This window comes from Dendrobates tinctorius, unplaced genomic scaffold (assembly GCF_039654945.1).
Source record: "Dendrobates tinctorius isolate UK_male_01 unplaced genomic scaffold, ASM3965494v1 ptg000107l, whole genome shotgun sequence".
Lineage (NCBI taxonomy): Eukaryota > Metazoa > Chordata > Amphibia > Anura > Dendrobatidae > Dendrobates > Dendrobates tinctorius.
The window spans coordinates 7,988,234-8,132,412 of NW_027361775.1; the positions used below are offsets into that span (position 1 = coordinate 7,988,234).

A 144,179-nucleotide genomic window follows, 5' to 3' on the forward strand; every position below is an offset into this window, starting at 1 on the left:
TACAATGCTCTGCTGGAATTTTAGACCATTCTTCTTTGGCAAACTGCTCCAGGACCCTGATATTTGAAGGGTGCCTTCTCCAAACTGCCATTTTTAGATCTCTCCACAGGTGTTCTATGGGATTCAGGTCTGGACTCATTGCTGGCCACCTTAGAAGTCTCCAGTGCTTTCTCTCAAACCATTTTCTAGTGCTTTTTGAAGTGTGTTTTGGGTCATTGTCCTACTGGAAGACCCATGACCTCTGAGGGAGACCCAGCTTTCTCACACTGGGCCCTACATTATGCTGCAAAATTTGTTGGTAGTCTTCTGACTTCATAATGCCATGCACACGGTCAAGTAGTCCAGTGCCAGAGGCAGCAAAGCAACCCCAAAACATCAGGGAACCTCCGCCATGTTTGACTGTAGGGACCGTGTTCTTTTCTTTGAATGCCTATTTTTTTCTCCTGTAAACTCTATGTTGATGCCTTTGCCCAAAAAGCTCTACTTTTGTCTCATCTGACCATAGAACATTCTTCCAAAACGTTTTAGGCTTTTTCAGGTAAGTTTTGGCAAACTCCAGCCTGGCTTTCTTATGTCTCAGGGTAAGAAGTGGGGTCTTCCTGGGTCTCCTACCATACAGTCCCTTTTCATTCAGATGCCGACGGATAGTACGGGTTGACACTGTTGTACCCTCGGACTGCAGGGCATCTTGAACTTGTTTGGATGTTAGTCGAGGTTCTTTATCCAACATCCGCACAATCTTGCGCTGAAATCTCTTGTCAATTTTTCTTTTCCGTCCACATCTAGGGAGGTTAGCCACAGTGCCATGGGCTTTAAACTTCTTGATGACACTGCACACGGTAGACACAGGAACATTCAGGTCTTTGGAGATGGACGTGTAGCCTTGAGATTGCTCATGCTTCCTCACAATTTGGTTTCTCAAGTCCTCAGACAGTTCTTTGGTCTTCTTTCTTTTCTCCATGCTCAATGTGGTACACACAAGGACACAGGACAGAGGTTGAGTCAACTTTAATCCATGTCAACTGGCTGCAAGTGTGATTTAGTTATTGCCAACACCTGTTAGGTGTCACAGGTAAGTTACAGGTGCTGTTAATTACATAAATTAGAGAAGCATCACATGATTTTTCGAACCGTGCCAATACTTTTGTCCACCCTCTTTTTTATGTTTGGTGTTTAATTATATCCAATTTGGCTTTAGGACAATTCTTTTTGTGTTTTTTCATTTAAGACAAATTAAATGAAGATAACAATACCAAAGAATTTGTGTTTGCAAACATTTTCAGGAAGAAACTGAGTATTATCTGACAGAATTGCAGGGGTGTCAATACTTTTGGCTACAACTGTAGGGCTAGTGTGTGTATATACTGCTGTGTATATAGGGCTATTGTGTGTATATACTGCTGTGTATATAGGGCTAATGTGTGTGTATATAGGGCTAGTGTGTGTGTGTATATACTGCTGTGTATATAGGACTAATGTGTGTGTATATACTGCTGTGTATATAGGGCTAATGTGTGTATATACTGATGTGTATATAGGGCTAATGTGTGTATATATTGCTGTGTATATAGGGCTAGTGTGTGTGTATACTGCTTTGTATATAGGGCTAATGTGTGTATATACTGATGTGTATATAGGGATAATGTGTGTGTATATACTGCTGTGTATATAGGATAATGTGTGTATATACTGCTGTGTATATAGGGCTAGTGTGTGTATATACTGCTGTGTATATAGGGCATGTGTGTGTGTATAAACTGCTGTGTTTAAAGGGCTAGTGTATGTACTGTATACGCTGTGTATATAGGGCTAGTGTGTGTGTATGTATGTGCTGTGTATATAGGGCTAGTGTGTGTGTATATACTACTGTGTATATAGGGCTAGTGTGTGTCTATCTTGCTGTGTATACATGTATTTGATTATAGCTATTTTATACACAGTGTACATGCATGAGGTGACGTCCCTGACATATTTCTTGCAGAGGGGCCCATTGCTGCTTGTGTCTGCTGCTGTTCCGGTTATATCACTGTGAAAAATGAGGATGAATGGACTCATGGAGATCAACATCCAACACTGCGGAGACTTCATCACATGTTTCTCAACGCAGTGATTCTAGAGCAAAGCCCCCATCCCTTATGGGAAATATGTAAAAATATGCAAAACACATGCCGCGGAGACACCATCACATTTTTCTCAACGCAAGCAATGACTAGCCAGGTCTTTCCCCGAGAAGGAACAACCACGGGAAGGGCAGTCTCCAATGAAGGAAACCACCTATGCCAAAGCATGGTATCCATCCACAGACAGCTGTTTCGGGGTTTGTTCATTCCCGGGGTTGTTCCTTCCCGGTGATAGACCTGGCTAGTCATTGCTTGCATTGAGAAACATGTGATGGTGTCTCCGCGGCATGTGTTTTGCATATTTTTACATATTTCCCATAAGGGATGGGGGCTTTGCTCTAGAATCACTGCGTTGAGAAACATGTGATGGTGTCTCCACAGTGTTGGATGTTGTTCTCCATGAGTTCATTCATCCTCATTTTTCACAGTCTTCCACTAAGCATTGCTCCTACTGGCCAGTTTCCTACTCCACACTGATGAGGGGCAATACCCCGAAACAGCTGTCTGTGGATAATATGCCCTTCCCGTGGTTGTTCCTTCCCGGGGAAAGCCCTGGCTAGTCATTGCTTGCGTTGAGAAACATGTGATGGTGTCTCGGCGGCTTGTGTTTTGCATATTTTTACATATTTCCCATAAGGGATGGGGGCTTTGCTCTAGAATCACTGTGTTGAGAAACATGCAATGGTGTCTCCGCAGTGTTGGATGTTGATCTCCATGAGTTCATTCATCCTCATTTTTCACAGTCTTCTACTAGGCATTGCTCCTACTGGCCAGTTTCCTACTCCACACTGATGAGCGGCAATACCCCGAAACAGCTGTCTGTGGATGGATACCATGTTTTGGCATAGGTGGTTTCCTTCATTGGACACTGCCCTTCCTGTGGTTGTTCCTTCCCGGGGAAAGACTTGGCTAGTCATTGCTTGCGTTGAGAAACATGTGATGGTGTCTCCGCGGCTTGTGTTTTGCATATTTTTACATATTTCCCATAAGGGATGGGGGCTTTGCTCTAGAATCACTGTGTTGAGAAACATGCAATGGTGTCTCCGCAGTGTTGGATGTTGATCTCCATGAGTTCATTCATCCTCATTTTTCACAGTCTTCTACTAGGCATTGCTCTTACTGGCCAGTTTCCTACTCCACACTGATGAGGGGCAATACCCCGAAACAGCTGTCTGTGGATAATATGCCCTTCCTGTGGTTGTTCCTTCCCGGGGAAAGACCTGGCTAGTCATTGCTTGCGTTGAGAAACATGTGATGGTGTCTCCGCGGCATGTGTTTTGCATATTTTTACATATTTCCCATAAGGGATGGGGGCTTTGCTCTAGAATCACTGCATTGAGAAACATGTGATGGTGTCTCCGCAGTGTTGGATGTTGGTCTCCATAAGTTCATTCATCCTCATTTTTCACAGTCTTCTACTAGGCATTACTCCTACTGGCCAGTTTCCTACTCCACACTGATGAGGGGCAATACCCCGAAACAGCTGTCTGTGGATAATATGCCCTTCCTGTGGTTGTTCCTTCCCGGGGAAAGACCTGGCTAGTCATTGCTTGCGTTGAGAAACATGTGATGGTGTCTGTGCGGCTTGTGTTTTGCATGTTTTTACATATTTCCCATAAGGGATGGGGGCTTTGCTCTAGAATCACTGCGTTGAGAAACATGTGATGGTGTCTCCGCAGTGTTGGATGTTGATCTCCATGAGTTCATTCATCCTCATTTTTCACAGTCTTGTACTAGGCATTGCTCCTACTGGCCAGTTTCCTACTCCACACTGATGAGGGACAATACCCCGAAACAGCTGTCTGTGGATGGATACCATGTTTTGGCATAGGAGGTTTCCTTCATTGGAGACTGCCCTTCCCGTGGTTGTTCCTTCCCGGGGAAAGACTTGGCTAGTCATTGCTTGCATTGAGAAACATGTGATGGTGTCTCCGCGGCTTGTGTTTTGCATATTTTTACATATTTCCCATAAGGGATGGGGGCTTTGCTCTAGAATCACTGTGTTGAGAAACATGCAATGGTGTCTCCGCAGTGTTGGATGTTGATCTCCATGAGTTCATTCATCCTCATTTTTCACAGTCTTCTACTAGGCATTGCTCCTACTGGCCAGTTTCCTACTCCACACTGATGAGGGGCAATACCCTGAAACAGCTGTCTGTGGATAATATGCCCTTCCTGTGGTTGTTCCTTCCCGGGGAAAGACCTGGCTAGTCATTGCTTGCGTTGAGAAACATGTGATGGTGTCTCCGCGGCATGTGTTTTGCATATTTTTACATATTTCCCATAAGGGATGGGGGCTTTGCTCTAGAATCACTGCATTGAGAAACATGTGATGGTGTCTCCGCAGTGTTGGATGTTGGTCTCCATAAGTTCATTCATCCTCATTTTTCACAGTCTTCTACTAGGCATTATTCCTACTGGCCAGTTTCCTACTCCACACTGATGAGGGGCAATACCCCGAAACAGCTGTCTGTGGATAATATGCCCTTCATTGTTTCCTTCATTGGAGACTGCCCTTCCCGTGGTTGTTCCTTCCCGGGGAAAGACCTGGCTAGTCATTGCGTGCGCTGAGAAACATGTGATGGTGTCTCCGCGGCTTGTTTTGCATATTTTTACAGGTTGTATCACTGACATCACCTGTTGGAAGCGCTGGACGCTCAGTGTGTGGATGGTCATCTGGACAGAGCGGCTCCTGCTTCTTCCTGGACTTGGCGTGAACTTTGTGCAGTGTATGAAGCAGCTTGAGGCTGGGGGAACAAGATGGGGGATGTGGCCACTAACAAGATGGGGGATGTGGCAACTAGCTTGTGCTGGTAACTTGCTGTTGTCGCTGCTTGCCTGCAACCTGTGGATAGATAAGAGCTCAGCTGCTGGGTAGAAATGTATAGCGATGTGTCCATGTGGTGATAACTTACATATGTACTGCTTCTCTGTCATGGGATGTGTCCTTATAGCGATCATAAAATATAATATATATATATACACTCACTGGCCACTTTATTAGGTACACCATGCTAGTAAGGGGTTGGACCCCCTTTTGCCTTCAGAACTGCCTCAATTCTTCGTGGCAGAGATTCAACAAGGTGCTGGAAGCATTCCTCAGAGATTTTGGACCATATTGACATGATGGCATCACACAGTTGGCGCAGATTTGTCGGCTGCACATCCCTGATGCGAATCTCCCGTTCCACCACATCCCAAAGATGCTCTATTGGATTGAGATCTGGTGACTGAGGAGGCCATTTGAGTACAGTAAACTCATTGTCATGTTCAAGAAACCAATCTGAGATGATTCGAGCTTTATGACATGGTGCATTATCCTGCTGAAAGTAGCCATCAGATGTTGGGTACATTGTGGTCATAAAGGGATGGACATGGTCAGCAACAATACTCAGGTAGGCTGTGGCGTTGCAACGATGCTCAATTGGTACCAAGGGGCCCAAAGAGTGCCCAGAAAAAATTCCCCACACCATGACACCACCACCACCAGCCTGAACCGTTGATACAAGGCAGGATGGATCCATGCTTTCATGTTGTTTACGCCAAATTCTGACCCTACCATCCGAATGTCGCAGCAGAAATCGAGACTCATCAGACCAGGCAACGTTTTTCCAATCTTCTACTGTCCAATTTCGATGAGCTTGTGCAAATTGTAGCCTCAGTTTCCTGTTCTTAGCTGAGAGGAGTTGTACCCAGTGTGGTCTTCTGCTGCTGTAGCCCATCTGCCTCAAAGTTCGACGCACTGTGCGTTCAGAGATGCTCTTCTGCCTACCTTGGTTGTAACGGGTGGCAATTTGAGTCACTGTTGCCTTTCTATCAGCTCGAACCAGTCTGCCCATTCTCCTCTGACCTCTGGCATCAACATGGCATTTCCGGCCACAGAACTGCCGCTCACTGGATTTTTTTTCTTTTTCGGACCATTCTCTGTAAACCCTAGAGATGGTTGTGCGTGAAAATCCCAGTAGATCAGCAGTTTCTGAAATTCTCAGACCAGCCCTTCTAGCACCAACAATCATGCCACGTTCAAAGGCACTCAAATCACCTTTCTTCCCCATACTGATGCTCGGTTTGAACTGCAGGAGATTGTCTTGACCATGTCTACATGCCTAAATGCACTGAGTTGCCGCCATGTGATTGGCTGATTAGAAATTAAGTCTTAACACACAGTTGGACAGGTGTACCTAATAAAGTGGCCAGTGAGTGTATATTTAGTAAGTACTGCTCCGCTGACGTGGAATGGATCCTGTCGGGCATACAGGCTGTGATCTGCTATTCTTATCTATTATGAGAAACACGGGTCAGCTGCCGGGTTTTTGTCATCTTTGACTTGTCCAATTGCAGAACTGATAACCGAGTGTACACTACAATCGGGGCACCACAGCATGTGCGTGCGCTCTACTATCATGACGCTGCTATGTGCGTGCGTATACTTGTGTATGCTACAGCGGCATACACGATGCCTGTGTAGGCGGAATCTGACCTTGAGTAGGGCCGCAGGGTGAGTTGGATTGGGCTATGTGGTGCATATACACCAGCCCCAGCATCTGCAATCTGATGTAGATGCACCAACCTCAGGGTCTCCTATGTGATTCATATTCCCCAGCGTCTGCTATCTGATGTAGATACACCAGCCTCAGGGTCTCCTATGTGATGCATATGCCCCACTGTCTGCTATCTGATGTAGATGCACCAGCCTCAGGGTCTCCTATGTGATGCATATGCCCCACCGTCTGCTATCTGATGTAGATGCACCAGCCTCAGGGTCTCCTATGTGATGCATATGCCCCACCGTCTGCTATCTGATGTAGATGCACCAGCCTCAGGGTCTCCTATGTGATGCATATGCCCCACCGTCTGCTATCTGATGTGTAAACACAAACAATAACCTCCGCTGCATAGTATATACCGGGTGGTCCACCCAAATACAAAAAGTACACCAACTCCAAAGGAACATGTGCACAGTAGGACAAAAAAAGAGAGCAAACAGGTGTATTATAATAAAAAAATCTAAATTTTATTTGTTAGTACAAAAGTATTAAAAAGACAAGAAAATCCATAACAAGACGCAATCCAGAAAAAAGGCAGAGATACTAGGATCGGTTGATCCTGCTGCAATATATTGTACAACTCCTAAAGGAAAGTAAAAAAAGTGCCAGTGAAACAGATCACTTAATAAGCAAGATTCAGGTACCCCAGACAAGTAACGCCATAACACGGGTTATAAGGATCAAAGTGACCAATACCCAGGGGTAGAGCTTACCAGCAGCAGGACAACGGAGACCCTGGGCCAGGTGGTAGAGTCCCGATGCGTGCGGGGAGGGGGAAAGCCCCAAGCGTACGCAGAAGGCCAGGGAGGACACCCGATCATAGACCAGTCCCCACGTGTGCGCAATAACGCTGGACACCTGCTTCGCATCTGCTGGGACCTGGCAGGTGCATTGCGCACGCGCCGACTTGCTCACCGCGATAGGCCCATTGTTCACCATGTAATGAGTCACATGGGTTCATAAGGTCCTTCATGCACGACTTAAGACATCCCATTGAGAAAGTGGTGTATCAAACACGTGACACGTTTCACTGGCACTTTTTTTACTTTCCTTTTGGGATTTGTGCAATATATTGCAGCAGGATCAACCTACCCTGGTATCTCTACCTTTTTTCTGGATTGCGTCTTGTTATGGATTTTCATGTCTTTTTAATACTTTTGTACTAACAAATAAAATTTTGATTTTTTTATTATATACACCTGTTTGCTCCCTTTCTTCTCCTACTGTGCTGATGTATAAACAGCAGCATCAGGATCTCCTATGTGGTGTATATACTGTAAATCAGTCCCAGCATCAGCTTTGTGATAGGTATACACAGTTTATAGTAAGGAGCTGCATGTGTATAGTATATAGCAGTGATGGCGAACCTTTCTGAGACCGAGTGCCCAAACTGCAACCTAAAACCCAATTATTTATGACAAAGTGCCAAAACGTGCCAAATGCCCCATCATGATCCCCTTCTTGTAGTAATATGCCCCATCATGATCCCCTTCATGTAGAAATATGCCCCATCGTGATCTCCATCATGCAGAAATATGCCCCATCGTGATCCCCTTCATGTAGAAATATGCCTCATCGTGATCCCCTTCATGTAGAAATGCCCCATCGTGATCCCCTTCATGCAGAAATATGCCCCATCGTGATCCCTTTCATGTAGAAATATGCCCCATCGTGATCCCCTTCATGTAGAAATATGCCCCATCATGATCCCCTTCATGCCGAAATATGCCCCATCGTGATCCCCTTCATGCAGAAATATGCCCCATCGTGATCCCCTTCATGTAGAAATATGCCCCATCCTGATCCCCTTCATGTAGAAATATGCCCCATCGTGATCCCTTTCATGTAGAAATATGCCCCATCGTGATCCCCTTCATGCAGAAATATGCCCCATCGTGATCCCCTTCATGCAGAAATATGCCCCATCGTGATCCCCTTCATGTAGAAATATGCCCCATCGTGATCCCCTTCATGTAGAAATGCCCCATCATGATCCCCTTCATGCCGAAATATGCCCCATCGTGATCCCCTTCATGCAGAAATATGCCCCATCGTGATCCCCTTCATGCAGAAATATGCCCCATCGTGATCCCCTTCATGTAGAAATATGCCCCATCGTGATCCCCTTCATGTAGAAATATGCCCCATCGTGATCCCCTTCATGCAGAAATATGCCCCATCGTGATCCCCTTCATGTAGAAATATGCCCCATCGTGATCCCCTTCATGTAGAAATGCCCCATCGTGATCCCCTTCATGCAGAAATATGCCCCATCGTGATCCCCTTCATGTAGAAATATGCCCCATCATGATCCCCTTCATGTAGAAATATGCCCCATCATGATCCCCTTCATGCCGAAATATGCCCCATCGTGATCCCCTTCATGCAGAAATATGCCCCATCGTGATCCCCTTCATGCAGAAATATGCCCCATCGTGATCCCCTTCATGTAGAAATATGCCCCATCGTGATCCCCTTCATGCAGAAATATGCCCCATCATGATCCCCTTCATGTAGAAATATGCCCCATCGTGATCCCCTTCATGTAGAAATATGCCCCATCGTGATCCCCTTCATGTAGAAATGCCCCATCATGATCCCCTTCATGCAGAAATATGCCCCATCGTGATCCCCTTCATGTAGAAATATGCCCCATCATGATCGCCTTCATGCAGAAATATGCCCCATCGTGATCCCCTTGTAGAAATTGCCCATTCCACCACCTCCATAATTTCCTCCTCCCCATCATTGCCCTCTCCCCCACCACATCGTTGCCCACTGCCATCATTGGCCCTCTCCCCATCACCGCCATCACTGGCCCTCTCCACACACACACACGGCCACACTCACCTCTCCGCGGTCTCCACGCGCCGGCAGCTTCCTTCCTCTCACTTCCTCACACACATTGAGAGGCGCGGCCGCGGCCGGATTACATCATCATTCAGCTCCGCGGCCTCGCCACTCAATGTGTGTGAGGAAGCTGCAGCTCTGAACAGTGAGGTGAGGCCAAGGCCGCGTGCCAGCTGAGAGGGCTCTGCGTGCCATAGGTTCGCCATCACTGGAATATAGTGTTGAATCCACACTATACATAATATACACAGGCATAGCTCTACATGCTGTATTCTGTAATCTAATATATAAAGCTCAAGTGTGTGTATGTGTGTGTGTGTGTGTATGTCCGGCATCCGCACCGTCGCAGCTACAGCCACAAAATTTGGCACAGTCACACGTCTGGACCCCGAGAGTGTCCTAGGCTATGTTGTGAGGCGAAATTTTAACCCAGCGCGTTCCAATTCATCAATTTTGCCCCTATCTACATAATGGGGAAAAAGTGTGTGTGTATCAAGCCCCGCCCCTCATTATGATGTCATAATGGTTGCCATGGTGACGCTGATGTCATCATAGGTTGCAAGCCCCGCCGCTCAGTATGATGTCATAATGGTTGACTATGGGATGGAGGATGTGTGATGGGTATATGGGCACTGGACTATGGGATGGAGGATGTGTGATGGGTATATGGGCACTGGACTATGGGATGGAGGATATGTATGACGGGTATATGGGCACGGGACTATGGAATGGCCGATATGTATGATGGGTATATGGGCACGGGGCTATGGGATGGAGGATATGTATGATGGGTATATGGGCATGGTACTATGAGATGAAGGAAGTGTGATGGGTATATGGGCACTCGACTATGGGATGGCAAATATGTATGATGGGTATATGGGCATGGGACTATGGGATGGAGGATGTGTGATGTGTATATGGGCATGGGACTATGGGATGGAGGATGTATGATGGGTATATGGGCACGGGCCTATGGGATGGCAAATATGTATGATGGGCATGGGACTATGGGATGGAGGATGTGTATATGGGCATGGGACTATGTGATGGAGGATGTATGATGGGTATATGGGCAGGGGCCTATGGGATCGTGGATATGTATGATGGGTATATGGGCATGGGACTATGGGATGGAGGATGTGGGATGGGTATATGGGCACTGGACTATGGGATGGAGGATATGTATGACGGGTATATGGGCATGGGACTATGGGATGGCGGATTTGTATGATGGGTATATGGGCCCGGGACTATGGGATGGAGGATATGTATGATGGGTATATGGGCATGGGACTATGAGATGAAAGATGTGTGATGGGTATATGGGCACTCTACTATGGGATGGCGAATATGTATGATGGGTATATGGGCATGGGACTATGGGATGTAGGATGTGTGATGGGTATTTGGGCATGGGACTATGGGATGGAGGATGTGTGATGGGTATATGGGCCCGGGACTATGGGATGGAGGATATGTATGATGGGTATATGGGCATGGGACTATGAGATGAAAGATGTGTGATGGGTATATGGGCACTCTACTATGGGATGGCGAATATGTATGATGGGTATATGGGCATGGGACTATGGGATGTAGGATGTGTGATGGGTATTTGGGCATGGGACTATGGGATGGAGGATGTGTGATGGGTATATGGGCACTCGACTATGGGATGGAGGATATGTATGATGGGTATATGGGCACGGGCCTATGGGATCGTAGATATGTATGATGGGTATATGGGCATGGGACGGAGGATAATTATAATTTGCTATAACTACAGTTAGTTACTATGCCCGGGTAGCGCCGGGCTCTTCAGCTAGTACAGAATATAGTGCGGAACTTTGCATGGTGTGAACTTCCCAAAACATATCATATACCGGTACACAGTCACAGCTCCACATTAAATAATATATACACAGTTCCACAGTTTATACTACAATATAGTCCACATATTCGTATTCTCCTGTCCTGATAGTGGGTGTAATTCTCAGTATCTGTGTTATTCTTTGTATATAAGCTGTTTTAATGGGGTGAGGACGTTTTAGTACGTGGGCTGCTGGGGTTTGTGTGCCAGGGCTGATTTTCAGTCCCAGTCTGGCCCTGGTCCCAGCTGCCTTGAGATCATGAACAAGTTCCCCCTGTGTAATTTTAGGCTGATCTCTCACCTTCCTCATGATCATATTAAAAATATGGGAAAATGTGGTTATCTCTGCGCTGCTGAATCACTATAGTCCAAAGGTGTTAAAATCGTGGTCTTCATTCAGTCCTTTATTCCTCATGATCAAGGATACCCCATGAGGTGAGATTTTGCATGGTGCCCCAGATCGATGTCGATTGACAGTCATTTTGTATTTCTTCCATTTTCTTACTATTGTACCTACAGTTGTCTCCTTCTCATCCAGCGTCTTACTTATGGTTTTGTAGCCCATTCCAGCTTTGTGCAGGTCTATGATCTTGTCCCTGACATCCTTAGAAAGCTCTTTGGTTTTGCCCATGTTGTAGAGGTTAGAGTCTGACTGACTAATTGAGTCTGTGGACAGGAGTCTTTTATAAAGGTGATTATGTAAGACAGCTGCCTTAAGTGCAGATGACCAGTAGATTAGGAGCATCTAACAGGTCTCTAGGAGCCAGGACTCTTAATGGTTGGTAGGAGATCAAATAATTATTTCTCACCGCAATATGCAAATACATTTATATAATGTGATTTTCTGGATTTTAGTTTTGATATTCTATCTCTCAATGTTAAAATTAACCTACCCTTAAAATTATAGACTGTTCATGTCTTTGTCAATGGGCAAACTTACAAAATCAGCAAGGGATCAAATACTTATTTCCTTCACTCTATATACAGATGAGTGGGGTATATACAGATGGGTGGGATATATACAGATGATATTGAGGAGACAGATGAGATGATGTACAGGAGACGACAAGATACTATCGGGGAGGAAGATGATGTAGGGGAGGCAGATGATGTAGGGAGAGACAGATACTATTGGGGAGACAGATGATGTAGGGAGGGACAGATACTATTGGGGAGACAGATGATGTAGGGAGATGGCAGATACTATCAGGGAGACAGATGATGTAGGGAGACGACGGATACTATTGGGGAGAGAGAGGATGTAGGGGGAGACAGATATAATCGGGGAGACAAATGATGCTGGGTTGAGAGATGATGTAGAGGAGACAGATGATGTAGGGAGACGGAAGATACTATTGGGGAGACAGGTGATGTAGAGCACACAAATGATGCAGGGGAGACAGATGATGTAGGGGAGACAGATGTTGTAGGGAGATGGCAGATACTATCGGGGAGACGGATGATGTAGGGGAGACATGATGTGGGAGAGGCTGATGATGTTGGGGAGGCAGATGATGTAAGAGAGGCAGATGATATCAGGGAGGCAGATGATGCAGGAGAGGCAGATGATATTTGGTTGAGAGATGATGTAGGGGAGACAGATGTTGTAGGGAGACGGTAGATGCTATTGGGGAGACAGATGATGTAGGGGAGACAGACAGGTGATATACGGGAGATAGATGATGCAGGAGAGGCAGATTTTATAGGGGAGACAGATATCGGGGAGGCAGATGATATCGGAGAGGCAGATGATATTGGGTTGAGAGATGATGTAGGGGAGACAGATGTTGTAGGGAGACCGTATATACTATTGGGGAGACAGATGATGTAGAGGAGACAGACAGATGATGTAGAGGACACAGATGATGTAGGGGAGACAGACAGATGATGTAGAGGACACAGATGATGTAGGGGAGACAGACAGATGAAGTAGAGGACAAAGATATTGTAGGGACACGGTATATAATATTGGGGGGACAGATGATGTAGGGGAGACAGATGATGTTGGGGAGACAGATGGTATAGGGGAGATAGATGATGTACAGGACACAGATGATGTAGGGGAGACAGACAGATGTCGTAGGGGAGACAGACAGATGACGTAGGGGAGACAGACAGATGACGTAGGAGAGACAGACAGATGACGTAGGGGAGACAGACAGATGATGTAGAGGACACAGATTATATAGGGGAGACAGATGATGTAGGGGAGACAGACAGATGACGTAGGGGAGACAGATGATGTAGAGGAAACAGATTATATAGGGGAGGCAGATGATGTAGGGGAGGCAGATGATGTAGGGGAGGCAGATGATGTAGGGGAGGCAGATGATGTAGGGGAGGCAGATGATATACAGTAGGTAGATGATGTAGGGGAAGCAGATGATGTGGGAGAGGTAGATGATGTAGGGGAGGCAGATGATGTGGGAGAGGTAGATGATGTAGGGGAGGCAGATGACATACAGTAGGTAGATGATGTAGGGGAAGCAGATGATGTGGGAGAGGTAGATGATGTAGGGGAGGCAGATGATGTGGGAGAGGTAGATGATGTAGGGGAGGCAGATATACTGTAGGTAGATGATGTAGGGGAAGCAGATGATGTGGGAGAGGTAGGTGATGTAGGAGAGGCAGATGATGAAGAGGCAGATGATGTGGGAGAGGTCGATGATGTAGGGGAGGTAGATGATGTAGGAGAGGCAGATGATGTAGAGGCAGATGATGTGGGAGAGGTTGATGATGTAGGGGAGGCAGATGATGTAGGAGAGGCAGATGATGTAGGAGAGGTAGATGATGTAGGAGAGGCAGAAGATGTGGGAGAGGTTGATGATGTAGGGGAGGCAGATGATATACAGTAGGTAGATGATGTAGGGGAAGCAGATGATGTGGGAGAGGTAGATGATGTAGGGGAGGCAGATGATGTGGGAGAGGTAGATGATGTAGGGGAGGCAGATATACAGTAGGTAGATGATGTAGGGGAAGCAGATGATGTGGGAGAGGTAGGTGATGTAGGAGAGGCAGATGATGTGGGAGAGGTAGATGATATAGAGGAGGTAGATGATGTAGGGGAGGTAGATGATATAGGAGAGGCAGATGATGTGGGAGAGGTTGATGATGTAGGGGAGGCAGATGATGTAGGAGAGGTAGATGATATACAGTAGGAGAGGTAGATGATGTAGGAGAGGCAGATGATGTAGGAGAGGTAGATGATGTAGGAGAGGCAGATGTGGGAGAAGTTGATGATGTAGGGGAGGCAGACGATGTAGGAGAGGCAGATGATGTAGGAGAGGTAGATGATGTAGGAGAGGCAGATGATGTGGGAGAGGTTGATGATGTAGGGGAGGCAGATGATATACAGTAGGTAGATGATGTAGGAGAAGCAGACGATGTAGAGGCAGATGATGTGGGAGAGGCAGATGATGTGGGAGAGGCAGATGATGTAGGAGAGGTAGATGATGTAGGAGAGGCAGATGATGTAGGGGAGGTAGATGATATAGGAGAGGCAGATGATGTGGGAGAGGCAGATGATGTAGGAGAGGCAGATATACAGTAGGTAGATGATGTAGGGGAAGCAGATAATGTGGGAGAGGTAGGTGATGTAGGAGAGGCAGATGATGAAGAGGCAGATGATGTGGGAGAGGTAGATGATGTAGAGGAGGTAGATGATGTAGGGGAGGTAGATGATATAGGAGAGGCAGATGATGTGGGAGAGGCAGATGATGTAGGAGAGGTAGATGATGTAGGAGAGGCAGATGATGTAGGAGAGGTAGATGATGTAGGAGAGGCAGATGATGTGGGAGAGGTTGATGATGTAGGGAGGAAGATGATGTAGGAGAGGCAGATGATGTAGGAGAGGTAGATGATGTAGGAGAGGCAGATGATGTGGGAGAGTTTGATGTAGGGGAGGCAGATGATATACAGTAGGTAGATGATGTAGGGGAAGCAGATGATGTAGAGGCAGATGATGTGGGAGAGGTTGATGATGTAGAGGTAGGTGATGTAGGGGAGGTAGATGATGTAGAGGTAGGTGATGTAGGGGAGGCAGATGATGTAGAGGTAGGTGATGTAGGGGAGGCAGATGATGTAGAGGTAGGTGATGTAGGGGAGGCAGATGATGTAGAGGTAGGTGATGTAGGGGAGGCAGATGATGTAGAGGTAGGTGATGTAGGGGAGGCAGATGATGTAGGAGTCGGAGTGGCCGATTATATACAGTAGGTAGATGATGTAGGGGAAGCAGATGATGTAGAGGCAGATGATGTGGGAGAGGCAGATGATGTAGAGGCAGATGATGTGGGAGAGGCAGATGATGTAGAGGCAGATGATGTAGGAGAGGTTGATGATATCGGGGAGGCAGATGATATACAGTAGACAGATGTCAGACATTTCTGCACAGCCAGATAAAAGACACAAGTGATAACTAGTTGTGTGATGAGTTTATGGCCGGAGTCCGCAGCATCTCCGGTCACCCCGCTCTGTCGCCTCCCTCCTCCGTCATTTGTCCCCGGTCCCCGCCATCTCCCGCCTTCCCATCAGGCGAGCCTCCTCACGCGTCCCGGTCCCCGCTCTGTGTGGCTGGGAGCGGCCGGACTCCACCTGGGGGCGGGGCTGTGCAGCGCACAATGCCGGCCGGGACTGGGCGGAGAGCGGAGTCACACACAGCCAGTGCCGCTTCTGAGCCGGGAGCCATCCAGAGGAGTGACACCGCGGGAGACAGAACGGCAGCGGGCGGCGGCCACAGAACGGTAATGAGGGCTGGTGAGCGGGCGCGGCTCCGTCCTGTATGGCTGGGCGACTTCTACAGAGTTGTTCCTGTGCAGGGACAGACTGCGGGATGGGGACGTCCTGTGATGGGGTCGCGCTATGATGGGGTCAGGCTGCCCGCCACATGTGTTCTCCCCGCAGGCAGACCCGGTCCATGTGACACCCGGTGATGTCAGCCGCACCGACCCCCGCTATATATGGGCAGCGCCGCTCTCGCTTCCTCTGCTTTTCGGGGTCCTCCTTCCCTCCCTGCCCACTGGTCTCCGCACTTCTGTCCGACCAATCAGAGCCCGTGCAGAGCTGCCACATGTCACTTGTCCGCTGTCACTTCCAGCACTTGTTACATCTCTGATAACGGAGTGGTACCCGCCGCATCCCCGCCTCGGTACGTTCTGTCTGTGCCCTGACATTTCTTCTAGAATATTCGGTGCCAGTCTCACCCATCTTAATGGTGCACACTTTTAGTTGAAGAACCAATCAGATTTCAGCTTTCATTTTCTACACCTTTTTACAGAACACAAGCTGCAATCTGATTGGTTGCTATGGGCAACACATTTTCAGTTTTCTGGATTGTACATAAGGACACTGTTAGTTTCTGGCCCGTTCCATACAATTCTGTGTGTGACATAGACCTGCGTAATATGTGCGGCATAGTCCTGCGTGCAGTGTAAACCTGCGTACTGCATACAGCATAGACCCGCATCTTGTATGTGGCGTAGACCCGCGTATTGTGTGCGGCATACACCTGCGTATTGTGTGCGATGTGAACCTGCGTGCGGTGTAGACCTGCGTGTGGTGTAGACCCGCGTACGACGTGCGGCATACATCTGCGTACTGTGTACGATGTTAACCTGTATGTGGCGTAGATCCGCTTACCGCATGTGGTGTAAACCTGCATGCTGCGTATGGTGTCCATCCGTGTGTGGTGTAGATGCGTGTGCCACTTAGAGCTGAGTGCAGAGTATACCCGCGTGCTGTGTACAGTGTGAACCTGTGTGCGGTGTAAACCGGCATGCGTTGTAGACCCACGTACTGCGTGCGGTGTAGACCTGCGTACCGTGTGCGGTATAGACCTGCGTACAACGTGCGTCGTAGACCCACGTACTGCGTGCGGTGTAGACCTGCGTACCACGTGCGGCGTAGACCCACGTACTGCGTGCGGTGTAGACCTGCGTACCACGTGCGTCGTAGACCCACATACTGCGTGCGGTGTAGACCTGCGTACCACGTGCGGCGTAGACCTGCGTACCATGTGTGGTTTAGACCCACGTACTGCATGCGGTGTAGAACTGCGTACCATGTACGGCGTAGACCCATGTACTGCGTGTGGTGTAAACCTGTGTACTGTATGCGTCATAGACCCATGTACCGCGTGCAGTGTAGACCTGCATACCGCGTGTAGCGTAGAACCACGTACCACGTGCGGTGTAGACCTGCGTACTACGTGCATTGTAGACCCACGTTCTGCGTGCGGTGTAGACCTTACCGCATGCATCGTAGACCAACGTACCGCGTGTGGTGTAGACCTGCATACAGCATGCGGTGTAGACCTGTGTACTGCATGCGGCTTAGACCCCCGTACTGCATGCGTTGTAGTCCTGCGTGCGGCATAGACCCGCAATCTGTATGTGGCGTAGATCCTCTTACCGTATGTGGTGTAAACCTGCATGCTGCATATCGTGTCCATCTGCGTGTGATGTAGACGCGTGTGCGGTTTAGAGCTGAGTACAGCGTATACTTGCGTGCTGTGTATGGTGTAGAGCTGAATTGACTCGCCATGTGTGCTGCGTAGAGCTGTGTGTGGTGTAGACGCGTGTGCGGTTTGGAACTGGGTGCAGCGTATACCCGCGTGTTGTGTGCGGTGTAGAGCTGAGTTGACTCACCATGTGTACCGCGTAGAGCTGAGTGCAGCGTATACCCGCATGCGGTGTAGAGCTGAGTTGACTCGCCATGTGTGCCACGTAAAGAGCTGTGTGTGGTGTAGACGCGTGTGCGGTGTAGAACTGGGTGCAGCGTATACCCGCATGCGGTGTAGAGCTGAGTTGACTCGCCATGTGTGCCACGTAAAGAGCTGTGTGTGGTGTAGACGTGTGTGCGGTGTAGAGCTGGGTGCAGCATATACCCGCGTGTTGTGTGCGGTGTAGAGCTGAGTTGACTCACCATGTGTACCGCGTAGAGCGGAGTGCAGCGTATACCCGCATGCGGTGTAGAGCTGAGTTGACTCGCCATGTGTGCCACGTAGAGCTGTGTGTGGTGTATATCCCACCAGTCACCTGACACTTGGACGTGGTACTGGGGACATGTGGCAAGTAAAAAGTGGCGTCACTGGTGACAGGAGCAGGGCCTTCTGTGCTTCTCTACATTTTTCCATTCCCTGCAGCTTATGGAAAATTAGCAGCGCTGTAAAGCTCTTTTACATCAGGACTGTCTGACTACGAGCTGGTATTGCTTGGAAAGTGTGACCGGCCATTCAGCGAGGCCCCAAATACCTGAAGGGGCAAGTTTAGAGGGTTGTCTTGATAAATGACCCTTTGAAAAGAAATATCCAGACTGAAAGGGGTTTTCTGCACTCGGCAAAGGCTACTTAGCGCTCCAGACGCATGCAAAGACATCCTGGACATCTGTCACCTGACCCAGTGAGTGGCCTCACCGGTCTAGGGAATGATGGACTGGACGTCATCCTTTCTGGCCCCACTGGAGAGCACCAGTGCGGTGCTGTGGATTTGCGCTGTAGTGTTTGTCCTCTACTGTACAGCTCCTTTGCTTAATCAATTCAGGGGCATGTAGAAAATAAAAACAATGGACACTCACTCCCTGCAATGGCGCCGTTCCAGCAATGTTAGGGCTGCAGCAACCGTATGGGAAAACATCATGTCATCAGCTAAGAACAGCAGTGCCAACGCCGCTGGAAAAGCGCCGCTGCGGGAAGTGAGTATTCCTTGTTTTTATTTCCTACATGCCCCTAAATTGATTAAGTAGTGGTTGTCCAGTAATGGCCAAGTCCTTTACGCCAGCCAAACACTAGAGATGTAAGGCAAGTGACTAGGCCGTGTGTCCTCCATTGTGCTCTTCTCTGGGCATGGTAAGGAGGATCACACTGATGTCTGGATGGCTATGCTCAGGCGTTGTACTTCCTCTGATGCAGGAAGAGCAGACAGCACTCATCGGTGTGCAGCGTTATTCTACATGTCCATCACACACCACGTAGATGCATCATACAGGAAAGTACCGCCCCAGTTATTGTGGTGACTGAAGAGAAAGCAGAACACTACAGAGGCGTGAGCCATTACTGACTATAGACGTGGGGATGACACAGCCCTGATCCCTAATTGTGTGTACATCCACCCTCTTTACAGCAGGCTGTGACTCTGAGAAGAGCTGATCTTCCCTGTCCTGTGGTGGGAAGAAGGGTCTGTGATATGATTGGTGTCTACCCCCTCCGTTATGTGTTCCAGTATCTGATGTTCCCTTTTCTTTCCTTAAGGAGGTCATCTATGATCACAAAAAAAATAAGCCAATGAGGGCAATGCAATAAAATAGAAGCAGCAATTCTTTCACATGTGACTGCCACCGAGACTAGTGATTGGCTGCAGCGGTAATGCAGGATGATGTGTTGCATCTTTTCTTATTTGATTACATTCCTTTTAGTTGCACAGGTTTTTTCTTGATCATGGCCCAACCCCTTGTAAGCTTTCATTACTGATTTAGCCACATGTTGTGCTTGCCTTGTAGGTTTAAGGAATGGAGGCCATGGATAAAGCAGTGAATGGATACATAGACAACTTGCTTGGACCACGAGGTAAAATGCATAATTATTTGTAGATGTTTACCATATTAATGTATCGTCTAACTGTCCATGGGGCAGTAGCCAGAGGTAACCAATGTACCGTATGTAGCAGATCGCGGCAGCTCCATACATGGGTGCTGCGGGGGGCGGACACCAGCCGATCAGTGGAGTTGCTGGATGTCAGACTTCCACCAATCACCTATTTACAGAATTTACATATTTGACAGAAAGGTCATCAACATGTTAGCTGTGGATAACCCCTCTATGGCCCAAAAGAGGCCCAGAAAAAAGGGGTGGAACTGCCATGTACTAATTACATTCACAAGAGATTTGCATTCAAATCCTCCTTTGATCTTCCCTCTTTCTGCATTCTATAAAAACAAAAACTTCCTAATTTATTGTCTGGAGGGTGAGAGAAACTCATATTCGTGCTGATTCTGGTCCGGATTTGCCTCTGTGGTTTTAAACCCGAGTGGCGGCGGCAGTGCCAGGTATTAAGATGCGAGACTTGTGCGAGTTTCTCACAAGGGTGACCCCGGCCTAAATGAGAGACTCACACTGTTCTGCTCATTGCTCACTAGAATAATGACCTTGTACTGTTACATGGTTTTAACTTTTCTGTGCCTCAATCAATGTTCAATAAAGCTGTATGTTTTGTAATGAATTTTGGACTTTAACTCCATGTTTGTCATATTTCACTCAGTAGAGGAGTGTCCATGTGATGTTTTTCTCGGTCCTAGTAATATAGGCATAGGACCTTCTGATGCTATTTATGTCATTATGTGCTCTGATACTATGTCAAACTTTTAGATCAGTGTAGTTCCAACTTATGGGACCACCATCAAGACGCCATGCCATTGTAACCCCCACTTGGAAAACAGGCCTCTATTTTGGCCTTGTCTGTATAAGACTTGTTCAGACATTTGTTATACGGACAGTCTAAGTAAAGATTTGGACGGCACATTGACCAATGTAATACAATAGGGCTGCTCAGGTAAGTCCGCCTCTTGGATGAGATTCACCTATACAAGTCTATTGCTGCTCAAAAAAAATCAGATCCGCGTAGCGTCCGATATGGCTACTTTTCCATTATTAACATAGGAAACTGTATTTCATCATGTACATTCTAAATTGCTGATGTAAAAATCTGGATGCCACATGGACGTAAAATGCAGATGGCGCAATGACAGTATGGATGAAAATCGTTCCCAAATCTCTTAGATTGAAATCGGACTAATTTTCATACGCTTGTGTGACCTCAGCTTTAGGGCTTGTTCACATGACCGACCTTTAGTCCGTGAAAAACTGGACAGTACACAAACCAATGTTATTCAGTTGGGCAGTGCTAATGAGTTTTCTTTTTTTTTTTATTATTATTTTATTTCATTGACCAAATCTGCCTGTACCCATTGATGTCTATGGATGTGCAAAAAAAAATTGGACGCCATATGGAGCCACAGTATAAATAGCGTCTGACTTTTATGGATACATTGTAGTTCTGTAACATGGGAAACTGTAGCTGGTTTTGTAAATTAATAGCTGCTGTAAAAAATGGATTATATACAGACTGCACAAGGATGACAAGTGAGAAAAAAATTGTCCGAGTTTTCGGAATGAAAGTCTGAATTTTTTTTATACACTTGTGTGAACCTACGCTAATAAAAATGTGTGTCTTCTCCAGAGCACAGGGTGCTGTGGTGAATGCGGCTGCCTGCTGTAAAGCATATCTCTCCATGTTCTGGTAAAGTGCAACCCCATAATCATGCGCAGAAAACAGAAATTGAGGCTCAAGTTGTAGTTATCCTGTGAACAAATGTCAAGGTGATACATGCGCATAATCAGATTTTGCCACCATGTCAGTCTGTATTTTGAAAAAAAAAAAAGGTCTTGAGATCTGTCAGCTTACAAGTAGACTCCTCTACTCATTAGAAGGAATGGCTCACTTTTAATGCTGAAGTAGCTATTTGAAGGCACCTTTGCATGACGGCTGTGTCAGCACATATTAACCCCGTGGCAGATACACAATAAGACCCATGAGCACAGCACTCTAAGCCCTCTAAACTCCTACTTACTCCTGATCTTGACGTTCCTTGACATTGTCGCAATCTCAAGGCTTGATGCCCCCCTTTTTTTATTTAAAGGTACTGTCACACTTAGGCTAGTTTCACACTAGCGTTTTGGAGCGCAGCGACGGCCTGCGCACGGCCGCCGCTAAGCCCCGCGCCCCGCCGGTAGCTCCGCCCACCGGCACATGACGCTGCATGCGCCCTGCGTCCCCTATCTTTATCACAGGGGGCGCAGGCCGTGCGCAGTATGCGTTTGGCGGCGCATGCGTCCTTTTGACGGTGCGCCGACCTGCGCCAAACACAACCTGCTGCATTTTGGTTGCGTCGGCGCACCGTCAAAAAGGCGCATGCGCCGCCAAACGCATACTGCACACGGCCTGCGCCCCCTGTGATAAAGATAGGGGACGCAGGGCGCATGCACCGTCATGCGCCGGTGGGCGGAGCTACCGGCGGGCGGGGCAGGGGGCGGGGCTTAGCGGCGGCCGTGCCAGGCCGTCGCTGCGCTCCAAAACGCTAGTGTGAAACTAGCCTTAGCGATGCACCAGCGATCCCGACCAGCGATATGGCGCAGTCAGGATCGCTGGTGCATCGCTAAGTGGTCGCTAGTGAGCTGCCACACAGGCAGATCTCACCAGCGACATAGCAGCGGTCGGCGGTCGTTACTTACCTGTCAGACGAGGCGATCATGACGCGTCGCTCGTCGGCGCCACAGGAAGCTCAGCAGGAAGCTGACGACGAGAAATGGTCCAGGACGTTCTCACGCGATCAGCGATAACCAGCGGGGGAGCGGTCAGAGGTAAGTATCAGACATAGCGATATCGCTAGCAATATCGCTATAACGTCACAAAAACCAGTGACGTTATAGCGATATTGCTAGCGATATCGCTTAGTGTGACGGGCCCTTAACTTGTGTGATGTTTATCTACACATGGCACGAGTGTGGGTAGTACAGGTGCATCTCACAAAATTAAAATATCAAAAAGTGAATTTATTTCAGTTCTTCAATACAAAAAGTGAAACTCATATTATATAGAGTCACTACACAAAGAGTGACCTATTTCAAGTGTTTATTTCTGTTAATGATGATTATGACTTACAGCCAATGAAAACCCAAAAGTCATTATCTCAGTAAATTAGCATAATTAACAAAACCCCCCTGCAAAGGCTTCCTAGGCATTTACAAAGGTCCCTTAGTCTGTTTCAGTAGGCTCCACAATCATGGGGAAGACTGCTGACTTGACAGATGTCCAGAAGGCAGTCATTGACACACTCCATAAGGAGGGTAAGCCAGAAAATGTCATTGCTAAAGAAGCTGGCTGTTCAGAGTGCTGTATCCAAGCATATTAGTGGAAAGTTGAGTGGAAGGAAAAAGTGTGGTAGAAAAAAAAAGTGCACAAAACAACCGGGATAACTCCAGCCTTGAAAGGATTATGAAGAAAAGGCCATTCAAAAATTTTGTGGAGATTCACAAGGAGTGGACTGCTGCTGGAGTCATTGCTTCAAGAGGCACCACACACAGATGTATCCAGGACATGGGCTATAATTGTCGTATTCCTTGTGTGAAGCCACTCATGACCAATAGACAACACCAGAAGCATCTTACCTGGGCCAAGGAGGAAAAGAGCTAGACTGTTACTCAGTGGTCCAAGGTGTTGTTTTCAGAAGAAAGTAAATTTTGCATTTCATTTGGAAGTCAAGGTCCTAGAGTCTGGAGGAAGAGTGGAGAGGCACACAATCCAAGCTGCTTGAGGTCTAGTGTGAAGATTCCACAGTCACTGATGGTTTGGGGAGCCATGTCATCTGCTGGTGTAGGTCCACTGTGTTTTATCAAGACCAAAGTCAGCGCAGCCATCTGCCAGGAAATTTTAGAGCACTTCATCCTTCCCTCTGCTGACAAGCTTTTTGGAGATGGAAATGTCATTCTCCAGCAGGACTTGGCACCTGTCCACACTGCCAAAAGTACCAATACCTGGTTTACAAACAGTATCACTGTGCTTGATAAATCATACATTTAAAGGTGCTAAATGTACTCACTGGAAAAACCCGTTTAAGATCTGTCACACATTGCAGATATGTTCCAAAATCTGGAGGGTTTCCTGATGCTAGCAAAGTGAGTAAGAATCCTGAAGCCTCATGCACACGTTGCTTATTTGTGACTTTCAGCATTTTTGCTGCAATTTTCACTCGTACTAACAAGTGGGGACAAATTTACAACAAAAATGCATATAAAAAAATGTATCAAAAACAAGGCAAAAAAGCACCTATTTTACTGCCAACAGATACAGAAATTTCTGCATCAAATAAAGTGTGCACATGCTCTTATAGAGTATCTGGAACTACTAACTGTAAATTGTTCAATCTGTTTAGCTAAATAAGGAGGAGCACAGTATAGCAGCCCTTAGGCCTCATTCATACCCTTGGGTATCAGGGTCTGAGAACGGGCTGCAATGCACAAACTGGCCATGGGTCTCCTGATCCAGACTCTGAAGCATAGCCAGCTTACGTGAGGCTGCCGAGTTGGGGTTGCTAGACCCACGTCCTTTCCATAAATCACATTCTATGCATGGACGGTCTGTCACAGAGGTCTGAATTTGGCCTTATCGCTAGTCTAGTGTTGGTACAATTGTCTGGCACCTATGCCCAGTTATGCCATGATACATTCTGCTGTATCGCTGCCATTTAGGAATCTGAGCTGTAATTGGGCTGTGTCCCAGTTTTCATACAGACAGATATGAGTAAGAAATGTACGTATTGGGACAGAAGAGGACAGCGCCCAAATAATTATTTACTGGTGTTTTCTGCTTTTCCAATGTAACTTTCAATTTTGATTGACGTTGATTTTGCAGTTTGCTTATATAAAGTGACCTCCTCTATTTTATCTTTATTACATTTTGCCATTTTCACTTCTATATGGTTTTTGTAGAAAAGAGCTAAGGCTACAGTAGGTCCAGATGCCCGGCCACTGTAGGGGGAATTCGTCAGATAGGCTGGAGAACATTTCTAATATTTACGCTTTGTGGAATACATTTTAATTAATGATTTAGGCCCCGCTAACCTCCAAAGATTTGTCAGAGCTGCTGTAAATGCATGAAAATTGGCGGCACGTGACTGCACTCGATGTGCTCGTGGCCGAACATTTTACCTACAGATGTCTCTTGTCCAAAGCTCATTTGATGACTATGAGCACTATAGCAATTTGTGCTTTATGAAGTCTCTCATGTGAAGTTCTTTTCTGCTTACATTTCAGACCCGCGAGTGAAAGGCTGGTTCATGTTGGATAATTACATCCCCACCTTTGTCTGCACCGTCCTGTATTTAATTATTGTATGGAATGGACCCAAGTACATGAAGAACAGACAACCTGTGTCCTGCCGAGGGATTCTGGTGGTCTATAACCTTGGCCTTACGCTGCTCTCACTCTACATGTTCTATGAGGTAAGACTGAATGCACACATTTATATTGTCACCAGGACTATAATTTTTATTGATGACTTTTCTTCTGTGTCTGTCATTGGTTTGACAGTCAAAGCAGAGAGGAACTATGGTACAAAACCTCAACGTATCATTAACAGTGTCTGTGTTTCCAGTACTTGTGGTATCTGTTTTCTCACGGGTACCCCACGTACCAATTATAACTTATGGGGCTGCACACATCTCTGTTTTTACACGGACCACGTGTCTGTGCAAATCACATGGAAACATGTCCGTTTTTTTCGGCAACACGGATTACATAGCCAATAAAAGTCCATAGGTCCAAAAATCACATATAGCACACGGATAGCATCCATGTGCTGTACATATTTAACACTGCACAGTATAGGAGAAGCTTTGTAATTGAATTCTTTCTTTATCCATACCAGAAAAACAATGACCACCACACTGATAGTAAGAATGGACACATAGATAACAGACTTATGGAAAACACTGATGACACCAGTACCATTTTTTCACATGCATGTGTTACACGGACTTGAAAAGGGGACCTGAAAAGGTATTTTTTGGGCCCAACATAGAATTCTGCAGTCAAACTATGTGACTGTAGTATTCCAGCTCGAGCAGGTGGTCACATTCCAACTAGCAACTTATCCTCCTTCTCTCAATATTCTATCGAGAGAAGTGGATTAGAAGCTAGTCAGTATGTGACTGTCACTGCCTGACCACCCTCTCGAGTTCTAAATAGATCCTGACAGTGCACATATCCGACACTGGCAGGATTCGGCATTCTACAGCCAAATAGAGTGACTGTAGAGATTTACAGTGGGTGAAATAAGTTTTTACATAAGTCACTCATTTTCTAAGTAAATATATTTAAAAAGGTGTTATTGACATTAAATTCTCACCAGATGTCGGTAACAACCCATCTAATCCACCAAGGCAACGAAATAAAACCAAAGATAGATGTCCATGAATAAAGTTATGTGTAATAATGAGAAATGACACAGGAAAAAATATTGAGCACATGAAGAAAGGGAAGTGCCAAAAGCCATGGAAAGTCATTACACCAGCTGAAATCTATCTAGAAAGCAATCCTGCCCTTTAGTGAAAAATAACATCAGCTGGATCAACTGATGGCCTACAAAACAGTATCTCATTACCAATGTGCCACAAAAGAAACATCTCATGATGGATAAAACCAATGAGATGTCTCAAGACCTGTGCAACCTTATTGTTTCAAAACATACTGATGACATTAGTTACAGAAGAATTTCTAAACTATGGAAGGTTTTAGTAAGTACTGTTGGAGCCATAATCTAGAAGTGGAAAGAACATAATTTCACCATAAATTAGCCACTACCCGGTGCCCCCCAGAAGATTTCAGAGAGAGGAGTGAAAAAAATTATCAGAAGAGTTGTCCTAGAGCCAAGGACCTCATTTACAGAGCTACAGAAAGACCTAGAATCGGCAGGTACAATTTTTCAAAGAAAACTATCAGCAATGCACTCAAACTCCATGGCCTGTATCACTCTCACCACGCAAGACTTCAACAACATTTAGACAGGCCTGTGAAATACTGGGAGAATGTAGTCTGGTGAGATGATACAAAAATTGAACTCTTTGGATGCCATAATACACACAAAGTTTCGTGTCATCACCCCCAAAACACCATACCATCACTGAAGTTTGGAGATGTAACTTCATGTCCTGGGGCTGTTTTTCAGCATACGGCACTGGCAATCTTCATGTGATTGACGGAAGGATGAATGGACAAACGTACCGAGACATTCTTGATAAAAATTGCTGCCATCTACCACTAGGATGATGAAGCTGAAATGGATGTTGACATTTCAGCAAGATAATGATCCCAAACACACAGCCAAGGAAGTTCTCAATTGGTTTCAAAGAAAGAAAATAAAGCTGCTAGAATGGCCTAGCCAATAGGTTGATATAAAGCCGATAGAAAATTAATGGAAGGAACTAAAGCTCAGAGTTCATAGAAGGATCCCACAGGACTTTCAGGATTTGAAGAGTGTTTGTGTGGAATAATGGGCCAAAATCATACCTGAGCAATGCATGCGACTAGTTTCTTCTTACACGAACTGTCTTGAAATTGTCATCACCAACAAAGGCTTTTATATGAAGTATTAAATACATTTCAGTAAGTGTATTCAATACGTTTTCCGTGTGTCATTTCCCATTATTACACATCTCATTATCTTCACACCAGGACAATAGATGACAAAATGATAATCTTATGCTAAGCATCGCGTTACACCAGCCCTGAGGCTATGCAGTGTTGTGAACAGAGCTGTATGTATATGGGCAGCATGACATCATGAGATTTGTCTTCTGCCTCTGGTCTGCATATAAGGTTTCATTCTCAGTGAAGGGTTAATTTACGTCATCGTAAGAGCTGCAGGAATGCTCACACTCGAGACTGGCAAATAATGCTGGAATTTGTGTCTGGAAAGCAGAGTTTCCCATCACATAATCTACCTTCTGGTACAGGACGTGTCCCGGTCTAGTTATCCAAGCTGTCATCTATTGGGTTTCTCTACAACGATGCACAAAACTATAGGGGCAGTGACCAGTGGGGATATTGGATCTCGGTATGCCACATTGCTGCTGTTTACTTGTATATAAATCAGAATATTTATCAACAAATGTACAAATAAAATTAACTTCTTTCCTGGGGTTTATGTGCCTCAGTTTATGTATGCCAGTTACTATGTAATATACCCAACACTGGGATTTTCCTGCTTTTGGTTGGTAATATTTCTGTATTACTGCAGTGCACTGAGTCCAGGGTGAGATTTGTGCTTCTGCACAGAAGACAGAATACTGGTAATCCTAGCACAATGTGAACTTATGCATAGTATGTTTGTATGATGCGTTGTTGTTTTTCATCCTGCAAAGATTCCCTGGTATATAGTGATTTTGGTGCTAATGATGTCTGAACGGTTTTATATTTTTCGCTTTGTAAGACGCATTTTTTTTCCCCCCCAAATTTGGGGGGGAAATATGGGTGCGTCACACAATGCGGATATACCTTTTTTTGTGCTGCCGCTGTGGGTGTCCGGTGATTGCCGCCACCGCGCTGTGTCCCCCGGGGCTTGCCACCGCCACGCTTTGTCCCGTGCTGCGTGGGGGGGCTCTGCCGTTCCATCCCTGCTTGCAATGCCCTGTGCGGTGGACTGCTTCCGGGAAAATGGCCGCCGCGCAAGCGCAGATGGAGATCTCGGCAATGAAATCTCGGGAGATGAGATTTCAGCACTGAAATCTCATCCCCCTGAGATTTCAGTGCCGAGATCTCCATCTGCGCTTGTGCGGCGGCTGTTTTCCCGGAAGCAGTCCACCGCACAGGGCATTGCAAGCAGAGATGGAACGGCAGAGCCACCCACGCAGCACGGGACACAGCGTGGCAGCAAGCACCGGGGGACACAGCGCGGCGGCAGCACCCAGGGGACACAGCGCGACGGCGGCAGCACCAGGTACAGAGTGGGCGACAGTACCAGGGGACAGAGCGGGCGACAGCACCAGGGGGCAAAGCGGGTGGCAGCACCAGGTACAGGGTGGGCGACAGTACCGGGGGATAGAGCGGTAAGCAATAAGACGACTGGATTATAAGAAGCACCACCATTTTATTAAAAAAAAAGTTTTCCTATTTTTCTCCTCAAAATTTGGGGTGCGTCTTATAATCCGGAACGTCTTATAACGCGAAAAATACGGTACTTTTATGGTGCTGATTGAGAATATAACTTCTGTTTTGCCAGATTGGCTCTAGTTTCTGAGATATTTAATAGTTAATTAATTCCAGTGTAATTCTGGCTTCAAAAAATGGCTTTTATAGCATTGTAAGCCTTCAATTTGAAATAAAATAATTATATGAGATATTTCAATACCTAAGACACCGTTCGAGTCAAAAGACCTAAAGCTATTGCCATTTATTATCACACACTGGCATTGGGAGAATGCATTATTTTCATGGATAACATCTCAAAAACTAGAACCAATTCAGCAAAAGTAAGGTGATTCATTAATTCCGCCCCCTCAAAATACACTAAATCCTTTCAAAAAACCTTGGCACCTGAAAAACTTTTTTTTTCTTTTTTGTAGACCTGTGTTACCAGATTGTATTCCAAAGTATCAACTAAGTAGGTTTTTTTTCGAGGATAATCTGTTTAGATTGCCAAAAAAGGGTAACATTGTAACTGTGGATATAAGCCACCAGATGAATGGTCCGCGGTTTCACTGAATACCTTTATCAGCAATCTACACAGTCTGTTCTTGAAAAAAACTACTTGGTTGAAATGTTGTTAATCTCGGTTTGATCAAATAGACACAACAAATCATCATACTAAGATACTGTGTGTCAGTTTTGATTGTGCTGGAATTACAAATATTTTGAATTAGTTTGAGCAGGTAAAGAATAGGGAGGGAAAGAGTAGCATTCTGAACTTGTGATAATTGAAGTGGATTTCAGACTACTTTAACCCCTTAACGACCGCCGATAGCCTTTTAACGGCGGAAGTTAAGGATACTTATTCCTCAACGCTGCTTTTTAACGGTGCTGAGAAATAAGTGTATAGCACCCATCAGCGTCGGAAAATCTCTGGGGCCTCGTCTACCGGGGTAGCTGAGACCCCGGAGAACATGATTTGGGTCGTTTTTTTTTTACTGTCCCCTGTCACGTGATTGCACTGAATAATGGCAATCACAAAAAAATCCTGTTTTCCATTAATTTCTCTTTCCTCTGATATGATCTAGCATACCAGAGGATAGAGAAAAGAGGTCCCCCAAGCCCGGTACATCCGCCGTTCCCGGATCCTCCTGCTCCGTCCCCTGGCCCTCCACGTCATCTTCCTAGTAGTGAATGGCTGGCGCATGCGCAGTGCGCCCTCCGAGATCTGCTGACTGGTACCGGGCAACAATAGGAGATTTTTCCTGTTGGTTCATTTTGATCACTTTGTCACCCCCTTAGTTTAATAATAATAATAATAAAATAAAAAATTGAATTTTTCCATTCTTTGCAGTTGCGGTTAGGGTTGTGTTAGGGTTGTGTTAGGGTTAAGGTTGTGTTAGGGTTAAGGTTGTGTTGGGGTTAGGTCTGTGTTGGGATTAAGGTTGTGTTGAGGTTAGGGTCGTGATTAGGGGTGTTTTTGTGTTAGTGTTGGGTTTAGGGCTTAATTAGGGTTGGAGTTAGAATTGGGGGGTCTCCATTCTTTAGGCACTGCACATCAGGGGGTCTCCAAATGCGACATGGTGCCCACCATTGGTTCCAGACTATTTGCTTTCAAAAAGTCAAAACGGCGCTCCTTCCCTTCTGAGCCCCGACATGTGCCCAAACAGTAGTTTACCCCAGATACAGGATATTGGCGTACTCGGGAGAAATTGCACAACAAATTTTGGGGTCCTTTTTCTCCTAATACCCTTGTGAAAATAAAGTACATTTTTTGTGAAAAAGAGTTAATCTTTTTCCTTCCACATTGCTTTTGTTCTTGTGAAGCACCTGAAGGGTTAACTTCTTGAATGTGTTTTTTTTTTTTTTTTTTTTTTAAATCGATTTATTTATTTTTCCAAAAAGAAAAAAGGGAATAACCAGCTGTGCATGTGGCATATCGTTGAATGTGGTTTTGAGCACCTTCAGGGGTGCAGTTTTTAGAATGGTGCCACTTTTATATATTTTCTGTCATCTTGACCCCTCAAAGTCACCTCAAATGTGATGTGGTCCCTAAAAAAAAAAAAAAAGAAAAGGTTTTGTGAATTTTGTTCGAAAAATTAGAAATCGCTGGTCAACTTTAACCCCTATAACTTCCTAGCAAAAAAATATATTTCCAAAATTGTGCTAATGTAAAGTAGACATGTGGGAAATGTTATTTATTAACAATTTTGTGTCACATCTCTCTGTGATTTAAGGGCAGAAAAATTAAAAGTTTGTAAATCACAACATTTTTCAAATTTTTGCCAAATTTCCGTTTTTTTCATAAATAAGCGCAAGTCAAAGAAATTTTACTGCTAACACGAAAACCCAGTCTCAGACTCAGTGGGATACTTTGAAGCGTTCCAGAGACTTAGGCTGTGTGCACACGCTGCGGATTATGTGCGGATTCATCCCCGCGGATTTTGTAAAATCCGCAGGTGAAACCGCAGGTCAAAAGACCTGCGGATTGCTCTGCGGTTTTGCCCTGCGGTTTTTCATCTCCTCAATGGAGGAAATGGCAAACCGCAGGAGAATCCGCAGAAAGAATTGACATGTCAATTCTTTCTGCGGATTGAAAACCGCAGATAATCCGCGCGGAAAATTCCGCACCGTCTGCACTGCGGTTTTTGATTCCCATAGGGAATCATGGTACTGTACACCGCAGCAAAAACTGCTGCGGGTCCGCAGCGGCCAAAACCGCTGCGGAAACGCAGCAAAATCCGCAGCGTGTGCACACAGCCTTATAACCTCATAAAGTGAAAGTGATCAGAATTGTAAAAATTGGCTTGGTCACTAAGGGGTTAAATGCCCAGAGGACAGTGTAGCTACCCTAATACAAAGAAGGAGATAGCCCGTGCACATACATATCTGTTACCAGGGCATAACTGGTTGGATTATTTCTAGGAATGTGTTTGGAAGTGTTCATTGGCTCCTGAAGTCATGCTGCCTGCACAAATGAGTTAAATAGAGGGAAACGTTGAAGAAAATAAATAGCAAGTACTGACTTGTTCTAGCCCACCACCGGACTTTTCACAGGACCGCCCTCTTTTACAGTGCCAGAGTTCGTCACAAAGTCTTCTGAGAAGAAGCAATGATGAGCCATCACTTTCTGAGCTGCACCCCTTTTATTTTTATAAAGGACGCTATCGTGAACGATTTCAATTGTTTTCTTACTGGAATGCAATTATCAGGAACAACAAAGCTGAAAGCAAATGATCCCATTCTAGTCACCTTCCCAACAAAACAGTAGTTATAAAACGAGTTGTGTGCTAATTGTGGTCAAGTGGAAAGCTATTCTTAGGGTGGAACTTCCCTGTCGTTAGAGGAAGCTTTCCAGTCTAAATTGCTATGAAAAGTAGATCATCTGACTGCAGTCTTTGGCGGCGCGTTTCTCAATTTCCATTTTGCAATTGAACCACTGTGCAAATTTCTTTATGCAAACACAAGTTATGAATATGCGATTCAGAAAGAGCCATACTAAGACAATCATAGAAGCGTCATAGAGCAAAGGAATTATTGCCATAAGCATAGGTTTGTTCTTCCATGAAAAATCATGTTAAAAGTTCCATGGAGAATATGCCACACAGAACACTGTCATACATGCTCTGCGCACATAGGTCTGCCTCAAATGGGTTGTCCACTGCTAGGACAACCCTTTCTTGAACTAAATGTTTGGCCCCGAAAAAACAAATAAACCTATGCTAAAGTCCCATGCCGGCGCCGTTTCAGCAGTGTCCACACTTGCGGTCCCGGAGCTCTGGAGCAGCGGAATGACATGGTGCCCAGCACCCAATCAGCGCTGACGTCACTGTCTCAGCCTTCGTATGGCTTGAACATGAAGAGGAAATCCAAGATCAGCTGCAGCCCTGGCTTCCTCCTCTTCATATTCAATCTGTATGAAGGCGGGTACAGTGGTGCCAGCGCCGATTGAGCATCGGACACCACGTGTCATAACCAACGCACCAGAGCTCCAGGGAGAGAGAGTGCTGACACCGCTGGAACGGGAGATGAATATAGGTTTTTTATTTTACCATGGCCAAACATTTAATTCAAGAAGGGGTTGTCCTAGTACTGAACAACCCCTTTAAGACTGGCACGTTGAAGTAAGACTCACCAAATTCAATAAGAGGGAATGAAGTACATATCTGTCATAATATACACCACTTTGTGGCATAAATTATGAATTTGACAGCTGTACTTGTCCACAACCTCCACTACCAAGCTCTGGTCCTTCTTGAAAAAGTTGGATGAACATGCTGGAGGTGACATAAAATGGCCAAAAGTCCAAATGCAGGCAATTCAGTGTAGGCTAGAGATTGCAGTTTGGTGATTCTTCGGAGTCTCTGATAGCCCTACCGCAGTAAGTGCACTATTGCCAGAACTCACAGACAACTTCAATATTCCCCTAGTGAAAAGAAATATAACCTTGTATAAATCTGACATGGTAACTTTGTATTTCACTCTGTGCTACTGTGGTGCCCGAGCCTAACACACTCATCCAGATCAAGAAATACATTTGCTGTACATGCCCATTTGTATGGCAGTTTTACAGCCACACGACACCACAGTTATGGTATTTACGCAAAAAAAAGCCAAAAGATAATTCTGATGTAAAACCATAAGCACTAATGAGTCACCTATTTTAGATTCTTAATACTTATTTATTTCTCCCCGTTTTTATTGCGTTTGGGATGCAGCACCGATTGACCTCTCTAGACATTTGGGCTATAGTGGTATTCCTACTTTATAGATTATGTATGTTATTATCATTTGGAATGTGTTTCAGTGCAGATATAGGCAAAAGTGCACTTGGCTCACTTTTACCATGGGGTGATCCGACTAAAGTACACTTGACCAGTGAGAGCAAATATAATCAGTCTCAAAAATTTGACCTGACTATCCAGCACATGAGGCTACATTGACCTGGAATAGCACACGATAACACTAATAGCTAGTAAAAAGATTAGTCTCTTTATTCCCGACAACCATTCAGAAAAGCAGATAGTCCAGGATTAAATTAGATATGGGTATTCTGGTAGTTATCTGTGAGAGTGATGTTTACAGCATAGAGTCATGATGAGTTCACCTTCTTTGAATTCTCTGGCATTACAGATCAGGACATAATAGGAAAAAAAGTCAAAGTCTTGTGTGGGGTACCACAGGGCTCTGTCCTGGGCCCTGTATTGTTCAACATCTTTATCAACTATTTAGATGAAGGAATTGAGGGTAAACTGATTAAATTTGCTGATGACACAAAGCAAGGAGGGATAGCTAATACTAGAGAAGAGAGAGAGGATGCAAAAAGATATAAATAAACTGGAGCAGTGGGCAGCAACTAACAGAATGGTTTTAACAGGGAAAAATGCAAAGTACTACATCTGGGCAATAAAAATGAAAAAAGCATATACAGAATGGGAGGAATAGGGCCAAGCAACAGCACATGTGAAAAAGACTTGGGTATACTAATAGATCACAGACTGAATATGAGTCAACAGTGTGATGCAGCAGCAAAAAAGGCAAATACAATTCCAGGATGTATTAACAGGAACATACAGTCTAGATCACGTGAAATCATTATTGCCCTCTACTCCTCTTTGGTCAGACCTCATCTGGAATACTGTGTCCAGTTTTGGGCGCCACATTTTAAAAAAGACATCAACAAACTGGAGCAAGTTCAAAAAAGAGCGACCAGAATGGTGACCGGTCTGCAAACCCTGTCTTATGCGGAAAGGTTGCAGGATTTGGGAATGTTTAGCTTGCAGAAGAGAAGACTGAGAGGAGACTTAATAGCTGTCTACAAATATCTAAAGGGCTGTCACATTGTAGAAGGATCATCTTTATTTTCATTTGCACAAGGAAAGACTAGAAGAAATGGGATGAAACTGAATGGGAGGAGACACAGATTAGATATTAGAAAAACTTTTTGACAGAGTGATCAATGAGTGGAACAGGCTGCCACGAGAAGTGGTGAGTTCTCCTTCAATAGAAGTCTTCAAACAGAGGCTGGACAGACATTTGTCTGGGATGATTTAGCGAATTCTGCTTTGAGCAGGGGGTTGGATCAGATAGCCCAGGAGGTCCCTTCCAACTCTACGATTCTATGATTCTTAAAATTAGATAAAAATAACCTTAATTAAGTACAACCTTACTGGGTTTTTTTAAATTTGTTTATTAAACAGCAAATAGATGTACACATTTTGTAAATAACCAATGCAATGTTTACACAATCATAATATCTGTAAAAAGAGAAAACCAACAAGTTTGCATATTGAGATATTTGTACAGATCTCAATTTCACAGGTCCTCACTCTCTTGCGAGGTCTATGGATAATCTAGGAGTAGTTACAAGAACCCATTATTCATCTACGCAAATGTTTGGCTATGTATAACCCAGAATGATACATTACAACCAACATATCTAACATAATACAAAAAACTACTACTCCTACCCTGCTGCCAAAACAACCTCCATAGCACTGATGACATTATAAACCTATAAAGTAAAAGTCAATATATTTTTCACAACAGCTATTATGCCAATAACAGACCACTATTTACACGTTGATATAGTAAGGTGAGATGTATTCCATAAATCTCAAATTTTGTTAAACTTCCCCAAGCAACTCCTGTTCTGGTACAGTGTTCGCTCATAAGGAATAATTGAATTTACTAGTTCAATCCAAGCTCTAAGGCTGTGTTCACACACAGCGTTTTTTTAGCGGTATTTTTAGCGGTTTTGCCAATAAAACTGCTAAAAATAAGCTTCCCAGTCATTTCTATGCATTTTGCACTTTTTGTGCATACTGATGCGTTTTTTTACCGCAAAAAAACCGCATTGCGGTAAAAAATGCAGCATGCTCATTAATTTCGCGGATTTTTCCGCATTTCTGGCTATATCTATGCGTTTTGAAAACGCGCTGGAAAAAACGCGCGTTTTCTGCGCGGAAAAAGCGCGGTTTCTGGGAAGGGAGTCAGGTTTTTTAGCAGAAATTTTCTGCAACGTGTGCACTTAGCCTTAGGGTATCGTTACACTTAGCGATGCACCAGCGATCCCGACCATGATATGACCCGGTCAGGATCGCTGGTGCATCGCTAAGTGGTCGCTAGTGAGCTGCCACACAGGCAGATCTTACCAGTGAGATAGCAGCGGTCGGGGGTCGCTACTTACCTGTCAGATGCGACGATGAAGACGTCCTCCCGCCCGCGTCCACGCGTCGCTCGTCGCCACAGCAGGAAGCCTAGCAGGAAGCGGCCGACGAGAAACTCCCAGGACGTTCTCGCGCGATCATCGATAGACAGTGGGGGAGCTGGTCGGAGGTAAGTATCACACATAGCGATATCGCTAGCAATATCGCTGCTGCGTCACAAAACCAGTGACGTTATAGCGATATTGCTAGCGATATCGCTTAGTGTAACGGGCCCTTAAGAGAAGGATGCTGATTACCCATCAAGTGTAAAGCCAATATTTTCCTGGCTAAAAAAAGTGTGTCTCCCACAGGAAAATTCTGAGGTGGTGTCCCCATATCTCTACCTCCAGCACACGAAACAGACATACCAATGGAGTGAGAGGAACAGGAGTACCTATGAGGGAGGTTAACAACGAGGTCACCGCGCTCCAAAAAGATAGAATAGTTGGGCATCCCCACACCATATGTATAAAATCCGCATCCATTGTATGACATCTTAAACATTCTGAGGACTGGGACCACCCCATCCTAAATAGCCGTAGTGGGGTCAGATATGACTGGTGCACTATATTACATTTGAGTCATTTTATTATTGGCTGATGGAGACAAGCCGGTTGGAAAACTAAGTATCTCCTCCCATTCTTCATTTTGGATATCTGGAACTAGAGACCTCCACCTCCCTTACTCACGATAAAGCAGATAAGTCAGAGTCCGCGGACAACATATAAGTATATAAGGTAGAAATAAGACCCTGGAGGCCTTGTGATTTGAGAATCCCTATCAAAGGAAAGAACAATATTGCTTTGACCCAAGCAATATTGTTCTTGGGTCAAATTTCTGTTACGTAAGTGTGATTGAATTGCTGATCTAAGCTGTGGGTATCGAAAAAATTGAGACCTCGGGACACCGTATTTAATTTGTATTTGCTCAAAGGACATTAGGACATTGTGATCATATAAATCATTAAATCGAGGAAATATTATATGAGATCCAGAATTGAATGGACAGGTGGTTTAAAGGGAAGGTGCCATCCAAAAAATTTTTTTTCAGCAATTGAAAAAATGTAAAGAATTAATGTTTACATTTTCTTAAAAAATATTATCGTTTGTTTTTAATTTTGCAAAATATGAAAAATAACTTTAAAAAGTTTGGCATTTCCACTTGTTAACACTAGGGGGAGCAGCTACTGAAATCTGGCACAAAAACCTATGACATCTATAGACACAGTGAGCAGCCATTTTGATGGGGCTTGCAAAGTTACTGACTGTCTTTGCATGTAAAGTCTGGATCAGAACAGGCCATCAATCAGCAGACATGTTTCCTGGATTTCTGTGGAGCAGACAAGCAGACGGTCCATCCATGTGATTAAAACACAGCGCTCTTTGTACAATCCCTGGCACCGAACAGGGCGCCCCCCACAGACCAGCACACTGCTCTCCTGAAATACTCTGTGCTGCTGTCGCCCTGCTCCTTCCACCATACATCAGGCCCCTGTCCCCTCGGTTTCACACATCGCCAGGACGGGATCTGAGGAGAGGAATGGGGTCTTCGGTCACCGAGGATGGCAGGCAGCAAGGATTCTGGGAGCAGAGTGACAGCAGCACAGAGTATTTCAGGAGAGCAGTATCACACGGGATAGGATTAGATACACGGCTCAGCAGGCAGTATCACACAGAAGAGGATTAGATACACGGCTCAGCAGGCAGTATCACACAGAAGAGGATTAGATGCACGGCTCAGCAGGCAGTATCACACAGGAGAGGATTAGATACACGGCTCAGCAGGCAGTATCACACAGGAGAGGATTAGATACACGGCTCAGCAGAAAGTATCACACAGGAGAGGATTAGATACCCGGCTCAGAATACAGTATCACACAGGATAGGATTAGATACACAGCTCAGCAGACAGTATCACACAGGAGAGGATTAGATACACGGCTCAGCAGACAATATCACACAGGAGAGGATTAGATACACGGCTCAGCAGAAAGTATAACACAGGAGAGGATTAGATACCCGGCTCAGAATACAGTATCACACAGGATAGGATTAGATACCCGGCTCAGCAGTCAGTATCACACAGGATAGGATTACATACACGGCTCAGCAGTCAGTATCACACAGGAGAGGATTAGATACACGGCTCAGCAGTCAGTATTACACAGGAGAGGATTAGATACACGGCTCAGCAGGCAGTATCACACAGGAGAGGATTAGATACACGGCTCAGCAGGCAGTATCACACAGGATAGGGTTAGATACACGGCTTAGCAGGCAGTATCACACAGGAGAGGATTAGATACACGGCTCAGCAGGCAGTATCACACAGGATAGGGTTAGATACACGGCTCAGCAGGCAGTATCACACAGGAGAGGATTAGATACACGGCTCAGCAGGCAGTATCACACAGAAGAGGATTAGATGCACGGCTCAGCAGGCAGTATCACACAGGAGAGGATTAGATACACGGCTCAGCAGGCAGTATCACACAGGATAGGGTTAGATACACGGCTTAGCAGGCAGTATCACACAGGAGAGGATTAGATACACGGCTCAGCAGGCAGTATCACACAGGATAGGGTTAGATACACGGCTCAGCAGGCAGTATCACACAGGAGAGGATTAGATACACGGCTCAGCAGGCAGTATCACACAAGAGGATTAGATGCACGGCTCAGCAGGCAGTATCACACAGGAGAGGATTAGATACACGGCTCAGCAGACAGTATTACAGATATGCCCACACTGGTGAAACTTCCAGCCCCCCCCAATTGTACACAAGACTATGGGCTGTATAAGTCACTGTCCTCCTCAGACAGCCATAAAAGCAAAGGTGTCAGATTACCAGAGATCACTGGGGCTGTGTGTGAGGAGGCGGAGACAGAGCAGGAGGACGCTGGAGCAGGAAGCACAGGGCTGAGCCTGGAGTAAGCAGTACAGAGGAGCATAGATGAAAGTCACCCGCACTCACCACTCTCCATCCTCCGGCTCCAGTGAGCGCTTCTCTCCTCTGCTGACCACCTTCTCCTTTTCTTCAGCCTCTCCTCACAACACAGGACCCGTTATGCCACAAGTGGTCCTGTGATAGAGGGTAAGTGGACTCAGCAGATAGCACTGGGCTACAGTAAAATGGCGCCCAGCCACACCTACAGCAGTGAATGGTGCAGCCCACAGGGGCGTGCCCAGTTCTCTGCTACTGAGGCTGCAATGTGCGGTCGGAAGCCGACCGCAGTTTCCTATGTGCAGGGACGGCCATATTTGCAGACTGTATGAGTCCTCCACAGATCTGCAAATCAAGATGTCAGCGCCCAGTGGCTACATGAAAACATTATTACAAACAAACCATAAATCCTGGTTAGTACAACATTTGCTGAAACAACATGTTTTGTAACTTACTATTTTTTTGCAAATTATATAAAATTGCGGCACCTTCCCTTTAATAGCATCGGGAAATAGGAATTATTCCATAATGGCATTTCAGCTATAACGTCAACAAAGCGAACCACTCGTTTAAGTTGTCTCAAGACTGACCTTGCCAACCGGAGTAAGGGTAATAATCCAGAGACATTAGGTTTGTCTACTTCTAAAAACCCCAACAAGAAATCCGGCAATGCTGCCCCGCCCAACTGTTTAGACCTACGTAAGGTAGACAATTTGAGTTTAGGTCTAGTCTTCCCCCATATAAAGGATGAGATTAATGAATTTAGGCCTGAGAAAAAGGATTTAGGGATCAGTACTGCACTATGTTGGAGGGAGTAACTGAGTTTGGGGAGTAGGATCATTTTATTCAGGTTAATACGTCCGGAGACAGATAATGGCAATCTACTCCAGATAGCAAATTTAAGTTTAACAAGAACTAACAATGGGAGAATATTCATTTTTAAGTTGAGTCTACTATATTTTGAAATAATTATTCCCCGGTACTTAACGTTAGTTACAACAGGCAATGGGGATAACGTTTCAAGGTGATCCATTGGACCAAGGGAGAGAGACATCAAGGCGGATTTATCCCAACCTTACTGCTTTGAGTAGGAATTATTAAACTAAGTAGCAGCCATATGCTGCTAATCAAATGCCCCTGATTAGTGGTTTAACAGCAAATGTGACCACTTCTATAAAAGCAGAAGTTTTGGCACTTTGCTGGTCTGGAGCATGTGCAAAGACATCAGCAATTATTGTAGAGAGGGAATTGTTGCTGCCCATCAATCTGTGAAAGGTTATAAGGCTGTTTCCAAACAATTTTGAGTCCATCATTCTAAAGTGAGAACAATTATTCACAAAAGTAAAACATTCAAGACAGTTTTCCAAGCATTGGACATTCCAGCAAATTCACCTTAGGTTCACACCATTCAGTGGTCACAGAAATTACCAACAGCTCAAGTGCTCTAAAGGCCTCAGCATGTTAAATGTTCAGGTTTATGACAGTACAATTATAAAAGGATAGCTATGAAATGTTCAGCCATCTATTTAAGAGTTGGGAAATACAATAGTACAATGACCCAAACACGTCAGAAAATTTACATTAGAATGTCTGAAAAAGAAAAGAGTCGAGGTATTGCAATGGCACAGTCAAAGTCCAGGTCTCAACCCAATTCAGATGTTGAAGTCAGACTTTTATACCCTATTCTTGGCCCCCATAAGATAATAATGCTTATAGTCACCTACCGTGCCACGGTCAGACACAGACAGTTTATAAAATGAACTTTCGTTCACTCACACGCTCACGCAGCCTCTTGCGCGGTCAGGCGCAGTGAATCATTCGGCTGATCTCTGTAGCAGATGCGTGACGTGTCTACAGGCAGAGGAAGCCGTTCACATTAAAGAGGTTTTCACGGGAACAAAATTTCATTTTAAAAATTGTCTGTGTCTGACCGTGTACGGAGCATGCCACATCTCCTGGGCAGGGGAGGAAGCAAACGACAATACTGACATTACAGCAGAGGTAAAATATTTCACTGACTGTTTTTAAACAATATTTTACCTCACAAAATGTATCCTGTGCGATCTCCTGCTGTATTGTCAGTATTGTCTTTTGCTCCCTCCCCTGCCCAGGAGCTGTGGTACGTTCTGTACACGGTCAGACACAGGGGTGAGAGAGACAGAGCACAGGGGGAGACAGCTCAAACAGGACCACATGAGGGGAGAACACAGCACAGGAAGGAGAGAGACAGCAGACAAGGGGGATAGCACATGGGGTAGACAGGTCAAAGAAGAGTGCACAGACAGGAGAGGTATATACATTGCTGTGCAAAGGTGAGAGTGCCTGCTAAAAGTTAAAACTGGTTTGAATCACTGACTGGTAACCAACTTACGATTTTACTTAAAAAAAATGCTTTGTCCCAATTAATTTGAACACCACTGTGTGTGTGTGTATATGTATATATATATATATTATATATATATATATATATATACACACATACACATACATATACACACACCGTATATACTCGAATATAAGCCGAGATTTTCAGCCCGTTTTTTTTTGGGCTGAAAGTCCCCCTCTTGGCTTATATTCGAGTCATATACACCGGGGGGTCGGAGGGGGGGCGGGGGTGTCAGGTCATACTTACCCGTCCTGACGCTGTCTCTTGAGGCCCCAGCTTCTCCGCGCTCTCTCTGAGTTTTAATGAGCGGTATCACAAGACCGCTGAATGCAGGAAGAGAGCGCGGAGAAGCTGGGGACTCAAGCGACAGCGTCAGGACGGGTAAGTATAGCGATACTCACCTGTCCTGCGTCCATGGCTGCTTGCTGCTGTCTGTCATCGTTCAGTGACTTCAGACAGCAGAGGGCACGCGCCGCGCCCCCTGCAGTCTGAACGTCACTGACCGATGACGTGGCAGATAGTGGTGAGCAGCCATGGACGCAGGACAGGTGAGTATCTGACACCCAGCGATGGAGAGGTGAATATGTCATTTTTATTTTTACATGCAGCAGCAGCACATGGGGGAACAATCTATGGAGCTTCTTATGGGGGCAGCATATGGGGAAACAATATGGAGCTTCTTATGGGGGCAGCATATGGGGGAATAATCTATGGAGCTTCTTATGGGGGCAGAATATGGGGGAACAATATGGAGCTTCTTATGGGGGCAGAATATGGGGGAATAATCTATGGAGCTTCTTATTGGGCAGTATATGGGGGAACAATCTATGGAGCTTCTTATGGGGGCAGCATATGGGGGAATAATCTATGGAGCTTCTTATGGGGGCAGCATATGGGGGAATAATCTATGGAGCTTCTTCTGGGGACACCATATGGGGGAATAATCTCTGGAGCATTTCCCACCCTAGGCTTATACTCAAGTCAATAAGTTTTCCCAGTTTTTTGTGGCAAAATTAGGGGGGTCGGCTTATACTCGGGTCGGCTTATACTCGAGTATATACGGTGTGTGTTTATATATATATATACACATACATATACACACACATATACACATACAGGGGTTGGACAAAATAATGGAAACACCTAACGTTTTGGCATCATAATCTTCGAACATGTTATAAACATGCAAACCGTTTCGCAGTTGATTATTTGTGTTATGTGATACAGTACAGACTAAAAGTTTGGACACACCTTCTCATTCAAAGAGTTTTCTTTATTTTCATGACTATGAAAATTGTAGATTCACTCTGAAGGAATCAGAACTATGAATTAACACATGTGGAATTATATAATTAACAAAAAAGTGTGAAACAACTGAAAATATGTCTTATATTCTAGGTTCTTCAAAGTAGCCACCTTTTGCTTTGATTACTGCTTTGCACACTCTTGGCATTCTCTTGATGAGCTTCAAGAGGTAGTCACCGGAAATGGTCTTCCAACAGTCTTGAAGGAGTTCCCAGAGATGCTTAGCACTTGTTGGCCCTTTTGGCTTCTCTCTGCGGTCCAGCTCACCCCAAACCATCTTGATTGGGTTCAGGTCTGGTGACTGTGGATGCCAGGTCATCTGACATAGCACCCCATCACTCTCCTTCTTGGTCAAATAGCCCTTACACAACCTAGAGGTGTGTTTGGGGTCATTGTCCTGTTGAAAAATAAATGATGGTCCAACTAAACGCAAACCGGATGGAATAGCATGCCGCTGCAAGATGCTGTGGTAGCCATGCTGGTTCAGTATGCCTTTAACTTTGAATAAATCCCCAACAGTGTCACCAGCAAAGCACCCCCACACCATCACACCTCCTCCTCCATGCTTCACGGTGGGAACCAGGCATGTAGAGTCCCTCCGTGTGCATGACCCATACAGCACCCCCTAGCTGTCACTGCACCACAGTATATATATGTGTGTTTAAGCATTTATACCGTATCAAAAGAATGGGCTATTAATGCCTAGTGTGCATTTCTCAGTGGCCACACTTGCGTGCCGCCTATTTTCTTTGATATTTATAGGATTTACAGAAAGCTGGGTGCCTGCCTGCTGTCCTCTCCATTGCACAGTACTGTTACTGCTTTGAACACCATTTGTCAGAGTGGCCGTGGGACATCAGTTATTTATGGAAGATATCCTGTGGATATGCCACGCATGCTTAAAATGATCACATATCCCTTATAGTGTATTAACAGTGTATTACCAGTTACAGACCCTTACAACTATCAGAAATATCAGACCAGTGAGAAGGGGCTGCGACGCCACAGCGAGCCCGTGTCTCCTTGTGTAACAGACACCGCTCTCTGCTACTCAGAACCATTTACATGAAGTTCTCGTTGTTTTGCTTTTTACTGGTGCCATCTGCCCACCGTAGCAGTCATTCTTACATCAAATTGCAAGTATACGAGTATTTAGATGACTATGATTTGCACAGTACTTGCATGCTATAATTATGCCATGTTAGACACTGCAATTAAACCTGGATAATGGCTAAAAATAAAGACAGCTTTGTACCATACAGAATAGCAGATGTGTAAAAATGTCTTCCAACTACAACACAGATAAGTAACTTGTGTTTATTATCGATATTTCCCCAAGCTTACACTGATAAATCACATTATATACGTAGGTCATCAATATAACATCGTGGTGGTCCAATACCTTGCATCCCCATAATCAGCTGCTTGCAACTCAGGTGATGGCTGCATGTAAACCATGTACAGAGCCTGAACAGCACGGCTCACTACACTGTGTAGTGGCCATTCTCAGATTTTTTAATTGGTATTATTCTCTGTGGGTGGTGGCTAGGAATAAGTTTGCATTCTCAGATATAGTAGCCCAGCTCCCTACAGTGTGTAGTGGCCATTCTCAGGTATAGTAGCACAGCTCCCTATGCTGTGTAGTGGCCATTCTCAGGTATAGTACCCACGCTTCCCTACACTGTGTAGTGGCCATTCTCAGGAAAAGCAGCGCAGCTCCCTACACTGTGTAGTGGCCATTCTCAGAAATAGCAGCAAAGCTCCCTACACTGTGTAGCGGCCAGTCTCAGATATAGTAGCACAGCTCCCTACACTGTGTAGTGGCCATTCTCAGGTATAGTACAGCAGCTCCCTACACTGTGTAGTGGCCATTCTCAGGTATAGCACAGCAACTCCCTACACTGTGTAGTGGACATTCTCAGGTATATTACAACAGCTCCCTACACTGTGTAGTGGCCATTCTCAGGTATATTACAACAGCTCCCTACACTGTGTAGTGGCCATTCTCAGGTGTAGGAGCACAGCTCCCTACTCTGTGTAGCAGCCAGTCTCAGATGTAGTAGCACAGCTCCCTACACTGTGTAGTGGCCATTCTCAGGTATAGTAGCACAGCTCCCTATGCTGTGTAGTGGCCATTCTCAGGTATAGTACCCACGCTTCCCTACACTGTGTAGTGACCATTCTTAGGAAAAGCAGCACAGCTCCCTACACTGTGTAGTGGCCATTCTCAGAAATAGCAGCAAAGCTCCCTACACTGTGTAGCGGCCAGTCTCAGATATAGTAGCACAGCTCCCTACACTGTGTAGTGGCCATTCTCAGGTATAGTAGCACAGCTCCCTATGCTGTGTAGTGGCCATTCTCAGGTATAGTACCCACGCTTCCCTACACTGTGTAGTGGCCATTCTCAGGAAAAGCAGCACAGCTCCCTACACTGTGTAGTGGCCATTCTCAGGAAAAGCAGCACAGCTCCCTGCACTGTGTAGTGGCCATTCTCAGAAATAGCAGCAAAGCTCCCTACACTGTGTAGCGGCCATTCTCAGATATAGTAGCACAGCTCCCTACACTGTGTAGTGGCCATTCTCAGGTATAGTACAGCAGCTCCCTACACTGTGTAGTGGCCATTCTCAGGTATAGCACAGCAACTCCCTACACTGTGTAGTGGCCATTCTCAGGTATAGTACCCACGCTTCCCTACACTGTGTAGTGGCCATTCTCAGGAAAAGCAGCGCAGCTCCCTACACTGTGTAGTGGCCATTCTCAGAAATAGCAGCAAAGCTCCCTACACTGTGTAGCGGCCAGTCTCAGATATAGTAGCACAGCTCCCTACACTGTGTAGTGGCCATTCTCAGGTATAGTACAGCAGCTCCCTAAACTGTGTAGTGGCCATTCTCAGGTATAGCACAGCAACTCCCTACACTGTGTAGTGGCCATTCTCAGGTGTAGGAGCACAGCTCCCTATACTGTGTAGTGGCCATTCTCAGGAATAGCAGCACAGCTCCCAACACTGTGTAGCAGCCAGTCTCAGATATAGTAGCACAGCTCCCTACACTGTGTAGTGGCCATTCTCAGGTATAGTACAGCAGCTCCCTACACTGTGTAGTGGCCATTCTCCGGTATAGCACAGCAACTCCCTACACTGTGTAGTGGCCATTCTCAGGAATAGCAGCAAAGCTCCCTACACTGTGTAGCGGCCAGTCTCAGATATAGTAGCACAGCTCCCTACACTGTGTAGCGGCCAGTCTCAGATATAGTAGCACAGCTCCCTACACTGTGTAGTGGCCATTCTCAGGTATAGTACAGCAGCTCCCTACACTGTGTAGTGGCCATTCTCAGGTATAGCACAGCAACTCCCTACACTGTGTAGTGGCCATTCTCAGGTGTAGGAGCACAGCTCCCTATACTGTGTAGTGGCCATTGTCAGGAATAGCAGCACAGCTCCCTACACTGTGTAGCGGCCAGTCTCAGATATAGTAGCACAGCTCCCTACACTGTGTAGTGGCCATTCTCAGGTATAGTACAACAGCTCCCTACACTGTGTAGTGGCCATTCTCAGGTATAGCACAGCAACTCCCTACACTGTGTAGTGGACATTCTCAGGTATATTACAACAGCTCCCTACACTGTGTAGTGGCCATTCTCAGGTGTAGGAGCACAGCTCCCTACTCTGTGTAGTGGCCATTCTCAGGAATAGCAGCACAGCTCCCTATACTGTGTAGTGGCCATTCTCAGGAATAGCAGCACAGCTCCCAACACTGTGTAGCAGCCAGTCTCAGATGTAGTAGCACAGCTCCCTACACTGTGTAGTGGCCATTCTCAGGTATAGTAGCCACGCTTCCCTACACTGTGTAGTGGCCATTCTCAGGTATAGCAGCACTGCTCCCTACACTGTGTAGTGGCCATTCTCAGGAATAGCAGCACAGCTCCCTATACTGTGTAGTGGCCATTCTCAGAAAAAAGTAAGATCTTAGACCTGGCCTACTATATCTTCAGACCCTGCCTGGGGATGCATTTATGCAGGAGGGCATTTATGTACATGTAATCGAAGTACATGTATCAAAGTATGGGCAGGAGACAGGTAAGACAAATAAATCTATTTCCTGTACATTTGGATTACAACAAATATATACCATATGTATTTGTATACTTTATATCCTGGCTGCTGCATTCACGCACATCCAGCGCCCTTGCATTAACTCTTTACACTCCTCTGTCCTTTCCTCTCCTATTTATAGCACTCATGCTCTTTTCACATTGCTAAACAGCACAGATCCATTCACTCGCACCATCCAACACAAGAGACGCTCTCACAAATCACTTAACCATCTGCTCACTTTGTCTATCCTCCTTCTTCTAGTCGCAGGAGATATCTCTCCCAACCCCGGCCCCTCATGTTATAGTAAGTCAAACCCCTCAACTGCTACACTTAGAAACCCCTATAATCTTATTAATATTCCCTGCATGCCTTCTGTCTCTTTTAATTGTGCCCTTTGGATTTCTCGCTCAGTGTGTAATAAACTCTCCTTCATCCATGACCTCTTCCTCTCCGATTCTCTTAAAGGGAATCTGTCACCCTTTTTTTGGAGTATGAGCTGCCGGCATTGACATCAGGGGCTTATCTACAGCATTCTGTAATGCTGTAGATAAGCCCCAGATGTAACCTGAAAGTTAAGAAAAAAAGAGTTAGATTATACTCATAGGAGGGGGCGGTCCGGCCCGATGGGTGTCGCGGTTCGGTGCGGCGCCTCCCATCTTCACATGATGCCGACCTCTTCTTCCCTTCCTGTTGAGGCTCCGGCTTAGGCGCATTGCTCTGCCCTGTTGAGGGCAGAGCTGAGTCCTGCAGTGCGATGGCGTCGGGAGAGGTCCGGCGCCTGCACACTGCAGTATTCTGCTCTGCCCTCAACAGGGCAGAGCATTGCGCCGGAGCCACGACAGGAAGGGAAGAAGAGGACGGCTTTGTGTGAAGATGGGAGGCGCCGGACTAAGAGATGGGACTAAATGCTAAAACTGACCTGCCGTTATGATTCTTCAGGTCATTTTGAGTTTGCAAAAACCATACACGTACATGTTCTTTTTTATTTAAGTGGTGGAAAAAAAGATCCAAAGTTTTGTAAAAAGAAAAAAAAAGCGGATCTAGGGCTGGGTGAGGACTTATTTTTAGCACTCCAAGCTGACGTTTTTATCGATACCATTTTGGGATAGATACAATCTTTTGATCGCTATTGTTGTGGTGACCCAAAATAAGTAACTCTGTGGACTTGATTTTGTTTCTTGTTACGCTATTTATTGATTGTATTAATTATTTTTATATTTTGATAGATGGGGCATTTCTGAACACAGCGATACCAAATATGTGTTTATTTTTTATTGTTTTGAATGGGGCAAAGGCACGGCTTCAGCCCTGCTATGTGTAGCATAAATGATCATCTGCTATAAACACTGACCATGGTGTGGCTGCTCATAATAGATCAACAATGACAAGCATGGGGTCTCCTGCAGACCCATGGTTTTCATACCAACCTATTGGCGCCCCGCGATCATGTAAGAGTTGCGCTGATGTGCGGGGTTAGTGACACGCTTACAACGTGTTCATATTAAATGCCGCTGTCAGAGTTTGACAGCGGCATTTAACATGTTAACAGCAGCGGGTGGGCTGTGATTCCACCTGTGGCTGTTAGGGGCACATGTCAGCTGATGAAATTAACTGTCATATGTCTGATAAGATGCGGGCTCAGCGCCGGAGCCCACATCAAAGAGGGGGAAGCTACCAATGGCGTATTATTATTATTACTGGGTGTATACTCACACTCAAATTATTTTATGACTATCCAAAGCCCAAATGGGGCTTCCAGAAATAGATGCAAATTCTGCAGAAATAACCCTATTCAGAATAGTAGAACGGATTCCCTGTTGCAGAAATTTTAGCAAGTAATCTGCTAGGTGTGACACAATAAGTAGAATTGCGTTTGCCATTTTGAAGTATTTAATGCAAAAAATGACAATGAATACCACAAGATGAGAAAAAGTTGAAAAGTGCAAATGATGAAACAGGGCTTTACTACTCCATTCATGAAGATGCTGTAGTGGATACAGTCCCAGTATATGGTAGAGAATGAGTAGTGTGTGGCGCCCCTTCTCTGCTCTCCCTAATGCTTGGGTCAGAGCTTACAATGTGCAGACTTGGATACTAATTGCACAAAACATTGTCACATTTTGTGTCCTTGTCTTTCTGTGTATCTTACATCTTGTTCTTTTCTAGCTGGTAACAGGAGTATGGGAAGGAAGCTACAACTTTTTCTGCCAGGACACGCACAGTGGAGGTGACGCCGACATGAAGGTGCGTAGACAATTTTTTTTTCTTGCATATTAAAAGTCATGAGCAGAGTATTCTAGAATTTGCCTTAACAGATGGATGACACTGGTTCGTTAGATTACTCTTATCTGTTTAATTTACTGAAAATCAAATATGGAGCCATAATTTGTGACATGTGATCTTACTCTGGCCTGGTATGATTTTCATTTCACTTCATGCAAAGTACAATTTTCATATACTGCCGGCAGCGTGCCCAGTTACTGCTCTGGGACTCTTCTGGTCAAAGATAAAAAAGCTCATCAGAGATGATGCAATCATTGAATACCTGATATATTTATCAAAAGGAAAACTGCATACAATTGATGAAATTAAATAATTGCTTCTTTCCTGTCGGACCCACGGTGAATCATCCTCGCCAAGTTCTAAGCAATGCGGATTCCCAGACAGCCATTATCTGACTATGCACTTTCTTCCCAGACACTTCAGCTGATAAGCAGAACATTGCAATCACATGGCGAGTTTCTGCAAATGTCCTCCATGGCGTGAAAAAAATCACACATCCCCTTCTTGGCGTCTCTTGGGTTAACCAAATCTAAGCTCCAAACATTCTCTGTGTAGGAAGGTGCAGATTACTATGTGGTTCAACAATGTCTGCTTAGACTTTACGAGACTGTAGTATGACAAGTTCATACCCACAGTACTTGGAACTACCAGAGCGCAAGTGGGAATGTGGACGCTTAGAAGAGTCCCACGTTGCTGCCCACAAGAACCAGAGAAACATGAGCTACATTAGTGCTTGGTAGTCTTATCCGTTTCAGAACCAAATCATACATTTGTGTGCAGTAGCTGTCAAGGGGGAGCCGTGCCAACTGAATTTAATTAATCACCCGTCAGTATGAACGCTCTTGGAAGGTGCACATGTCTGAAACCCAGCCAAATAGCAAATTACTTTGTTGTTTAGCAACTAACGCTGCTAGATAATCATAGGAGGCTGCAGGAAAGAGAAGAAATGTAGAATGTATGACTTTGTGTTCAGACCTCCTTTAGGTCCCATACTTACATCTGTGAATTTTATCAGACAGTACACAGATGCAACATGGAGGGCATCCATGTAGTGTCTTTCATATCACGGGCCCATTCATAGAAAGTTGAGGTTAATCTGTGAATCAGACCAAACTTGGGCATTTTTTAGAGATCAGAAGATCACTTTGCGTATCCACAGTCCTGGTTAGTACTGTCTGGTCATGGACAGGAACTGCACAAATTTCCTGACCTTCTGGGATCTTGAGCTTGTCTTTTGAATTGCTGTGTCGGTGCGTAGTCACCTTTGTGCTGCTCAGTGCACAGATAATAATTTTTATAATAATAATTTTATTTATATGACGCCAACAAATTCCACAGCACTTTATAAATTATCACTGATGACGTCACTCCAAGCCAACTAATCAAACCCGCACTGAGGAACCGGGGTATTCAGAAAATGACGCAGCTCCTGTCCAGCGCCATGCACCAGTGTTTTGCAAAGCGTTCCACTCATCTCTATTGCTCCCTACTGGTGCCTTTAGAAAATATTGGGTGTGTGTGTTATGACTAGACATGCGCTGGTCAATAGTTCAGCCCTGTCCTCCTCCGGAGGCAGAAGAGAGATTGCCCTGGTCTATGACACATAGGACTGGATCAGGGATCAATTCTAGTTCTAACCATGAAAAAAAAACAGATAGAACACAGACTGGTGAGTAGGTGTTAGGCCCCATTTACATGTTCAGTATTTGGTGAGTATTTCTCATATCGGCCTGGGAAAAGCAGTACAGTTAGCGCTGTTCCCGGTTGCTGAATCCAGTTCTCATCATTGTCACCTGGTCTCCCTGATATCAGCGACACCAGGCGATACTGAGCTGCATTCAGCACTGCCATCTGTGTATCGATCGTCTAAAATATATCGATTAAAGGACTTTACTCTGTCTGTGTCTTTATTAAATTTGACTACGGCGTTTATAAGGGGGTGGCTGATAGACACCTCAATATTACTAACCCCTGGACTTGATGTCAGCTAACATAAAACAGCTGACATCAACCCCACAACTATTACCCCACTTGCCACCGCACCAGAGCAAGTGGGAGGCTAAGCGCCAGGATTAGGGTATCTAATAGATGTGCCATTTCTGGGACAACTAAGGGCTGATGTTCTTTGTCTAAGAGGGGGCTAATATCCATGGCCCCACAAATATTACCCCACTTGCCACCACACCAGGGCTTAGCGCCAGATTTAGCTCCTGTCCGAGTGCCGCCGGCAGTGCGCGGGTATGGACATGCGAGACTCGTGCGAGTTTCTCGCATGTCTGACCCCAGCTTAAAAGCTGCAAGCAATAGTGATTGCGGCATTTAGAAGATTGGGAGAGCGAGGGCACGCCCTTTTTCACCCCTTCATCACAACATCATGACACGAACTAATGGGAGTCATAGCAGCTGCCTGGTATCCTGGCATATTGGGCCCTGCCAGCTGTTATAACATTGCTTTTATTGTGTAAAAGCGGCAAAATATAAAAACCTATATAAATGTAGTATCCCTGTAATCATGCTAACTCAAAGAACAACGCTGTGTTATGACTTTAACCACAAGGTGATCGACACAACAAAATAAAAAGTTTCTGAATTGCTGTTTTTCGTTAATTTTTCTGCTGTTTTGGTATTTGGTATCTCATGGGCTCTCCTAATGTTACATGGCATCCACAATCTATTCCAGCCTAAATTGTGCTCAAAAAGACCAATAATGTTCCTTCCATTCTGTGCCTTCCCAAACAGTAATTTCTGACCACATCTGGTGTAACGGTGTACTCAGAATAAATTGCAAAACTGATTGTGGGGTCCAGTTTCTCTAGTTATCCCTGTGAAAATAAAAAAAATTGGGGGCTAAAGCAACATTTAATAAAAAAAAATATAGAATTTTTCATTTATTTCTTCCCGTTTTCATTAATTCCTTTGAAGCACCTAAAAGATTAACCCAATTTCTGAGTGTGATTTTGAATACTTTGAGGGGTGCAGATTTTAAAATAGTCTCTATTTTGTGGATTTTCTGAAAGATAGAATCCTTAGTCACTTCAAAAGTGAAGTGGTCACTAAAAATACAGGTTTTGTAAATTTTATTGAAAAATTGCCTCAAAAATGTTAATGAATATATATGATATAAAGTAGACTACTATCTGTTTTACAGGTATACAAATGTCAATTTTAAAAAATATGAATGTTTCCAAAGTTTTGTCAAATTCTAGATATTTTCATAAATAAACCAGGGCTGTGGAGTTGCTAAGCCAAGCCTTCGACTTCTCAATTTCCCCGACTCCTGACACCACACCCTGCCTAAATACTGAGCATGTACATAAAGTGCAGCACAGATTCATCTCACCTACAACCCCACAGCACTGCCTCACTACTGAGCATGTACATAAAGTGCAGCACAGATTCATCTCACCTACAACCCCACAGCACTGCCTCACTACTGAGCATGTACATAAAGTGCAGCACAGATTCATCTCAACTACAACTCCACAGCACTGCTTCACTACTGTGCATGTACATAAAGTGCAGCACAGATTCATCTCCACTACAACTCCACAGCACTGGTCACTACTGAGCATGTACATAAAGTGCAGCACAGATTCATCTCAACTACAACCCCACAGCACCACCTCACTACTGAGCATGTACATAAAGTGCAGCACAGATTCATCTCAACTACAACCACACAGCACTGCCTCACTACTGAGCATGTGCATAAAGTGCAGCACAGATTCATCTCCACTACAACTCCACAGCACTGGTCACTAGAGTTGAGCGAAACAGGTCGGTCAGATTCAAAAGTCGCCGACTTTCGCCAAAGTCGGGTTTCATGAAACGAAACCCGACCACAGTGTGAAGTTGGCCATGCGGTCGGCGACCCAAGCGTCAAAGTCGGGTTTCGCCGAATGCTTGCACGTCACTTTTTTCAGCCAATGAGAGAAGCAGAGCGTAGCAGGAGTGGGAGAGAGGGAGAGAGAGATTTTGCCGCCTCTGGGGTTAAAATTCATGCCAGGTGTGTTTACAGTCCTCCACTCACTGTCGACTCTTCTCCCCATTGACTTGCATTCGGTTTCGTGCTTCACGACTTTTCCCTATAGTCGGCCGATTTCGTTCGACTCGACTTTTGAGAAAGTTGGGTTTCATGAAACCCGACTCGACCCTAAAAAAGGCAAAGTCGCTCATCTCTACTGGTCACTACTGAACATGTACATAAAGTGCAGCACAGATTCATCTCAACTACAACTCCACAGCACTGCCTCACTACTGAGCATGTACATAAAGTGCAGCACAGATTCATCTCACCTACAACTCCACAGCACTGCCTCACTACTGAGCATGTACATAAAGTGCAGCACAGATTCATCTCCACTACAACTCCACAGCCCTGCCTCACTACTGAGCATGTACATAAAGTGCAGCACAGATTCATCTCACCTACAACCCCGCAGCAATGCCTCACTACTGAGCATGTACATAAAGTGCAGCACAGATTCATCTCACCTACAACTCCACAGCACTGCCTCACTGCTGAGCATGTACATAAAGTGCAGCACAGATTGATCTTCACAGCCCTGCTTCACTACTGAGCGTGTACATAAAGTGCAGCACAGATTCATCTCCACTACAACTCCACAGCACTGGTCACTACTGAGCATGTACATAAAGTGCAGCACAGATTCATCTCAACTACAACCCCACAGCACCACCTCACTACTGAGCATGTACATAAAGTGCAGCACAGATTCATCTCCACTACAACTCCACAGCACTGGTCACTAGAGTTGAGCGAAACAGGTCGGTCAGATTCAAAAGTCGGCGACTTTCGCCAAAGTCGGGTTTCATGAAACGAAACCCGACCACAGTGTGAAGTTGGCCATGCGGTCGGCGACCCAAGCGTCAAAGTCGGGTTTCGCCGAATGCTTGCATGTCACTTTTTTCAGCCAATGAGAGAATCGGAGCGTAGCTGGAGTGGGAGAGAGAGAGAGAGAGAGAGAGAGAGAGAGATTTTGCCACCTCTGGGGTTAAAATTCATGCCAGGTGTGTTTACAGTCCTCCACTCACTGACGACTTTTCTCCCCATTGACTTGCATTGGGTTTCGTGTTTCACGACTTTTCCCGACTTTTCCCTATAGTCGGCCGATTTCGTTCGACTCGACTTTTGAGAAAGTCGGGTTTCATGAAACCCGACTCGACCCTAAAAAAGACAAAGTCGCTCATCTCTACTGGTCACTACTGAGCATGTACATAAAGTGCAGCACAGATTCATCTCTCCTACAACTCCACAGCACTGGTCACTACTGAGCATGTACATAAAGTGCAGCACAGATTCATCTCAACTACAGCTCCACAGCACTGCCTCACTACTGAGCATGTACATAAAGTGCAGCACAGATTCATCTCACCTACAACTCCACAGCACTGCCTCACTACTGAGCATGTACATAAAGTGCAGCACAGATTCATCTCAACTACAACCACACAGCACTGCCTCACTACTGAGCATGTGCATAAAGTGCAGCACAGATTCATCTCCACTACAACTCCACAGCACTGGTCACTAGAGTTGAGCGAAACAGGTCGGTCAGATTCAAAAGTCGGCGACTTTCGCCAAAGTCGGGTTTCATGAAACGAAACCCGACCACAGTGTGAAGTTGGCCATGCGGTCGGCGACCCAAGCGTCAAAGTCGGGTTTCGCCGAATGCTTGCACGTCACTTTTTTCAGCCAATGAGAGAAGCAGAGCGTAGCAGGAGTGGGAGAGAGGGAGAGAGAGATTTTGTCGCCTCTGGGGTTAAAATTCATGCCAGGTGTGTTTACAGTCCTCCACTCACTGTCGACTCTTCTCCCCATTGACTTGCATTCGGTTTCGTGCTTCACGACTTTTCCCTATAGTCGGCCGATTTCGTTCGACTCGACTTTTGAGAAAGTTGGGTTTCATGAAACCCGACTCGACCCTAAAAAAGGCAAAGTCGCTCATCTCTACTGGTCACTACTGAACATGTACATAAAGTGCAGCACAGATTCATCTCAACTACAACTCCACAGCACTGCCTCACTACTGAGCATGTACATAAAGTGCAGCACAGATTCATCTCACCTACAACTCCACAGCACTGCCTCACTACTGAGCATGTACATATAGTGCAGCACAGATTGATCTTCACAGCCCTGCTTCACTACTGAGCGTGTACATAAAGTGCAGCACAGATTCATCTCCACTACAACTCCACAGCACTGGTCACTACTGAGCATGTACATAAAGTGCAGCACAGATTCATCTCAACTACAACCCCACAGCACCACCTCACTACTGAGCATGTACATAAAGTGCAGCACAGATTCATCTCCACTACAACTCCACAGCACTGGTCACTAGAGTTGAGCGAAACAGGTCGGTCAGATTCAAAAGTCGGCGACTTTCGCCAAAGTCGGGTTTCATGAAACGAAACCCGACCACAGTGTGAAGTTGGCCATGCGGTCGGCGACCCAAGCGTCAAAGTCGGGTTTCGCCGAATGCTTGCATGTCACTTTTTTCAGCCAATGAGAGAATCGGAGCGTAGCTGGAGTGGGAGAGAGAGAGAGAGATTTTGCCACCTCTGGGGTTAAAATTCATGCCAGGTGTGTTTACAGTCCTCCACTCACTGACGACTTTTCTCCCCATTGACTTGCATTGGGTTTCGTGTTTCACGACTTTTCCCGACTTTTCCCTATAGTCGGCCGATTTCGTTCGACTCGACTTTTGAGAAAGTCGGGTTTCATGAAACCCGACTTGACCCTAAAAAAGACAAAGTCGCTCATCTCTACTGGTCACTACTGAGCATGTACATAAAGTGCAGCACAGATTCATCTCAACTGCAACCCCACAGCACTGCCTCACTACTAAGCATGTACATAAAGTGCAGCACAGATTCATCTCTCCTACAACTCCACAGCACTGGTCACTACTGAGCATGTACATAAAGTGCAGCACAGATTCATCTCAACTACAGCTCCACAGCACTGCCTCACTACTGAGCATGTACATAAAGTGCAGCACAGATTCATCTCACCTACAACTCCACAGCACTGCCTCACTACTGAGCATGTACATAAAGTTCAGCACAGATTCATCTCCACTACAACCCCACAGCACTGGTCACTACTGAGCATGTACATAAAGTGCAGCACAGATTCATCTCAACTACAGCTCCACAGCACTGCCTCACTACTGAGCATGTACATAAAGTGCAGCACAGATTCATCTCCACTACAGCTCCACAGCACTGCCTCACTACTGAGCATGTACATAAAGTGCAGCACAGATTCATATCCACTACAACCCCACAGCACTGGTCACTACTGAGCATGTAAATAAAGTGCAGCACAGATTCATCTCACCTACAACTCCACAGCACTGCCTCACTACTGAGCATGTACATAAAGTGCAACACAGATTCGGCTGACCTACAACTCCACAGCACTGCCTCACTGGGCATGTATACAAAGTCATCTCAACTAAAAGCCAAGATCCTTAGATCAGGAACAGAACAGACATTTTCCAAATTGTTATGAAAACATTTACAGCACATTCTGCATTGTACTACTGTCCATTTTATACTGACTCCACAGCCCTGAAATAAATGCAAATCATATGGAGCTAAATTTACCATTATAAAGTACAATGTGTCATAAAAGAAAACACTTTTTCAGAATCTCTGGGATATGTGGAAGCATGGCAGACTAATTACCTCCATTGTCAGATTTTAAATATTGGTCTGGAAGGTGAAAACCGGCTTCAGCATGAAAGGGTTCATTTATAGTTCAAATGGGTCTGGATATGGCGATACCAATTAAGTGTACTTTAAGTGTATTTGACGTGAGAAAAAAATCACTGTATGATGTGATTTTACTTCAAAATCAGATGGACGTGAGAAAAAATTGGATGCCATAAGGACCATCAATATGGCATACGAGTTTTAAGGATAAATTGCAGTTCTGTATCATAGGAACTTGTAAGTGGTCCTGTACATGATTACTATCTGCTGAGGGAAAAAAAGCATAGTATACAGATAGCATACGGATGACAAGTGAGAAAGAATCATTCCACTTTTCTGGATGAAGGGCTAACCTATTTTGATATGCTCGTGTGACCCTAGGCCGACACAGCATATTAGACCAGACTACTTGATTTTGGTGTGGCATGGCAATGATAGGGTGTGATTGTGATCACAGGGACCCAATAATGTTAAAGTGAGAGCACTGTCCCTTTGTTAACCATCTAGATGCCATCTCCCTCTGTTAACCATATAGATGCCACTGTCACAATTGCTAATGGCATGTATGGGGTGCTAATCGCGATCGGTGCTAAAACCTATCATGGCTGTTGCAGCAGGGTGTCAGCTGCAACATATAAATTGAAACCTGCTGAATTTTCGGCTGTTTTATTTCCTTGATCCTTTGGGTCGTAAAGAAGCCCCTTAAAAGGTGGTTGTTAAAGGGTTAAACTTGTATTCTTATGTATGATATGATAGGGAAATACCATTTAGGGAACTGCGGCTCTGAACTATTCATATAATAATCTCTAGCTATGTAGACATCTCGCCGTTACATAAGCATTACACATGTTGTTACATAACTACATAGCTGCCTGATGATAGCCGAAGCAGCAAACACATCCCAACAAAATGTATATGTGAGTGTGTGTATGAATGTGTGTGCGCGTGTGTATGTATATGTGTGTGTATATATATACATATACACACACTCACTGGCCACTTTATTAGGTACACCTGTCCAACTGTGTGTTAAGACTTAATTTCTAATCAGCCAATCACATGGCGGCAACTCAGTGCATTTAGGCATGTAGACATGGTCAAGACAATCTCCTGCAGTTCAAACCGAGCATCAGTATGGGGAAGAAAGGTGATTTGAGTGCCTTTGAACGTGGCATGATTGTTGGTGCCAGAAGGGCTGGTCTGAGTATTTCAGAAACTGCTGATCTACTGGGATTTTCACGCACAACCATCTCTAGGGTTTACAGAGAATGGTCCGAAAAAGAAAAAAAATCCAGTGAGCGGCAGTTCTGTGGCCGGAAATGCCTTGTTGATGCCAGAGGTCAGAGGAGAATGGTCATACTGGTTCGAGCTGATAGAAAGGCAACAGTGACTCAAATTACCACCCGTTACAACCAAGGTAGGCAGAAGAGCATCTCTGAACGCACAGTGCATCGAACTTTGAGGCAGATGGGCTACAGCAGCAGAAGACCACACTGGGTACCACTCCTCTCAGCTAAGAACAGGCATCTGATGGCTACTTTCAGCAGGATAATGCGCCATGTCATAAAGCTCGATTCATCTCAGATTGGTTTCTTGAACATGACAATGAGTTTACTGTACTCAAATGGCCTCCTCAGTCACCAGATCTCAATCCAATAGAGCATCTTTGGGATGTGGTGGAACGGGAGATTCGCATCAGGGATGTGCAGCCGACAAATCTGCGCCAACTGTGTGATGCCATCATGTCAATATGGTCCAAAATCTCTGAGGAATGCTTCCAGCACCTTGTTGAATCTCTGCCACGAAGAATTGAGGCAGTTCTGAAGGCAAAAGGGGGTCCAACCCGTTACTAGCATGGTGTACCTAATAAAGTGGCCAGTGAGTGTATGTATAATCTAATATATAAAGCGCAAGTGTGTGTATGTATGTCCGGGATTGGCATCCACACCGTCGCAGCTACAGCCACAAAATTTGGCACAGTCACACGTCTGGACCTCGAGAGTGTCCTAGGCTATGTTGTGAGGCGAAATTTTAACCCCGCGCGTTCCAATTCACCAAACAATTTTGCCCCTATCTACATAATGGGGAAAAAGTGTGTGTGTATCCAGCCCCGCCCCTCACTGTCATAATGGTTGCCATGGCGACGCTGATGTCATCATAGGTTGCAAGCCCCGCCGCTCATTATGATGTCATAATGGTTAACTATGGGATGAAGGATGTGTGATGGGTATATGGGCACTGGACTATGGGATGGAGGATATGTATGACGGGTATATGGGCACGGGACTATGGAATGGCGGATATGTATGATGGGTATATGGGCACGGGACTATGGGATGGAGGATATGTATGATGGGTATTTGAGCATGGGACTTTGAGATGAAGGATGTGTGATAGGTATATGGGCACTCGACTATGGGATGGCGAATATGTATGATGGGTATATGGGCATGGGACTATGGGATGGAGGATGTGTGATGGGTATATGGGCATGGGACTATGGGATGGAGGATGTGTGATGGGTATATGGGCACTCGACTATGAGATGGAGGATATGTATGATGGGTATATGGGCACGGGCCTATGGGATCGTGGATATGTATGATGGGTATATGAACACGGGACTATGGGATGGAGGATATGTATGATGGATATATGGGCATGGAACTATGAGATGAAGAATGTGTGATGGGTATATGGGCACTCGACTATGGGATGGCGAATATGTATGATGGGTATATGGGCATGGGACTATGGGATGGAGAACATGTATGATGGGTATATGGGCATGGGACTATGGGATGGAGGATGTGTGATGGGTATATGGGCACTCGACTATTGGATGGAAGATATGTATGATGGGTATATGGGCACTCGACTATGGGATGGAGGATAGGTATGTTGGGTATATGGGCACGGGACTATGGGATGGAGGATAATTATAATTTTTTATAACTATCCACAGTTAGTTACTATGCCTGGGCAGCGCTGGGCTCTTCAGCTAATATATATTATATATATATATGTGTGTGTAAAAAAAATAGGCAGGACTCCAAATTAAATGTGAAAAAACATTTAATTTGGAGTGCTGCCTATTTTTATTACTTTTATTAACTTGGCTGTTTGGACACTGCTGAATAGGTTTTGCACCAATTGTATAATTTTGGTAGCGCTGCCCTTTTTTTGATATGTGTATGTGTGTGATATATATATATATATATATATATACACACACACACACACACACACACACACACACACACACTGCTCAAAAAAATAAAGGGAACGCTAAAATACCACATCCTAGATATCTCTGAATGAAATATTCCAGTTGCAAATTTTTATTCATTGCATAGTGAAATGTGTTCAGAACCTTAAAACATAACAATTATCAATGTAAATCAAAATGAATATCCCATGGGGGTCTGGATTTGGAATGATAATCAAAGTGGAAAATCAAATTACAGGCTGATCCAATTTCAGTGGAAATGCCTCATTACAAGGAAAAGATGCTCAGTATTGTGTGTGGCCTCCACGTGCCTGTATGACCTCCCTACTGTACAACGCCTGGGCATGCTCCTGATGTGGTGGATGGTCTCCTGAGGGATCTCCTCCCAGACCTGGGCTAAAGCATCTGCCAACTCCTGGACAGTCTTTGGTGCAACGTGATGTTGGTGGATGGAGCGAGACATGATGTCCTAGATGTGCTCAATCGGATTCAGGTCTTGGGAACGGGCGGGCCAGTCCATAGCTTCAATGCCTTCATCTTGCAGGAATTGCTGACATACTCCAGCCACATGAGGTCTGATGTCCTGCATTAGGAGGAACCCAGGGCCAACCGCACCAGCATATGGTCTCACAAGGGGTCTGAGTAACTCATCTCGGTACCTAGTGGCAGTCAGGCTATCTCTGGCGAGCACATGGAGGGCTGTGCGGCCCTCCAAAGAAATGCCACCCCACATCATTACTGACCTACTGCCAAACCGGTCATGCTGAAGGATGTTGCAGGCATCAGATCGCTCTCCATGGCGTCTCCAGACTCTGTCATGTCTGTCACATGTGCTCAGTGTGAACCTGCTTTCATCTATGAAGAGTACATGGCGCCAGTGGTAAATTTGCCAATCCTGGTGTTCTGTGGCAAATGCCAAGTGTCCTGCACAGTGTTGGGCTGTGAGCACAACCCCCATCTGTGGACGTCAGGCCCTCAGACCATCCTCATGGAGTCGGTTTATAACCGTTTGTACAGACACATGTACATTTGTGGCCTGCTGGAGGTAATTTTGCAGGGCTCTGACAGTGCTCCTCCTGTTCCTCCTTGCACAAAGGCGAAGGTAGCAGTCCTTCTGCTGGATTGTTGCCCTCCTACGGCCCCCTCCACGTTTCCTGGTGTACTGGCCTGTCTCCTGGTAGCGCCTCTGGACACTACGCTGACAGACACAGCAAACCTTCTTGTCACAGCTCGCATTGATGTGCCATCCTGGATGAGCTGCACTACCTGAGCCACTTGTGTGGGTTGTATAGTCCGTCTCATGCTACCTCGAGTGTGAAAGCACAACCAACATTCAAAAGTGACCAAAACATCAGCCAGAAAGCATTGGTACTGAGATGTGGTCTGTTGTCCCCACCTGCAGAACCACTCCTTTATTGAGGGTGTCTTGATAATTGCCAATAATTTCCATCTGTTGTCTATTCCATTTGCACAACAGCATGTGAAATTGATTGTCAATCATTGTTGCTTCCTAAGTGGACAGTTTGATTTTATAGAGGTTTGATTTACTTGGAGTTATATTCTGTTGTTTAAGTGTTCCCTCTATTTTTTTGAGCAGTGTGTATGTATGTGTATATATATATATATATATATATATATATATATATATATATATATATATAGATAGAAATAGTATGGTTTCTCCAGCGATCAGTCCAATGGTGGGGTAGAACATAACTTTTATTTTTCCATTAAAATAGTTCCATGTTTCTTCATTAACAATTTTGCATATAGTCAATCCCTTTTGGACGATATGTTTCGACACTAAATGTGTCTTCCAGGTCCAAGTGAGGAGTGAATCAAAACCGCATATATAGTATGAAGCCAGGGAAAAACACCACTGAATTTCTGGGTGTTACCCTTTCTAGAAACTAGCTGGTGTGTATAGGAGATTCCAAGTGGATTTAGATCAGCCAAGTTAACCCTATAAACAGCAGTAACCCTTTGCGGTGTTGTTCCATCCCCAATGACTTCACCAACATGAAAAAAAAACAAATTAAAATCAATATTAAAAACAAATAAAATCAATCGATACCTATAAGATACAGAAATTTGTATGAAACATTGACATATTCCATAGCACAAGAATGGTTAGTATTGGAATTATTTGATACTGGATCAATTACTGTTACTGTGAAACCACTATTATAGTATCACCATTTATGTTTAATATTGCACTATTCAAACCGCACGGCACTCGAGTTTCCAGTAAAAAAATCCACTTACTTTCCCTTGCCAGTATTTTTTCATGTAAATTGCCCCCCTTGTGGGCTTGGACACTTTCTCTATTCCTTTGAAGGAGAAAGATTTTAGATCTCCGTTATGTTTGTTAGCAAAATGCTGTGAGACTGCAGTGTAACCTGCCAGCGGTAAGTTAACCGCATCGGACAAGTGTTTACGGATACGCTTTTTCAGAGGGTTCATAGTACAACCTACATATTGAAGTTGACAGATATTACATTGAATTAGATAAATGACATTATCCGTATTACAATTTATAAAACTTCGTATTGGAAACTTTTTTATTTTTAAAGGAGACAAATTTTTTATCTTTTGTGGCATATTGGCACCATTTGCACACGTTAGCTCCACATTTGTGGAAACCAACGGTACTGAGCCAATTTTTCTTTTGATCTCGTTCTAAGTCCACAAATAAGCTAGGAGACAAAAGGTTTTTTAGTGTAGTCGCTCTTTTTGGCACAAATCGGACTGTGTGATTGTCCAAGATCTTTCTGAGAATTATATCTTAAAATAGGTAAATATTTCCGTATGATATTAGTGATCTGATTGAATTGTGGACTATACCCCGTGGTGAATGGAATGATATTTTTGGTTTTATTCTCCTTACATGTATGTTGAAGTAAAGAATCTCTGCTGATGTTACCGACAATAGATTGGGCTCTTTCCAAACACCACTTGGGGTAACACATATCTATATATATATATATATATATATATATATATATATATATATATATATATATATATATATATATATATATATATATATATATATACACTCACTGGCCACTTTATTAGGTACACCATGCTAGTAACGGGTTGGACCCCCTTTTGCCTTCAGAACTGCCTCAATTCTTCGTGGCAGAGATTCAACAAGGTGCTGGAAGCATTCCTCAGAGATTTTGGACCATATTGACATGATGGCATCACACAGTTGGCGCAGATTTGTCGGCTGCACATCCCTGATGCGAATCTCCCGTTCCACCACATCCCAAAGATGCTCTATTGGATTGAGATCTGGTGACTGAGGAGGCCATTTGAGTACAGTGAACTCATTGTCATGTTCAAGAAACCAATCTGAGATGATTCGAGCTTTATGACATGGCGCATTATCCTGCTGAAAGTAGCCATCAGATGTTGGGTACATTGTGGTCATAAAGGGATGGACATGGTCAGCAACAATACTCAGGTAGGCTGTGGCGTTGCAACGATGCTCAATTGGTACCAAGGGGCCCAAAGAGTGCCAAGAAAAAATTCCCCACACCATGACACCACCACCACCAGCCTGAACCGTTGATACAAGGCAGGATGGATCCATGCTTTCATGTTGTTTACGCCAAATTCTGACCCTACCATCCGAATGTCGCAGCAGAAATCGAGACTCATCAGACCAGGCAACGTTTTTCCAATCTTCTACTGTCCAATTTCGATGAGCTTGTGCAAATTGTAGCCTCAGTTTCCTGTTCTTAGCTGAGAGGAGTGGTACCCGGTGTGGTCTTCTGCTGCTGTAGCCCATCTGCCTCAAAGTTCGACGCACTGTGCGTTCAGAGATGCTCTTCTGCCTACCTTGGTTGTAACGGGTGGCAATTTGAGTCACTGTTGCCTTTCTATCAGCTCGAACCAGTCTGCCCATTCTCCTCTGACCTCTGGCATCAACAAGGCATTTCCGGCCACAGAACTGCCGCTCACTGGATTTTCTTTCTTTTTCGGACCATTCTCTGTAAACCCTAGAGATGGTTGTGCGTGAAAATCCCAGTAGATCAGCAGTTTCTGAAATACTCAGACCAGCCCTTCTGGCACCAACAATCATGCCACGTTCAAAGGCACTCAAATCACCTTTCTTCCCCATACTGATGCTCGGTTTGAACTGCAGGAGATTGTCTTGACCATGTCTACATGCTTAAATGCACTGAGTTGCCGCCATGTGATTGGCTGATTAGAAATTAAGTCTTAACACACAGTTGGACAGGTGTACCTAATAAAGTGGCCAGTGAGTGTATATATATAAATCAAGGCAGAAAAGTCCAGCAAGCGGAAACTTCAGGTGGTATAATAAGATCCAAGAATTTTTATTGCAGATAATGTAAAAAATCCAGAGTTCAGTAACAAGATGCCGACATAATGCTGAACAGACTACGCGTTTCGGCGGTAACACCTGCCGCCTTCTTCATAATCTCAAACTGCTTCTGGAATACTCCAACATTCTTAAGTAGAAAAAACATTTCTTAACCTCATAATCAAGAAGTAGTAACAGGTGTAGATAACATCCTTCAATGTTAACTCTATAGCTTCCGGAAACAAGTGGAGAAAAAAAGCATCAGTGTGAACAGTACCTGCGCTAACAAAGTTATCTGACCAGGATAACAAAATAATTAAAGACACACATTATTACATTATTACAATGGTGTTATACAATGAAAACATTATGACTGAGATATAATAGCACTACTTGGAAAAACATGATATCAGAAAGTATTTATAATGTATTGCTAGATCCATTCTATTATTGAATCCATGTTGTAACCTTGTAGCTAAAAGAAACATCCATTTGCTTTCTCTTGCAAGAATTTTTTTGTGACAATTCCCCCCTCTGTTTTTTTAACCTGTTCAATGCCTATAAAAGAAAAACCCTTGACATCACCCCCATGTATTTGTGAAAAATGTTGGGAAACTACAGAGGATCCTTCTGGTGGCAAATTACCTGCATCAGAAAGAGGTTTTCTGATCCTTTTTTTAAGTATTCATAGTGCAACCTACATACTGTTTGCTGCAAATTTCACAATTAATTAAATAAATAACATTGGCGGTATTACAATTAATATATGAAAGAATATCAAAAGTCTCATTATTGTGCATAGACATAAATGTTTTAGATTTTTTTGCATGTTTGCAACATTTGCACACATTCGCTCCGCACCCATAGAAACCTTTGGTTTTTAACCAGTTGGTGTCCTGTGAGTTAAGAGACAAGGGATCCCTGAAAAGGCTAAAAGCGAACTTAGAGTGGGGGCAGGTTTAGCAACAAACAAAATAGATTCACTAGCTACCAGTGTTTTTAAGATTTTATCTTGACACAGAATGAGCAGATATTTCTTAATGATCGCAACAATATTATGATACTGGGGACTAAAAGATGTAGTAAAAGTAACTTTATTAGAACCATTACCAATATTATTGCATTTTGTCTTTTTATTTTTAGAGTGCAGCAAATGGGCTCTATCCATATTATCTACCAGATTTTTTGCTCTTTCCAGATAATAACTGGGATAACCTCGTTCACTTAATCTGGTGCAGGCTAAAGCCCCCGTTACAAACTGCGATATCGCTAGCAATATCGCTGCAAAGTCACCGATTTTGTGACGTTACAGCGATATTGCTAGCGATATCGCTGCATGTGATACTTACCTCCGACCGGCTCCCCCGCTGGTAATCGCTGATCGCGCGAGAAGCTGCTGGACCATTTCTCGTCGTCAGCTTCCTGCGGCGCTTCCTGCTGTGACGACGAGCGACGCGTGGAGCCGGGCGGGAGGACGCAGGATCGCCGCGTCTGACAGGTAAGTAGTGATCCCCGTCCCCAGCGATGTCGCTGGTGAGATCTGCCTGAGTGGCAGCTCACTAGCGACCACCCAGCGATGTACCAGCGATCCTCACCGCGTCATATCGCTAGTCGGGATCGCTGGTGCATCGCTAGGTGTAACGGTACCCTAAGTCCGCTTCTTTCTTATAGATGGATTCTTGTGTGCTATTTCTTTTAAACCGGATCAGTTCACCAAGAGGAATGTTTTTAATAGTATGTTTGGGATGATTGGAATTAGCTGTTAGAATACTGTTACAATACGTATTTTTTCTGTATGGTGAAATATTTATCTGATGTGTGATCAAATCACCTGTTAGAGTCAAGTCCAGAAAATTGGCCTAAAAATTATGTACTGAGCTGGTAAATTTAAGGTTATAATCATTGGTATCTAGATAGTTGAAAAAAATCACTAATAAAAGTATCTCCCAAAACATTTTTATCCCAAATAAACACCAAATCATCAATATATCTTTCTAGCCAAACAATATCATCTTTATAAGGGTTATCATCACAAAAAATGAAATTTTCCTCCCATGTAGCCATGACTATATTAGCAAGGGACGGAGAAAAACGTGCTCCCATGCTAACGCCCTGTGTTTGTAAGAAAAATCTATTGTTAAATGAAAAATAGTTATGTTCAAGGAGAAACTCTATTGCAGAAATAATAAAATTTTGGATGTTTATGTCATATGAGCTGTACCAATGTAAATAGTACCTAATGCATCTCAGAGCTATATGATGTGGAATAGAGGGATAAAGTCCCACCACATCACATAACAACCAAACATAATTCTTCTGCCACTGTATTCTCTCCAAGACTCCAACAACATCCCTGGAATCCCCAAGAAAACTCGGTGTCAATGGAACTATAGGTTTCAAAAAATGATCCACCCATTCTCCAAGCCTTTCACTAAAGGAACCTATATACCAGAGACTATAGGTCTCATTGGTGGAGGAAAAATTTCCTTATGAACCTTAGGAAGTGAGTGATAAACTGGAATAATGGGATTCTCTACATACAGATACTTTATAATTTTGTTTGTAATGGCACTCGTTCCTAGCCCTTCATGTAACAAGACATTCATTTTTTTATTAAAATCTGATGTAGGATCCTGTCTCAACTCAATATAAGTACTCAAGTCCTCCAAGTCCTGCAGGTTGAGTTTCTTGTAAAGACCGGCATTCATAGTCAAAACAGCGCCTCCTTTATCTGCTTGCAGAACAAGGAGGTCTATTCCACAGGGTAATAATCAGAAAAACAGTCTTGGAGAGAATACAGTGGCAGAAGAATTATGTTTGGTTGTTATGTGATGTGATGGGACTTTACCCCTCTAGTCCACATCATATAGCTCTGAGATGCATTAGATACTATTTACATCGGTACAGCTTATATATGACATAAACATTATTTCTGCAATAGAGTTTCTCCTTGAACACAATTATTTTTCATTTAATAATAGATTTTTCTTACAAACACAGGGCGTTAGCATGGAGTATGTTTTTCTCCGTCCCTTGCTAATATAGTCATGGCCACATGGGAGGAAAATTTCATTTTTTGTGATAACCCTTATAAAGATGGTATTGTTTGGCTAGGAAGATATATTGATGATCTGGTGTTTATTTGGGATAAAAATGTTTTGGGAGATACTTTTATTAGTGATTTTTTCAACTATCTAGATACCAATGATTATAACCTTAAATTTACCAGCTCAGTACATAATTTTTCGGCTTATTTTCTGGACTTGACTCTAACAGGTGATTTGATCACAAATCAGATTAAGGCTATGTGCCCACGTTGCGTGTTAAAACGCACAGTGAAAACCGGACTCCTTCCTAGAAATCGCGCGTTTTTCCGCGCGATTTCACCGCGATTTTACCGCGATTCTGTTCGAAATTTTGCCGCGATTTTCCAAGCGATTTGAAGCATCGCTTGGAAAGTGATTGACAGGTTGGTCACACTCGTCAAACAGTGTTTGACAAGTCTGAGCAGCTTTTTACTATTGAGGCCGCCTATGCGGCCTCAATAGTAAAAGATAAAATGTTAAAAATGATTAAAAAAATTTTAAAAAAAATCGGGGTATATTTACCTTCCGACGTCCCGTGCTGCATTCCCGGCCTCAGCGTTCCCAGTAATGCCTTGCGAGACCTGTGATGACGTTGGTCTCGCGTTACTATAGCGATCTCGCGAGAACGCTAGAGTCACGCGAGACTACGTCATCACAGGACCTTGCCGCAAGGCATTACTGGGCACGCTTAGGCCGGGAATGCAGCGCGGGACGTCGGAAGGTAAATATACCCCGATTTTTTATTTTTTTTCTTACAGGGGTATGGTACCCAGGGCCTGGAGGTCTCCTGACTCCTCCACACCGTGGGTACCAACCGCACATGAGACGATTAACTTCCCGCATGGTGGGCATAGCCACATGCGGGAAGTAAGCGATTCTCATGCATTCCTATGGGTGCGGAATCGCGGCAATTCTTTGTGATTCCACACAAAAGAATGATCATGCTGCAATTTTTTCTGCGATGCGTTTCCGCCGCAGAAAAAAGCGCAGCATTAGCACAGCATGTGCGGAATGCCATAGGAATGCATGGGGGGCGTTCTGTACACGATTTTTAAACGTTTTTGCAGCGTTTTCGCGCCAAAAATCGCGGCAAAAACGCTTAAAAATCGCATCGTGGGCACACAGCCTTATATTTCACCATACAGAAAAAATACGTATTGTAACAGTATTCTAACAGCTAATTCCAATCATCCCAAACATACTATTAAAAACATTCCTCTTGGTGAGCTGATTTGTCTAAAAAGAAATAGCACACAAGAATCCATCTAGAAGAAAGAAGCGGACTTAGCCTGCACCAGATTAAGTGAACGAGGTTATCCCAGTTATTATCTGGAAAGAGCAAAAAAACTGGTAGATAATATAGATAGAGCCCATTTGCTGCACTCTAAAAATAAAAAGACAAAATGCAATAATATTGGTAATGGTTCTAATAAAGTTACTTTTACTACATCTTTTAGTCCCCAGTATCATAATATTGTTGCGATCATTAAGAAATATCTGCTCATTCTGTGTCAAGATAAAATCTTAAAAACACTGGTAGCTAGTGAATCTATTTTGTTTGTTGCTAAACCTGCCCCCACTCTAAGTTCACTTTTAGCTTTTAGCCTTTTCAGGGATCCCTTGTCTCTTAACTCACAGGACACCAACTGGTTAAAAACCAAAGGTTTCTATGGGTGCGGAGCGAATGTGTGCAAATGTTGCAAACATGCAAAAAAATCTAAAACATTTATGTCTATGCACAATAATGAGACTTTTGATATTCTTTCATATATTAATTGTAATACCGCCAATGTTATTTATTTAACTAATTGTGAAATTTGCAGCAAACAGTATGTAGGTTGCACTATGAATACTTAAAAAAAGGATCAGAAAACCTCTTTCTGATGCAGGTAATTTGCCACCAGCAGGAGCCTCTGTAGTTTCCCGACATTTTTCACAAATACATGGGGGTGATGTCAAGGGTTTTTCTTTTATAGGCATTGAACAGGTTAAAAAAACAGAAAAGGGGGGGAATTATCACAAAAAAATTCTTGTAAGAGAAAGCAAATGGATGTTTCTTTTAGCTACAAGGTTACAACATGGATTCAATAATAGAATGGATCTAGCAATACATTATAAAGAATTTCTGATATCATGTCTTTCTAAGTAGTGCTATTATATCTCAGTCATAATGTTTTCATTGTATAACACTGTTGTATTAATGTAATAATGTGTGTTTTTAATTATTTCGTTATCCTGGTCAGATAACTTTGTTAGCGCAGGTACTGTTCACACTGATGCTTTTTTTCTCTACTTGTTTCCGGAAGCTATAGAGTTAACATTGAGGGATGTTATCTACACCTGTTACTACTTCTTGATTATGAGGTTAAGAGATGTTTTTTCTACTTAAGAATGTTGGAGTATTCCAGAAGCAGTTTGAGACCGTGAAGAAGGCGGCAGGTGTTACCGCCGAAACGCGTAGTCTGTTCAGCATTATGTCGGCATCTTGTTACTGAACTCTGGATTTTTTAAATTATCTGCAATAAAAATTCTTGGATTTTATTATACCACAGGAAGTTTCCACTTGCTGGACTTTTCTGCCTTGATTTCTACATTGTTGGACTTGTTCCCAGTCTTGGTCCGTGCAACACAGAGGAAACGGGTATTTACCATCCAGAGCTTGGAGGTTAGCTGGTCTATGTGTTGTTTTTATATATATATATATATATATATATATATATATATATATATATATATAGTGCTTCTCGCTAAATTAGAATATCATGAAAAAGTTAATTTATTTCAGTTGACCTGAGTATAATTGAAAGGGGGCACGTAATCAGCCCAAATCACTGACCATCACCTAACCCCAACAAACCAAATTCATAAGTTAGTTAAAGGGTTTTTCCCTTTCATTTAAGTTTCTACCCTGACTGCCATTTGCTATAAAACACAAACTATTCTGAACCTGCCTTCTCTGGGTCCACCCTCGAGTCTCTGCCACTACTCTCAGTATCTCGCATCGGCTGCAACGCTAACATCACATTGACAGTGTGGCAGACAGTCATTGAGTTCAGAGGCTCTAGAGGGGGTATTCCGCCTACACTGGCAGAGCCATTGAGCTCACAGATTAGCTGCCGTACTGGCGTGACGGTTTGATGTCAGCGCCACAGCTATTACCAGACACCAAGAGCAGTGGCAGAGTGTCACGGCTATAACTCGCACATGATCCTTGCACAGTGCTTCTCACTGTGTATGCCACTCGACTCATTCCTGTATTAGGCCACCATATTCCTGCTTCTCCACCTGGTTATAGGGAGGCATGGCCAGCTCATACAGGAATTTAACCTTATTATTAAATTCACAGAACATAAATTATTTGAGAACATAAACCAAGGGGTAACATTTCTCCTTGCGGAGAATAACGTATCAAGCATGCCGAGATGAAGAGACTTTTAAGCCGCATTGCTTCTCTGGGAAATATGCAAACTATCTCTTCAGAGAGGAAGAGGACTAGAACTCTAGTGCCACCTATAGGAAGCAGCAATCCTAAAAGTCAATCTCGACCCTTTAACCCCTTTACCCCCAAGGGTGGTTTGCATGTTAATGACCAGGTCAATTTTTACAATTCTGACCACTGTCACTTTATGAGGTAATAACCCTGGAACACTTCCATGGATCCCGGTGATTCAAAGTTTTCTTGTGGTATATTGTACTTCACGGTAATGGTAAAATTTATTTGATATGCCTTGCATTTAATTGTGAAAAAAAAATGGAAATTTGCTGAAAATTTGGAAAATTTCACAATTTTCCAACTTTGAATGTTCATGCCCTTAAATCATAGAGATATGTCACATAAAATACCTAATAAATAACATTTCCCACATGTCTACTTTAAATCAGCAAAATTTTGGAACCAAAACTTTGTTTGGAAGTTATAAGGCTGCGTTCACGTCGCGTTTTTTTCGCAGTCGTTTTAAACGCGAGATTTTGCCGCGAAAAATAAGCATCCCATGCAATCCTATGGGATTCCGCAATGCTGTGGTAATACTGCATTTTTTTCCGCGGCGGAATCGTAAAAAACGCAGCATGCTCATTAATTTAGCGGAATCGCGGCGATTCCGCCCACATAGGAATGCATTGTTCTGCTTACTTTCCGCATGGGGCTGTGCCCACCATGCGAAAAGTAAGCAGAACATTTGCGGATGGTACCCACGATCCAAAGGAGAGGAGACTGTCCTCCGGGCTGTGGTACCATATCCCTGTAAAAAAATGGAATTAAAATAAAAAATATTGTTATTCTCACCTTCCGGCGTCCCGCGCAGCCTTCCCACCTCTCTCCACGCTCCCGACATCTTCCGGTCCCAGTAATCCTTTGCAAGAATGACTGCGATGAAGTCGCGGTCTCGCGGGAGCGCGATGTCTCGCGGTCAATCACGATGACGTCGCGGGAGCGCGAAGTCTCGCGGTCATTCGCGCAAAGGATTACTGGGACCAGAAGATACCGGGAGCATGGAGAGCGGTGGGAAGGCTGCGCGGGACGCCGGAAGGTGAGAATAACAATATTTTTTAAATTATTTTTTACATCCTATCTTTTACTACTGATGCCGCATAGGCAGCCTCAATAGTAAAAAGTTGGTCACACTTGTCAAACACTGTGTTTGACGAGTGTGACCAACCTGTCAATCAGTTCTCCAAGCGATGCTACAGATCGCTTGGAAAACACTAGCATTCTGCAAGCTAATTACGCTTGCAAATCGCTAGTTTTTCCACCGGAAAATCGTGGGAATTTAAAATGCGATTTTCCCGCGGAATGGAATTCCGGAATTTTCGCGATAACTTCCGCGGGAATTCCGCTATGTGTGAACTTAGCCTAAGGGTTAAAAGTTAAACAGCGATTTCACATTTTTACAACACCATTTTTTTTTTAGGGATCACATGACATTTGAAGTCACTTTGAGGGGTCTATATGATAGAAAATACCCAAAAGTGACACCATTCTAACAACTGTTCCTCTGAATGTGCTCAAAACCACATTCAAGAAGTTTATTAACCCTTCAGGTGCTTCACAGGAATTTTTGGAATGTTTAAAAAAAATTAACATTTAACTTGTTTTCACAAAAAAATTTCTTCAGATCCAATTTTACCAAGGGTAACAGGAGAAACTGGACCCCAAAAGTTGTACAATTTCTCCTGAGTACACTGATACCCCATATATACAGGTAAACCACTGTTTGGGCGCATGGCAGAGCTCGGAAGGGAGGGAGCGTCGTTTGACTTTTCAATGCAAAATTGGCTGGAATTGAGATTGGACGCCATGTCGCATTTGGAGAGCCCCTGATGTGCCTAAACAGTGGAAACGTCCCACAAGTGACACCATTTTGGAAAGTAGACCCCCTAAGGAACTCATCTAGATATATGGTGAGCACTTTGAACCCCCAAGTGCTTCACAGAAGTTTATAATGTAGAGCCTTAAAAATAAAAAATATTTTTTTCAGAAAAATGATCTTTTCGCCCCAAATTTTTTATTTTCCCAAGGTTAACAGGAGAAATTGGACCCCAAAAGTTGTTGTGCAGTTTGTCCTGAATATGCTGATACCCCATATGTGGGGGTAAGCCACTGTTTGCACGCATGGCAGAGCTCGGAAGGGAAGGAGCACCGTTTGACTTTTTCAACGCAGAATTGGCTGGAATTGAGATCAGACACATGTTGCATTTGGAGAGCCCCTGATGTGCCCAAACAGTGGAAACCCCCCAATTCTAATTCCAACCCTAACCCCAACACACCCCTAATCCTAACCATAACACAAACCACAAACCTAACTCTAACACACCCCTAACCCGAATGGGAAAATGAAAATAAATACATTTTTTTAATCTTATTATTTTTCCCTAACTAAGGAGGTGATAAAGGGGGTTTGATTTACTATTTATGGCGGGTTTTTATGTTTGGCAGCTGTCACACACTAAAAGAAGCTTTTTATTGCAAAAAATAGTTTTTGCATCGCCACATTTTGAGAGCTATAATTTTTCTATATTTTGGCCCACAGTCATATGAGGTCTTGTTTTTTGCGGGACGAGTTGACGTTTTTATTGGTACCATTTTCAGGCACATGACATTTTTTGATCGCTTTTTATTCCGATTTTTGGGAGGTAGAATGAACAAAAACCAGCAATTCATGAATTTCTTTTGGGGGGGTGTTTATAAAGTTCTGCATGTGGTAAAATGGATAAGGCAGTTTTATTCTTTGCGTCGATGACAGCGATACCTCATTTATATCTTTTATGTTTTGGCGCTTTTATACAATAAAAACTATTTTATAGAAAAAAAATAATTATTTTTGCATCGCTTTATTCTGAGAGCTATAACTTTTTTAATTTTCTGGTGATGGAGCTATATCATGGCTTGTTTTTTGCAGGACCAGATGACGGTTTCAGATTTACCAAGTTTATTTATATCCGTCTTTTTTTTCTCGTGTTATTTCACTTTTTGTTTGGCGGTATGATTATAAAACTTTTTTTTTTTGTCTTTTTTCTTAATGGTATTCACTAAAGGGGTTAACTAGGGGGACAGTTTTATAGGTCGGGTCGTTACGGACGTGGTAATACTAAATATGTATTCTTTTATAGTTTAGATTTTTTTTTTTTTATTCAAATACTGATTTAATTATAAAATAACTTTTTTGTTTGTATTATTTTTTAACAATTTTACAATTATTTAATTTTTTTTAATTTCATTCTTTTACACTGTGTCCCATTATGGGACCCTCATTTTGTGCAGGCTGATCGCTTATGTGACATGCAGATCTGCATGCCATATAAGCTGTCAGCGCTGCACTCTGTGCACACTGACCTCAGAGACTTCCTGACTTGCACTGCATATGACAGGAAGTCTCTGAGCTCTGGTAACCCGGATGTCATCATGACGACATTGGGTTACCATGGGAGTGATCGGGACCACACGGCATGCTGCGGGGTCTCCGATCCAAAGGCAGAGGGACTGTTAGACCCTCTGCCTGCTCCCGGAACGCTGCAATCATGTTTAATCGCAGTGTGCCGGGTGTTAAAGCGCCAGGAGCGGTCCGTGACCACTCCTGGCACTTCATGCCGGGTGTCAGCTGTGAGAATCAGCTGACACCCGGCCGCGATCAGCCGCATTCCCCCCCTTGAGCGAGGTTGATCGCGTATGACGTACTATTCCATCCATGGTCATTAAGGCCCAGGGCACATTGGACGGCAATCTGTTAACCCTTTCCTCATAGAAATTCACGTATTTGGCGTATCAAATTTTTAAATAAACTTCTCTAAGTCTGAATTGTTGAATATTAAAGTAAAACGGGAAAACTGGACCCTCCTATCCAGAATTTCTTCATTCAAAAATAATTGTTCCCACATTACGCATTTAGGGACCAAGATTAGCAACTCCATGTCCTCTTTATGTAACCTAAATTTTATACCTCTAATCCACGATCTAGAGCGCGATTTCTCCTCGTGGGAGGATGCGCCTATTTCCTGGTTTGGTAGAATCAGCCTGATAAAGATGATTACCCAAAATACTATACTTTTTTCAAGTCTTGCCTATTGACATCCCACAATCTTTCTCTCAAAAAAGCAAACCTCTGATTTCCAAATTTATGGCAAAATAAAGATTGTAGAATTAAATATTCCACACTAATAAAAAGGAAAAATAAGGGGGGACTGGGACTTCCAGACTTTAAAAAATATAGACTTGCTACACACTTGGACAGAACGAGGGAATGGAGAATATTCCCACCTAGGAAGCTTTGGGTTGACATAGAATCCAGTTCTCTTAATAGAAACATCAATCATTATCTCTGGCCAACACAATATAATACATTCAAATATTGCAAAGTTATAAATCCGCTCACCAAACTATCCATAAGCCTCTGGAACAAAACTAGCAAAAAACACAGTCTGATCCCTAATGTTTGCACATATACTCCGCTATTGTACCTGATACCAAATAAATATAAATCTGTTAAAAATACTAAATCCTCAGAAAATCTTTCTTGTGTACAAATCGGCCAACTAACTCAGAAAAATAAAATTCATTCCAATAGCAAACGTATAACGATATTTAATGGCATCAAACTGACAAATTCTGAATTTGAAATCATAAAAGAAACAGTTAGAATTCACTTGCCAGATATCTCTAGCAAAACAGTTGATAATTTAATACAAAATGTCTTTTTTGAAATTAATATAAACAAAAAAAATAATTTCTAAAATATATAAAATCTTTTGCAACTCAGTAGAAATCCCCCATTTTATTGGCAAAAGGGAAAAAGAATTAAATATAACTTTGAAAGCAGAAGGGGTCTTAAAATGTCTAAAGAGATCCTCTCTATTTGTCCCACATTTAAATACCAAGAATTAAACTACAAAATAATATCTCGATGGTATAAAACTCCAGAGATTCTTAATGAAATTGATAATTCTTATTCGCCTAATTGCTGGAGATGCAATTTGTTATCTGGAACACCGTCCCATATATGGTATGAGTGTGCTAAAATTGTACCCTTCTGGGAAATAATACAAAGCCATATAAGAAAAGCTCGGCCCCTTTAACTCCCCAACTAATCCTCCTTAACGTCCATCATCAATACCAGCATTTTACTGCTTATACTATAATATCCCATCCCCTTTATGCGGCTAAAATCCTCATTGCAAGACATTGGAAGGATACCGATCCCCCTTCTCTTTCAGAATGGATTAACAAATTAAATAGTATATACTCATTCAAAAAAATTTTACCTGATTTACTCCAATGAAGACCAACTTCGAGAGAGCTGGTAACAATGGAATGAATTCCAAAACAGGATGAAGCTTTACATCTTGGAATTAATCACCAAGTATGTTTGTGCGATATACAACTTTTCATGTTTTAGTTTCTCTACTAAAGAACAGGAAATAAAGGGTTATTTCTCAACAGGACTACCACCTCTACCTTCCACGCTCATTCCTCTTGCCCTTGTTTGTTTCTCCTTCCCCATCCCCTTTTTCTCTCTCCTATCCCCAGTTCCCTTAAAATTTGTACCCCTTATAGAAAACGAATGTTGATTTTTCTTGGTATTTTTGCTGTTTTTACTGCTCGCACCAACATTCTTTAAATAAAGTATTTATAATTTTTTAAAAAATGCATCTTTTTTTCTTGCCAACACTCTGGGTTTTTCTGCAGAAAAATATGCTCCAAATACTCAATATGTGCCATGGATATACAGGGTGCTCCATTTATATGGATACACCTACATTAAATGGGAATGGTTGGTGATATCAACTTCCTGTTTGTGGCACATTAGTATATGGGAGGGGGGGAAACTTTTCAAGATGGGTGGTGACCATGATGGCCATTTTGAAGTCAGACGTTTTGGATCCAACTTTATTTTTTCCAATGGGAAGAGGGTCATCTGACACATCAAACTTATTGAGAATTTCACAAGAAAAACAATGGTGTGCTTGGTTTTAACGTAACTTTATTGTTTCATGAGTTATTTACAAATTTATGACCACTGAAATGTGTTCAATGTGCTGCCCATTGTGTTGGATTGTCAATGCAACCCTCTTCTCCCACTCTTTACACACTGATAGCAGCACCGCAGAAGAAATGCTAGTCTAAGGGGGTCAGATTCCTTGTAGGAATGCTCAGACCTGACACCCATAATGTGGTGATGCACCATCTTGCTGGAAAAACTCAGGGAACGTGCCATCTTCAGTGCATAAAGAGGGCAACACATCATCATGTAGCAATTTCAGATATCCAGTGGCATTGAGGTTTCCATTGATGAAGAAAAACCCCACTGTCTTTGTACCCCATATACCACACCATACCATCAATTATGGGTGTCAGGTCCGAGCATTCCTACATGAACAGTTTCCTGGAAAATGGATTGGTCGTCTTGGGCCAGTTGAATGGCCACCAAGGTCTCCCAATCTGACCCCCTTAGACTTTTATCTTTGGGGTCATCTGAAGGCAATTGTCTATGCTGTGAAGATACGAGATGTGCAGCATCTGAAACAACGGATACTGGAAGCCTGTGCTAGCATTTCTTCTGCGGTGTTGCTATCAGTGTGTCAAGAGTGGGAGAAGAGGGTTGCATTGACAATCCAACACACTGGGCAGCACATTGAACACATTTCAGTGGTCATAAATTTGTAAATAACTCATGAAACAATAAAGTTACGTTAAAACCAAGCACACCATTGTTTTTCTTGTGAAATTCTCAATAAGTTTGATGTGTCAGATGACCCTCTTCCCATTAAAAAAATAAAGTTGGATCCAAAATGGCCGACTTCAAAATGGCCACCATGGTCACCACCCATCTTGAAAAGTTTCCCCCCTCCCATATACTAATGTGTCACAAACAGGAAGTTGATATCACCAACCATTCGCATTTTATATAGGTGTATCCATATAAATGGCCAACCCTGTGGAAGAGAACACCATGTTTAAGCACAGGTAAGTATTTACAGGGCTGCTTAATACTTTCTGTATATTGTTAGAGTGAGATATCATAATACAAGTGACCGTTTGCCCAGTCAATAGTGAAGCAGTGGTGGAAGGAGTTTTAGTATGGAAGTCAATGAACCCATTCGAGCGCACCAGCCTTACGTTTGTGCAGCATGTGCCGTCCTGAGGAATACAGCACAGGTTCTCATATAGGACATGTTCACCTGCCTTACCTGTTCTAACCTGCCACCACTCTTAGTCGGACAGTGATGAGATTTCCTTGAAAATAGTTTGCCGTGTATGCAACTTTACAAGCATTAAACACAATGGTTTGATGCTTTGTAAATACAACCCCTGGCAAAAATTATGTAATCACCGGCCTTGGAGGATGTTCATTCAGTTTTTTAATTTTGTAGAAGAAAAGCAAATCACAGACATGGCACAAAACTAAAGTAATTTCAAATAGCAACTTTTTTCTTGTTTGTTTTTTGGAGGCAGCGGCAGCAGCAACATGATGGGGCCACTCACTGTCCTCATTATCTGGGGCCACACACTGTGCAGCAAAACTGGGGCCACTCACTGTGCAGCATTATCTTGGGCCACACACTGTGCAGTATTATCTTGGGCCACAACACAATGTGCAGCATAATCTGGGGCCACACACTATGCAGCATAATCTGGGGCCACTCACTGTGCAGCGTAATCTGGGGCCACTCACTGTGCAGCGTAATCTGGGGCCACTCACTGTGCAGCGTTATCTGGGGCCACTCACTGTGCAGCGTTATCTGGGGCCACTCACTGTGCAGCGTTATCTGGGGCCACTCACTGCGCAGCGTTATCTGGGGCCACTCACCGCGCAGCGTTATCTGGGGCCACTCACCGCGCAGCATTATCTGGGGCCACTCACCGCGCAGCATTATCTGGGGCCACTCACCGCGCAGCATTATCTGGGGCCACTCACCGCGCAGCATTATCTGGGGCCACTCACCGCGCAGCATTATCTGGGGCCACTCACCGCGCAGCATTATCTGGGGCCACTCACCGCGCAGCATTATCTGGGGCCACTCACCGCGCAGCATTATCTGGGGCCACTCACCGCGCAGCATTATCTGGGGCCACTCACCGCGCAGCATTATCTGGGGCCACTCACCGCGCAGCATTATCTGGGGCCACTCACCGCGCAGCATTATCTGGGGCCACTCACTGTGCAGCATTATCTGGGGCCACTCACTGTGCAGCATTATCTGGGGCCACTCACTGTGCACCCCAGGCTTATATGCGAGTCATTAAGTTTTCCCAGTTTTTTTTTTAGACAAAATTAGGGGGGGGGTCGGCTTATACACAAGTATATACGGTAACCATTACTGACCACCACATTTTTTGTTCTTGATTACTTTTAGTATTTCTTAAAGCCAGAAAGTTGCCATTTGAAATGATTTTAGTTTTTTGCCATGTCTGTGATCTTTTTTACTACAAAATTAAACAACTGAATGAACATCCTCCAAGGCCGGTGATTCCATAATTTTTGCCAGGGGTTGTATTATGTTCAGTCTGGGCACTAGCACAGTTGCATTGACAAGTGCCCCAGTATCTGCAGAGTACACGACTGCTTGGATACTTTCTGCTGTTTTTTTCTTCTTTATTCCCATATACAAATCTATATTGTTACACAAAGTATTTTCTTTCCAACAGATAACTCGAGTCCTCTGGTGGTACTACTTTTCCAAGCTCATTGAGTTCATGGATACGTTCTTCTTCATTCTCCGTAAAAACAACCACCAGATCACCGTCCTCCATGTCTATCACCACGCCTCCATGCTCAACATCTGGTGGTTTGTCATGAACTGGGTTCCCTGTGGACACTGTGAGTAGTTAGAGTCCCTCATTTGGAATGAGATATGCACCATACAGCCACGTAGGATGCGTACACAGTTGATGGTTTTGTCTCATTGAAACCTTGTCATTTACGACATTGTGAATGATAAAGAAATCCCTCCATACAGTGCAACTGGTTTTTCATTTCAGGTCCCTCCCTGAGATCACGCCAGTATTCTTTTATGACCTGCAAGTTTTTTTCTGCTTTTTAATTGGTAAAATAGAATTAAACTCCAAGAAAGAAAGCGGCATTGTTTCCCTTCAGCTTGCTTTGTAAAATGAATTCCCAAGTTACCAGCCCCACCTGTGTGTCATAAAGATGGCCATAGAGAAAGCCCAGGAGCCAGTGCCTGGGAAAGGATGCCTTGGGATATCATCCACCCCTCAGAAGGTGAAGCATCTCAAAGCAGCTTTTAGCAATGGGGAATTAAATTATTGCTTAGCCTTCAAGCTGATATTAAATATAACAATCTGTGCAGGGGGAAAAAACATATTATTAAAGTGAAGCGCAACTTTGATGACCTGGTCCATCTCAGTAGAGAAAACTGCTCAAAATAAGATGATGATGTAAACTATGCCACTATAACCTTGTCAGAAGGTCAGAATTAATGGCTTCCCAATAAAGAAATTTCATTGTAGTGGACTTTAAGCTAATGAAATACCCTAGTAAAATGATGATATAGGCGTTCTCTGGACATCGATTGCCTACCCATGTCACATCCATATATGAACACACTCCCACTGCTTCCACCTCTGTCTACAGGCGGCGCCGTATTTTCACTGCGAATGATGTTGGGCGACACAACGCGTGTTTCAGATTTGACTTTAGTGTCCCAGTGGTTAGTAAACCTCTGTTTTTGGCTTTTGGCTACAATCCCTTGCTGGGCTCCTTTCCCATTTAAAACCTTAGTACTCTGTACTAAGCTGCCAGTTATAGTTTTAACCTGACCCTGGTTCAGTCCCTGGTCCACTGCTTCCTTAATCTTGCACAGTATATTATGTTGCTGATCTTGAATTGTTTTGACCCCCAGCTCTGCCTTACAATTCTACCAGAGTTTTTGCCCTTTTTAGTTTTGACCTGGCTCATATGACCCTCTTCTGTTAAATCGATCCAGCAGCCACTCCACAGATGTAAGCTAGGGGTCCCCAGATCCCTGTATAGGAGTTACGGGGCGAAGGCCAGGGTTCTTCAGGGACTTACTAAGTAGAGCAGCTAGCGCAGCGTCTGTGTGTGGAAGCCCTATTAAGAGTTGCCAGACTACCACAAACAGTGCCCCTTTACATCCCCCTATTATACTAGAATGATTATATGAATTATGATATTTGCTATAAAAGTCATATCTGTGATGATTCATGAGCTTTTTATTTTATTTGTGTTTTCTTGTTTTAGCCTACTTTGGTGCCACTCTCAATAGCTTTATTCATGTCCTCATGTACTCTTACTACGGACTCTCGGCTGTTCCATCCATGCGTCCTTACCTATGGTGGAAGAAATACATCACTCAGTGCCAGCTGGTAAGCCTTCCATGGATTCATCTGTTATGTCATATCTGCCATCCACATAGGGGTAATATTTTGTTTTCCCTGTTCATTTATGGTAGGGTGCAGATAATGATTTTAGTTTACAAATCTGGTGACTAAGAATTAGTTACTAGCTTTTCTTATACATAGAATTTGTTTTATGTCTACCATGATTCTGCATTTGGGATTAATCCAGATATGTGTCCTGTATGCGTTTTTGATTTTTGTGTTTTCTATATTTAGGCATCCATAGACTGTGATGTCATGTGTCTTTTGTTCTCCATCTCTTAGTGGTATTTATTAAGGATCATTTTGTATGTATAAATATAATTTTCATTTTGGTGTCTTTGCACTAAGATGTGTGTGTTCAGTCACTTCTCATTGGGTACGTTATGGAGTTCATGCACATTAACGTGAGAGACAAGTCATCGCAATTCACTACTATCACTTTTCACAATTGGGAGCTGTTTCTTCTCATACCATACTTTCTGTAGGTGGACCATATTTAGATAGGGTATTAGCTTAAAAGTATAGCTGTGCATTCCATTTTTTTAAGACCACATCACATGCAGAGATATATATCGAGCATAGTTCAATAAAACCTCATCTGTGCAGGAAGCATTAATTTACAGACACAATTTCAGGATGGGAAAGCAACACCTAAGACACAAAAACAATGGAAGGAACCACCAAAGCCCCCATACACATTAAACTAAAGTTGGCCAATATTGGTGGGATTGGCAGAGAGTCTGATGGTTATGGCAGCCTCCCTAAGCTTGATTGACAGATGATATTCATGGAGAGGATTCGGGTCTTGGACTTTCAATGCCCCATCCTTTTGTTGGGCATGCCGGTAAGTCGCTGCTGGTGTCTGTCAGCAGCTATCTTATAGAGAACACCGGAGCACTCTTGTCAAGCCACAAGAGTTCCTGTGTATGGTGGATTCCAGAGAGATACCTTTTGGCCGACAGCTATCTAATGTGTATGGAGACTTTTACAGTTTTTGATGAAAAAGTTCCTTTGTGGCTAAGTTTCCTTTAGGACTCTATTCACTATTATAACGCTCTACATGGGCTTACAGTGGCATGTAAACGTTTAGCCACACCTGGTCAAAATTACTGTTATTGTGAACAGTTAAGCAAGTTGACGATTAAATGATCTCTAAAAGGCCTAAAGTTAAACATGACACATTTCCTTTGTATTTTAGGGATAAAATAATATATTTTCACACTTTCAAAATTACAAAAAGTAAAATGGGCCAATGCAAAAGTTTGTGCACCCATAGAGATTTGTGAGCTCAAATAAGTTTGAACAAGGTTTCAGATCTTAATTAGCCGGTTAGGCTTATGGCTGGTTTACTATCATTGTTAGGAAAGGCCAAGTGGTGCAAATTTCCCTGCTTTATCAAAACCCAGCCTCCTCTAACTTTGTGCCAAAACACTGCAGCCACGTGTTCTTGTAAGGAGCTGCCTAGCTCTCTGAAAATGGTGGAGGCCCACAAAGCAGGAGAAGGCTGTAAAAAGATGGCAAAACTTTTTCAAGTTGCAATTTCCTCAGTTCAAAATGTAACTAAGAAAGTTAGCAGGAAGAGTGGAGGTCAAGATAAGGTGTGGAAGAGCAAGCAAAATTTTAGTGAGAGCTGCTCGTAGGATTGTAGAGAGGCAAATCAGAACCCCCTCTTGACTACAAAAGACCTTCAGAAAGATTTAGACTCTGGAGTTGTGGTACATCGTTCTGCTGTGTCCTCACCATAAAATGCAGCATCAGAAGTATGCAAAAGAGCATCTAAACAAGCCTGATGCATTTTGGAAACATGTCCTGTGAGGTTAAAATAGAACTCTTTACAATGATCAAAGGTATGTGTGGAGAAAAAAGGAAAAGAACATCTCGTCAAACATTAAGCATGCGGTGGATCAATCATGCTTTGGGGTTGTGTTGCAGCCAATGGCACAAAGAATGTTTCATGGGTAGAGAAAAGAATGGCTACAATAAAATGTCATCTTTAACTTGCTTAACTGTTCACAAGAACAGTAGTTTTGATCAGTGGTGCCCAACCTCTTACATGCCACTGAACATGTACCTCCTCATGCCTCTGACTTCATACATAGCCATACAATGTTTTGACTGATTCTGGCCTATGAATTTACTCTGCATTGCATGATGTGAATGTTGCATTTCTTGCACATTTTGTGTGTTTGCATGTTAGGAAATCAATATTTAGGATATGTTCTTATTTTCCACAGACCCAATTCGTCCTGACAATGTTTCAGACCAGCTGTGCAATGGTTTGGCGCTGTGCCTTTCCCATGGGATGGCTGTATTTCCAGAACGGCTACATGATCTCTCTTATCATCCTCTTTTCTAACTTCTACATTCAGGTAGGAACATTTCTACCAATGTATCCTGATAGAGGACACCACTTTTTCCCCGTGGTATAGCAGCAGCAGGCAGTGGTGTCTGCTGCCTCCTATCTGCCACTACTGAACACGACACTGCCTGGAGGCTCCCTGTGTGGTTCCTTAGCGTAAGGAGTTGAATTCCTGACCGATGGGTCATTTGTTCTTTCCCTAAAATAGACTAGCTAAAAGCAGAAAACTAGAAATATTTTTTGATGTCTACTGATGTATTCCCAAGCTATATCCCATCAAAATCAAGAAACTATGAGGAAAATAAATCTATATAGCAGTATTTACCCGCAGCCCAGCTCTTCTGCCTAAAGGGCCTGTCACACTAAGCGATATCGCTGTAACGTCACTGGTTTTTCTGATGTAGCAGCAATATCGCTATGTCTGATACTTACCTCCGACCGCTCCCCCGCTGGTTATCGCTGATCGCGCGAGAACGTCCTGGACCGCTTCTCGTCGTCAGCTTCCTGTGGAGACACGAGCGACGGGAGGACGTCAGGATCGCCGCGTCTGACAGGTAAGTAGCGATCCCCGACCCCTGCGATGTCGCTGGCGAGATCTGCCTGTGTGACAGCTCACTAGCGACTACTTAGCGATGCACCAGCGATCCTGACCGTGTGATATCGCTGGTACATCGCTAAGTGTGACAGTACCTTAATGCTTATTTTTTTCATGATGATAGGGATCGGCCATTGCCCTTATAGTTTTCTAGAGATCTACGTCCACAATCCTTCCAGAAACTTTCATTAGTTTCAAAGTGGGCCTATGAGATATCCTGACATTGTAGTATATGTGACTCCTTATTCTATTCTTATTCCTCTTTGGGTTTCTTAATCCTCATACATGTGATCACATTACTGTCCTGCATTTCTTCAAAACTCATTCACACTTCTGTTCTTTGCGTATGATAGCATTTGTATGCAAAGAACAGAAGTATGAATGAAGTGTGCTTCTTTTTCACCAATAGCACTCATACCTATAATTGGGGCCATTCATGTGTCCTTTATTTTTCACGGACCAAGCATTCTGTGCAGAATTGCAAAGACGTCCAATATTGATCCAAGTGTCAGATCTAAATCAACAATACAAATCTATGGGTCCATTGGACAGCATTCTGATGCCATCTGAGTGCAGTCCGATTTTCATGGGCTGCCAGATAGGAAAAAGTGGAGTAAAATTTTTTTTTTTTTTTGCACTTATGAGAAAAGCAAATGACACTTTTACCAAATTCAGACTAAACTCTGATGAAACCCAGACCAAAATTGCTGATGAAACTTGGCCAGTTTTTTTGTACATCAAAAAAACTGATATGTCAGTGAGCCATAAGATATACTTATACTCACCAAGTATTTGGTGAGTTTTTGATGTTGCAAATTTTCTGCAGAGTCTCTGCACCAATAAGCTAAATTAGATTACTTGCGTTTTTTTCATTGCATTTTTTGAGTGTTTTTTATGTTTGTTTTCATTGTATTTTTTCATGGCTCAGTCTTTGTCTTTTTTCGGTATGTTATGTATTGAAAAAAACTGCTTTGTTTTGGATGCTTCCTGTTACTTAGCTATGATAAAACCTTGCTGATAAGGTTCTGTGCGGATTACAGACATTTTCTTTTTTTACCTGCAGATTTCTTCATCTCATTCAATTCTGTTGTAAAATCCAAACATAAAATACATATTTACTGAAAGAGAAATTGACATATTGTGAAACGCATTGTAAGGTAGTTTACACTGCGTAAACAAAAAAAAGCGAGATTTTTATTAATCCCATACACTTTGATGAACCTGTAAGACTGTTTGTTTTTTTGCACAGCGAACATACACAGCTTCTTAACACAAAAATACTCATCGTGAAAAATTAGGCTAAGGGCACGTGCACATGACCGATTTTCTCAGATGAGTGCTATCCATGATTGCCAAGGATAGTACTCTGATATACGATATTCTGTGGGGCTGTCAACATGTCAGATTTTTTCCTTAGACTGAGTGGTCCGTGGAAAAAAAATGGAGACATGCACGATTTTGATCAAAATAGGCAATGCAAGTCTATGGATCTGTGAAAAATATTTGAAATCACTCAGATGACATCTGAGTGCTGTCTGATTTTTATGGACTGACAGAATGAAGTAGGTGGAGAAACTAAAACACATCAGTCATCAGGAAGTATATACCAATGCATTATCAGTAGAGGTGGGCGAACCCGAACAGTAAAGTTCGGCGTCCGTACCGAACACCTACTGTTCAGGCACAGACACCGAATATGGACTTCTCCAGGAAGTCCGTGTTACTGATCGGGTTCGGCTGCCCGAACACCGGGTGTTTGTCACGCTGTTTTGTGCATGACAGTGCAGCAAACACAGCTTCTGATCAGCGGTGAAATCATCCCCGCCAGTCAGAGAGTTGTGGTTCCTACGCTGTCAAAAGACATCGTGAGCGCTCAGCTGTGATCGGAGGTATAAAGGTTACCTCCGGTCACTGGTTTCAGCTGATGAGACTACTGATCCCATCATCCGACACCTGCTGCCTCTAATAACAGCGAGAGCAGGAGCGGCGGATGAGAGTATTCATCAGCCGCTCCTGCGCTGTAAATAAATAATTAAAAAAAAAAAGTCATGGGTTCCCCTGGATTTTTGTTTACCAGCCAGGCAAAACTCATAGCTGGGGGCTGCAACCCTCAACAAGGCTAGTTCTCAAGAATAGAGAGGTCCCCACGTCGTATTTTTTAAATTATTTAAATAATTTAAAAAAACAGCGTGGGGTCCCCCTCCCATTTCTGACAACCAGCCTTGGTAAAGCAGACAGCTGGGGCTGGTATTCTCAGGCAGGTAAGGGTCCATGGATATTGCCCCCCAGCCTAAAAATAACAGCCCACAGCTGCCCAGAAAAGGCACATCTATTAGATGGTCAATTCTGGCGCTTTGCCCGACTCTTCCTACTTGCCCTGTAGCGGTGGCCAGTGGGATTCATATTTGTGGGTTTGATGTCACCTTTGTATTGTCAGGTAACATCAAACCCACGGCTTGTCTGTAAGACACCTATCCATTACTAATCCTATAGTTGTGTGGTAAATACAGAGCCAGAATATAGCTCTTTATTAGAAATAAAACAAAACACAGTTTCCCATTTTTATTTAATTCCACCAAAGCCCTCGTTCTCCTGTAATAAAACTTAAAATAAAAAAAACAAAACAATATCCCTCCCCTATCCGTCATTCTGTCCCATGTCGTAATCCATGTCTGAGGGAAAAAACAGTTTTCAACCTGGATGGTGCCAAGATGCGATTGTCCAGGCTGAGAACCACTGGGGAATGAACTGTTGCAAGCGCAGCCTCAGTGACTGGGGTTGACGTCATCGAGGTTCCCTCCGGTCAGTGAGGCTCCGATCCCAGCGGGCTGAGCTGCCATGACCTTGGTGAGATCCTCGCTAACTATTTCCCCCTAGACATGGATTACGGCGTGAGACAGAACGACAGACGGGTATGGTATGTTGTCGTTTTATTATTTTAGTTTTATTACAGGAGATCGAGGGCTTCGGTGGATTTAGGTGAGGTTCTAAGTATGGTTTAATTAAGATTATTAAAGGAGTCTGTGTCATTCTTTCAATTAAAGGACTTTTTTCTAGGTGTCTGTGTTCTCTTATTATGTGACTATGGGGTTAGTAGTGGGGATGTCTTATTGATGCCTCTCCATTACTAACCTTGGGACTTGATGTCACCTGACAATACAAAGGTGACATCAACCCTCCCAACTATCACCCCACTTGCCACCACTACAGGGCAAGTGGGAAGAGTTGGGCAAAGCACCAGAATTGGCACATCTAATAGATGCACCTTTGCTGAGCAGATGTGAGCTGCTATTTTTAGGCTGAGGGGGCCAATATCCATGGCCGCTTACCAGCCTGGGAATACCAGCCCCCAGCTGTCAAATTTAACAAGGCTAGTTGTCAAAAATGGGGGGACCCCACACTGTTTTTTTTAATTTATTATTTAAATGTAAAAAAACAGCGTGGGGACCCCTCTATTCTTGATAACTAGCCTTGCTGACACTGACAGCTGAGGATTGCAGCACCCAGCTTTGAGTTTTGCCTGACTGGTAAACAAAAATACAGGGTAACTCATGCCTTTTTTTTTTATGATTTATTTACAGCGCAGGAGCGGCGGATGAATATTCCCATCCGCCGCTCCTTGTCTCACTATTATTAGCGGCAGCAGGTATCGGATGATGGGAGCAATAGTCCCATCAGCTGACACCAGTGACCGGAGGTGAATTTTATACCTCCCCTTGGGTTCGGGTACTATTCTGGTACCCGGACTCAAACTTTTTGTAACTGTTTGGCCGAACCCGCTGGACCGGAACATCCAGGTGTCCACCCATCTCTAGTTATCAGAGTCAAGTCCAGGCGAGGATGTCAGTTTTGGCTTTTCCCTTCGTTAGCTCACGTCTCCTAATATATAACAGTAATATAAGTATAAACTATCCCTGATTGCACTATAAAAGGCGGCGCTCACACGTTGCCGTGACTTGTGAACGCAGACTGGGGTTGCTTCAGTTGTGGCATGAACTGATGCAGTCTCTGCAAATACATAAACTGTTAATAGTCTGACTTATCCCATTAAATCGGGTATCATGCACTTACATTTTATATCCGGTGGATTGCATTGAATTGAGTGTTATCTGGTTCTGACATGTTCTTAAATGCTGGCAATGTTGATGCTTTAAAAGTTACAGCTACTTAAAGGGTTAACATTTACCTTAGGGAGTCTGTGACTGGAGAAGGATTTTCCTCCTGAGGAAGGCATTCCAGAGGCTTACTATGAATCACCAGAACGCCTGCCGTAGGGGTTATATTTCTAGGCAGACCTGTACTTGTACACGTGTATATTTACTGATTTATTTCTCATGTACCTTACTTCTATTGTTAACACCAACCTGCAGGGGTAAATGAATGCATGAATATGCAGTAACACTTAAAGGGGTTGTCTAGGCGTAGGATGAAAGTCTGCAGTCACTATATGTATGCTGTCAGGATTCTCCAGTGTTGCAGGTGAGAGTGGGCGGTCATGTGACACACGTATGCAATTTGCACACTTCCGCTCACATTCCGACTAGACGTGCTCATCCTCTCTTAGTGCACTTCTATTGAGAGAGGACAAGCACTTCTAGTGGGCATGTGACAGCAGGAATGCAACTCACGTAACGGGGGTTATGTGTCTGCCCACTCTCACCGACAACTCTGGAGAATACCGACAGTGTGCAGATATTCATCCTAAGCATGGACAACCCTATTAAATATTACCTACACACTCATTGCCTCTGTTCCCCACACCATGGGATCTTACAAATAGCCTTAGTTCATTCCTCTAAGACCTATGTTCACATGGAGCTTTAGAGGCACTGAAAAACCATGTGTTTTGCAAGTGGAAATTGTTTAGGAAGCACTCCTTTTTTGGGGAGTTTTTAGTGAAATTTTTCTGAAGCAGTTTTGGAAGAGTTATTTTGTGAAGTATTTTACTGCCTTTTGATTTGACAGTTTAAAGTTTGGTGAGATTTCCTCCAGGATCCGCTTCTAAAAAGTGATATTCACTTTCTTTTTCTACCATATGCTTTTTTTTCTAAGTGGTCTGTACGTATTCCTAAAGAGTTAACGTCTCCTCTTATCTCCTTTAACATGTCCTGCATGTCCTCCCTTAAAGAAGTGGGTATAGATGCCAGGAAATCCCTCATGTCCCCCCTAGTCATAGGTGCAGAGTTACTGTGATGTGTATCTGCTGAGGTCTCACCTCTCTTTGAACCCTGGGAGCTGTGGGAGGGGAAGCTGCTGCCATTTTCCCTGCTGCATGTGCAGTCTGAGTCCTCAGAAAGAAGTCAGGCAGGCGCGGAGGAGAAGCCTTTCTCTGTGTTCTACCACAGGTCACCATGTGCCTGGGGGTGTTAGGAAGCCGCTGAATGCCGATATGAGCCGATGTAAGTCTGGAATCACACTCCCTCCATCTTCAGCACGCAGACCTCGCCCCCTACCATATGCTTTTGAAGGCCTCTTCAGGAGAAAAAAAAATCTGGAAACTCTTCTGAACCAGCAAAGTGGATTTCCTGTAGAAATGAATAGGATGAGTTTTCCAAGTATTTAGGAGGAGGATTTTGGAGAGGATCCACTCAACAAAAATTCCTCAAAAATTCTCTGTGAACATAATCTAAAACCTCACTCACTTTAATAACTTGCACATATCTTATCTCCACGCCATATGCATTTTTCCTTCGGATGCACAGTCTTTGTTTTAAAGGGACCTCAGTAGGCTAAGTTCACATGGCCGTGGAATCTGTTGCGGATGTGACTGGCTCCATGTGCTCATCCTCATAGCGGACATGTGCAGGAGCTGCCTGCTGCCACACGCGCTCGACTGGTTGGTAAATCAGACCACCATAGAACATGCCGTGAGGGGCGTGTGAAAAGCTCTTAAGCTAACATTGGGCCAAGTGCTGCGTACTTCACACGGGCTTTAGGGCTCATTCAGACAAGCATGTAAATCGTATCTGATTGTGAATCAGATCACACACCTTGTTAGTCAGTGGGGCCGTTCAGATGAACAAGCTTTCACACAGGTTGAGTGTCCATGTGAAAAACATCAGTTAGCAAATATTGAACAAACTGTGAAGCATAAGAAAGGTATGGGACCATGGGTCATGCACATATTAATGAATAGATCATATAAAGAATTGGTGCAAAAAGACCATATAAAGGGATTCTTTTAAAAAAAAAATGCAATTTTTTTATTTAAACAATAGTCATAAAATATATAGAACACAGGCTGAACCAAATGCAATGAATGGGTTACAGAGTGCTGTTGTCCTGAGGCTATCAGGTCCACAATTAGCACTAGATACATGCTGGCTGTACAGCATGTGCAATGAAGAAAGGTAGAAGTAAAGGTAAGGCTGGTTTCACATTAGCGCTTTTTAAGCGCACGCACGGCCGGGGGTAGCTCCGCCCCCGAGCCGGCTCTCTGCCCGGCATGCCCGCCCCTTGCTTGTAGCGCCGCCTCCTAGCGCACAGTGGCGCCTGCGATCGGCACACCCTATCTTTAGCATAGGGTGCGCAGATCGTGTGCAGGCCGTGCGCTAGTTGCGCTTTGACCTGCGCTGCGCACTTTTGACGGTGCGCCGTGCGCGCCAAAATCCGAAAAGTTTGATTTTGGCGCGCACGGCGCACCGTCAAAAGTGCGCAGGTCAAAGCGCAACTAGCGCACGGCCTGCACACGATCTGCGCACCCTATGCTAAAGATAGGGTGCGCCGATCGCAGGCGCCGCTGTGCGCTAGGAGGCGGCGCTACAAGCAAGGGGCGGGCACGCCGGGCAGAGAGCTGGCTCGGGGGCGGAGCTACCCCCGGCCGTGCGTGCGCTTAAAAAGCGCTAATGTGAAACCAGCCTTACAGTATACATTTACCCGAGTATAGATGTGCCACCAAATTCCCCTACGTGCGTTTCGGCACTTGCCTTCTTCCGGTGGGCTTCACACTCTCGGGCACTGGGTGAACAAATTTGAGTTTGTGTCAGAAGGTTGCATCATTGTACTGTGTGCTGGTGATTGTTGGTAAGAAGTCCAATGTGTTCCTCATCCCACCCGCTGCCTAGAATTGACATTTTTTTCCCTATTAAGCTGTCGGTTTCTGGAAGATCAGATAATGGATGCATGAATACATCAGACTCTTAGTCGCCAGCACGAAGCACAGTGCCACAACGCAGATTGATGAAACCATCATTTGACACAAAAAAGACAAAATGTATTCAACACTTCCTGAACATCTCTACACTGAATGTCCCAAAAACTAGTAATCAGTGTCCTCAAAGTGGGCCCCACTTTCCTGCTGATCCTACGTAATAACTGCGGAATTGTCAGCCTTGCCATCTTTAGATATACATTAGATTATGTCACCTGTGTAAGTGTAGTATATTATGGGAACATCAAATCTCCATGTGACTATTGAAGTTCTGGAGATGGCACAGGACAAACTGTGGGGCAAAGCCACACCACAAGTGTCTTCACTACTAATATTAATCTGATTTCCGTACTACTTTTCGCCAGTAAAATGAGGCCGCACAGTGAAATGCCATGACATTTTCACTATTTCTTCACAGACATACAAGAAAGCCTCTTCCCGAAGGAAAGATTACCAGAATGGATCAGTGACTGCAGCGAACGGACACACAAACGGCCTTTCATCCCTGGAGGACAATGTCAAGCAGCGCAAACAAAGGAGGGATTGAGCAGAGAAGCCGGCCACCAATTCACTATGCCAGATGATATAACATCAGATTGCAAACAATGATTCTGTGCACTGACACCCTCACCCTTCCAGCTACTGTAAATTATTCCTAGTTATATAATGTGATTAATGTAGAAAATAACAAAATGACACCCACATTAAGATGCCGAAGACACTTTTAGGATTGCTCATATAATTAGTGGCAGTTATTGCTTAGTTCTGCCTCCTAGAGCAACAGTTGCTGAACTACAAGTCTCAGTATGCCAATAGCTTATGTGAGCCTCTTCGTGTGCTGTGCCACAAGCATTTAATATGGTTCTAACTTGGAGGAGAAGTGATGTAAATCCGCGCTGCCCAATAAGAGACCAAAATGGTATGGATGCGGTTTTAATTTGTCAACGCGTTTCGAGGTGTCCATACCTCTTCATCAGGACAAACCACAAATGGACTTAATTTGAATTTAATATGGTTCTGGCAGGAGATGCTGGGACTTGTAAAGTAACCGCTTAGGTAAACCTATAGGTGGATTCAATCTGCTCTAGACCATAATGCACTATTGCCCATTGCCTATAACACATGATCCAAAATGGAACTGTGTGGAGGGAGGTATCGGTAGGTTAGGTCTTGACATATATTTTTAGAATCCATCTGTATTTTCAAAGTTTTGGAAAGGCAACGCCAACATAACCTGCATAAAAAATGTTACATACATGTTTTTAAAGAGAGAGCCTAGGATGGAGTTGTTACCCCGTCGTATCACAGGGCTGTGTGAGAGTAGATGACTGTGGAGAAGGACACCTAAGATCAAGAAGTTTAAGATTAACTACTTGTGTCAATTAGAAAGCCTTGAGCAGCGCCACCTCCTACTGAGCCCCGCTTTAGTGCCAGAGTATGCAGCAGACCACCCTGACATCGACTGGGACCAGTAATTCAGTTACCATGTGCACTCATGCCCTTTTTGTAGAATGTGGATACTAAAAAAAGTATTATTGTAGTATATTACACTGCTGTTGCCTTACTAGTTTCATATTTTAGGTGCTGACTAGCAACTTCTAGGTACCAGGAGTACTGATTCATTTTCTAATGCAGGATACCTGTTGTTTGTGGTAGCCATATTTGTACCATATGGTGTAAAGAAACAAGCCTTAATAGGACAGGATTTAGATAACACGGCCCATAGTTCCTACAGGGTAGAAAAAGTTCAAAAGGAAACATTTGACAACTCGGCTTTTTAGTAGATAGATATATTTTTAGAATTTCTTTGTATTACACCAGTAGTCCGGTTTCCTACACGCACACAGGGAGACTAGTGACGTCTCTGAAGGATCGGGCTGTCATTAGTTTTATGTATTGTTTTATCGGTCTGCAGCTTTGTGTGTGCATATGAAGGAGATGGGCACAGTTTTAAAATTAAGATTAGCGCCATATAAATTCACGTTACCCGCAGGTTAAATATTTAGGGCCCGACTCATTATTACGTTTCCTCCAGTTTTCAAGTTGGCTTTTGTAATTTAGTTAGTTTTCAGATTGTTGCGACAATGTGGCTTTTCCAGATGTTTTAGACATAGTCATGAAATGCAAATTTTTTCTAAAGAATTGCAAAATTTGGCCCAACTCTACTCCAGTCGGCCTTTCGAGTCATCAGCCAGGTTTTTATTCTTTAGGGGGAGATATTTTTATTTATTTTTTTTGGGACATTTTACAAAGCGTGACACTTTTCCAGCTAATTAGAAGTATAAAAAGCAGTTGAAGACAATTTGGGACTCATTGCAAAATTCATGAATCACCTTTTCCATTTTTGCACCATCAAAGAAAGCCACAAATCAAAAAAAGAGAAGTGAGTCAAGAAAAACCCACAGATGGTGAATCGGGCAGTGTAGTCTCTGAATCGGGCCCTCAGGTTTTTGGTTTTTACAGTTTGACTTGAATTGTGAATGTGACTGCAGCCCTGCAAGGACCATTCTGCCTTTAGTAGATCACAGTTTTAGGTTTGGTTTAATTTATGCTTTCAGTTGCTTGTTTGTTTTACGCAGAAGAATTTATAACTAAGGGAAGCCTTTGGCTTGAACCATACAGGTAATATATTACGGTGCTCAAATGTATTTTGCTGTCCATGGCGTAGACACCTAGTGATAAAAAGAAGTCTGTCTGCAACATAACATTTTTCTTTTTCATGTTTGACATGTCATCTGTTGGATTTTTTCTATATGCCCTACAGATGACTTCTCCTGATCCGAGTGATTGACAAATCCTTCATAGCACTGCTGCCTCCTTGAGGCTACTGAAGGCACTGCATTCTTTCCTAGACAGCCATTAGTACTGGTCGAGTACATACTGTAGCCTGTAAAGTCTGTTTTGTATAGTGTTAAACCATTGCCTAGCTATTATGGACGTATGAATTATTTTACGTTGCAGTATATTTATACAAAAATTTGTTATCTGGAGTTGGAGGTCTTAGAAAAAGCCATTATTTCATACTTCACTGATGTCAAACATTCCTAGGCTGCCTTTTGTGTGTATGAGTACAGCAAGCATCATAGCTACCTTTGCTGTTTGGGCTATAGATGCATTTGTAACCCCCATGTTACCTTCCAATTTTTAAAAAATGTTTTGACTTTTTGTTTTTTTAAACTTTTTTAGCTAAATGTCATAGTCCCTGCAGTGAGCAAGTAAGTCATAATAATGCCAAGGAAACTGTATGAACGTATGTGGGGTTAATTTGTTAGTTGCCTAACGTCCAGCACTGGCAGTAATACACATGTCATATGTGTCTGTTAATATATTAAAAACATAAAAGTTATGACTTCATTCTACTAGTCCTTTATTAAGGATTTTTTGTATAACTGTTCTGGTGATCTGCAACATGGATGAACTTACAAAAATATAGTGGTTGTTATTGAAATCAACACACTTTAACGGCACTAACATACGGTGCCACTATTATATCTTCAAGTGCCATTACTGTGAATATTTCCCATGAACTACAGGATCACTTTATATTGAATCCATTCCCAGCAGGTCTCCGACACGTCCTCACCAAGACCTACCCTCGTTGTTGTTCTGTTAGCCCTCCAACACTTGGTGTTGATGAAGATATTTTTGCCAAACCAAACTTCAGAATTTTTACTGTAGTCCGAACAGCACCTTTCATAGTGTTTTTTTTCCATTTGTTGCAGGTTAGGAATAGGTGTATCCAACTACAGGAAATAAAAATTGTGTAAGTGAATATACTCTTTTCTGTGCATTCTTAAAGTCATGCAAAATCCAAAACCAGCTTTCTCGAAGGTCCAAAATCAAGTCTATAACGCAAAAGAAACATGGGTGAAGACCTTCATCAAGCATCTTGACAAATGTTAGAGATTGGGACCTAAGCTTCTCAGGTCAAGATGCCTCTATATCTTGAATGAATTTGCAAAGAATACCTACTTTTTCACAACAGGTATCAATAGTTTCTCTGGGTCAGCAAGTGTTAAAAGACTTAGGCCCGATAAGTTAAGGCTGGCATTTCATACCCCAGTCTTAATGGGAATGCAGGAATTCGTTATGAGCTGCGCAGCACTTAATGTATTTGGCACATCTTATCAGTGGCGTGTGCCTCGCTATAATGTCAATGTTATGCCAGCATCATTTCTGACATAAAGAATGTCGCCACTTTTGATGAATTTGACAGGCGTTGCTATTCACCAGCTACTCCACTGGTTTGCCAACTTTGACGGAGCTGGCGTAAGGTGATGTGGAAATGCAAAAGGTCACAATTTTTTTGCACAACTCTACTGTATGCAAAAATGTAGCGACTTTTCAAAGTGTTTTGCATCATCAATCTCTCGATAAATCGGGACCTTTAGGGGGTTTTACACATAACGATATCGCTAGCAATATCGCTAAAACGTCACTGATTTTGTGACGTTATAGCGATATTGCTAGCGATATCGCTATGTGTGATACTTGCCTCCGACCGGCTCCTCCGCTGTCTGTCGCTCATCGCGCGAGAATGTCCGGCTCCATTTCTCGTCGTCTGCTTCCTGCTGTGTGAGACGAGCGATGCTGGACGCGGGCAGGAGGACGTCTGGATCGCTGTGTGTGAAAGGTGAGTATTGTCCGCTGCGTCGCTGCTGCATCGCTGTGAGATCTTCCTGTGTGGAAGGTCACTAGCGATCATTTAGCGATGCACCAGCGATCCTGACCGGATTGTATCGCTGGTCGGATCGCTGTTGCATCGCTAAATGTAAAAGGGCCTTTAGACTCTAACATCTCTGTTGGGACCACGAAGGTGATAAAGAAATGATCCAATCTTCTGACGCTCTAGTTCTTGATAAATAAATGCTGAGACGTCTGCTAGCATCAGGGAACAACAGTCTGTCACTTTCCCTTGAAGCTTATTCCATTTGAAACATGTACAAGGTGATCATCTCGATAAAGTTTTAAAAAAATGTTTCTGTGTTAAAAACTTTACTTATCACACTTACCCATTTGGCCAACTTGATAGCAGCTAAAAAGGCCACTGTGTAAGATCTTAGGGGTAACGTTTCTTCTTGTGGAGAGTAACATGCGAGGGTAAGGAGATGTGTAGGCCATGCAATGCTCCTCTGTGAAATTAAGCATGCATATTGCCTCTTCATAGAGGAAAGGGACTTGAATTCTAGTGCCACCTATCGGAGGTAGCAATCCTAAAAGTCATTACTGACCCGTTACTGAGCTTTGTTACATGACTAAGGATAAAAGTCAAACCAGAATCTCAATTTGTAGCCACATGTTTTGGGAGTGTTGCCTTTCCTCAGTTCAAAGCATGAGATCTGATTTGGCTGTATGAGAGACCTCTGACTGTGATGGTCTCAACAAGTGTTTTTTTTTCACTTGCTAAAGATGCTGGGTATGGCTTTGTGAATAAAAAATCTTATCATTACTGTTAAAGTATCAATTTACTCCATTTGCACGGCCCACCTTACCTGTATCATCCAACTATTCCAATAGGTGACACTAGAGTACAAGTCTTCTTCCTCTCTGAGAATAATAATAATGGCTAAGATAGCATAGCAAAATACACCTGGAAAGAATCAGTTGGTGTCTGACATTGGTGTTCAGAACCAAAGGAAGTTCCAGGTGAGGAGGGACACATTTCACTTACTGAAGCCTTTCGAAGAGGCTACAGAATTCATTAGTAGGGACAAAGATGCAATTCATTCCACTCATAACTATACTTGAAAAAAAAAATACTGACCAGCATAAAAGGGATGGAGGAGGAACAGCAACTTTCATATGTTTAACATTGGGGGCTGTTGAGCACCCAAAGTGACAATGTCACATGCAGCAGGAGGTGGATGTGGAGGAGTACATTGAGTTATCCCAGGTACAAACGGCAGACAAGGCTGACACTGATGACCTCATTGACAGTGATGATGGTTCTGGCTGTGATGAATAACCATCACAGTGGTGTGGAAAGTGAACAAAGGGGGACCTCAGTTCTGATGACAAGCTGCATGCTTAATTGTTTGAGGGTTGATACGTGTATATTTAGCATTTAACAAAGAGCTGACCACTGTCTACTCATGCAAACCACATGTCTGACCAAAAGACTCCTTTCTGCTCCGTGCAGAGTGAATGACTTCCCATGTCACTGCTACTGTCACAAGTAAATGAAGCAGAAATTGTTATAATGTACAAGACACGATGGATAAGATTTTTTAGCAAATGCTGCACCAACCTGATGCACATCAGCAAACAGAAATGCACCACTTGAACAATCCGGTTCAGTCGTACCTCGACTGTGTCCTCTCTCCAGCACATACTATGAGCCCCAACCCTAATGACTTCTTGGTTAACAGATTGGACCAGTGGCAATAACAGACCCAGTTTGCACAGATTATTTTCTATACTGTTGTGTTGCTGCCAGTGCTGATGCCCCTTCAGAACCAGGTATTTACTGCCTGTCCAACACCTAGACCGTGCTTCTGCTACCAGTGCTGTCCCTACACAGCCACACATTCCTGCCTGTCCATGATGTTCAATGCTGAGCTGTGCTGCCACCTTCTTCTGTATGTCTGTTTTATTATGTACTAGATTAAGGCCCGAAGCTATCACATCGAGAGGATAGTGACACACCTCTTGCCATGTTAACCCTCAATACACACACCTCCTCAACACACACTCCTCTCACCTTTCACCATCTCCACTCACATCAACTCACTCTTTCACTCCACATATGACCCTTTCTCTCACTCCGTCTCTCATACTCACACTGTCATCGTCGCTGCTCCATGATCCCCGACATCTTCCGCCGGCGCCATCCTGGATCCCGACGTTGTCCACGCCGGCGACATGTTCTTGCGGCCATGCCATCTTGAGTATTCTGAAATCCTGCGAGTGGACATTAGTGGAGATAGTGAAAGGTGAGAGGAGTGTGTGTTGAGGAGTGGTGTGTTGAGGGTTAACATGGCAAGAGGTGTGCTGTGACGTCACCAGTTACAACTGAACGGAAGTTGTTACAACCCGGAAGCTGCTTAGCGCATTTATTATAGTAGATTAAGGCCCGATGCTATCGCATCGAGAGGATAGTGACACACCTCTTGCCATGTTAACCCTCAATACACACACACCTCCTCAACACACCACACCGCCTCAACACACACTCCTCTCACCTTTCACCATCTCCACTCACGTCCATTCACTCTTTCACTCCACATACGACCCTTTCTCTCACTCCTTCTCTCATACTCACACCGTCATCGTCGCTGCTCCACGATCCCCGACATCTTCCGCCGGCGCCATCCTGGATCCCGACATTGTCCACGCCGGCGACATGTTCTTGCGGCCATGCCATCTTGAGTATTCTGAAATCCTGCGAGTGGACATTAGTGGCTCACCATTGTCATTTTGAAACACGACTGCTACTTCACTGACAGTGGGATTATTGTAGCGTCGAGGGTCTTGAGTACGATCTTGTTTAATAGCCATAGTGATGTTTGGCATGACAGTTCCGTTTTGTAGAGATTTAATTTTTTCTTGTTCTTCCACATCACGTAACATTTGATAAGCTTCCACAAAAGGATTAATAGTTTGGATTTGAAGGGCAATAATGTTCATCAATGTAGGATGACATTTTTGATTTTCTTTACATCGTAAGCGTTGTTCGTTTGCGGTAGTGGTATCGAGAATGTAAAGTTGGGCAAATGCGCGTTGCTGGTCATCTGAGGGATGTAGTGTTTCAGTTCTATGATAGATCTGGCCATGTATGCGGAAACAGTATGGGCCATATCCAGGAGGTGGTGAAATATTTGCACCCATGGAGGCAAAAGCAAAGGAACTGTTAATACTTCGAATATTAGCCATGAAATTTTTGCTAAATTCACTTTGCCCTTTCAGCAAACGTGTAAAGACATCAGGATATTGTAGTATGGGTACATGGACTTTACCCTTCTGACAGCAGAGCGTAAAGTTGTTATCAGAAGGTATCTCTGCTACAAAATGCAAAGCATCGCAATGCTCACATACATGGGTCATGTCACCACAGCTGTGTTCGGTAATACTATTTTCATCATTAGTGAAAATGTGAGGTTGTAGTAGAAGTGCATGTCCAACCGATGGGGTGCGCCTAGTTTTGAGACCAACGTATATTTGTCTTGGTTGCACTTTCTGCGGGCTAACTGCAGCTTGTATGTGAAGAAACTGTGCGTTGGTATTGACTAATGGTGGTATTGATAGGGCAGAAACAGATTGCTGATTAGTTATGTCAGTGAACGGCATATGGGATGAAGTGTGGTAGTAACTTGTTCCACATGCTGATGTGGAAGCATCCTGTTGTGAGTCTACTAATAATGATGAGGAAGAAGCCGTCTGTTGTTGGCGGTGATGGCGTGTAAAGGCTTCTTCAGCCAATGTAATAGATTTAGAGTTAGGGGATTCGTGTGTGAGACGACGGCGTTTATAAGCCTTAATCTTGTCAAGTCGATGCTGTTTTTCCTCAGGAGTCTCATTAGCATGGCGTTGTTTTTGTCGTAGTGCTAAAGCTGCTTTCCTTTCACTGGCATTGGCATACTGTGCATCGGTATTGAATGGTGGTATTGATAGGGCAGAAACAGATTGCTGATTAGTTATGTCAGTGAACGGCATATGGGATGAAGTGTAGCAGTAAATTGTTCCACATGCTGATGTGGAAGCATCCTGTTGTGAGTCTAATAATAATGATGAGGAAGAGGCCGTCTGTTGTCGTCGGTGACGGCGTGCAGAGGCTTCTTCAGCCAATCTTATGGATTTAGAGTTAGGGGATTCGTTTGTGAGGCGACGGCGTTTATAAGCCTTAATCTTCTCAAGGCGATGGTGTTTTTCCTCAGGAGTCTCATTAGCACGGCGTTGTTTTTGTCGTAGTGCTAAAGCTGCTTTCCTTTCACTGGCATTGGCATACTTTTTGTTATGACTCATGTTGGCACAGGTAAAGGAGTCTATTTGGCAGTTATCTGGCAGTGAAGAAGGCGTCCTGGAGTATTGTAGAGTAAACAGATACTAATTGACCCTGTAATTGCCCAGCAGTAGTTATGAAGTGGTAGTGGCAAATTGGCCCTGTAGTTAGACACCGGCAGAGGAGCAAGGCAGCAGTAGTTATGGCGGTAGAGGCAAATTGGCCCTGTAATTAGACACCGGCAGAGGAGCAAGGCAGCAGTAGTTATGGCGGTAGAGGCAAATTGGCCCTGTAATTAGACACCGGCAGAGGAGCAAGGCAGCAGTAGTTATGGCGGTAGAGGCAAATTGGCCCTGTAATTAGACACCGGCAGAGGAGCAAGGCAGCAGTAGTTATGGCGGTAGAGGCAAATTAGCCCTGTAATTAGACACCGGCAGAGGAGCAAGGCAGCAGTAGTTATGGCGGTATTGGCAAATTGGCCCTGTAATTAGACACCGGCAGAGGAGCAAGGCAGCAGTAGTTATGGCGGTATAGGCAAATTGGCCCTGTAAATAGACACCGGCAGAGGAGCAAGGCAGCAGTAGTTATGGCGGTAGAGGCAAATTGGCCCTGTAATTAGACACCGGCAGAGGAGCAAGGCAGCAGTAGTTATGGCGGTAGAGGCAAATTGGCCCTGTAATTAGACACCGGCAGAGGAGCAAGGCAGCAGTAGTTATGGCGGTATAGGCAAATTGGCCCTGTAATTAGACACCGGCAGAGGAGCAAGGCAGCAGTAGTTATGGCGATAGAGGCAAATTGGTCCTGTAATTAGACACCGGCAGAGGAGCAAGGCAGCAGTAGTTATGGCGATAGAGGCAAATTGGTCCTGTAATTAGACACCGGCAGAGTAGCAAGGTAGCAATAGTTATGGCGGTAGAGGCAAATTGGTCCAGTAATTAGACACCGGCAGTAAACAGGCATAGGACCAAGGCAGCAGTAGTTATGGTGGTACAGGCAATGCCAAGCGTCCGCACAGCAAGTCGGCGTGAGGTAAATGACGCAATTTCACGAATGCAAGATGGCGTCAGCGAAATCTCGCGAGATTTCGCCGACGTCGTTAACACCTCTTGCCATGTTAACCCTCAACACACCACACCGCCTCAACACACACTCTCACCTTTCACCTCCACTCATGTCCACTCACTCTTTCACTCCACATACGTTCCTTTCTCTCACTCCGTTTCTCATACTCACACCGTCATCGTCGCTGCCCCGACATCTTCCTCCGCCGCCGCGATCCAGGATCCAGACGTTCTCCAGGCCGCCATGTTCTTGCGGGACGCCATCTTGGATTTCGTGAAATCCCGCGATATTCAAGATGGCGTCGCCGCAACAACATGTCGCTGGCGTGGACGACATCGGGATCCAAAAAGATGGCGTCGGCGAAATCTCGCGAGATTACGCCGACGCCATTTTGGATCCCGATGTCGCCCACGCCAGCGACATGTTCTTGCGGGACGCCATCTTGGATATCGTGAAGTCCCGAGATATTAAAGATGGCGTCGCCGCAACAACATGTCGCTGGCATGGGCGACATCGGGATCCAAAATGGCGTCGGCGTAATCTCGCGAGATTTCGCCGATGCCATCTTTTTGGATCCCGATGTCGTCCACGCCAGCGACATGTTGTTGCGGCGACGCCATCTTTAATATCGCGGGACTTCACGATATCCAAGATGGCGTCCCGCAAGAACATGTCGGCGGCCTGGAGAACGTCTGGATCCTGGATCGCGGCGGCGGAGGAAGATGTCGGGGCAGCGACGATGACGGTGTGAGTATGAGAAACGGAGTGAGAGAAAGGAACGTATGTGGAGTGAAAGAGTCAGTGGACATGAGTGGAGGTGAAAGGTGAGAGGAGTGTGTTGAGGCGGTGTGTGTGTTGAGGGTTAACATGTGCGTGTGTGTGTGGTGACGTCACCGGTTACAACTGGACGGAAGTTGTTACCACCGGAAGCTGGTTAGGGCATTTATTATTATAGATGTATCTATACTGTATGGCTTCAAATGGGGCTAGCCCTATAAAACCTGTCATCTCCTGCCTGTCCATCATGTTCTACACTGAATGGTTGCTGCCATTGCCATTAGGCAGCCACACAAATTCTGCCAGTTGAATCTGTTAAGAAGACAAAAAAATTAACCCCACACTGAAATATACATGACCAGTAACTATAAATCACATATGTGCGAAAACTGATATATCTCTAAATATATATGGTCATGTATTCCCTTGGATCCTTGGTGAAACAGCGCACCAGGAACTGCTAAATAGTAATCAAGTTTATTGACACAAAATCACAATATTCAACATCAAAAACAAAAGGCAGGTGGGCCGGTCTGCTCAGTAGTGAGGCAAGCTGTGGCACCACAGCCATGCAGGAACAAAGTAGTACTAGCAGCAAAGTATACCATGTGACAACTGGGCAACACATAGGGAAATCTTAGTCCCATAAGATAGACAGTGCTGATTAAATGCTAAATTGCATATAAATAATATATAAAGAGACCTATAAGTTTTGTCAAACAACATAATGCACAAGGCTGTGCTGCAAGACCCAGAGCATAGTTTACCTGTACTGCAGCGATGTTGCCACTTCCCCTACGCACGTTTCGGCGGCGTGCCTTCATCAAGAGCCCTCACAGTGTCATATAGATCTGTCACATGTGTCATAAACATCCTTTCAGGGCAAAACAAATTTTTGTGTAAAATTCTGCAAACTGGTAAATTTGAATATCAAAATGTTTGCTCATCTCTCATCAGTGGAAGTCTATCTGTAAATCAGCTGAGAGAAGACAATATTGTCATCAGGACACATCTGAGACATTTTATTCAAACATTTAGCAGCTGAACACCTGTCACGTCATTCATATATGCATCTGCCCAATACAGAATCTGTGTTGTTTCTCTAAGGATGCACAGAGATAATGCTATATCATGCCAATTTATGTATGTCACTATGGTCATGTTCTCAGAGCGTACCTGGACAACCCTACTTTGCAGAAGATGATGTGGCTTTAATTTCCTTGCTGTTAGATAAAAGCTTCTTTCTTCTGCTGTCCAAATCCCTTGAGTTGAGAGCCCATTTATGTGTGCTTCCCAAAGTATCTATGGCTATGGTCATTCCCTGGAAAGTTATTGGTTTGTTTCTTCACCAACCACCATATAAAGAATATCATAAAGTTCCTGACAGAATAAAAAACTGTCAAAGTGACTATATAACAATTCTTATGGAACTAATTTATGGACTTCCATGCGCTGCTTGACAAAATTCAGGATTCCAATTAAGGTTGAAGATTAATCATTTATCCCAACGCGTTTCGAAGTAAGACCTACTTCTTCCTCAGGGGATGACAAACCGTTCTTACTTCGAAACGCGTTGGGAATAAATGATTAATCTTCCACCATAATTGGAATCCTGTATTTTGTCAAGCAGCGCATGGAAGTCCATAAATTAGTTCCATAAGAATTGTTATATCAGCGGTCACTTGTTTGACCTTTGGACGTGCAGCAGCTGACTACTAATTGTACATGCCTGATCTCTCCTGCAATAGGTGAGTGAATTTCTTTTATATTTTTTAATAGTAACCCGGATAAGACCCTATTTGCGCTTTTTTTATTCCTATAGTGTACTATATTGAAAGTGACTATATAGCCACTCCTTCTCAACAGCAACGTCTGCTGGAGTATGCTCATGTATTATATTACTAAAGGGTCACACCTACAGAAGCTGTTTTGAGACCCAGGACTTAAATGGTATGGCAAATGATAACAATTTGTTCTGGCGTTTGTATTAATAAACCCCATGAACTAGTGTATTCTGGATACAGGTAGGTTTTTTCCATGTTGATACTGCAGTTTAAGTTGGTAAGAGGCCAAGTTGGTAATTGGACATGGCTTTCATTCTGCCACTATACATGTCACTATGTTGGAAACAAAAAAGTGGAGTTGTTCAGATTACAAAGCATAGAGTTATGAACTAGCAGTGCCAGGATTACTCAGCAGAAACAAGCTTTTAAAAGAAGATTGCTATCATACCTGTGGACATACAAGAGAAAGCCAAAAGAAAGAGACTTAGTAGCACCAAGGATCTGGTTTAAAGAATAATAGCAACAATATTAATTAAAAATTTTTGCAACGGGAAATGGGATCAACCCACCAGGGATCCGTTGTTTGAGGACACCACATTTCAAATTTGCATATTCTAAACATCAGTCACAGTTCAGTTACAGCCAAAGATTTTGAGACCAAAACAAATTTTGGTTTCCGCAAATTTGCTGCTTCAGTTTTTATAGTGGAGATTTGTATTGTCTCTAAATTAAGAACAGTGATCAGATGAATTTCAAAAAATTGTAAAGTCATTCCTTGCCATGAAAATGGGTGTACCAAAAAACTCATTTCCACTGAATATCAGCTCTGCCATAAAATGACCTGCTTAGATAATTTCAGTAGTCACTCGTTTACGCAGGAGAAACTGTTAATGAGAAGGCAACTAATATAACTCGGTCATGCTAATTGTATTATAAGAGCAGACTGGTTGCTTTAATAGGGGTCTGGTGGTCAAAATTGTTGTCTTCTTTTGCTGACCACTGTTATCTCCAAGGAAACACGTTCAATTATTATTGCTTTGAATCAAAAAAGCTTTACAGGCAAGGACATCATTGCTTGTAAGATTACCCTTACATCAACCATTTATCATCAAGAACTACAGAGATAGAGGTTCAGTTGCTGGGAAGAAGGCATCACCGCACCACAGAAAGTCCAACAAGTGCCAGAATCGACTTCTAAAGAGGGTTCAGCTGCTGCATCGGTACAATTCCAGTTTAAAGCTTGCTCAGGAATGGCAGCAGGCAGTTTAAGTGTAACTGCATGCACACTGAGGCAAAAACTTTTGCAGGTTGGCCTGATGTCAAGACAGGCAGCAAAGAAGCCACTTTTCTCCAAAGAAAACATCAAAGACAAAATGACATTCTACAGGAAGTACAGGGATTGGACTGGGGTCAAGACATTTTTTCTGATGACACCCCCTTCAGACTATTTGGGACATCTAGAAGAATGATTTTCTGGAAAAGAAAAGGTGAGCAGTACCATTAGCCTGTTCCACGCCGACAGTAAAGCACATACACACATGATGCGCAGCACACTGCAACTAAAGAATTCATGAAAACCAATATTGCTGTGAACATTAAAAACATAAGATACTTAGCATTTTTTGATTAAAGAGCGCAAAAGCCATCCAACTACGTCAAAGTGTACTCTTTAATATGGATGGTCCCTATCCACTATATATCCTACCTCTCCATGTGGAAAACCAGCCTTATGTGAATGGGGAGTGAAAACGAAACCAGGCACAACTCGCAATTAAAACCTTGCATGGGGAAAGATGGATGAACAAGGTTGTTGAGCCCTGGAGGGGGCAACGCCACAGATACATACTACACACAAACCTAACCACTATATGTCCTACCTCTCTGTTTCTAAAGCTTACTGCAATCTTGGAGTTCATGTATTAATTTGTCGCAGTTTGCGGGTGCATCGTGTATGTATATGTTCATGTATTGGTCACATAAAATGTTTGTGCACCTATGCATTAATTTAGTACTAAAGATATGTGGGCCCTATTTTTTCGAATTTTTTTTTTTTTGCCAACAGTAAAGCAACCTGAGATCAATCATGTGTGGTTGTTTTTCATCCAAAGGAGTGGGCTTACTCATAATATTGCCTAAGGCTACTTTCACATTTCCGTTTTTAAGCATCAGGCGCGATGCAGCGAAAAATGTAAAAACCGGATCCGGCGCCGGTTGCCACTGGATCCGGCTTTTTTACCATAGACTAGCATTATCGCCGCATTGCGCCTGATGGCCATGCAGCGTGTCCGGCTTTTGCTGGATACGTCAAAAAATGCCTGTCTAGCGTCTGCAAAAAACGTTCCCTGCAACGTTTTTTTGACAGTGACGGACCACTTTTTTCCACAGCGCATGCCCGAAGACTCTCCCTCTCCTGCACCGTCTCTGGCCTAAACAGATGATCTGGCTGGCTGCGGCTTCTACCGGATCAGGTTTGACAACTTTTCGCCGCAGCCTGCCGGATTTGAAAAACTGAAATGTGAAAGTAGCCTAAGAGTGGTGCCATGACTAAAGATTGCTATCTGAACATCCTCCAAAGCCACCTTCTCCCAACTATCCTGGAGCATTTTGGTGATGAACATTGGCTTCTCCAGAATGATTGAACACAATATCACAAGGAAAAAGTGATAACTATGTGGCTCGGTGAACCAAACATTTAACGTTTGAATTTATGTTCCCAAACTCCCCAGGTCTCCGTACCATTGAGAACCTGTAATCAATCTTTAAGATTGTGTCGAAGAACAAAAATACAGAAATTGTGATAAACTCTAAATACTGATTAGGCTAGAAATGGTTATCTGGTCCAGAAGCTGAAATCCAGCATGCGAGGGGGAATTGCAGAAGTCTTAAAAAATAAGGCTACGTGTACACGCTGCGGAATGCTCTGCGGATTTGGCCGCGCGGATTTTGTAAAATCCGCAGGTAAATCTGCGGTTTATCATCTCTACAATGGAGTAGATGGTAAACCGCAGCGGAATCCGCAGAAAGAATTGGCATGTCAATTCTTTCTGCGGTTTAGAAACCGCAGCAAATCTGCGCGGAAAAATCCATAGGATATTATGGTACCTTACACCGCAGCAGAAACTGCTGCAGATCCGCAGCGGCCAAATCTGCTGCGGATCCGCAGAGTGTGCACACATCCTAAGGGTCAACAATGCAAATATTGAGCCTTTGCATAAACTTAATGTATTTGTCAATAAAAGTTTAACTCCTTAACCCCGGAGCTTTTTTCGGTTTTGCAGCTTCGTTTTTCGCTCTTCTTCCCAGAGCCATAACTTTTTTATTTTTCTGTCAATATGGACATGTGAGGGCTTGTTTTTTGCAAGACGAGTTGTACTTTTGAGCCACACCCTTGGTTTTACCATGTCGTGTACTAGAAAACGGGAAAAAAATTCCAAGTGCCGTGAAATTGCAAAAAAGTGCAATCCCATGCTTGTTGTTTTTTTTTTTTTTTTTTTTTTTTTTTTTACTAGGTTCACTAAATGCTAAAACTGACAAGCAATTATGATTCTTCAGGTCATTACGAGTTCATAGACACCAAACATGTCTAGGTTCTCTTTTATCTTAAGTGGCGAAAAAAAATTCCAAACTTTGTTAAAAAAAATTGCTCCATTTTCCGATACCCGTAGCATCTCCATTTTTTGTGATCTCGGGTTGAGTAAGAGCTTATTTTTTGCGTGCCAAGCTGCCGTTTTTAATGATACCATATTGGTGCAGATATGATCTTTTGATCGCCCGTTATTGCATTTTAATGCAATGTCGCGACAACCAAAAAAACCTAATTCTGGCGTTTTGACTTTTTTTCTTGCTACCCTGTTTAACGATCAGGTTAATCCATTTTTTTATTGATAGATCGGGCAATTCTGAATGCAGCGACACCAGATATGTGTATGTTTGATTTTATTTTTATTTTATTTTGAATGTTGCGAAAGTGGGGTGATTTGAACTTTTATAATTTTTTTATTTTTGTTTTTAAAAACTTTTTTTTACTTTTGCCATGCTTCAATAGTCTCCGTGGGAGACTAGAAGCTGCAACAACCCGATCGGCTTTTCTACATAGAAGCGATGATCAGGTCACCTCTATGTAGCAGATTTACTCAATTGCTATGAGCGCTGACCACTGGGTGGCGCTCATAGCAAGCTGGCACTGACAACCATAGAGGTCTCCAGGAGACCTTCGGTTGTCATACCAACAAGCCGGAAGCGCTTGTTAAATTCCGATGTCAGAGTTTGACAGTGGCACTTAACTAGATAATAGCCGCGGGTGGATCTTGATTCCACCCACGGCTATTGTGGGCACATGTCAGCTGTTCAAAACATTGCCAAACTGCTCCTTCTGCTGCTGTCTTACTTTTCCAGACTATTCTCGTAATTGACAGATCACAAGACAATTACTGCAATATTTGTTTAGGTTTTAAGAAGAAGGTCTTCAACAGAAAACATTCTCTACCAGCATTTGCAGACTGAGGACCCGATTAATAAAACTTGCATTGTGCGTGCGAGTCTTAATGAACCAGCTCTCTGGAGTACAATGCACCAAATTCATTAAAAGACGCATGCCAATCAGGGACTGGCTTAAATTACTGGTGAATTTTATACTAACAAGATAGCATAAGTTTTAATAAATTAGACAAGTACACCCTGTCCCGCCCATGTTATGCCTATTTTGGCACAGCTGGCAAGGACAAATGTCGCTAGATTTTGTGCAACTTGTAAGTTACACAAAAAAAAAATTTGCAACAAATTATGATGTTTTTGGGGATCAATAGGAAAACATCACCCCTAAATAACATCAGTCAGTGGCAGTACTGATTTGTCTGGCAAGATCCAGCAGGTCTCCTTTGCTAGGCAACAAACGGCGATCATTAGCAATGTCAAATGAAAACTTGGGACCTATATCGCCCACTGTCAAAAATGGTATTACAGAGGATGCAACTATCACAATAAGTTAACTATTCGGTCTACTAGTTCTAGAATGCAGCACTCAAACTGTTGAACCTATTCTGTGCTGGAAAAAACACGATTTCTAGATTATCAGATGGTAAATTGAACCATATTTGCACCTTTAGCATAAAAAAATTGTATATCTAAATATGCGTGCCTGAAATGGTTCAAGATTCACTTTATTGGTTGTTCTTTTTTCGTGACCTGCAGTATATCTGCAAGGTTGGTGATTGTTCTCGGTGATGAATACTAACTCTCCCTACTCTCAATGTTCGAGCTGTGCAGCGTATGTCCTCCTCCGAATCCCTAAAGGGAGGTTCACATGACCATACTGTGTCTAGACCAAATGATGGCACCATGACCTGAATAAACCTCATCAATGATGTGACTTGGTTGTGAATTTTAAAGATGATGGGGGCAATTTACTTAGATTTTACTTAGCCTTTTCATACTCAGGTCTTAAAGTCAAGTCTCCTACGGTACGAGGAGGGAAATATATGTCTCCTGAACCTGATAAATTTCACGCATCTTAGTATGTCGATGCAGAAATTGAAATCAAAATACTGACGCAAAGCCGTTCCTAAATACTGAACCTTTCACATATAAAAGTTAATATATATGGTTAACCAATATTTTCCCAAAGATTTTAAACTGGTACCTAAGGTTCCCTAACAATAAGAAAAGACTGGGTAACATGGCTGTGCACCATGAATGTTCCAGCTTTGTTGTCTTAGCTGGGTGCAGTCATGTTCACGGCTTCCATCCAGTTTCGATGCTGCCTGTGCCAAAACCAAGACTTAATTATTCCATTCATCCTCTCTATTTACCAGTATTTTTTCAATAAACAAACTCTTGATATTTACAGAGCACTAGTCAGAGATTATATGACTGGGTGCCATTGTGGAATTTGTGGGCTCACCACATTTATTTAGGAATTGTTTACGCTAGTCCTTACCATCAGCCTGGCTCCAGGTAAACTGGGGATCTATTTGGTGTTTTTTTTTTGTAGACATTTGGCACATGCTCCTAAATCTGATATATGCACCTCACATTAAAGATATCCAGCAGTAGTAGACTATTCTATATGCCACTGTAACATTTGTTTCAGCAGCTAACTACAGAGAACATCCCAGGAGGTTTAGTAAATGCTAATGTACATCAAAGGACTTTCATGGTCCTTTAGGGTATGTGCACACGTTGCAGATTTACCTGCAGAGTTTTCTGCACAGAATCTGCATCTCTTGGCAGAAAATGCAGGTAAAAATCTGGGCGGTTGTGATGCGTTTTTTTTCCTGCAGATTTGTCTGCGTTTTTGTAAGCTAAATAAAGATACGTTACTTAACCCCTTCATGACCCAGCCTATTTTGACCTTAATGACCAGGCCATTTTTTGCAATTCTGACCAATGTCCCTTTATGAGGTAATAACTCAGGAACGCTTCAACGCATCCTAGCGATTCTGAGATTGTTCTTTCGTGACATATTGGGCTTCATGATAGTGGTAAATTTAGGTCGATCATTTTTGCGTTTATTTGTGAAAAAAATGGAAATTTGGTGAAAATGTTGAAAATTTCGCAATTTTCAAATTTTGAATTTTTATTCTGTTAAACCAGAGCGTTATGTGACACAAAATAGTTAATAACATTTCGCACATGTCTACTTTACATCAGCACAATTTTGGAAACATTTTTTTTTGTTAGGAAGTTATAAGGGTTAAAAGTTGACCAGCGATTTCTCATTTTTACAACAATATTTACAAAACCATTTTTTTTAGGGACCACCTCACATTTGAAGTCACTTTGAGGGGTCTATATGGCAGAAAATACCCAAAAGTGACACCATTCTAAAAACTGAACCCCTCAAGCTCCTCAAAACTACATTCAAGAAGATTATTAACCCTTCAGGTGCTTCACAGGAACTAAAGCAACATGGAATGAAAAAATGGACATTTTAATTTTTCCAACCAAAATTTTCTTTTAGCATCAGTTTTTTCATTTTCACATGGGTAACAGGATAAAATGTATCCTAAAATTTGTTGGGCAATTTCTCCTGAGTACACAGATACCTCATATGTGGTCATAAACCACTGTTTGGGTGCACGGCAGGGCTCAGAAGGCAAGGAGCGCCATTTTACTTTTTGAATGTAAAATATTCTTGAATATTTAGCGGTAGCCATGTCGCGTTTGAAGAGCACCTGTGTGCCTAAACATTGGAGCTCCCCCACAAGTGACCCCATTTTGGAAACTACACCCTCCAAGGAACTTATTTAGGTGCATAGTATGCACTTTGAACCCCCAGGTGCTTCACAAATTGATCTGTAAAACAAAAAGACTTTTTTTTTTCACAAAAATTTTATTTAGCCTCAGTTTTTTCATTTTCACATGGGCAACAGGATAAAATGGATCCTAAAATTTGTTGGGCAATTTCTCCTGAGTACATCAATATCTCATATGTGGTCATAAACCACTGTTTGGGCGCACCGCAGGGCCCGGAAGGGAAGGAGCGCCATGTGACTTTTTGATTGGAAAATTAGCTCCAATCGTTAGCGGACACCATGTCGCATTTGGAGAGCCCCTGTGTGCCTAAACATTGGAGCTCCCCCACAAGTGACCCCATTTTGGAAACTAGACCCCCGAAGGAACTTATCAAGATGTGTGGTGAGCACTTTGAACCCCCAAGTGCTTCACAGAAGTTTATAACGCAGAGCAGTGAAAATAAAAAATAATTTTTTTTTGCTCAAAAAATGATTTTTTAGCCCGCTATTTTTTATTTTCACAAGGCTAACAGGAGAAATTGAACCACAAAAGTTGTTGTGCAATTTGTCCTGAGTACACTGATACCCCATATGTGGGGGGGGACCACTGTTTGGGAGCACGGGAGAGCTCAGAAGGGAAGGAGCGCCATTTTGGAATGCAGACTTTGATGGAATGTTCTGCGGGCGTCATGTTGCGTTTGCAGAGCCCCTGTGTGTCTAAACAGTAGAAACCCCCACAAGTGACCCCATTTTGGAAACTAGAACCCCCAAGGAGCTTATCTAGATGTGTAGTGAGCACTCTGAATCCCCAAGTGCTTCACAGAAGTTTATAAATTCAGAGCCATAAAAATAAAAAAATATTTTTTTTTCCTCAAAAATGATTTTTTAGCCCGCTATTTTTTATTTTCCCAAGGGTAACAGGATAAATTGGACCCCAAAAGTTGTTGTCCAGTTTGTCCTGAGTACACAGGTACCCCATATGTGGGGGGAAACCACTGTTTGAGCGCACGGCATGGCTCAGAAGGGAAGGAGCGTCATTTGACTTTTTGAATGGAAAATTAGCTCCAATCGTTAGCGGACACCATGTCGTGTTTGCAGAGCCCCTGTGTGCGTAAACTTTGGATCTCCCCCACAAATGCACAACATAAAGAAGGATTTTTCCAGCGTCTCCAGGAGATAAAATAATAATTGCTTTATTGAGAATATAAAATCTTCATACCATCAGGTAAAAACGACATAAAGAGGCGTATGGAGGGGAGCAATTTCCTACGCGTTTCACCCTGAAAGGGCTTAATCATGGAATGCGTAAGAAAGGTCTCCAAGCAAATATTTAAACACAGCAAGAAAACAGGTGAACCAATTAGATGAAAAACACACCCATTCGTTTAGCATGAAAAAAAAAAAAAAAAAAATTTAAATCAACTGTGCAAAGGATGGAGACCAAACACACAAAAAAATCTGTAATAACAAAAAAGATGAGAGGAAAAAAGAAAGAGAAAAAAAAGAAAATATACTAGTGTATAACGTAAACAGTTAAAAAACACACAATGTTATAAAGAAGCCATAGTATATTTTGATGGTGTTATAACAAGAGTCTTGCGATTCACAAACAATTTATGTACAATTTATTGTCAAAAAGGGAAAAAAAAAAATACACCCAGAAAAAAAAAAAAATTGCCATTTTTTTTTTTTTTTCTCCCTTTTCCCTGTTACTTCTTCCTGCCTTTGTTTCCCTCTTCCTACTTATATTCCCTTTTCTTTTGTTATGGGGAAAATAGGGTAACATGGAAGAGAAAGGGATGCCTAAGAATACTGCATGATTAGATCTCTCCTCTTATTCATACCATGCGGCACTCTAGTACCCAATTTGTAGATCCAGAAAGACTCTCGATTGAGTATCTTTCTGCGGTGGTCCCCTCCCCTAGTTGGTTTGTACACCTTTTCAATGCCAATGAATGTAAGGGAATCCAGGCACCTATTATGAATAGTAATAAAGTGCCTCGAGACTGCAGAAACATTTACTGCGGAAGGATTTAGTGTATCAGACATATGTCTGCGTATCAGCTGTTTAAGAGGACAAGTCGTACAACCTACATATTGAATTGAGCAAGAAGTACATTCAATAAGATAAACAACAGGGGTATTACAATTAATAAAATCCCTAATGTAAGTTAAACCAGTAACCATAGAAGTGAATGATTTGCATTTCTTAACATGTTTACATGAAATGCAAAAATTATGCCCACAGCCAAAAAAGCCAGTACATGATAACCAATTTTTAGAATTACTTTTTTTTATTATTATTACTGACTACTAAACTAGGTGACAAAATATGGGCTAAATTGGGCGCCCTTTTTGCTACGAAATTAATTTTATTTTTTTCTAGAATATGGCAAAGTAAATTATCCTGTGATAAAATCGGTAAATGTTTTTGTATTATTTTTACAATATCCTTGAATTGCGGAGAAAAATTGGTAGAAAAAGTTAATTGATGATTGATATTGTGTTTATTTTTGTGATGGTCTGAAAAAAGATCCGATCTATCAATTTGATTCACTATCTTTTGGGCTCTGTTCAGACACCAGTTGGAATACCCCCTATGTTTCAGTTTGGTAATAGCTTTATTAGTTTCATGTGGGAGATCAGACCTAGAACAATTACGTTTAAGTCTGATCAATTCTCCAATGGGGATATTTTTCACCGTATGTGAAGGGTGACATGAGCTGGCTAACAAAATGGAATTGGAGTCAGTTTCCTTATGGTAGGGAAGAATGTCAATTATGTTGTGGTTACCAAAAAGAGTCACATCCAAATAATTGATGGTATACGGATGGACTGAAAAAGTAAATTTAAGGTTAAAAGAATTTTGATTGAGATGATTTATGAAGGAATGTGCTGTAGCAACATCTCCCTTCCAGATAAATAATAGATCATCAATATAACGTGTATAAAAAATTATATGTTCTGAAAAATTATCATCATCAAAAATATAAAATTCTTCAAAAATGGCGACCACAATGTTAGCAAGGGAGGGGGAAAATTTCCCTCCCATGCTAACGCCACACTTCTGAAGAAAAAATTCCCCATCAAAAGAAAAATAATTATGAGTCAACAAAAAATTAATAGCTGTGATAATGAAATTTTGAGTCTGTGGAGGATAAGAGCTATGTTTCCTGAGAAACACCTGAAGACAATCTATGGCTACATAGTGTGGTATAGACGGATATAGGCTGACAATATCACAAGTCAGCCACATATAGCCTGCTTGCCATGAGATAGAATTTAAATTGTTTATTAAAGATTTGGTGTCTCTCAGAAAGCCTGGCATGTCCCTAACTAAAGGTTGCAAAAAATGATCTATCCAAGCACCCAACTTTTCTCCAAGGGAACCTATGCCTGATATAATAGGCCTGAATGGTGGTGGAAAAATACCTTTATGGAGTTTGGGGAGAGCATGATAAATGGGGATAATAGGAAAATCCACTTTTAAATATTCATATATTTTCTGAGAAAAAATGCCCCCCTCCAAACCATCCTGAAGTAATTTGTCCATTTTACTTTTATAAAAATTAGTAGGGTCTCCCTGGAGATGTAGGTATGTTTTCTCATCAGATAGAATATCATGATTTATTTTAAAATAAAGTGAAGAGTCCAGAACTACGACCCCTCCCCCCTTATCTGCTTCCCTAATAATTAAACCTGTGTTGGATTGCAGATCTTGCAGTGCCAGAATTTCTTGAGGATTAAGATTGTTTTTATCAATACTAGTATTTCTGTCCAGAACAACAAGATCTGCCTCCACCTTTTCCTGAAAGGTATCTAGGATAGATGGCCTAGACTGAATAGGGTAGAAAAAGGGGTTAGAAGTTAAAAAACTATCAGAAGAGGAGTCGTAAGTTCTACATTCTGACTCTAATTGTCGCAAATCAGAGATTTTTTTCAATTCATGAAACATTGGTATTATATTAGAATCATGTTCAACAGAATTTGCAGATGAAAACACATTTTCCTGTAGGTGATTATCATTGTAAAAGTGACATTTTAATGTTAGATTTCTGGCTAGTTTATTTACATCCAATAAAGTCCTAAAAACATTACATTTATTTGTGGGGCAGAAACTCAATCCCTTAGACAAAACAGATAAATAATGCTGGGAGAGGATCTGAGCAGACAAATTCCAAACTGGACAAGTTTAAAATCTCCGTTTTCTGCGATCCGGATACCCTGTGTTTCTGATGTTTCCTACCTCCCCTCCTGATACGTTTTTTGAAGCAGCATTTTTTCTCTTGTATTTTTTATTGTTTTTAACAGGAGCAAAAGAATTAGCTTCTTCCAATGAGGAATCCGAGGAATTTTCTACTGAATAGCTGGTAGTAGCTGAAGAAACGCTTGTATCACCAAAGCTGACCTTACGTTTGGAATTTCTTTGGGCAAATTTTTTGTGATCTTGTTTTCTTAAGATGGAATTTTGACGAGATGCATTTCTCCAAGTATAAACTTTGTTAGTTTGGTAGTCATTGGTATCTCTGTCTAATTTGCGTTTTTTTCGTTCCGCAATTTTGTCATCTAAGATGGTAAGATGTTTATCCAAATTTTCATTTAATACAGTTAATTCAGGAAAATCTTTAAATTTATCCAAAGCAGTCTCCGTATCAATAATGCTGTTTTTGCAAATCTCCAGCTCTTGTTCCTCATATTTTACAATAAGCTCCATAAGTTGCAGTGAGCATTTAGAGAGAATGGAATTCCAATCATTCAAGAAAGTCTCAGGGAGAGAGGAGAAAGTGGGAGATTTGATAATCCTTAATCCACGAGGTATCATATTTCTGTTGATGTAAGGCCGGTTTCACATTAGCGCTTTTTCAGCGCACGCACGGCCGGGGGTAGCTCCGCCCCCGAGCCGGCTCTCTGCCCGGCGTGCCCGCCCCTTGCTTGTAGCGCCACCTACTAGCGGACAGCGGCGCCTGCGATCGGCGCACCCTATCTTTAGCATAGGGTGCGCAGATCGTGCGCAGGCCGTGCGCTAGTTGCGCTTTGACCTGCGCTGCGCACTTTTGACGGTGCGCCGTGCGCGCCAAAATCCGAAAAGTTTGATTTTGGCGCGCACGGCGCACCGTCAAAAGTGCGCAGCGCAGGTCAAAGCGCAACTAGCGCACGGCCTGCGCACGATCTGCGCACCCTATGCTAAAGATAGGGTGCGCCGATCGCAGGCGCCGCTGTCCGCTAGTAGGCGGCGCTACAAGCAAGGGACGGGCACGCCGGGCAGAGAGCCGGCTCGGGGGCGGAGCTACCCCCGGCCGTGCGTGCGCTGAAAAAGCGCTAATGTGAAACCGGCCTAAGAGCGCAGTGAAGTAGAGTCCCACCAAAGTCTGGCTTCTTTAGACTTGCTTTTTTCCAATGATCTGTGTAACAGCAAAAGCTCATCATTATCCTTAACAACAGCCTCAGTCGTAGTGATTTCACCATGAGTATTAAAGATGGAATTAAACTTAGTCCTCCTGTGCATTGAAAAGGTGTACAAACCAACTAGGGGAGGGGCCCACCGCAGAAAGATTCTCAATCGAGAGTCTTTCTGGATCTACAAATTGGGTACTAGAGTGCCGCATGGTATGAATAAGAGGAGAGATCTAATCATGCAGTATTCTTAGGCATCCCTTTCTCTTCCATGTTACCCTATTTTCCCCATAACAAAAGAAAAGGGAATATAAGTAGGAAGAGGGAAACAAAGGCAGGAAGAAGTAACAGGGAAAAGGGAGGAAAAAAAAATGGCAATTTTTTTTTTTTTTTTTTTTTCTGGGTGTTTTTTTTTTTTTTTTTTCCCTTTTTGACAATAAATTGTACATAAATTGTTTGTGAATCGCAAGACTCTTGTTATAACACCATCAAAATATACTATGGCTTCTTTATAACATTAATGTGTGTTTTTTAACTGTTTACATTATACACTAGTATTTTTTCTTTTTTTTCTCTTTTTTCCTCTCATCTTTTTTGTTATTACAAATTTTTTTGTGTGTTTGGTCTCCATCCTTTGCACAGTTGATTTAAATTTGTTTTGGTTTTTTTTTTTTTTCATGCTAAACGAATGGGTGTGTTTTTCATCTAATTGGTTCACCTGTTTTCTTGCTGTGTTTAAATATTTGCTTGGAGACGTTTCTTACGCATTCCATGATTAAGCCCTTTCAGGGTGAAACGCGTAGGAAATTGCTCCCCTCCATACGCCTCTTTATGTCGTTTTTACCTGATGGTATGAAGATTTTATATTCTCAATAAAGCAATTATTATTTTATCTCCTGGAGACGCTGGAAAAATCCTTCTTTATGTTGTGCATGCACTATACACCCGGGTCAGGGTGTTTCCGTGCGTCGGAGGTGTGATCAGGAGTGAAGAGGGGTGAGCTGAATACTTCTTGTTTGTGCTCCCCCACAAATGACCCCATTTTGGAAACTAGACCCCCTAAGGAACTTATCTAGATGCATAGTGAGCACTTTGAACCCCCAGGTGCTACACAGAAGTTTATAACGCAGAGCCGTTAAAATAAAAATATTTTTTTTTCCTCAAAAAATGATGTTTAGTCCACTATTTTTTATTTTCACAAGGGTAACAGGATAAATTGGACCCCAAAAGTTATTGTCCAGTGTGTCCTGAGTACGCTGGTACCCCATAAGTGGGGGGGGACCACTGTTTGGGCACATGTTGGGGCTTGGAAGGGAAGTAGTGACGCTTTGAAATGAAGACTTGATGGAATGGTCTGTGGGCGTCATGTTACGTTTGCAGAGCCCCTGATGTACTTAAACAGTGGAAACCCCCCACAAGTGACCCCATTTTGGAAACTATATCACCTAAGGAACTAATCTAGATGTGAGGTGAGCACTTTGAACCCCCAAGTGCTTCACAGAAGTTTATAACGCAGAGCTGTGAAAATAAAAAAATATTTTTTTTTCCTCAAAAAATGATTTTTAGCCCACTATTTTTTATTTTCACAAGGGTAACAGGATAAATTGGACCTCAAAAGTTGTTGTCCAGTTTGTCCTGAGTACGCTGGTACCCCATATATGGGGGGGACCACTGTTCGGGGACACGTTGGGGCTCGGAAGGGAAGTAGTGATGTTTTGAAATGCTGACTTGATGGAATGGTCTGTGGGCGTCATGTTACGTTTGCAGAGCCCCTGATGTACCTAAACAGTGGAAACCCCCCACAAGTGACCCCATTTTGGAAACTAGACCCCCAAGGAACTTATCTAGATGTGTGGTGAGCATGTTGAACCCCCAAGTGCTTCACAGAAGTTTATAACGCAGAACTGTGAAAATAAAAAATCTTTTTTTTCCACAAAAATAATTATTTTAGCCCCCATTTTTTTATTTTCCCAAGGGTAACAGGAGAAATTAGACCCCCAAAATTGTTGTGCAATTTTTCCTGAGTACCCTGATACCCCATAAGTGGGGGTACACCACTGTTTGGGCACACGTCGGGGCTCGAAATGGAGGGAGCACCGTTTGACTTTTTGAACGCAAAATTGGCTGGAATAAATGGTGGCTCCATGTCGCGTTTGGAGACCCCGTGATGTGCCTAAACAGTGGAAACCCCTCAATTCTATCTCCAACCCTAACCCCAACACACCCCTAACCCTAATCCCAACCCTAATCAGAACCCTAACCACAACCCTAATCCCAACACACCCCTAACGAAATCCCAACTCTAACCCTAACCACAAGCCTAACCGTAATCCCCAACCCTAATCCCAATTCCAACCCTAACCCTTAGTCTAACCCTAACCCTTAGTCCAACCCTAACCCTATTTCTAACCCTAACCTTAGCCCTAACCCTAGCCCTGGACCTAACCCTAATGGAAAAATAAAAAGAATATATTTTTTTATTTTATTATTTGTCCCTACCTATGGGGGTGATAAGGGGGGCGGTGATTTCCTTTTTTTTTATTTTGATCACTATGAAAGTTTATCATAGTGATCAAAATAAATGAATGAATCTGCAGCGTTGCAGATTCGATTCGGCGCACTGCGCATGCGCCCGCCATCTTCCAAGATGGCGGCGCCCATGACCCTGGACGGCGGGACACCGGGACGGATAGCGGGAGGTCGGCGGCACAAAGGAGGGTGAGAGGGGGTGATCGGAGGGCTGGGGGGGGCGGAGGGAAGGCGGGGGAGGCAGATTATGACGGCGGCTGCCGATCGGTGCCGTCAGACGGTGGCGGCAGCCGATCGGTGCCGTCAGTCGGTGTGTGGGGGGGGGGGGGGGGGGGGGGGGGTCGGGTCTCGGTGTCCAGCCATGTCCAATGCTATTTCAGCATCGGCCATGGCTGGATTGTAATATTTCACCAATTTTCATTGGTGAAATATTACAATCGCTCTGATTGGCAGTTTCACTTTTAACAGCCAATCAGAGCGATCGTAGGCACGTGGGGGCTAAGCCACACCCCCAGGTGTTAACTCTGAAGGGTCCTTTGTGTGCGGGTCGGGTGACCTTTCAGTGACCCTGGTCACCCGACCCGCAGGGGGGGCTATTTATAGCATGATGCCTACGTAGGCGTCATAGGTCGTTTGGGCACGACTTTTCATGACGCCTACGTAGGCGTCATGGGTCGTGAAGGGGTTAACAAAAAAAAATTGTGATGTCATTTCTTTGTCCAACCTCTTATTTTGCATACTCCATTACACACACAGATAGATATATAGATCTATAGATACAGTATATGGATAGATAGATATATGTATCTGTCTATAGATAGATCTACAGTTGTTGCCAAAAGTATTGACACCCCTGCAATTCTGTCAGATAATACTCAGTTTCTTCCTGAAAATGATTGCAAACACAAATTCTTTGGTATTATCTTCATTTAACTTGTCTTAAATGAAAAAACACAAAATGAATTGTCCTAAAGCCACATTGGATATAATTCCACACCAAACATAAAAAAGAGGGTGGACAAAAGTATTGGCACTGTTCAAAAAATCATGTGATGCTTCTCTAATTTGTGTAATTAACAAGGCCAAGAGGGCCAGACTCAAGCAGAATGTGAAACAGCGGGAAAGGGCCGAGAGGACCTGGGAACCGAAGGAGAACCAGATGGTCCAGAGGATATCGATAGAGTCCGCAGGTAGATGGTAAGCAGGCTGGACCACAGAACTAAGGGAAAACACTGAGTATTAATACAAGGCAAGACAAGACTGAACAAGCAGGCGCTGGTCTTGGACCTGGGAACAGTAACAGAGAATCAAGCACAAATTGCCCAGGAACCTCCCAAGGGAAGTGAGGACCTTAAATATACACAGATCTTTCAGCAATTGGTTGAGAGTTGATGACAGGAAAAAGGGTGCACTGGTCCTTTAAATCCACTGACAGCTGTGCGCATGCGCCCTATGTTCGCTCCCCTGCAACCAGGAAGTGAAGGAGCAGAGGAGACACGTTGGTAAGACGCCACAGCCAGAGGCGACATCGCTGGAACGCAGACTAGGTGAGAAGGAATGCGAGGAATGTCTGCGGGTAGACGGGACCCGATCTCCCTGAACCCTGGCGACGGGACCCGCCGGTTGGAGCGCTACAGGTATTAGCATATTCATGCAAAATTAAACAAATTTTGGGGTCCATTTTTTTCCTTGTGAAAATAAAAAATTGGGGCTAAAAGATAATTTTTGTGGAAAAAATGTGATTTTTTTATTTTCATGACTCCTTGTTATAATTTTGCTGTGAGGCACCTGGGGGTTCACAGTACTCACCACATATCTAAATAAATTACTTGGGGGGGGGGGGTCTAGTTTCCAAAATGGGGTCACTTTGTGGAGATTTCCACTGTTCAGGCATAAAAGGCGCTCTGCAAATGGGACTTGATGCCCGCAGACCATTCCATCAAAGTCTGCATTCCAAAACGTTACTCCTTCACTTCCGAGTTCTGACGTGCGCCCAAACAGTGGTGTTCTCCCTAATATGAGGTATCAGCATACTCATTAGAAATTGCACAATAAATTTTTGGTTCCATTATTTCATGTTACCCTTGTAAAAAAAATTTGGGGTAAAAGATAAAAAGATAATTTTTGTGAAAAAAATGTGATTTTTTTTTATTTTCACGGTTCTACGTTATCAACATCTATGAAGCACCTGGGGGTTCAAAGTGCTCACCACAAATCTAAATAAGTTCCTTGCGGGGACTAGTTTCCAAAATGGTCACTTGTGGGGGGTTTCCAGTATTTAGACACATAAGGGACTCTCCAAACGTGATATGGTCTCTGCTCTCTATTCCAGACAATTTTGTGTTCAAAAAGTCAAACAGTGCTCCTTCGTTTCCAAACCCTGCCGTGCACCCAAACAGTGTTCTTTTTCCCCATATAGAAGGTATCTGCGTACTAAGGAGAAATTGCGCAACAATTTTTAAGGTCCATTTTTTCCTGTTACCCTTGCGAAAATAAAAAAAATGGGTCTAAAGTAAAATTTTTGTTAAAAAAAGTTAAATGTGCATTTTTTTCCTTACATATTCCATCAATTACTGTAAAGCAGCTGAAGGGTTAATAAAATTCTTGAATGTGGTTTTGGGGATTCTGAGAAGTGTATTTTATAGAATGTTGTCATTTTTGGGTATGTTCTGTTATATAGGCCCTTCAAAGACACTTCAAATGTGATGTGGTCCCTAAAAAAATGCTTTTGGAAATTTTGTTGTAAAAATTACAAGTCGCTGGTCAACTTCTAACCCTTATAACTTCCTAACAAAGAAAGTTATGTTTCAAAAACTTGTGCTGATGTAAAGCAGACATGTGGGAAATGTTATTAATTATTTATTTGTGTGACATATCTCTCTGATTTAAGGGCATAAAAATTAAAAGTGAAAATTGCAAAATTTTCAACATTTTTGCCAAATTTCCATTTTTTTCATAAATAAACGCAAGTCATATCAAATAAATTTTATCACTATCATTAAGTAAAATATGTTTTGAAAAAATAGCCTTAGAATCAGTGGGATACGTGGAAACATTTCAGAGTTATTATCTCAAAAAGTGACACTGGTCAGAATTGTAAAATTTGGCCTGGTCGTGAAGGTGAAAACAGGTTTGGTGGCTGAAAAAGTTAAACTACAACAGAATGGCTGAACATCTGACTGACCATATCACCAGCAGGAAATTCCAGCAGGGGGGACTGCAGAATATAAGGGTACCGTTACACTTAGCGATGCACCAGCGATCCCGACAACAATATGGATCGCTGGTGCATCGCTAAGTGGTCGCTAGTGAGCTGCCACACAGGCAGATCTCACCAGCAACATCGCAGCGGTCGGGGGTCGCTATTTACCTGTCAGACGCGGCGATCCTGACGTCAACGCGTCGCTCGTCGGCACCACAGGAAGCCCAGCAGGAAGCGCCTGACGAGAAATGATCCAGGACGTTTTCGCACGACCAGCGATGAGCAGCGGGGGAGCCGGTTGGAGGTAAGTATCAGACATAGCAATATCGCTGCTACGTCACAAAATCGGTGACGTTACAGCAATATTGCTAGCGATATCGCTATGTGTAACGGGGGCATAAAGCTGCACCCAAAAGGTAATATGGCAGACAATGAAAACACCTGTGTTATGCTAAACAGACTGCAGTCAGAATAGCAGAGCCTAAACACTTAGTATAGTAGTATAGTATCGTAGAGTTGGAAGGGACCTCCTGGGCCATCTGGTCCAACCCCCTGCTCAAAGCAGGATTCGCTAAATCATCCCAGTCAGATGTCTGTCCAGCCTCTGTTTGAAGACTTCCATTGAAGGAGAACTCACCACTTCTCGTGGCAGCCTGTTCCACTCATTGATCACTCTAACTGTCAAAAAGTTTTTTCTAATATCTAATCTGTGTCTCCTCCCATTCAGTTTCATCCCATTGCTTCTAGTCTTTCCTTGTGCAAATGAGAATAAAGTTGATCCTTCTACAATGTGACAGCCCTTTAGATATTTGTAGACAGCAATTAAGTCTCCTCTCAGTCTTCTCTTTTGCAAACTAAACATTCCCAAATCCTGCAACCTTTCCTCATAAGACAGGGTTTGCAGACCGGTCACCATTCTGGTCGCTCTTTTCTGAACTTGCTCCAGTTTGTTGATGTCTTTTTTAAAATGTGGTGCCCAAAACTGGACACAATATTCCAGATGAGGTCTGACCAAAGAGGAGTAGTGGGAAATAATGACTTCACGTGATCTAGACTGTATGCTTCTGTTAATACATCCTAGAACTGCATTTGCCTTTTTTGCTGCTGCATCACACTGTTGACTCATATTCAGTCTGTGATCTATTAGTATACCCAAGTCTTTTTCACATGTGCTGTCACTTAGCCCTATTCCTCCCATTCTATATATGCTTTTTTCATTTTTATTGCCCAGATGTAGTACTTTGCATTTCTCCCTGTTAAAAACCATTCTGTTAGTTACTGCCCACTTCTCCAGTTTATTTAAATCTTTTTGAATCCTCTCTCTCTCTTCTCTAGTATTAGCTATCCCTCCTAGCTTTGTGTCATCAGCAAATTTAATCAGTTTACCCTCAATTCCTTCATCTAAATCGTTGATAAAGATGTTGAACAATACAGGGCCCAGGACAGAGCCCTGTGGTACCCCACTTGAGACATTCTTCCAACTGGATGTGCAGCCATTTACGACCACTCTTTGGGTCCGATCACTAAGCCAGCTATGAATCCACCTAACAGTTGCCTTGTCCATTCCATACTTAGTCATTTTTTCAATAAGGATTGTATGAGAGACTTTGTCAAATGCTTTGCTGAAGTCAAGATATACTATATCTACAGCATTTCCTTGATCCACCCAATCAGTGATACCGTCATAGAAGGAAATTAAGTTAGTCTGACATGACTTATTAGTTACAAACCCATGCTGACTCTGTTTGATCACTTCATTCTTATCCAGGTATTGACTTAAATGTTGTTTAATAATTTGTTCAAAGATCTTTCCTGGTATAGAAGTCAGACTCACCGGCCTATAGTTGCCTGGGTCCACCTTCTTCCCCTTTTTGAAGATAGGAACAACATTTGCTCTTCTCCAGTCTTCTGGCACTTCTCCTGTTCTCCAAGAATTTTCAAAGATTATGGAGAGTGGTTCAGAAATTTCTTCTGCTATCTCCTTCAGTACTCTGGGGTGTAATTCATCTGGACCTGGAGACTTGAATTCATTTAGGTTAGCTAAGTGTTTCCTCACTATCTTTCTGTTTATAGATATCCTGGATTCTTCTATTCCCTTAATAGGACAGTGAATAACAGTTGGTGTTACATTTCCTTTCTGAGAGAAAACAGATGCAAAATAGGAATTTAAAAGTTCAGCCTTCTCAACATCCTGTCTTACCATTTCATCATTTTCATCCTGTAAAAATCCTATAGCATCTTTGACTTTTCTTTTACTTTTGACATATCCCCAAAATCCTTTATTATTGCTTTTGACATCTCTTGCAAGCCTCAATTCATTTTCAGCTTTAGCTAATCTGATTTGTGCCCTGCAGATTCTGCAGACAGCATTATATTCTTCTTTAGATATGCCTCCCTCTTTCCATTTTATAAACATTTTTTTCTTCCTTTTTAGCATGTGCTTAAGTTCTGTGTTCACCCATCCTGGTTTCCTTAAATGCTTCCTATTCTTCCCTCTTTTCGGAATTGTTAACAACTGTGCTTTGAGAATTTCATTTTTCAAGATTTCCCATCCTTCCTGGACATTTTTGTCTTTAAGGATATCCAGCCATTGGATCCCTCCAATTATCTTTCTGAATCCCTTAAAATCTGCCTTTCTGAAATCTAACCTTGACGTCTGAGTCTTCACAGGTCTTCCGCCTCTAGTTATCCAAAATTCTAAAATAGCATGGTCGCTACCTCCTAGGGTTCCAGCCACTTTTACCTCCTCAACCATTTCCTCCCTGTTTATAAGGATTAGATCCAAGGTAGCAGTTCCCCTTGTTTTCTCCCCTACCTTTTGGAAGATAAAGTTGTCAGCAAGAGAGGATAAGAATTTCCTTGACCTGTTAGTTTTGCCTGAGAGAGATTCCCAACAAATGTCTGGATAGTTGAAATCTCCCATGACAACTATGTCATATTTTTTGGAGAACTTGGCCATTTGATGCATAAAGAGTTCATCCATATCTTCAGCTTGCACAGGCGGCCTGTAGTAAATGCCTACAATGGTGTCCTTTCCATTGTTCTGTCCTTGTATTCTTACCCAAACAGTTTCCACAGAACTCCCAGTCTCTGAAGCTTCAATCTCTGTGCAGATATACGCGTTTCTAACATACAATGCAACACCCCCTCCTCGTTTATCAAGTCTGTTTCTTGCAAATAAATTGTATCCTTCTAGTCTTGTATTCCAATCATGTGTATCGTCCCACCAAGTTTCAGTGATTCCAATGACATCATATTTCTTTTCCTGTGTTAGTAGTTCCAATTCTCCTTGTTTGTTGCTCATGCTTTGTGCATTAGTATAGAAACATTTTAGTTTGTGATTGGTTTCTCTTTCTCCAATATTTTTATTAATTAGATTCTTTTGTCTTTGTTCTTCCTTTCCACTTCTATTAGCAGAGTTCTCAATAGCATTTGTCAGGTGTATGGCTTTTTCTGGTCTTTTGCTTCCCTTCCCATGTTGTTCTAGTTTAAAGCTCTCCTTACAAGTGTAGCAAGGCGACTTCCAAATACATGCTTTCCAGTCTTCGTAAGGTGCACCCCATCTCTAGCAAGTAGTCCATCGTATAAGTAGTTAACTCCGTGATCCAGAAATCCAAATCGTTGCTGACGGCACCATCGACTTGGGAAAGGTGTGTCTGCTGTGGCTCAATGGACAGAGAAGCTGACCACAAAACACAGGCTCAAGGATTGGAACCCAGTAGCATGACAGCCTGCAAACCTTGGGGACAAAGCCAGAAAAGATCAGCAGAAACCTTGTCAGGATCCATTTCAAGGCCCTGTCTGGAAACAATGTAGCCAAGGATGATGTTTTGAAGACACATTTGGACAACTTTGCAATCAAATTGTTCTCCTGTAGACTCTGCAGAACCTGTTGGACATGCCTTCTATAGGTAAGGAGATCAGGAGAAAAAAATCATAATGTGGTCCAAATACATAACCATGGAAAACTAAAGAAGATCCTGGAAGATGTTTTTTATAACAAATTCCTGAAACACAACGGGCCCATTGCAAAGATTAAAGGGTATAATGAGATATTGAGAGTGACCGTTATCTCTATATATAAAAATGAATGTGTGTGTGTGTCAGGGGCGTACATAGAAATCATGGGGCCCCATAGCAAAAGTCTGAAAGTGACCCCCCCAAAAAAAAAAAAAAAATTAACAGGTGCTCTTAACTCCAGGCATGCATGTTATAGGTCAAACAATTAATTTTATAGGCTGTGTGGGGCTCATGCAGTATATCTGGAGGCTGTGTGGGGCTCATGCTGCATATGGAGGAGGCTGTTGCGGGGGGTTCATACGATATACAGAAGGGGCTGTGCTCGGGTTCAAACAATATATAGGGGAATGTCAGCATACTTAATTCTGCTCAATATACAATTCTGATATTTTTATTAATATTAATTGTATCAATAATATAATAATTATAAAATATTAATATTGAGCAGAATTAATTTTGGCTTATTGGTTCGGCCCTCCACAACAGTCACGGACGGTCTTTCATGTGGCCCCTCGGGAAAATGAACTGCCCACCCCTGCTCTGCATGGTATATGGGAATCTATACCAATGAGCAGATAGCTATACAGTTATACAAGGCAGGCTTTATATCCTTATAGATGAATATATCCCCCTGTGCTACACAGTAACCCCTATACAGTGCTGTATACAGTATTACATGGCTCTGTAGACCCCCATACAGTGCAATATACAGTATTACATGGCTATAGACCCCATACAGTGCTGTATACAGTATTACATGGCACTGTAGACCCCCATACAGTGCAGTATACAGTATTACATGGCTATAGACCCCCATACAGTGCAATATACAGTATTACATGGCTATAGACCCCATACAGTGCTGTATACAGTATTACATGGCTCTGTAGACCCCCATACAGTGCAGTATACAGTATTACATGGCTATAGACCCCCATACAGTACAATATACAGTATTACATGGCTATAGACCCCATACAGTGCTGTATACAGCATTACATGGCTCTCTAGACCCCCATACAGTGCTGTGTACAGTATTACATGGCTCTGTAGACCCCCATACAGTTGCACTTACATAAAGTTCTCTCAGTCCAGCCTCATAGAAGAGAATGGGCTGTGGCAGCTGCAGCACCTCGGACGTCTCGTCGTCCCCTTCCGGCATCAGCAGATCCCCCTGTGTGTTCCATATGGGAAGAGCTCCTGCTGAGAGATAGCAGGCAGTGCCAGTGCAGCAGCAGAGGGAGCAGCCGAGTCCTCATGGTGATCGGTGGCAGCGGAGGGACAGTACGCAGCACCGCGCCCCACTACTGACTGCAGGAATTCTGACCCGCCGGGACCTTCCACATCCGACCCCAAGCGGCTGTCAGGGCGGAGGGAGAAGGCTGCAGGGCGGGGAGAGGGGAGCTGGTGAGGGTCCAGAGGACAGCTGGCTCCTGCCCACCCTCCATGGCTGCGGGAGGGAGGGGGTGGGGAGCGCTCCCAGCACGATGGAGGCTACAGTCAATCATTGATAGCAGGACAGGGGGTATACAGCGGCCGGTGCTTACATTTAATTAAAGGAGATAGTAGTACTACTACAGTACTGTGTCAGTACAGCACAGCTGCCAAACCGCAGCGGCCATCGCGGGCCCCCTCACCCATCCGGGCCCCTCACCTCTCCTGACCCCATAGCAGCTGCGTGGTCTGCTACTATTGACGGTACGCCACTGGTGTGTGTGTGTATCACCAACCAATCAGGAAGCATCTTTCATTTCACCAGAGCTGTTCAAAAGAAGCTGAGCTGTGATTGGTTGCTATGACCAACAGTTTTCCTTGTAAACAATCGCTAAGCATCTCTCATTTTACCAGAGCTGGTTAAAAGAAGCTGAGCTGTGATTGGTTGCTATGACCAACAGTTTTCCTTGTAAACAATCGCTAAGCATCTCTTATTTTACCAGAGCTGGTTAAAAGAAGCTGAGCTGTGATTGATTGCTATGACCAACAGTTTTCCCACTTGACAACACCTCAGCAGACACTGACATGGTAGAAGAAATCTAGCATCCCTGGGAACACAAGCTCACAGCCATTGTCTGCCCCCCTGAAAGGAGCACAGAGCACATGACAGAAATGAATCCCCCCTCCTGTGCCCATATACCATTACACATCCATCCTATAGGCACATCTTCCATCTTAAAGGGATCATTGATTGGTATGGAAGTCAGAGCAAATCCATCCAGCGCTTTGGTTTTGACCCCAGGCCTCTCATAAAGGGATCCCAGGTATGGAAGTTAGTACTGTTCCACTCTGCTTTGTGGTTCTGACCCCAGGGTCTCTTAAAGGGATCATTGGTATGGAATTTAGGGCAAATCCACTCTGCGCTTTGGTACTGACCCCAGGCCCTTCTTAAAGGGATCTCCATTATGGAAGTCAGGGCAAATCCATCCAGCACTTTAATTCTGACCCCAGGCCTCTCTTAAAGGGATCCCCGGTATGGAAGTCAGGGCAATTGCCTTCAAATGCTCTGGTACTGACCCCAGGCTCTCCTAAAGGGATCTCCTGCATAGAAGTTAGGGCAAATCCCTCGGCGTTCTGATTCTCTGGCTGACAGGACGATGTGGGATATTAGGGGTAGTAGTCCGATAGCTCTGGCTAACGGGATGATGTGGGATATTATAGTGAATGTGGCTATGCGGAATGGGTGGGGCCAGGGGCGAACCTACCGCCCGTGCAGCCCGTTCATTGAATGGGGGCCCTGGGGGAGAGGGGGCCCCTCCAGCACCACATGGCTAATTATTTCAAAATTCAAGTTAGCCATGTGTAGTGCAAGGAGGAGAGCAGGAGCTGGTCTGACTCCTCCTGAGCAGGGCGGCATTAGGGGCAGGCAGCTGCCTAGGGCCCCCACTCTCCCAGGGGCCCCCAGCCAGCGGCACATCACGCAGCAGCTATGGGGCGCCTGTGAGGCAGGGGGGCCCGCCTGCCCCCAGTGCCGACTCCACCCCCCCATTGAAGGAGGCAGTGATGGAAGAGAGAGCGTCAGCTGACGCTCCCTCTCCCATCATTCCCCGCTCTGCCTCTGACACAGCGGGGGCGCGATGATGTCATTGCGCTCTCACTGTGTACCAGGCAGTGCAGGAGAGGAGACAGGAGCTGAGAGCAATGCAGGCATGAGGAGAAGGTGAGGAGTGTGTTTTGGTTTTTTTTAAATCAGTGTGAGCACTGGACTGTGGGGCCATGCTGGAGGGAGCTATATACCATGCTGGGGGGGCTATATACCATGCTGGAGGGGGCTATATACCATGCTGGGCTGTATTATACCATGCTGGGGGGGCTATATACCATGCTGGGCTGTATTATACCATGCTGGGGGGCTGTATACCATGCTGGGCTGTATTATACCATGCTGAGGGGGCTATATACCATGCTGGGCTGTAGTATACCATGCTGGGGGGCTATATACCATGCTGGGCTGTATTATACCATGCTGGGGGGGCTATACTGTATACCATGCTGGGCTATATTATACCGTGCGTGGGGGGCTATATACCATGCTGGGCTGTATTATACCATTCTGGGGGGCGATATACCGTGCTGGGCTATATTATACCATTTTGGGGGGATGTATACCATTCTGGGGGGCTGTATTATACCATGCTGGGCTGTATTATGCAGCCGACCATGGTATACAGCCTGTATACCATGGTGGGCTGTATTATAACATGGTGGGCTAGATACCATGCTGTCCTGTATACCATGGTGGGCTGAGCTGTATACCATAGTGGGCTGAGCTATATATCATGTTGTGCTGGGCTATATACCATGTGGTGCTGGGCTATATACTATGTGGCTGTGTTATATACCATGGGGGTACATTTTACATTATATTCTATAGGGGGAGGCTGTGTTATATAATATGGGGGGGGCTACATTATATTCTATGGGGAAGTGGGCTGTATTATATTCCATTTGGGGCTACATTATATTCTATAGGGGGGCTGTATTATATTTATTATATTCTATGGGGGCTGCACTATACTACATGAGGAGTGCTACATTGTATTCTATGGAGGGGCTACATTATACTATATAAGGTGCTGCATTATATCCTATGAGGGGGTTGCCATATATTCTATGGAGGGGCTGCATTATACTATATGGGGGGACTGCATTATATTCTATGGGGGGGTTACATGATATATCCAGCCCTGCATAGCCTCAATATTAGATAGCAACAGAAAACAAATAACTTTGTTGCCCTATGAAGGGGGGGCAAAAAATTTCTTGCACAGGGGCCCACTACAGTCTGTGTCCGCCCCCGGGCGGGGCTCTACACTCAGCTTTATACATATAGATATAATCATTAAAATGTGTTATAACTAACCGTAGTTAGTTACTATGCCTGGGCAGCTCCGGGCTCTTCAGCTAATAGGTAATAAATGTAATTTTCCATTTGTTGCCTTCATGGATATGAATCAAATTGTAAGTCCCTTGCAGGTCAAGGTTGGAGAAGAATTTGATCCACAAATCCTGTCAAGTAGTTCAGAAATCAAATGAAGAGGATACTTGTTTTTATAGTGATTTTATTAAGACTTTGATAGTCAATACAAGGATGTAGGGAGCCATCCTTCTTACTCTCAAAGAAGAAGCCGGTTGTAAGGATTCTGGACTTTCCATTGTGCCTGTTCGCTCTTATCCAAGATGGAGTCTTGTCTCTTGCCTTGTCATGTGACTTCTTGTCTGTTCTGATTTATTTAAGTCCGGTCCGTGTGTTCCTCTTTGCCTGAGTATTTTGTTGCTGTTGGCTCCTGAACTCCTGCCTGTCTACTGGTGGACTCCCTGCTGCTGCTCGTTACTCGGTACTCTGCCTCTCCACGTTATGCTGCCTACAGTCCTCTGTGCGTCTCCCTAATGCTGTCTGTGCTTAACTACTGTCTGGACTTCTAGTGTGGAACTATTCACCTCCTGGATCTGCTGTGGCCTGTACAGAATCCTGACATCACCATCTCCTCTAGGCCTGTGTTTGTTGGGCTGCGGTGCTGGACTTGTGTCGGACTTTCAGCCCAAAAAGGTACTTATAGTGACCTTATCATGTTAATGCCAATCCCATATAATGCTGGTCTTCTACTTTTAAGTGCCGTGTGCATTTCCACCCATATGATTGCTGGACTTCTACACTTTAGTGCTGTGTGCGTGCTCATTCGTAATATAGCTGGACTTACTTATTAAACGCGGTGTGCTTACTCACTTACTGCTGGACTCCCACGTTTAGTGCCTTGTGCACACCTGCGTCATATTACTGTTGGACTGGTTCATATTGGCGGTCACGCCCCGGTCTTCAGTTACACTGGACATTTCCATATGGTGCTGTGCATTGGTTACTGTTGCCGGAAGTGCTTTGTTAGTTTTATTTCACTTGCATTTTTCTAGATTAGGTTGAGTTTTCGTTACTATTGCAGGAAGCGCTCTGTTAGTTTTGTTTCTCTAGTTAATATACTCATTTGCATCAACTTTGGTCTCAATTTAGTCTTATCCCACACAATCAGATTCCGTAGTACCCATATAATTGTTACACCGGCACCAGCAGGAGAAGAGTACTAACAGATTAATCCCTTAGCTAAATTCTCTCGGATGTACTCAGACATGACAACACGGACAAAGTTACTGGTAGAGATAGAGGAAACACCCGATCCTGGGGGACGAGCTGGCCAAGCAGATGCGGCCTGGTTCCTCGAACACCGCTTGGAACATCTTCAGGAATCTCCCTAAATCGCGACTCAATGGAACACCACATTCCAGAATAGAATTTGCCCAAACCGCTGCTTGACCAGGTAGGAAAGAGACCATAAAGGCAGTCTTGGTCTGGTCATAAGGAAAAAGATGAGCGTGGAGAGTGAAGTGGACCTGGCACTGGTTTATGAAGCCGCGACTCACCTTGGGGTCTCCATCATAGCGCAACGGGGGAGAAAACTGGAGCTCAGCTGCTCTGGCAGAATCTCATCTGGAGCCTTAGGCAACTCCTCTAGAGAGGAAGTCAACCCTGAGGTCGGATGGTCTGTCATGATTGGCGAGTGGAACAGGGTGGAAACGGAGATGCACAAATCCTGCAGCTGAGTTGCCATCACTGAAATTACTCACATTAGCTGGTCTTGACGCTCATGCTTTGAACAGATCTCCTCATACAGAGCTTGTACATTTGATTCGGGGCCCATGGCCTGAACTTACTGTGACGGCGGTAGGTGGCCATGACGGCAGTGGGTATGGATCCACGCGCCAGGTTTATCCTGGATGGGCATGACTAAGAGACTACCTGTTTTAATTAGAGCCTCTAGTGGTGAGGATAGGCATGGCCGCAAATAGTCACTAGGTGTCACACCAGTGCAGTCCCCAGACCTGCAGCAGCTGAACCTCGGGTCAGAGCAGGAAAGTAGAGGACAAAGAGGCAAAAACAGAAGTGTAGTCAGACAGTCTAATGTTGGGTCTGGCAGCATGGGTTCACGAAACTAAGCCGAGGTCAGGAGGGAAAGGTCAGACAGGTAAATGAGCCAAGTGAGAAACTGGAGGGAAGCAAAAAAAAAAAACATGAGACTGAATGCTGGAGATGTACAAGAACCTAAGTTCAGGCAGGGAACAGGAGGATGAGCAGCTTAATATAGCCCTTGCTAGCAGGGGATAGACTGGGACAACTAAACCCAACAAAACACACTTGGAGCTCATCATATGATAAAATTACATAACTTTATTGAAAATACAATTACAATAGCTGAGTCAGTAACTTAAAGAAATAACCTTGTATAACGTTCTTTCCATGGTCACTGTAGCTTAATCTTACTATGAGAAAGCCGATTTTATCTTTCTAATAGCGTGACTTCACGCTGTTTGTCAGCTTGTGAATCCAATAAATGGGCACATGTGGCATTGTTTTGAGTTGCATTGTTTTTCATAAATGCTCTCCAACTTTATAATGTTTCACAACCTGATATTTATGCATTGAATATGCTGAATACAGTGGATACGGAAGGTATTCATACCCCTTTACATATTTCACTCTTTGTTTCATTGCAACCATTTGGTAAATTCAAAAAAGTTTTTTTTTTCTAATTAATGTACACTCTGCACCCCATCTTTACAGACAGAAATTTAGAAACTTTTGCAAATGTATTAAAAAAGAAAAACTGAAATATCACATAGTCATAAGTATTCAGACTCTTTGCTCAGTATTGAGTAGAAGCACCCTTTTGAGGTAGACAGCCATGAGTCTTCTTGGGAATGATGCATAAGTTTTTCACACCTGGATTTTGGGGATCCTCTGCCATTCTGCCACTGAGGAGAGGCTTCCATGGAGCCACTCTGCCATAAAGGCCCGACTGGTGGAGGGCTGCAGTGATAGTTGACTTTGTGGAACTTTCTCCCATCTCCTTACTGCATCTGTGGAGCTCAGCTACAGTGATTTTGGGGTTCTTCTTTATCTCTCTCACCAAGGCTCTTCTTCCACGATTGCTCAATTTGGCTGTATGGCCAGGTGTTGTGAATTTTGTTGATCTGACTTCTGAGTCGGGGCTCCCTTTGGTGGTTACTGCGGGTAGTGGAGCTGGCCGGGTTGACAGATGTCTGCCACCTGATGACGATGATTGGAAGTCAGGGGTTACTGACTGGGAGGATATAAGTGAGCAGGCTTCCCTCAGTTGCTACTGGTGATTTGTTTCTTCCTGTGCATTTTGAGGTCTGCTGTCTCCTGCCTGATCCTGCATTTTTCAGTTAAGTTGTTCATTTGCTAATCCTTTGCATCTGATCTGGTTTTGCCTCTTTCTCCTTTGCTGTGAGGGTTCATCATGCTCCCTGCTGGGGCTGTGCTGGACCCCGCTCCATATGTTTCAGCTTGTGTCAGTTTGTTCAGTCCCCTGTTATATTAGTCTCTTTTGCTTTGCTGCCAGTTCACACTAGACTGCTGATATAGTGGGGGCGAGGTCGTGAGACCTCAGTGTTTTTTGTACATCAGACGTGTTAGACTTTTTAGGGTGTTTGCGTGATTGCAGACAGTGTCTTTCCTTTCCTGTCCTATCTAGACAGTTTGAGCCCCATCATTTGCTCAGTCTATTTTCTGCCTGTTTGTGCCTCATCTTGTCTCACCGACAATATATGTTTGGGGGCTATCTATTTCTTTGGAGTTCTACTCCGGGGCAGTTTAGATTTCACCTTTCTTGCTTTAGGCTTAATTAGTTCTCCGGCAGTGCTGAGGCGTCTAGGGCATCGTAGGTACGCTCCACGGCTACTACTAGTTGTGTTGTTAGGATTAGGGGTCTGCAATCCGCTAAGATACCAACCTTTCTGGTTTCCTGGTGGCCTAGCCTGTTGTGAATTCGCTTTCTGGCCTCCCTCTGGTTATTACTGTAGGTAGTGGAGCTGGTCAGATCGACAGAGGGGTTGCAAGTTCTCTTTCTGGGCTCCCTCTGGTGGTTACTGGAGGTAATGGAGCTGATCTGATTGACAGAGGCTTGCCACCTGATAATGATGATGATGATTGGAGATCTGGGGTTTCAGATTGGGATTTAAGACAGCCGACTCCCTCTATCCCTGCTGGTGATTTGCTTCCTTTTCCTCCTGAGGTCTGATTTCTCCAGCTCTGTCCCTGCATGTTCAGCTAAGTGGTTTATTTGCTGTTCTTCTTGGTGCGGGTCAGCCAACTCCGGCTGGGGCTGTGCTGAATCACCGCCCATATGTTACTGCTTGTGCCAGTTTGTTTTATCCCGTTAGATTGTTGCTCTGCTTTCAGAATATACCAGAGTGCTGATATAGTGGGGGGCAAAGTCGTGTGACTTCAGTGTTTCTTGCATCAGACGTGTTGGACTTTTTGCAGGGGTTTTTTTGTGTGATTGCACAGTATCTTTCCTGTCCTGTCTAGTCAGTGTGGGCCCCATCATTTGCTCAGTCTATTTTCCTGCCTGTGTTTGTGTTTTCATTTTGTCTCACCGACAATATTTGTTTGGGGGCTATCTATTCCTTTGGGGTCTGCTCTGGGGCAGTTTAGATTTCCCGTTTCTTGCTTTAGGCTTAGTTAGCTCTCCGACTGTGCCAACCTTGTACGCAAAATATCCTGCGTACCGAGCAGCCCTCCCTGTTTGACAGCATAAAAACTCTCATTAGGCAGGAGGTTCAGACCTCCATGGCAGCCCAGACCCCGGTGGCCCAGGGCCCTACCCCAAAAAAGAGGAAAAGGGCACCTATGGATGCCGACTCAGACTCGGGAGAAGTCCGTTCCTCGGGATCGGAGGATATTTGGTAAAATGAGAGCTCCACATCCACCTCCAGTCATGGTACAAAAAAATACTATTTCTCCTCTGAGGATATGGAGGAGTTAGTCTCCATGGTAAGAAATACCATCAGAGTGGAGGAGGCGGAGGTCAAGCTCTCAGTCCAGGATGAGATGTTTGGGGGGTTGAAACCCAGAGGTAGGAAGGGTTTCCCGGTTCATGAGGTTATACAGGACCTAATAGCTCAGGAGTGGTCCTCCCCTGAGAAGGCACTCACTGTGCCCTCTGAGCTAAAAAATCGATTTCCCCTCGAAGGTGACAGTTCTATTTGGGAGATCCCTAAGATAGACGTCCAAGTGTCTAAAGTCACTAGAAAACGCCCCTGCCCTTTGAGGATGCTTCCCAATTGAAGGATCCGATGGATTGCAAAATAGAAAGCCACCTCAAAAAGTCCTGGGAAGCTTCTACGAACCTGCTCAAAGCATATATTGCATGCACCTGCGTAGTCAGATCGTTGTTTTTCTGGTTACGTACGTTGGAAGACCACCTATCGGGGAGTACCCCCAGAGAGGAGATCTTAGACTCCCTGTCAATCCTCCAAAAGGCAGTGGGTTATTTGGCCGATGCTTCAGGAGAAACGGTGCGGGTAGCAGCAAGGTCCCTAGTCCTTTCAAACTCAGCCAGGAGAGCCTTGTGGCTGAAGTCATGGGGGGGGCGACATCACCTCCAAGACAAAACTCTGTGCCATCCCCTTCCAGGGGCACCATCTATTCAGGCCTGTCCTGGATGATATCCTTGAGAAGGCTTCCGACAAGAATAAGTCACTGCCAGAACAGAAATCCACCAAAAGGCGGTTTTTTCATCCCTCAAAGGAACAGACCTCTCAGAAGGCATTCAGAGGGAAGGGCAAGATGGGTCGATGGAGCTACCCGAAAGGGGGTAAAGGAAGAAACATTCTTGTGCCCCAGCAACAACAGCCCCCGGAGAAACAGTGACTCCCGGGTCGGGGTTCGACTCACGCAGTTTCTCGCCCAATGGCAGGCCACGACCTCGAACCAATGGGTCCTGCACACTATACCATTTGGGCTGAAACTGGAGTTCGAGCACCTCCCACATTCCCTAAGAATTACCCCGGTACAGTCCCCAAGTCTGCAAAAGGTCCTGTTGCTTCAGATAGAAGAGTTGTTACGGGAAGGAGTGGTCTCGTATGTACCTCCACAAGAGGTTGGCAGAGGACATTACTCTCGCCTGTTCCTGATAAAGAAACCCTCAGGAAAGCACAGGCTCATCATAAACCTGAAGCCCCTAAACCACTTCATCAAATACCAAAGGTTCAAGATGGAGTCAGTGAAATCAGTGATCCCTCTTGTTGGACGGGGCTGGCAGATGGCTACAATAGATCTAAGGGACGCATATTACCATGTTCCCATTCATCCAGATCACCTGGGGTTCCTGAGTTTCGCGGTCTCCCACGACCGAGGAATCAGTCACCTCCAGATCAATGCCCTGCCATCTGGGGTATCCCCAGCACCAAGGGTGTTCACGAAGATGATGAAGGAAGCAATCATCTCCATTCGGCTTCAGGGGATATGCATTGTGCCATATCTAGACGATCTGCTGATCGTCGCTCCATCGGTAACCCGGCTGAACCAGGACGTATCAAGAACCCTACAGATACTCAAAGCGATGGGGTGGATACCGAATCTCCAAAAGTCGGCCCTCTATCCTTCTCCGAGGAAAAAATTTCTTGGGATCCTCTTAGATTCAGAGAAGAGGACGTCCTTTCTCCCCGAAGATCGTCAAGCAGACCTTCGGCAGAGAATAATCCGGTTTAGAGACCAAAGGGCACCGACACTGAGGGACGCCATGTCTATCCTGGGTTCCCTGACAGCGTGCATTCAGGCGGTATCCTGGGCACAAGCTCACACGTGAGTCCTCCAGTCATACGTCCTGATAAACGTGAGGAAGTATCCAAACAACCTATCAAAGAGGATTCCACTTCCAGGACACGTAAAATCGGCCCTCTTGTGGTGGCTGAGTTATCGAAACTTAAGATGAGGAGTAAGCAGGGATCAGCTTCCTCTAAAGATACTATGTACCGATGCCAGTCTGAGAGACTGGGGAGCCGTGGTCGAGAATTCATACTTCCAGGGGCAGTGGCCCCAGAACATGAAGTCCGGATCCTCGAACCTAAGGGAATTGACGGCAGTGGAAGAATCACTGAAAGCCGCATCAGCCCTTATCAAGAACCATCATGTTCGGATATACTCCAACAACGTGACCACGGTGGCATATCTCAGACACCAGGGGGGCACGAGGTATGCCAGTCTAAAGAAGGTGGCAACAAGGATCTTCCTCTGGGCAGAGAAGCACCTGTTATCCATCTCCGCGGTACACCTGAAAGGGTCGGAAAACATGCAGGCAGACTTTCTGAGCAGGAAGGACGTCCATCCAGGAGAATGGTGTCTGAATCAAGAGTTCTTCCAGGCTCTAGCCTCAAGATGGGGAGACCCAGAGGTCGACCTATTCGCGAGTGCGCAAAATCCAAAAGCGGCAACCTATTTCTCCCTCAGTCCCACGTACGGAGCTTGGGGGATGGACGCATTTGCCCATCCATGGGTCTTCAGACTGGCCTACGCCTTTCCCCCAATCCCGATGCTGGCAAGAACGTTACAAAAGATCAGAGCAGACGGGGTCACGACAATCTTGGTGGCTCCTATGTGGCCAGGACGAAGCTGGTACAGCGCTCTGTTGGACATGGCCCTGGAAGGTCCCTTGCTTCTACCCCAGAAGACCGACCTCCTTTTTCAGAGTCCCTTACTGCACCCAAACCCAACCAAGTTATGTCTAGCAGCTTGGTTATTGAGGCCAACATTCTGAAGGCCAAAGGGCTATCAGATGAGGTGATCCGGACCCTTCAACAAAGTAGAAAGCCGGTATCAAACGCAATTTATGGCAAAATATGGAAAAAATTTTGCTCCTGGTGCCTTTCGGGGGTCCCTGACCTCGCTCATCCAAATATTGCCCAGGTACTAGATTTCCTACAGAAAGGGTTAGATCGAGGGCTCACTCCAAGCACGTTAAAGGTACAGGTATCTGCCCTTAGTTCCTTTTTCGACCAAGACCTAGCCAAACACCACTGGGTCAAGCGGTTCATGATCGCGGCAGGCAGAATTCGTCCTTCGCTCCCTAATCGGGTTCCCCCTGGGATCTTAATTTAGTACTCAATAGCCTAACACAGGCCCCATTTGAGCCCCTGTCAGAAATTCCATTAAAAATTCTCACACTCAAAACAGTGTTTCTTGTGGCAATCACATTGGCTAGACGGGTGGGGGAGTTACGAGCCCTATCAGTGCAGAAATCATACCTCCTACTCAACTCGGACTAGACCCCTCCTTTATGCCCAAAGTGGTGTCAGACTTTCATAGAAGTCAGGAGATCGTGTTGCCCTCATTTTGCCCAAATCCTTCTAATTCGAAGGAAGAAAAATTTCATACCTTGGATGTCCGCAGAGTGGTTCTCCACTACCTCGAAGCAACCAAGGATTGGAGAATCGATCAGAACCTGTTCCTTCAGTATTCAAGAAGGAATAAAGGGAAAAAAGCGGCAAAGAAAACGATAGCGGGTTGGATCAAGCAGTCCATCTCCCTGGCATATTCTTCAAGACATCTCCTCCCGAGTTGTTAAAAGCCCACTCTACCCGATCATTCGCTACATCCTGGGCAGCAAGAGGAAACACGTCTTCGGAGCAGATATGCAGAGCTGCCACCTGGTCCTCTGTACACACCTTTACCAGACACTATAGGCTGAATTTCAATAGGGATCTGATGTTCGGCAGACGCGTCCTGCAAGCCGTAGTCCCTCCCTAAGAAATTAACACTGGTATAACTCCAAAGGTGGCTGTCATGGAAGGTGACTAGAGAAAATAGAATTAGACTTACCAGTAATTCGGTTTCTAGGAACCTTCCACGACAGCACTATTTTCCCTCCCTATATGATGTATTTACCTAACGATTCCTGCTCTACTGGCGGTAACTATTCATGCTAGTACATTCAGAAAAAACACTGAGGTAGCAGGAAGGGGAGGGTTATTTAACCTCTTTGTGTTCCTGTCCCCTATTAGGGCGGGGAGACAACCTCCAAAGGTGGTTGTCGTGGAAGGTTCTTAGAAACCGAATTACCGGTAAGTCTAATTCTATTTTTTCATATGGGAGCGGATGTGATTAGAGCCAGAGACCTTATAAATTATTAACCCTAATCTCTATCATTATAGAATTATAAGGAGGTCAGAATCTTTGGGTCAGAAAATTTGACAGACGTCCGGCTCACCAATCACTCCTCATTTTCCATAAACCCTATTTTTGTGACTTTTCTTTTTGGGTTTTTAGGGAATGTTTTGTATTATCAAGTAGTCCCTCAATATGGTCTAAGACCCCTTTTTTATCATCCTTAATTTTGGAATTGGAGTGTACTTGTAAGGGTCAATAAGGGACAGTCGACGCGGAGCGGGGGCACCAGTACAACTCAGGGTGAAAAAGCTCCGCTGTCAGGTAGGGATAAAGTAATTAGGGACTGATAGTATCCCTTTTTCCTTGTCATACCCCAAAAAGTAATTTGTTTTTCAGCTACTGGTTGTATCCCTGTTTTTTCGGTTTGTATTTTTGTTGGTCTGCGGTGCTGGGTGTCCTGGGTGTCCTATCGGGATTGCCCTATTAATATATTAGACAATCTGGTTAATGGTTTACCTTTGTTATCCGTTTGATAGGATTTGAATAGGGTGAGTAGGGACAGCCACCGTGGAGCGGGGGCGCCATTTGCGTTCCAAGAGGGTGCCAACCCCCGCTGTTAGTTAGGGGTCAGTCACAGGGCCCCACAGGGATAGTCGGATTAATACTCACTACCGAGTGTTGTGAGAAACATATTTGTATAGGCTGGATTATAATGGAGTGTGTATAGCATCTAAGGTGCCTTTTGGTTCTAATACTTTTTTGAGATTTTTTTAACAAATTGATAATAAAGGAATTTTTTAAAATTAGTTTTTTCTTTTTGAGCTGTTATATAACTAATTTGTACGTATACAAAAAATATTTTTTGCCAGTTCCTTTGACCTCATGATTCTCATTTGGTCTGACATGCACTGTGAGCTGTGAGGTCTTATATAGACAGGTGTGTGCCTGTACAAATCAAGTCCTATCAGTATAATTAAACACAGCTGGACTCCAATGAAGGAGTAGAGCCACCTCAAGGAGGATCACAAGGAAATGGACAGCATGTGACTTAACTATGAGTGTCTGAGCAAAGGATCTGAATACTTATTGACCATGTGATATTTCAGTTTGCTTTTTTTAATAAATTTGCAAGAATTTCTACATTTGTTTTTTTTCAGTCATGATGGGGTGCAGAGTGTACATTAATGAAAAAAGAAATAAACTTTTTTGAATTTACCAAATGGCTGCAACGAAACAGAGTGAAAAATTTAAAGGGGTCTGTTTATACCAGGGTGGGCCAAGGAAGGGAGGACATATATACAAAGATGGGCCTAGGATGTGTAACATATATAACAGGAAGGTGCCCAGGATAGGAGACATTTTACCATGAAGGGGCTCAGGATAGGGGCACATAAACCAGGATGTTGGACATATATGGAACTGGAAGGGGTTCACAATGGGGGACATTATTCAATAATTTGGGAGGTGAGGTAAGACGTAAGTCCTTGTAAAATTTAGATAACTACAAGAGTGCATACATCTGACCAACAAAAAGGGGGGGACAGGTGTAAATTTTGCACCCACTGTATAGCCTGTTTGGCGAACCAATTCATTCTTTAGGTTACTAAATCAGCTACATTTACTGACACATATTGTTTACTGATGAATGTTTTATTGGTTCCCCAACAGACTGTTTTCTCATAACATACAGACAGCTTAAACTCCAATTTGTATACAGTATTTTTGATATTGATATTTATGCATTGAATATACTGTATATATCCTGGTAAACTCTTTAATCAGTTACAACTACTGGTACATGTTTTTTGCTTATGATTTTTTTTTGCTTCTGTAGCATATAGATAGCCAAAATTCAATCTGTATACATAACATTAAAGCCTTTAGCTGTAGACCCACTGGGACGGCATTATAGTCTATTCTTGATCTTACCCCCTCATAGTTCTGTTTTAATATTGCATTTGTAAATTGTAATTTTCAATAAAATTATATAATTTTAACGAGTGAAAGCTCTAAGTGTGTTTTGTAGGCGTTATATGTATCTATGAAGACTCCTCTAACTTTGATCCAATATAGAGTTTAAACAATATGTTCTCAATCTCACACCTTGCACTGACGAGGGGCAGTACCCCGAAACACAGTATCTGCAAATTGAGATTCTGGTTTTGGCTTTTATCCTAAGTCATGTGACAAAGTTTGTTAACCCCTTTCTGACATCTGAGGTACTATACCATCCATTTGACCCGGCACAATTTGACCATGGACGTTATAGTACGTCATAGCAATCGGCCGCGCACACGAGTGGTGTGCGCCGATCGCGGCCGGGTGTCAGCTGATTCTCACAGTTGACACCCTGCACTAAGTGCCAGGAGCAGTCACAAACTGCTCCCGGCACTTTAACCCTCGAAATGCTGTGATCGAACACGATCGCAGCATTCTGGGAGCAGGCAGAGGGCTGACAGCCCCTCTGCCTTTAAATCAGAGACCTCACAGCATGACGATATCCGGGTTACCAGAGCTAAGAAACTTACTGTCATGCGCAGCGCATCTCAGGAAGTCTCTCAAGTCAGTGTGGCACTGAGTGCAGTGCTGACAGCTTCTATAGCATGCAGATGCTGCATTATCTGCATGGTATAGAAGCGATTAGCTTGCAAAAAATGTTTGTCCCATAGTGGGACAAAGTGTAAAAGTTAGAATAAAGTTAAAAAAAAAAAATTAAAATAATTGTAAAAATATTTTTTTTAAAAATAATAAGGAATCATTATTTATTCTATCACTAAATAAATATTTGAATTAAAAAAAATCTAAACAATAAAAGTACACATATTTGGTATCACCGCGTGCGTAATGACCCGACCTATAAAACTATCCCAGTAGTTAATTCCTTTAGTGAACACCATAAAAAATAAGGCATAAAACAATGCTTTATCAACATACCGCCAAACAAAAAGTGGAATAACATGCGATCAAAAACATGGATATAAATAAACATGGTACTACTGAAAACGTCATCTTGTCCCGCAAAAAATAAGCCTCATACAGCTCCATCACCAGAAAGATAAAAAAAAGTTATAGCTCTCAGAGTAAAGCGGTGCAAAAATAATAATTAGAGTAGATTTGTAGATTTGGTTTCCAGTACCATCTCTATGTTGATGACACCCAATTATACGCTTCTTCTCCTGACATCACGCCAGCCTTTCTAGAAAACACTGGCGATTGTCTAAACGCTGTGTCTAATATCATGTCCTCACTATATCTGAAACTGAACCTGTCAAAGACTGAACTCCTTGTGTTTCCTCCCGCTACTAATGTACCTACACCCGACATTGCCATTTCCGTCTGTGGTTCCACTATTACTCCCCAGCAACATGCCCGCTGTCTTGGGGTCATACTTGATTCCGAGCTTTCCTTTGCCCCCCACATTCGATCACTGGCTCGCTCTTGTCATCTGCACCTCAAAAACATTTCTAGAATTCGACCTTTTCTTACTTTTGACTCTGCAAAAACTCTTACTGTTTCTCTTATTCATTCTCGTCTCGACTATTGTAACTCTCTTCTAATCGGTCTCCCTCTTACAAAACTCTCCCCTCTCCAATCTGTCTTGAATGCTGCAGCCAGGATCATATTCCTCACCAATCGTTACACCGATGCCTCTACCTTGTGCCAGTCATTACACTGGCTTCCCATCCACTCCAGAATTCAGTATAAACTTATTACCCTCACCCACAAAGCCCTCCATGGCTCAGCACCACCCTACATCTCCTCCCTTGTTTCAGTATACCACCCTACCCGCGCCCTCCGTTCTGCTGATGACCTGAGGTTAGTATCCTCAATAGTCAGAACCTCCCACTCCCGTCTCCAAGACTTTACACGTGCCGCGCCAATTCTTTGGAATGCACTTCCCAGGTCAATACGATTAGTCCCTAATCCCCACAATTTTAAGCGTGTCCTGAAAACGCATTTATTCAGACTGGCCTATCGCCTCAACACATTAACCTAACCTATCCCTGTGTGGCAGAGCCAAAAGTTTTACCATAACCAGGTTCCCAGCATCATGTTCCCACATGCTTTATGCATCCATTAGCCCTCTGTGTCTGTACT

General features: G+C 43.7%; 2 protein-coding genes across 3 annotated transcripts; one reads left to right on the top strand and one right to left on the bottom strand.

Annotated features, from left to right (window-relative positions):
- Window positions 1–13,525: 13,525 nt before the first annotated feature.
- LOC141100590 (uncharacterized) lies at window positions 13,526–15,893 on the bottom strand. Its single transcript, XM_073589154.1, is given in 2 exon segments — window positions 13,526–14,463; window positions 14,466–15,893. Coding segments are annotated over 2 exon segments (2,121 nt in total). The 5' UTR covers window positions 15,771–15,893; the 3' UTR covers window positions 13,526–13,647.
- A 99-nt stretch (window positions 15,894–15,992) lies between these two features.
- ELOVL5 (ELOVL fatty acid elongase 5) lies at window positions 15,993–95,036 on the top strand. 2 transcript variants are annotated; one of them, XM_073589152.1, is made up of 8 exons: window positions 15,993–16,129; window positions 19,881–19,947; window positions 25,249–25,436; window positions 49,221–49,298; window positions 79,874–80,045; window positions 81,447–81,571; window positions 83,821–83,955; window positions 92,109–95,036. In XM_073589152.1, exons 2-8 carry the CDS (start codon window positions 19,890–19,892, stop codon window positions 92,235–92,237), a joined length of 885 nt encoding a protein of 294 aa, XP_073445253.1. In that variant the 5' UTR covers window positions 15,993–16,129; window positions 19,881–19,889; the 3' UTR covers window positions 92,238–95,036. The 2 variants fall into 2 exon arrangements, with proteins under 2 accessions (XP_073445253.1, XP_073445254.1); XM_073589153.1 differs by lacking the exon at window positions 15,993–16,129 and adding an exon at window positions 16,513–16,533.
- The last annotated feature ends 49,143 nt before the right edge of the window (window positions 95,037–144,179 follow it).

Bases quoted from the DNA above. Each gene is read 5' to 3' on its own strand.
- ELOVL5 (XM_073589152.1), top strand. From the start codon at position 19,890: ATGGAGGCCATGGATAAAGCAGTGAATGGATACATAGACAACTTGCTT. The intron at 19,948-25,248 runs GTAAAATGCATA...CTTACATTTCAG, and splicing joins CAACTTGCTTGGACCACGAG to ACCCGCGAGTGAAAGGCTGG. The intron at 81,572-83,820 runs GTAAGCCTTCCA...TATTTTCCACAG, and splicing joins ACATCACTCAGTGCCAGCTG to ACCCAATTCGTCCTGACAAT.